This window comes from Nomascus leucogenys, chromosome 23, assembly GCF_006542625.1.
Source record: "Nomascus leucogenys isolate Asia chromosome 23, Asia_NLE_v1, whole genome shotgun sequence".
NCBI lineage: Eukaryota > Metazoa > Chordata > Mammalia > Primates > Hylobatidae > Nomascus > Nomascus leucogenys.
Window position 1 is genome coordinate 25,415,247 of NC_044403.1, and position 120,247 is coordinate 25,535,493.

At 46.9% G+C, this 120,247-nt stretch overlaps 4 protein-coding genes, 1 long non-coding RNA gene and 1 pseudogene across 20 annotated transcripts; 1 reads left to right on the top strand and 5 right to left on the bottom strand.

Moving 5' to 3' along the window:
• Positions 1 to 19,326: 19,326 nt before the first annotated feature.
• On the bottom strand, positions 19,327 to 20,696 carry LOC115832907. The gene is made up of 3 exons (XR_004028313.1): positions 20,677 to 20,696; positions 19,866 to 19,902; positions 19,327 to 19,524 (listed from the first exon to the last, which is right to left on the bottom strand). It is a non-coding gene; the product is annotated as an uncharacterized LOC115832907 (long non-coding RNA).
• Positions 20,697 to 20,946: 250 nt separating this feature from the next.
• Positions 20,947 to 68,858, bottom strand: PEX5 (peroxisomal biogenesis factor 5). 13 transcript variants are annotated; one of them, XM_030804694.1, is made up of 17 exons: positions 47,535 to 47,751; positions 46,990 to 47,152; positions 46,683 to 46,718; positions 46,254 to 46,386; positions 45,910 to 46,041; positions 39,589 to 39,691; positions 38,577 to 38,667; positions 38,071 to 38,181; positions 37,718 to 37,810; positions 36,915 to 37,034; positions 33,079 to 33,222; positions 32,820 to 32,890; positions 32,238 to 32,450; positions 31,732 to 31,897; positions 31,093 to 31,250; positions 30,691 to 30,911; positions 20,947 to 21,271 (listed from the first exon to the last, which is right to left on the bottom strand). In XM_030804694.1, the coding sequence occupies exons 1-16, from the start codon at positions 47,579 to 47,581 to the stop codon at positions 30,710 to 30,712; spliced, it is 1,983 nt and encodes a 660-aa protein (XP_030660554.1). In that variant the 5' UTR covers positions 47,582 to 47,751; the 3' UTR covers positions 20,947 to 21,271; positions 30,691 to 30,709. The 13 variants fall into 13 exon arrangements, with proteins under 13 accessions (XP_030660554.1, XP_030660553.1, XP_030660558.1 ...); XM_030804693.1 differs by lacking the exon at positions 20,947 to 21,271 and adding an exon at positions 28,911 to 28,949; XM_030804698.1 differs by lacking the exons at positions 20,947 to 21,271; positions 47,535 to 47,751 and adding exons at positions 66,692 to 66,914; positions 68,766 to 68,858 and having other exon boundaries at positions 29,436 to 30,911.
• Positions 68,859 to 72,777: 3,919 nt separating this feature from the next.
• On the bottom strand, positions 72,778 to 102,443 carry CLSTN3 (calsyntenin 3). Of its 3 annotated transcripts, none has more exons than XM_030804708.1 (18): positions 101,254 to 102,443; positions 98,815 to 98,937; positions 98,179 to 98,374; positions 96,414 to 96,622; positions 95,997 to 96,146; positions 95,559 to 95,744; positions 94,840 to 95,121; positions 93,905 to 94,017; positions 90,544 to 90,706; positions 89,817 to 89,870; positions 88,939 to 89,096; positions 88,654 to 88,802; positions 82,635 to 82,861; positions 82,141 to 82,311; positions 81,160 to 81,305; positions 80,786 to 80,921; positions 74,035 to 74,237; positions 72,778 to 73,786 (listed from the first exon to the last, which is right to left on the bottom strand). In XM_030804708.1, exons 1-18 carry the CDS (start codon positions 101,315 to 101,317, stop codon positions 73,646 to 73,648), a joined length of 2,871 nt encoding a protein of 956 aa, XP_030660568.1. In that variant the 5' UTR covers positions 101,318 to 102,443; the 3' UTR covers positions 72,778 to 73,645. The 3 variants fall into 3 exon arrangements, with proteins under 3 accessions (XP_030660568.1, XP_030660569.1, XP_030660567.1); XM_030804709.1 differs by lacking the exon at positions 101,254 to 102,443 and adding an exon at positions 99,070 to 100,603; XM_030804707.1 differs by lacking the exon at positions 101,254 to 102,443 and having other exon boundaries at positions 98,815 to 99,060.
• On the bottom strand, positions 74,244 to 78,501 carry LOC115832908. Its single transcript, XM_030804710.1, has one exon. The coding sequence runs from the start codon at positions 75,517 to 75,519 to the stop codon at positions 74,788 to 74,790; it is 732 nt and encodes a 243-aa protein (XP_030660570.1). The 5' UTR covers positions 75,520 to 78,501; the 3' UTR covers positions 74,244 to 74,787.
• Positions 101,955 to 108,221, top strand: RBP5 (retinol binding protein 5). 2 transcript variants are annotated; one of them, XM_030804711.1, is made up of 5 exons: positions 101,955 to 102,247; positions 102,684 to 102,901; positions 103,523 to 103,701; positions 107,185 to 107,286; positions 107,741 to 108,221. In XM_030804711.1, exons 3-5 carry the CDS (start codon positions 103,597 to 103,599, stop codon positions 107,792 to 107,794), a joined length of 261 nt encoding a protein of 86 aa, XP_030660571.1. In that variant the 5' UTR covers positions 101,955 to 102,247; positions 102,684 to 102,901; positions 103,523 to 103,596; the 3' UTR covers positions 107,795 to 108,221. The 2 variants fall into 2 exon arrangements, with proteins under 2 accessions (XP_030660571.1, XP_003273835.1); XM_003273787.4 differs by lacking the exons at positions 101,955 to 102,247; positions 102,684 to 102,901 and adding an exon at positions 103,058 to 103,238.
• Positions 108,222 to 112,962: 4,741 nt separating this feature from the next.
• Positions 112,963 to 113,062, bottom strand: LOC115832954 (annotated as a pseudogene).
• Positions 113,063 to 120,247: the final 7,185 nt, after the last annotated feature.

Here is a 120,247-nt window from a genome sequence, read left to right on the forward strand (position 1 = left end):
CCATGTCTATTAAAAATACAAAAATTAGCCAGGCATGGTGGCACATGCCTGTAATCCCAGCCACTCAGGAGGCTGAGGCATGAGAATCACTTGAACCTGGGAGGCAGAGGTTGCAGTGAGCCCAGATTGCACCGCTGCACTTCAGACTGGGTGACAGAGCAAGACGCTGTCTCAATAAAAAGGTAAGGGGTTGTGGAAACCAATGTTTTATTATGCAGATGAAGGCTCCAGGTAGCAGGCTTCAGAGAGAATAGATAGTAAATATTTCTTATCAGACTTAAAAAGGTGGCAGACTCTTAGTTAATTCTCTCCTGGATCAGGAAACAAACAAACAAACAAACAAAAAAAACCTTGAAAGGAATGAGGATTATCTACAGAATGTAGATTTCCCCGCCCCACCAACAAGAGACAGCTTTGCAGGGCTGTTTCAAAATATATCAAATAAATATATTTTAGGGTAAAACACTTGGATTTGTCACCTCTCAGAGGATTCAAAATGGAGAGTGGTTAGCTCTTATATGTGTTTTCTGGATAAGCCTTTTAAAACTTGTAGACCTGCTATCTGTCGTGTAATTCTATACTAGAGTCAGGCCAGAATTTGGTGTCTTATTTCTACAAAAAGTCTGTTTTGTCAGTCTTAAGATCTCTGTTTTAATATCAGTCCTGGTCAGTTGTGCCTGAATTCCAAAGGGTGGAGAGTATGAGACATGTGTCACCCCCACTTCCCATTATGGCCTGAACTAGTTTTTAAGATTAACTTTGTAATGCTCTTGGCTAAGAAGAAGGGTCCATTCAATTTATTGAGGGGACTTAGAATTTTATTTTTGATTTACATCCTGTGAACTGAAGCTAGACAACTTAAATTTTAGGAGAAAATAATGGCAACCTATTTATATACATAACTGATTTTCATCTCTGTCTACTGATATATGGACTTCAGAATAATACGGTCTATGTCGGTTTTCCAGGATTGTTCTTCCTTATTTATTTGTTGTTTTCTTTCTCTCTTTCTCTCCTATTTTTTTCTTCATAGAACATGAGGCTTCACAACCTGCTAAAATGATAGTTTCTAACAATGTGGGACCTATTTATCTAGGAATAAACTATCCTGGTCACAAGAGATCAGACAAAACCTAAGACCAGGGACTCATTTTTCTCTAAAATTCTTTCTCTGAAAGATTTTAAAAAGAAAAAGGGGGAACAGAAGTGAAAGGAATATAAAAACTTAGGACCCCAGTTCACTATGCCAAAAGGAAAAAAATTAAGCTGAAAGCTGAGTCATGCAGGAAGCTGCCTTTCCTTTTATTCCTAAGCAGAGAGATACAGATAAAAGGTGAAATATCTCCCCTAATTAGCTAATCTGTGTTCACTTTATCTTATGTAAATTTGATTAAAGCAAATTCTGTGAAGGTTTAGGAGCAGAGAAGTATCTGGAACACAGCTGTTAAATCCAGATGCTCTGCTGAGGTGAGGTTTGGATTGATATCCTCTTCAGAAAGTTGAGGTAGGCCTGATAAAGACCATACCAACTCCACATAGAGACAGGCCAGAAGAATAAATAATTACTGGAAACCTACAGTATTTCAGGCCATGCACTAGTAACTGGGGCATCACAGATAAATAAGATGTGATACCTGTCCTGGGCCGTTTTCCATTCTGGCTGGGGAGAGATATGTAAAGAAATTAGCACACTAAAGTGTTGTATGTATTATGATAAAGATGTGAATAGGTTTATGAAGGGAGTAGTGGATTATACCCTGATGGTGGTGAGGAAAGAGATGTGGGAGCAAGGAAATGTTTTATAAAGAAGAGGTATTTTAGGCTGGGCACAGTGGCTCATGGCTGTAATCGCAGTGCTTTGGGAGGCCGAAGCAGGAGGATTGCTTGTGTCTGGGAGTTTGAGACCAGCCTGAGCAACATAGGGAGACCCCGTCTCTACAAAAAATTAGCTGGATGTGATGGTATGAGTCTGTAGTCCCAGCTACTTAGGAGGCCAAGGCGGGAGGATTGCTTGAGCCCAGGAGGTTGAGGCTGTAGTAAGCCATGATCATACCACTGCACTCAGCCTGGGTGACACAGTAAGAGCCTGTCTCAAAAAAAAAGAAGAGATATTTTAGGATGGTCACTCTGGCAATGATCTGGAGCATGTGTAGTAAATGAAGATTCCAGAGGCAGAGAAGAGTTGGGCGATGATCCATAGAAAGGTCAGTTGGCTATTCTGGACAAGAGCTTTCGATAGGGTTAAGTGCCAACCACAGGACCAATCCACAGAAGCCAGGATGAGGATGGCGTCAAGAAATAGCGTGGGAGCTGCCATGCTGGCCATACAGTGGAGAGGATTGGCTCTTCCAAGAAATTGATCGCTGGGCACACAATCCTAGCTATCTGCCTCACTAGGTTAATGCTGATTTCATATCATGTTCTGCTCAAGGAGCTGGGGATATGAGGCAGTGCCCCATCTTCTTTAAGATGTCATGAAAAAAAAACAATCACTAATTCCTGGACAACTTTCTCCTGAATTCAACTTCTCAGTTGCTTTTATCTAGTATTTGGGGCTGAAGTCATTCGACCCTTTCATCTGGGATCCTTTTGGCTCTTTGAGCATCTCTGAAGTTTTTGAATGCTGCAAATGGATTGTAAGAGCTGGATTCTCCCTTCTACAAGGAGCAGGAAGTATTTCATGCTTTCTTTCTTGGTTATACAGGCTTCCTGTGGGACCCACTTGCTTAAATGAGGAAGGCAAGGTAACAAGTCACCATTGGATTGCCACCAGCCCTTTAATGGTTCTTTTGGAAGGACTAAGATTTCTTCCAGTTATAATAAGCACCGGGGACCTTGTTAAGCAGGAGAGCCCAGGGAGCATATGGACATGCAGCTTGATCATCAGCTGGGCCTTTAGGGAGCATACTCCATCCCTGGCAAGTGAGGAACTAAAGTAATTATAGCCCAGTATGGATTTCAAAGGGAAAATGGCAAATCATACAGAATAGAGAATCTACCCCTTAGGTAAGCTCCTTGAACAAGAGGCTGAGAATGTTCAATTGCTCCTCAAGGTCTTATAATCACATCAATCCAAAACCAGGTGCCTATAAATCATCAGAGATCTGTTTCACTTGAAAACGGTCCACATAATAATTGCAGGTATTCTTTACATGCATATAGTACATTGTAATTACTGGGATCTCATATGTTATTATTTTATCTAATCCTCACAAAAATCCTGTGAGGTAGGCACTAGCAGTGCTATTATTCTATAAATGAGGAAACAAGCCCTGAGAAGTTAAGTAAATTGCCTAGGACCAAGCCTTATTTTCATGCTTGATTCTTTGTCTTTATTATTATTACCAACTTTCAGCATAACAGGTTGGTACCCTACCAACTTGCAGTGGTGACTAATGAGTTTTTAAAGAATGATTGTGAACTCATAAATATGCAATTATATATATTTATATACATATGCGTACATACGTAGTCATTTTTTTTTAATGCTCAAATTTTTGTCCCAAAGTGACTCAGGAGGGAGCCCCTTCAGGCTGGCTTCTGTGTCCTTTTTTTGACATGACACAGTTGTCTTTGGAAGCTTTCTTATTTTCTGGCACAAATAAGATGTCCCAGGTTCATCTTGTACATTTCCTGTCACAGTTCTGAAGTCAGCCATTTCGCTAAAGAGTTCTGGTTTCCTTTAGTGAGAAATAGTATTTGACAATCAGTAAATCAACCATTATTTGCTGTTGAGCTTTACTAATATAAGAATGACTAACCACATTAGGCCTTGTAGTATAGTCTTAGACTAGTAACTAACATTGTTGGCCCACAGTGCAAAGTATCAGAAAGGAGCCATGAGGCAAGACAGGAAGCTGAACAGACCTTCCTCCTTTGTAACTTAACATTATGTGTCTGGATCAATCTATATTTGATTGAAACCCAGGATTATTTACTCCTCAAATATTTACTAATTAATGTACTTCGTATCACACTCAGTGGAGAGTTTAGAGGTACACAAGGTACAGATACACAACAGCACACAGTTATTGGAATAAAGGAAATGGGAAAGTGTTGGAGGCCAAAAGAATGAGGGTCATGACCAACTCAGTATACCACTGGAGGCTATATCAGTAAATAGCAAACTATTCTCATGAAAGCAGGAGTTGGCAAACTGGCAAACTGCATCTGCTGCCAGAAGGAATGCTGAGGGCATACCTTTCCTCTCTGTTGATTCTACGTAATAAATACGAAGGGCTGTAGAAGCTCAGGGCGCTTGCTCACTAGAAACAAGGAGCCCCCCACCCCTTCTTTTAAAACAGATCTTTTGTCTTTGTCTTCATTTCTGCGTTCGTCCTCCTTCATTCAGTCCCATAGTAACCGTCACAGGAAGGGGCTGTCACTCTGTCTTTGTCCCCTTAGGAGCTGATGGCACATACATTAGACAATAGCTAAACATGAGTTGCAGTATTTTCTATGCCGTCAGACCAGCTAGTCAAAGATAGTGCTACCATAGACTCCAACCTCTACCTCCTGAGACTTCTGGCCTAAGAGGATAATTGCCCTAGGGAGTCTGCTCTTAAACAGTACTCAGATCTTCAGAGGTTTTCAAGTGGATGAAGGGATTCAGATGCCAGATGTGGTGATCAAAACATGAATTCCATTTCTTCCTCTAGGCCAGTGGGCAGAACCCCAGGTGCAGCCAGAAGAAGAAAGAGCTGTTGTTTCCTATGAATGGAAATCAGAAACCAGTATTTAAGGGTTTAAGCCAAATTAATGATCTGCATTTCAGGGCCCCAGATGGTGTAGGTTGGATTACCCCATAGATTGCTTCAGACTTTACCCTGTCAGTAAGTGGGGGGTGATGGGCTTGTCACATTTGTCATTTATTCAGCTGGATGAACAGATCATGAGAAATGGGGAAAGTCTATACTGGAACGATTAAATGCTTTTAGAGCCATGCCATTATCTCCCCTCACTCCATTGGAATATAAACTCTATAAAAAGGGAGATTTTTGTCTGTTCTGTTCGCTATTCTATTTTTCGCACTTTGGACAATGCCTGGCACATGGTAGCTTTTTTTGTTAAATAAATTAATGTATTTCTCCCAGAGCAACATCAATATGTGTGGGCTCTTCTTTAGGGATCTTCCTTTTGTGCTTGCTTGGCCCACGTATGCATCTTTCTCCAAGGGAAGTATTTGTGGTCTGGATGTGGCTATTCTTGAGTTTCTCATTCATTAATTACCTTGTCAGATTGAACAACTGACATCCTTTGTACTGAAGAAATATCTACAGGAATGTTTTCTGCTGATGGACTTAGAGTTTTCCACTTTTAGTAGATTTATTAGCAACAAAATAAAGCACATATACATACACAACACACACACACACACTTTTGGGCATGCGTGATGCATAAGTAGAGCTGGTAATTTGTCATCTCTAGACAAACTCAGAGAGGAAGGATGCAGTTTGTATCAGTCAAGATGAACTAGGCTATGCTACATAATCCCCCAAATCTCCGTGGTCTATAACACCACAATCTTTTGCTCTCACTGCTTGTTCAGCATGGGTTGGCTGAGAGATCTTCTGTGACCTGGCTGATAGAACAACCATTATCTGAAGGATTGCCCATTATAAGTGCGAGAAAGGAAGCAATTATGTGCTCCAACCTAGACATGGTATACATCATTCCAGCTCATAATTCACTGGCCAGAACTCGTCTCAAGGCCCAAGTGGAAATTGTAGTACTATCTGGGGGGTTGATATGCTTTGGATCTGTGTCCCCACCAAATCTCATGTCGAATAATAATTCTCGGTGTTGGAAATGGGGCCTGGTGGGAGGTGATTGGATCATGGGGGCAGATTGGATCATGGGTGCTGATAGCAAGTGAGTTATCATGAGATCTGGTTATTTAAAAGTGTGTAAAGTATGTAGCACCTTCCCCCTATCTCTCTTCCTCCTGCTCCGGCCATGTGAAGTGCTGGCTGCCCCTTTGCCTTCTGCCATGATTGTAAGTTTCCTGAGGTCCCCCAAGCAGCAGAAGCTGCTATGCATCCTGTACAGCCTGCAGAACCATGAGCCAATTAAACCTCTTTTCTGTATAAATTACCCAGTTACCCAGTCTCAGGTATTTCTTTTTCTTTCTTTTTTTTTTCAGGTATTTCTTTATAGCAATAAGAGAACGGACTAATACAGGGGTGGATAGCTGGGTAATAACTACCACAGTTGTTTTTACCACAGTGTTCTAGATTGATTTTATTTCTCAAAGTTTCTTTTCTTTTCTTCTCTTCTCTTCTCTTCTCTTTTTTCTTTCTTTCTTTTTCTTTCTTCTTTCTTTGCCAATCTCTGGTAAATCACTTTTTTTTTTGAGACAGAGTCTCACACTATTGCCCAGGCTGGAGTGTAGTGGTGCCATTGTGGTTCACTGCAGCCTTGACCTCCAGAGCTCAAGTGATCCTCTCACACTGGCCTCTTGAGTGTCTGGGACTAAGGACATGTGCCTCCATGGCCGGCTGGTGGTAGTTTTTCATAACAGAACCCAAGAGCACTTTCCTAGAGAGCAGTAGTTTAAATATTAGACTGGCCATTTTGTAACCTCAGCAAACTAGATCTTACAGCAGCAATGATCATAGACTTCGAATCAGAGAGATGCACCTCTGCTACTTAATAGTTGTGTGGCATTACATAAGACACTAAATCTCTCCAAGATGAGTACTGTCATCTCTAAATTGGGTTTTACTTACAGATAAGATGAAATTGTTGTGAAGATACTAGATCATCTAGTGAGTTGCTTAGTATACAATATCTGGTACATATTACCAATTCAGTACATATTAGTTGGCTTGGAAGATAGAAAGTCTTACATTTTATTAGTTGGTGTTTCTTCAGCCAAGTTTTCTTGGCAGGTAAAGCTTTTATGTTCTCAGGAGGTCTGGCAATTAAGATTGCTCAAATTTCTCTGTGGGGGAATGTTATTTGAAATGATTCTTCTGCTTACCAGGTTCAACTTACATTAATTATCTGCTTCCACACGCAGTCTTTCACCTATATTCTCTTTACTACAGAATATCTGGAAGTCTCTTCTTTTTAAAAAATTTTCTAAAATATATATATCAGACAGAGTCTCACTTTGTCACCCAGGCTGGAGTGCAGTGGCAGAATCTCAGCTCACTGCAACCTCCGCCTCCCCAGTTCAAGCAATTTTCATGCCTCAGCCTCCTGAATAGCTGGAATTGCAGGTGTGCCCCATCATGCCTGGCTAATTTTTATATTTTTAGTAGAGATGGGGTTCCACCATGTTGGCCAGACTGGTCTCGAACTCCTGGCCTTAAGTGATTTGCCTGCCATGACCTCCCAAAGTGCTGGAAGTCTCAATATTAGTCTCAACCTTGGCTATCCATCAGAATCCCCAGGGCATTTTTCAAAAGACCTATGCCTGAGCCCCACCTCAGGCCAATCAGTTTCTCTGGGAGTGGGGACCCAGTCACCCATATTTTTAAGGCTCCTCTGGGGATTCTGGTGAGCAGCGAGGATTGAGAACTGCTGCCCTACATGTCTGGTTTTTGCCCATGTCTCCAGCCTCGTCTCCTGCCACTGTCCTCCCTTTGCTCATCACGCTTTTTTTTGTTGTTCATTGAACATGCCAAGGTGGCTCCTACTTCAGAACCTTGACATTCACTGTTCCCTCAGCCTAAGTGTGTTGCTTCAGATTTCCATATAACTGATTCTTGTTCATGAGGTCTCAACTCCAATGTCATGTCTTCAGAATTTCACTCCAGTACCCATTCTAAAGTAGCACTCCTCATCTGGTTTTACTTGAGCTATTTGCTGATTAATTTGCTTATATCCTGCCTGTCTCCTCATTAGAATATAGACTCCAAAAAAGTAGAGCTCTTCTCTGATTTATTCACTATTATATGTCCAGAGTTTAGAACACTATCTGGCGCATAGTAGATACTCAATAAATATTTGTTGAATAAATTATTCTTGTCTGCCATTAACTAATATAATTACAAAATGTCGTTTTAATGATCAATCCTTACGACATACTTACAAAACAATCATTTCCTTAGAAGCAAGTCTTGCAGTTTCTGTTTTCTCATGCTCCTTTACATAGTTTATATTGTTTAACTATTTGTTATAGGGAGAAAAAAGAGATAACGCTATAGATAAACACCCATTTTTATTACGATTATGGTACCTATGGCCTTTGCTCTATCCTGTTTTCCTGTCCATTTTATTCTTTTCTGTCACTGGTTACCATCATTCTGAAGGTTTCTTGGGTTTGAAGGCATTGGTGTTTCTTTTCCTTAACCTTCTCTCTCTAGTGATCATTAAGAAAGACTAGGGGACTTGAAGTGAAATGTCTGGGTTTGAATTCTGACCCTGCAAATTTCCAAGGGCAGGTCATTTAACCTCTTTGAACCTCAGTTTCCTCATTAATGAAGTGAGGACACTAATAGTCTCTCAAAAATCTAATTTTTGAGTTCCTGTCTCAAAAAAACTGTAGTAAAAGAAAGTGAGAAAATATAGGTAAAATTACTTCCTCCTTGCAGAAGCCATCAGCAACAACTTCCTCAACTTGCAGTCTTTCCCTTTCACTCATTTTTTCTTTTCTACATCTCATCTTCCCTGCTTCCAGGGTCAGGAAGAGGGTGTTCTGGATCCCTCCTCTTTGTCTCTACAGTGGCGTCACCCATTTTTCCTTCTCTTTTCTCTTCCAGCTTCTCTCTTACTGACTCTTTCTCACAAGCAAACATGCTGACATTGTTCCTCTATTTTAAAAGCCAGTACCTCACTCTTGGTCTCCTGTTGCTTATATTAATATTTCTCTCCAGATTAAGTTTGTTGTTGTTGTTGTTGTTGTTTTTGAGATAGGGTCTTGCTGTCACCTAGGCTGGAGTGCAGTAGCCTGATCACAGCTCACTGCAGCTTTAAACTCCAGAGCTCAAACAATCCTACTGCCTTGGCCTCCAGAATAGCTGGAACACAGGTGTGTGTCACCATGCCTGGCTAATTTTTTATTTTTTGTAAAGATGATGTATCGCTATGTTGCCCATGCTGACAGGATAAGTTCTCAACAGAAAAGTTCACTTTAATTGAGGCTTTTACAGCCTTTTCTTCTAGACACCCCTCCACACACTACATTGGACTCCTGCCCCAACTTCTCTCCAGAAACTGCCTTTGCCATAATCATAGGGACCCTCTGGGTGCCACATTCAGTTGTTCATTATACATATTGATCTCTTAACAGCATTTGAAACTATCTTTCTTCTTACAACTTTCTCTTTCCTTGGTTTTTATCATATTCTCTTCTGCCATTCCTTTACCTGTGTAACTGTTCCTGCTTCATCTCTTTCCTGGACTCTTCTTCTTAAATATTGGCATTGCTAGAGCCTCACCTTTAGCCTATTCTTCTGGAACTATATTCTGTGCCTGAGTGACCTCATTCATGTTCATAAATTCAATCACCATTTATACACTGAAGATTTCCCAAGTTCGTCTCTCGTTTAAGCAACTCTTTTGAGAGTTAAACCCATTTCTCCAACTATTTCCTGGTATTTCCTGGACATCTTCACCCAAATGTTCAATGAGTGCCTCAAAAAATCAAGAACATAACAATTCTTGAACATATTCCCCTGTTCCCAGAATGTAAGTTCAGGAAGATAGGAATTATTACCAATATTGTTTATTGCCATATCCCTAGAGCTTATAATATTGTCAGACACATATTAAGTGCTCAGTTAATATTGGTTAAATGAATGGACATTTTCCCCACCAACCTGTTCTTCCCTCTGTATAGCATTAACATTTGCTCGATTATAGCAACATGGTTTGTTGTCATCTCTTTTTTCCTTAATCCTTATATCCCATTGGTTTCCTATGTTCTGTGTATTCAACCTGCTCAATCTAAAGTCCATTCCTTCTCCTACATTCTCACTGATATTTTTCAGGCATTTATAATCTCTCCTTCTTTTGTATCCTCACTTTTCTTATTCATGCGATAGGGATAGTAATAGGACTTTTCTCATAGGACAGTCGTAAGCTTCAGTGAAGTAATATACCCAAACTCTTAGTATGGTGCTGTGATGACTCAGTAAATTTGGCAAGACAGCTGTATTTCTTATGTATCTATATGGATCTCTACAAATACACCTACATGTATTAAGAGGACAGTCTAGTTAACCTCCGTATTTTAGTGTAAGTCCTAACCCAGGAGAGATGCTATTGAACAGATAAATAAATTTGCTTTGTAATGTCAATCAAGTCATGTCCTTGTTGGACTTCAGATTATTCATTTATTAATTCAGTTAACTAGACTGGCTGGGATCATTTTATAGCATTTTCATATTACAAAGCATGTTCATAGCCATTAACTCATCTTATTTCCATGGCTATTATTCATCTTATTTCCATAGCTATTATTATCATTAGCACCCCCAATTTTACAAGTGAAATAACTGAGGCTTAGCAGGGTATGAGTTGTCCATAACCCGTCTACCACTTGTTAAAAGCAGAATCAGAATTTGAACCCAGTCTTCTAATGCTAAGTCCTATTGTTCTAAATATTCAGGTGAAAATATATGCATTTTATTTTTATGTTTCAGGAAGTTGTTTGTGGTCTCTTATTGCACTGTTTTTTCTTGAGTCAGTTGGTGTTGAAGGATGGAACTTAGTGGTAGAAGCCACCCTAGAGCCCTAGTTCCTTTAGCTTAAGAAGAAAAAGAAACAATAAAAATGCATTTGCTTGAGAGGTTGTGAAATCAGAGGAAAAAGCCACCTCATCCCACACCCCAATTGTAGTCAAGAGCCAGACTTTGCTGAGGCATTTTGGCAGATTAAACTCTTTGTCTGTGTTGACATAGATGCTGAGGGGACCTTTCTTTATTATGAGATAAAGAGACGGGATCTGAGATTATAAAAGCTTTCACATGTCAGAAAAAGAACCAGTGGGAACAAGTTCATTCATGAAGCTGCCTTAAGGAACTGCAGGTGTTGAGGCACTGGGAGAGACATACACAAATGGATAGATTTCAGGTTTCCAGGAGCTCCACCCGGTCACCATCATAAGTACTCATTTGGGGAATACAGATTGTTCACTGCCCAGCCCAGTGGTTTTTCAAGTATGTTTTGCGGACCTTCAGAGTAAGAAGAATTTGGGGTATTTTCACTTGTTGCCCTATTTACATGATTTTCCTAAATCATTTGAAAGTAAGTTGCAGACATTATTTTCTTTTTTAAATTCTTCAGCGTTCATCTTTAAAACATTAGGACATTCTCCCATATAGTCATAATAGGAGAATATTATGACCATCGAAGACATTCATAATTCCTAAATATCATTTATAACCATTCCACCCCAAAAATTCCTCAATTGTCCCAAAATGTCTTTTATAGCTTTTTTAAGAGTCCAGGATTCAAGCAGGGCTCCTGTAATGTAGAAGAATTCTCTTGCTTTTTTCCCCCCATGACATTGTCTTGAGAAGAATCCAGATCAGTTGTCTTGATGAATCTCTCACATACTGCCTGTGTATTTTTGTGTCCTTGTGGTCTCAATTAACTTGTTCAGGGAAACTGGCAGTCTACTACGCTGCTGAGAGTATAAATTGAGGTCATCTTTCTGGAGGGAAATGGGTAATATATTTTAAAACTGTCACTGACTTTAAATTAAGCTGGAGCCAGATTAGATTCAGGATAAACACTTCTAGCAGGACATTTCATAAATAATCCATGTATAACGCATTGCATCATCTTACTAGGCACATGATGTCAGATTGTCCCACTATTGATGATGTTAAATTTGTTCACTTGGTTCAGATGGTGTCAGCCACATTTTACAAGTGTAACTTTCACCTAGAGGACATAGCATCCAATTATGATCCTTATCTGATTGCAATCATTGGAGATTGCAAAATGTTGATTTCCAAATTCTATTATTCTTTCTACTTTTACTAACCAGAGTTTTCCTCAAAAAAGAATTTTTCTCCCTCCACCCTTTCATCCCCCAACCCACCCTGAGCATCACGATAGACTCAAGGAATTTTAAAGATTCTATGGTTTTTTTTAACCATTGCCTTGATTATTCTTTTTGATACATAAATTGTCTCAAATTTGGCAAGTGAGAGCTCTCTCAAGTCAACTTTTGTGTGCTTTTGACATGTCCTTATCATTTTTTGATCACTTGTTTACTTTCTGATGCAAAAAGAAATCCCAAGTTCGCCCAGTATTTTTTGTACTCCACCTGTGGATATATCATTTTTACCAAGGAGCCTTTTATGTCAAGAACGATGTTTAGAAATCAAGATTTAGGCTCCAGAGGCAATGGCATCTTACTATTAGATGCCACTGATTCTAGGACTTCTAGTACACACAACTAGGAAATACAACTTTTAAAAAATTATGAGTTCATAGTAATATTTCCAAATAAAATTTAATTTTAACATTTTATTATTTTTAAATTTTTTTAATATTTAAGGAGCATTTATTTTTTCCTGTGAACTGTCCATTCATGTATTTTGCCTGTTTTCCTACCAGATTTGGCCTTTTTCTTCTTTAAGAACTCCTTACATATTAGGGATATTAACTCTTTGTCTGTTAAATAAATTGCAAATATTTTTTCACCCAGTTTTTTATTTGTAATGTCTGGCCCAGATTCAGCTGCCTGGAGCTAACTTTTGAAAAAGGGCTCCTCATTCACAGGCAAAACTACAAGGAGAGGAATGAAACTCCTGTTTTCCAGGTGTCAGGCACTGTTCTGGGTGCTTTGTGAACATTCTTTTCTTGTACCTGGTGACAAATCTTTGAACATTATTCCTTATCTAAATCCCACATGGCTAAAATGTTTTAGAAGTCAGAATTTTTCAGTTTTTAGAAAGGTCGTGTGGTACTTAGAACCATCTCTACTCCCCAGCAGGGCCTGGGGCAGCATACTGAAATCACATATGTAAATATTGCTGTAGGGAAATATATTAATATTCCCATTAATTAAGATAAATAAAGACTATAGTTAGTTTCACCTCATCTCAGGTCAGGTTTTGCTGCCAAATTAGATACGAAAAACATTTTTGATTATCAGAGCTTTTCAGATTTTAGAATTGTAGATAAGAGATAGTAGGCTATTATCCTTGCTTTATAAGCAAGGAAAGGAATTTTTTTTTTTTTGAGATGGACTCTCACTCTGTCGCCCAGGCTGGAGTGCAGTGGCAGGATTTCAACTCACTGCAAGCTCCGTCTCCTGGGTTCATGCGATTCTCCTGCCTCAGCCTCCCAAGTAGCTGGGACTACAGGCGCCCGCCACCACGCCTGGCTAATTTTTTGTATTTTTAGTAGAGACGGGGTTTCACTGTGTTAGCCAGGATGGTCTTGATCTCCTGACCTTGTGATTCACCCACCTCAGCCTCTCAAAGTGCTGGGGTTACAGGTATGAGCCACCGTGCCCGGCGGAATTTCTTTTGTTAGCCAAATAAATCTTCTGGCTTTCACCCTTCTTTTCTTTTTTTCTTTCTTTTGTAAAGAAAGAAGGAGGGAGCAAGCTTGAGGAGTAAAGTGGGCCCCATGAAAACTACAGTATTTCTTTACTTCCCATCCCACCACCTCCCCGGAGCCAGGGTGAGATTGAGACAGATAGCCCCTCCAGTAGCCCTTCAAACAATATTTTTTATACACTTCTTCAACATTTATTTGGAGGAAAGGCTGATTGCTGCCTAGGGGATGTTCTGTGCGGGAAATTTGCGAGGGGAAAAGACACACACACACAATACCTTTAAGGGTAAACAACGTTTATCCCATGTAAATGGCAATGCAAATATAATAAGCAAATGATATAATAAGCAAAATATCATGCACAGGAAAGACAAATCCATATCAAGTAAGTATTCTAGTGAGGAAAATAATCATGTCCTTATCCATGATGGAAGAGATCTAATATAATCACCCTGTTCATTGGTCCAATGAGCAGCACTGAAGTGGCTTAGGAAAGCAGTTGGTTGTCATTCACAAAAAAGGTCATCTTGTCAAGATGACTTTTGAGCACCACCTCTATAACAGATGACATTTGGTGAGCATTCACATGGAACACGAATATCTCCACACCTGTGCCCTTACAAAAGATTCATCCACATGCCTCTTCTCTAACTCATTGTCAGTCCTCCCTAAGTCCCTGAACATAGAGCCAAACCATCCGCCACTACCCGTGAATCAGCTTAGATCCATAACTTCTGGCCTTTCTCCTTCCAGGTAAAATGGACAGCTAAGTGCACTGCTCAAAGTTCTGACCATCAAGAAGCTATTTCTTCCTAACTGCCTTTCAGGATCACCCTTAGGGAATTCTATAATGCTGTGGTCATCCACTTTTAGGAGGTACCAGCGTAGCGTCAGAACCATCTGTAAATCAGACCTAAATTTTTTTCCTAGTCAATTTGTCATAGGAAGTTCCCCAGGGAGCCTAGGTGGGGATTAAAGGAGAGGTGGCAATGCACGAAGATTAGATGCCACTGAAGATGTTAAAATATAGAATGCGTTTCAGCGAGTAATAGCTAACATTTTTTAAACTTATGTGGCAGGAACTATTCCTTATGATGATATGTCATAATTATTCTAATCTTACCAATAACCCTGGGAGGTAGAGTTTTTCTTAACATTCCTATTCTGCAAAGAGGAAAACCAAGTTAAGTCAGTCATCTAAGGTCACCCAAGTAGCAAATGTGGTACTGTGAAGCTGGGCAGTCAGACTCCTGAACCTATGCTCTTAACTACAGACCCTGAGGCCTAGGAATCTTGGGTAGATGGAGGAGAAAGCAGAGAGAGAGATGGCCACAAATCTGTTGGTTGCTACTAAGGTCCTTTGGCGCCATCTGCTGTTCAGTGCCAGAGTTGGCAATTCCAAATAGTTTGGACTCCTATGATTGATGTTCCTTTCTCTTACTGGAACACATATGCCTATGATGTTTTCTTCTTCCACTGTTAGGTCATCTATTCAAACAAAAACATTGAGATTATAGATCTCATTTTAACTTCCTAAGTGAGCCCAAATATGGGCCAGAAGAGTGTTGGTGTCCATTTCTGTTTGAATGTTGAAGGCTGTCTGACTTTGTGCCTGCTTCTAGTATGGTCCAAACCATTGAAGATATTTTGGCTTTGAGAACCCCATAAAGAAGAATGAGATCGGCCGGGCGCGGTGGCTCACGCTTGTAATCCCAGCACTTTGGGAGGCCGAGGCGGGCGGATCACGAGGTCAGGAGATCGAGACCACGGTGAAACCCCGTCTCTACTAAAAACACAAAAAATTAGCCGGGCGTGGTGGCGGGCGCCTGTAGTCCCAGCTACTCGGAGAGGCTGAGGCAGGAGAATGGCGTGAACCCGGGAGGCGGAGCTTGCAGTGAGCCGAGATTGCGCCACTGCACTCCAGCCTGGGCGACAGAGCGAGACTCCGTCTCAAAAAAAAAAAAAAAAAAAAAAGAGATCCTGTCATTTGCAACAACATGGTTGGAACTGGAGGTCATTATGTTAAGTGAAATAAACCAGGGCAAAGAAAGATAAACGTCACATTCTGCAGGGATTGGGGGATAAGAGTACCCAGATTGTTAGAAAACTTCAACTAGAGTAGAATTTAGAGGAGAACAAAAGATATGACCCTGAGTGGCAGTCCTATCTCAAGACAAGGTCCCCATTGCCTTAGCAGATTAAATACGCAGTTTGCTAGAAGACAAGCTGTGTTAAGTGTCTTAGCCTAAGGTTGTGAGTGGGTTGTTTTACCCTGATTCAACTATCTCTTTCCTTTTCTTTGAAACACAAGGCTGCCATTTAATATGTGTCCAAACTTTAGTAATTTTCATCTATTGTTTGAACAAATGAGGATTTGTTTTCCTACATGAATTGTCCAAGATGGTAGGTAGAGAATCCAATATGAGTTCAGGATCCCAAGGAAACTCCAGCCCGTTCATTCAGAAGCAGTGTCTGCAGAGGCTGTATATTTCTAAAGAAAAACAAATGGGTAAATTGAATAAAACCCAGTTGTACAGTTTCCACTTGAGGAAACTTTGACCTAGAATAGTTTGCCCGTCTCTAAAATATTCTTATATTTAAAGACCAGAAAGTGTCTCAATTGCAATGAATTCCTACTTTAGTTGATATAAGAAAGACCATTAAGCATCTATATGAATCCTGGAAGGACTCTTAAAGGCTACTGTGATAGGTCATTATCATAATAGTCATCAAGAAATCATACCTCCCTGTATCCACATCTCTTTGCAGTGTGTCATTTCTTCTCTCCCCATATCCCCATCAAGAGATGGAGTCTATTTCTTCACACCCTTGATTTAGGGTTGAACTTATAAGTAAAATAACATCTAACTGATAGTAGTTAGACTAACTCCCCTCCCTGAAGTTGCCATCCCACTCCGCATGGAACTGAAACTGCACGTCCCTTGCTGACCACCACAAAGGGACAACAGCCAGTGACTGAACGTGAAGGGACTTAGGGTAAAGGTATAGTGCAGCCCGTACAACTCAGGGAGGGAAGGAATGTACAGGTGCACATGCAGGACACTCGCTATGCAGCAGGGCCTATGGTGTCCCTGTTGGCCCCCTAAGTCATTTCCAGCTTGGGTGTATGGGTGGAGGCTGCAAAGCCCCTGCAGCCAGCCCGGGCCACCAAGGGTCATTCTCCACAGGGACAGGCAGCCCCAGTTATGCCTGCCCTGACTCAGCAGTCTGACCTCCTGCCTGTGGGACCAAAGGCAGAGCCTTGTGAAATAAATAATTTGCTTTGACCAATGAAAGGTGGCAGGAGTGAGACTGTGTGAGATCCAGAGACTTGGTCTTGAGAGGCCTTGCAGTCCTGCTCTGTCATTTTGACACCCTGAGACCACCATGCTGTGATGAGGCCATCTAGCCTACTGAGGAATTCTCCTCCACCTTGGAACATCCCAGCCCTGGCTGAGGCATCAGATGACGGCAGGTGGCCCCATGAAGATTCCCCGGTGAGTACAGCAAAGAAACGCCCAGATTGCCAATCCACAGAATAGTCAGAAATAATTAAGTATTGTTGTTTTAAGCCACCAAATTTTGAAGTGGTTTTTATGCAGCAAGATATAACTAATACATTTCCCAAGAAAAGGTAAATCCCAAACCAAACTCTGAGTGCTTTAAGTGCACTTGCCCTTTATGAAAAACTTTCCTACTTGGAAAATGAGAACACATTCTTAATTGTCACCACCTTAATTTGCCCAGATCTACTAAATATGTTAATATTCCCCATGGGCTGATAGTTCATAGAACTAAATCTTAAAATGAAGATTTTCTACTTGGGAAAGGTTTTTTCAAATGAAACACTGGATTACTTTGAATTATAAATTCATGGTTAAAAGTAAATACTACACTGATGTGAAGAAAGAAAAAATAAATACATATGAATTAGTGTGTATAAAGTAATAATTTATTAACAAAAGGTACACCAAAGACACTTATCCTGTCACCCAGAAGAGTGAGCATAGTACCCAGTAGTTTTTCAACCTTCATCCCCCTCCACCTCTCTGGTAGTTTGCAGTGTCTGCTGTTCCTATCTTTCTGTTCATGTGTACTAAATGTTTAGCTCTCGCTTATAAGTGAGAATCTGTGGTATTTGGTTTTCTGTTCCTGTGTTGATTTGTTTAGGATAATGGCCTCCAGCTGCAACCATGTTGCTGCAAAGGATGTGATTTTGTTCTTTTTCATGGATGCATAGTATTCTATATTGTATATGTATCACATTTTCTTTATCCAGTCCACCATTAACGGGCATCCAGGTTGATTTCACGTCATTGCTATCATGAATACTGCTGCAATGAACATACGAGTGCATGTGTCTTTTGGGTAGAGTGATTTATTTTCCTTTGGGCATATACCCTGTAATGGGACTACTTGGTCAAATGGTAGTTCTAAGTTCTTTGAGAAATTTCCAAACTGCTTCCCACAGTGGCTGAACTAATTTACACTCCCACTTAAGTCCCCTTCACTCTGCAACCTCACTAACATGTTACTTTTTTGACTTTTTAATAGCCATTCTGAGTAGTGTGAGATGGTATCTCATTGTGGTTTTGATTTGCATTTCATTAGTAATGTTGAGCATTTTTTCATATATTTGTTGACCAAATGAATGTCTTATTTTGAAAAGTGTCTGTTCATGTCCATTGTCCATTTATAAAATGGTTTTCTTAACCTTAGCCTTAGTGACTGCAAATTTTGCAGACTACAAAGTCACCCAAATGCATATGAGTAAAATTTTAAGATGCCACATGTCTCTGATAAATTTGGGTTATCAACAATAATTGTAATGCTCATTGATGCTAGCTTCAATATAAGTTCTAAAATCCCAAGATGAATTTTTTTTCGTGAAGACATGCGTTTTATTATTAATTTTTTTGCACACAAAACAATAAATTTTCTAAAAATAAATGCATATCAAACATATTAGGAAGGTTGCACATGGGAAGACGGGAAATAGAAATGGGGGATAGGAATTAAAGAAAATAAATGAGAGAGGGACTTTGTATGGATCAATGATAATAACTCAATCCTCCATTTGACAAAGAAGAAGGAGAAGGAAGAGAGAGAAAAAGAAAGTGGGATAAAGGATCAGAAAGGGAGGAAAATAGAAAAATTAGAGTATGACTCCAGGGTAGACCTGTTTTGTTGTTGCTGGGTTGGTTGGTTGGTTTGTCTGTTGTATTTTTCATATGTTTCGCCATGTTGGCCAGGCTGGTCTCGAACTCTAAGCCTCAAGTGATCAACCCACCTCGGCCTCCTAGAGTGCTGGGACTACAGGCGTGAGCCACCACGTCCAGCCTCCACATTACCTCTGGCCTCCGTGGTAGACCTCCCAGACGGGGCGGCCGGCCAGAGGCGCTCACTTCTTCCCAGACGGGGCGGCCGGCCAGAGACGCTCACTTCTTCCCAGACGGGGCAGCCGGGCAGAGGCGCTCCTCACTTCTTCCCAGATGGGGCAGCCAGACAGCGGCGCTCCTCACTTCTTCCCAGACGGGGCGGCCGGGCAGAGGCGCTCCTCACTTCCGAGACGATGGGCGGCCGGGCAGAGGCGTGCCTCACTTCCCAGACGGGATGGCCGGGCAGAGGCACTCCTCACCTCCCAGATGGGGCGGCCGGGTAGAGGCGCTCCACACCTCCCAGATGGGGCAGCTGGGCAGAGGCGCTCCACACCTCCCAGACGGGGTGGCTGGGCAGAGGCGCTCCTCACTTCTTCCCAGACGGGGCGGCTGGGCAGAGGCGCTCCTCACTTCTTCCCAGACGGGGCTGCCGGGCAGAGGCGCTCCTCACTTCCCAGACGGGACAGCCGGGCAGAGGTGCTCCTCACTTCCCAGACGATGGGCGGCCGGGCAGAGACGCTCCTCACTTCCGAGACGATGGGCGGCCGGGCAGAGGCGTGCCTCACTTCCGAGACGGGATGGCCTGGCAGAGGCGCTCCTCACTTCCCAGACGGGGTGGCCGGGCAGAGGCGCTCCTCACCTCCCAGACGATGGGTGGCCGGGCAGAGGCGCTCCTCACCTCCCAGACGGGACGGCCGGGCAGAGGTGCTCCTCACTTCCCAGACGGGGCGGCCGGGCAGAGACGCTCCTCACTTCCGAGACGATGGGCAGCCGGGCAGAGGCGCTCCTCACCTCCCAGATGGGGCGGCCGGGTAGAGGCGCTCCACACCTCCCAGACGGGGTGGCCGGGCAGAGGCACTCCTCACTTCTTCCCAGACGGGGCTGCCGGGCAGAGGTGCTCCTCACTTCCCAGACGGGGCAGCCGGGCAGAGACGCTCCTCACTTCCAGACGATGGGCGGCCGGGCAGAGACGCTCCTCACTTCCGAGACGATGGGCGGCCGGGCAGAGGCGTGCCTCACTTCCGAGACGGGATGGCCGGGCAGAGGCGCTCCTCACCTCCCAGATGGGACGGCCGGGCAGAGGTGCTCCTCACTTCCCAGACAGGGCGGCCGGGCAGAGACGCTCCTCACTTCCGAGACGATGGGCGGCCGGGCAGAGGCGCTCCTCACTCCCAGACGGGGCGCCGGGCAGGCGTCCTCACCCCAGACGGGGCAGCCGGGCAGAGGCGCTCCTCACCTCCCAGACGGGGCGCCGGGCAGAGGCGTTCCTCACCTCCCAGACGGGGCGGCCGGGCACAGGCCCTCCTCACCTCCCAGACAGGGCGGCCGGGCACAGGCCCTCCTCACCTCCCAGACGGGGCGGCCGGGCAGAGGCGCTCCTCACCTCCTAGGCGGGGCGGCTGGGCAGAGGCGCTCCTCACCTCCCAGACGATGGATGGCCGGGCAGAGGCGCTCCTCACCTCCCAGACGGGGCGGCCGGGCAGAGGCGTTCCTCACCTCCCAGACGGGGCGGCCGGGCACAGGCCCTCCTCACCTCCCAGACAGGGCGGCCGGGCACAGGCCCTCCTCACCTCCCAGACGGGGCGGCCGGGCAGAGGCGCTCCTCACCTCCTAGGCGGGGCGGCTGGGCAGAGGCGCTCCTCACCTCCCAGACGATGGATGGCCGGGCAGAGGCGCTCCTCACCTCCCAGACGGGGCGGCCGGGCAGAGGCGCTCACCTCACAGACGGGGCGTCCGGGCAGAGGCGCTCCTCACCTCCCAGTCGGGGCGGCCGGGCAGAGGCGCTCCTCACATCCCAGACGATGGGCGGCCGGGCACATACGCTCCTCACTTCCCAGACGATGGGCGGCCAGGCACATACGCTCCTCACTTCCCAGACGGGGCGGCCGGGCAGAGGCGCTCCTCACATCCCAGACGGGGTGGCCAGGCAGACGCGCTCCTCACATCCCAGACGGGGTGGCCAGGCAGACGCGCTCCTCACATCCCAGACGGGGTGGCCAGGCAGACGCGCTCCTCACATCTCAGAGGATCGGCGGCCAGGCAGAGACGCTCCCCACCTCAGAGGCGGCCAGGCAGAGGCTGCAATCCCAGCACCCTGGGAGGCCAAGGCAGGCGGCTGGGAGGCAGAGGCTGCAGCGAGCCAAGACCACGCCACCGCAGTCCAGCCCGGGCAACACGGTGCACCGATTGAGCGAGACTTCGTCTGCAGTCCCAGCACCTCAGGAGGCCGAGGCGGGCAGAGCACTCAAGGTTAGGAGCTGGAGAGCAGCGTGGCCAACATGGCGAAACCGCACCTCTAGCCAAAGGACAAAAAGCAGGCAGGGGTGGTGGTGCGCGCCCGCAATCCCAGGCAGCCCGCAGGCCGAGGTAGGGGAATCACGGGAACCGGACGCAGGGAGTGTGCAGCAAGTCGAGTATACTCCAGCCTGGGCCACGGAGGGAAGAAAAAAGAAAAAAGGAAAGAAAGAAAGAGGGAGGGAAGGAAGGAAGGAGGAAGGGAGGGAGGGAAGGAAGGAAGGCCCAAGATGAATTTAGAACTTTTGACTAATACTGATATCATTATCAGTATTATATTAATAGCTAATAGTCTATATCTGAAGATTTCTAAAGAAATTAATTTCAACATCTATTCATGTTTTTAATGTAAAAACATTAAATATACAGCCAAAAAGCTCTTGCACATGTGCACTAGGAAATAACTACAAGAATATTCATAGCAACAATTCGTTCATTACAGTCAAAAGTGAAAACAACCTAAATGTTAATTGACAGAATGAGCAAATTATTTATGATGTATTTGCAAACTGCAGCTATACACTAAAATATGAATGAGTCTTTGAAACATAATGAATAAAAACAAATCCCAGGAAACTATAATAGAATGATACCATTTTTAGAAGACTCAAAAGTCATTCTTATTGCTGAAAAATTAGAAGCATTGCGTACACAAGAATAAACTCCTATTCAATTTTGTGTTGGAGAGTCTAGATAGTGCAGTATAATTTTTTTAAAGTACAATAGTTACAACAATTGGAGAGGAATAAATAAAAAGGTCATCATTTCTATATGGTATGATCATGTATGATTATAGAAAATCCAAAAGAATCTATTGTCAGATTGGTTAAACCTACTGATTCTGTAAGAGAATTTGGCAATTGGATATATCATTACACAAAAAGAATTGCATTTTCATATTCAAAAAGAATTGCCAGAAATAAACTATTTTTACATATAATTTAATAAAGACATAATTTATATTAAGTACCTACAAATAAATGTAATAATTATAAAACATTGCACTAAGTGCTTGCTTTGGCAGCATATATACTAAACTTTACATTTAAAAAAATAGCAAAGATCTAAGTGTATTAAAAGATATTTAGGCCAGGCACGGTGGCTCACGCCTGTAATCCCAGCACTTTGGGAGGTCAAGGCAGGCAGATCACCTGAGGTCAGGAGTTCAAGACCAGCCTGACCAACATGGTGAAACCCCGTCTCTACTAAAAATACAAAATTCTACAAGAAAATATAAAAATACAGGAATTCTACCCATTGGAATATACCCAAACAACAGCCAGGCATGGTGGCGCACGCCTATAGTCCTAGCTACTCGGGTGGTTGAGGCAGGAGAATTGCTTGAACCCTGGAGGCGGAGGTTACAGTGAGCAGAGACTGTGCCACTGCACTCCAGCCTGGGCAACAAGAGCAAGGCTCTGTCTAAAAAATAAAATAAATTTTAAAAATTTAAAAAAAAGATATTTATACAAATTTCATGGAAAAGAAAGATCATTGTAAAGATATCAGCTCTTTCCAAATTGATCTATAGATTAAATGCAATCCCAACTAAAATCCCAATAGGCTTTTTTGTAGAAATTTATAAACTCCTTATATAATATATATGAAAGAGCAAAGACTCAAGAATATTTTTCAAAAAAAACCAAAAGTGAATAAACTGAGGAAGGATACTTTCCTCTGGCACATGTGCTAACAAGCTAACATAGTTAAAGGCTATAACAAAAGTTAGATCACTAAGACAGAGTGGTATCAGCATAGAGATAGATAAAAAAATAAATGAAACCAAATAGAAATGAAAGAGATGGCCCTGTAGATCACTGGAGAAAGGAGAAGTCATTCAGTGAATGTTTCTGGAGTAATTAACTATCTATATGGAAAACAGTATTAAATTGGATTCTTACCTCATACCATATATAAAAATCAATTTCGGATGGATTAAAATCTTAAATGTGAAAGTCAATGCTTTAAAATTTATAGAGCAATATATAGGATAATATTTTTATGATTTTGAGGTAGGCAAGGACTTTTTGAACTACATACAAAAAGCAATAATCATATTTTTTAAAGTGAGAAATGTAACTACAACAAACTTTTGTTAGTCAAAAAAAAAATGTCAGTATATGAAAAGACAAGCCACAAACTGAGAGAACTTATTTGTAATACATTATGGATTAGCATCCAAAATACATAAGGATCTTCTAAAAATCAGTAAAATAAAAACAACCCAATAGAAAAATGGACAATAGACATAAATTAGGCAATTCACAGGAGAGGAACTATGAATAGCCAATACATACGAAAGGATGCACAATGTTTTTATTAATCAGAAATGTAGGCCGGGCGCAGTGGCTCATGCCGGTAATCCCAGCACTTTGGGAGGCTGAGGCAGGTGGATCACCTGAGGTCAGTTCAAGACCGGCATGGCAAACATGGTGAAACCCCATCTCTACTAAAACTACAAAAATTAACTGGGCATGATGGTGGGCTCCTGTAATCCCAGCTACTCGGGAGGCTGAGGCAGGAGAATCACTTGAACCTGGGAGACAGAGGTTGCAGTGAGCTGAGATTGCGCCACTGCACTCCAGCCTGGGCAACAGAGCGGGACTCCGTCTCAAAAAAAAAAAAAAAAAAAAAAAAAGAAATGCAAAGAAAAATCACAATGAAATACCATTTTAAAGTCACTAGAATGGAAAAATTAATGTCTAACAATTCCAAATTATAGAACAAGTTAGAGTTCAACAGTACTAAGCGCAGGAAAGATACAGAGCAGTGGGAATTTTTATACAGTTATGATGCGAATGGAAACTGGCACTCACTTTAAAAACAGTTCAACATTACCATATATTAAATAGAGTACTTACCCTAAATTATTCACAAGAATTCTACCCGTTGGCATATACCTAACAATGGGTATGCACCCGACTCAACAATTCTACTCCTTGGTATATACCTCAAAATTCTTGCATATGTGCACTAGGAGACAATTACATGAATATTCTCAATTTGTTCTTTACAGCAAACAGTGGAAACAACCTAAATGTTAACAGAAGAATGAACAAATTATTTGTGGTATCTTAGTGAACAGCAGCTGTACACTAAAATATGAAAGAGCCTTTGAAATGTAATGCTAAATAACTAAAAGCAAGTCCCAAGAATGTAAAACAAAATGATACCATTTTGAGAAAACTCAAATACATTACTGTTATAGGGAAGCATACGTTGAAAGAACCTCATTTTTGTGCTTTATAAATTACATGTTAAGTGTATTCTCAGCATTATTAAATGTTACATAGTTTTAAACAATGAATGAAAAGGCTTAGTTATAATTTAGTGACTGATGGGATATGGGAGTAAAGAAAGATTTGAGAACTAGAGTTTCCAGGCTGGGTAATGGAAAGAGGGTGCTGCCTTTAGTAATAATAACTAATTGTATTAGGAAAGGCTACATATTGAGAGAAACGACCACATTAGGCCTACTATGAGAAACCCCTGGGCCTGGACTCCATTCACTCCACACTATGTCAAGCTAGGTCACAGTTATGACCCAGGGTCATTAGATGCCTTGAAGATCTAGGTACTCTCCCTTCCCTAGTACATGGTAATTCTAGTATTTGGCAGTAGGTCCTTTGAGAGATTTGGAGAATGTGTATTGAATATACTTGTATGTGGTATCACAGGGTTCTTTTTCAAAGAGACTTGCCCTTCTCTTCAATTAATAACTAATTCAGATCTGGAACCTGGGCAAAGGTGATTCCATTGTAGTGGCTATTAGCCTTTTGCTGTGCCTTCATTGGCTGTCCATCTCTCTTGCTCTGAGGAAGAACAGGGTTGATTAGCCATGACAAATACTTTCACGTGGGTCAAGGCCCCCTCGTTCCCATTCCAACCTTACCATCTACTATGGTAATTATGCCCATCTTGCTCTGAGGGTTAACTGCCTCCACACAGCCTCTACAATTCCAGAACCCTATCATCCCAATTGACACTAGGGAGCCCTGTTTTTCTAATTAGTCTATATGGGATTCAGTGTAGGTTTTCAATCGAGGCTTGAGCTCAAGAGCATTTTCTGGGTTTTTGTTTTGTTTTTTTGAGACAGAGTCTTGCCCTGACCCCCAGGCTGGCGTGCAGTGGCACGATCTCGGTTCACTGCAACCTCTGCCTCCTGGGTTCAAGCAATTCTCCTGCCTCAGCCTCCCGAGTAGCTGAGATTACAGACATGCGCTAACATGTCCAGCTAATTTTTGTATTTTTAGTAGAGATGGGGTTTTACCATGTTGGTCAGGCTGGTCTCGAACTCCTGACCTCAGGTGATCCACCAACCTCGGTCTCCCAAAGTGCTGGGATTACAGGCAGGAGCCACTGCTCCTGGCCTCATTAATTTGGTTCTCAAGAGTGATCATTCTCTTTTTCTAGTTACTTATTGCATTTTTAATTAGAAAATCCTGTTTATTCATTCTAAGAAGTCCTTTGTGCTCTACTGCCATTTTCTTGAGAATTCCTCTGTGTGTGTGTGTGGTGTGTGTGTGTGTGGGGGGGGGTGGTGGTGGTGGTGGTGTTTGCTGAAGTTCTCTTCTGATTCTCTTAATTGGCCATGGGCCATAGTTGAGTTCTGCAGGACCAACAAAGGTGCAGCACCTCAGACAACAGAGAGCAGCTCATCCAGATGTCTGTGGCCTCTGCAATGCCGGCGTGGTCAAGGCAATCACTAATCAGTCATACCCAAGGTGGTCCCTCCCACCATCACTGCCTCATCACGCTGCTCTCTCCTAACACCAGGCATCAGGGTCTTCTCAGTAAGGACTCATAAGCTCTGCTGCCAAGCTGCATAGCCTTAGACTCCAAAGCCACAGCTTCCTTGCAAAGAGCTCCTTCCCACTGCACATTAACTGCTGAACCCCAGGCCTTGGGCACTGAGGAGCCTCTAGGCAGGACACACACCCTGCAAAAGTCCCTCTCCAGGAGCTGTGTTCTCCCTTCCATACCAAGAGCCGTTGAATGGGGTTTCTGGCTCATTCCATGGCTTTGTTCTGAAGGACAGCACCCCCTTAACTGTGCCCTCTCTAGGCGGAGCCCTCCAGAAAAGTATCCGCCTGTACCTTTGTCTCAGGGCACTTTCCCTTGGGGAAGGCACAGTGACCAAGAATTTCAATTCATCTTCTCCAACTAGGAGAGAATCAAAACATCTCCACATACGGATCAGCTCCCTTGGCATTTCCTGATTCTTCAACCCACAGTTCTAATATGCATTCAGTTCACTCAACAGCATTGATTAAACTTTCACCTGTCATGCACGATAGTGAGAAGTCAGAGGTAAGAGACAGCACGTCATGTCTAAGAAGAACATTATTTATAATGATGATGAGTTGATGGCAAATGAAATGAGAAAAAACAAAAACAAAAACAAGAAGCTATCACAGCAATCCAAGAAAGAAGATGAACCCCTGAACAAAAGTACTAACAAAGGTGAAGAGACGGGAGGATCCCTGTGACCTATATCAAGCAGGTAGACTCTGCAGGGCTGGGGACTAAGGGAGTATTACGGGAGAATGAGGAGGAGTCCAGATCCACTCACCGCTTTTTCCTCAAGTGTCTCCAGGTCTACAAAACAAGGAGCAGATTTTTGGAAGGAAATTCCTGTTTCGAATGTGTTGAATTTAAGGTACCTAGGGAACATCCAAGAGGAGAAGGCAGAACATAGTAACTGTACCATGTATCTAAGGCCTGGGGTGAGATCTAGGTTAGACTGTCATCAACATTTACATGGTAGTTACGCCACAGGTGTGGATGAAGGCACCACAGCATCCTGCAAAGCAAGGAGAAAGCAAGGCAAGAACAGCCCTGAGGAAGATCAACATTAAGCAGCAGATAGAGACACGTAAGGAAGACTGAGAAGAAGTAGAACCATGAGAAAAGAAATAACAGAAGCAGGGGAGAAGACTTAAAGAGGGTGGTCATCAATGCAGAGCCAGAGTACAGCCGTATAGACTGTGAACTGCACAACACTGCAGATCATCATATGGATATTAATGGCATAGTAATATGCAGTACACGACCTGCCTAACCACGTGTGGCAGAGCTCACAGTATGGTCAAGATCATAAATAAATGTGTCCATTTGCTTTGGCAATCTGTGAAGTCAGGTGACCGTGGCAAAGCAGTTGCATTGGTGAGTGCAGGGAACAGTACTGTAGGAGAAGACGTGAATGAAATGGCCTTGAGTGGAGGCAGTGTGCACGGCCCACTCACTGAAGCAGCTTGGCTGTGAGCGGGAGGGAGAGTGGGGTGGGTGAGTGTTCAGGTCTCCTCCAGCTCCTGCCCTTTCTGTTGGAATGTACGGCTCTTCTAGCCTCAGATCAGAGCCTTTGCTCCCAGGACCTGGACTGCTCTTCCACCGAAACTCTCCAGGGCTGGCTCCTACCAATCACGCAGATAACCTCATGTGAAAGGCCTTTCCTCACCACCCTAATGTTGCCACCACTAACCCTCCCCTTCACTGTCTAGTACATAGTGACATTTTTATTTCTTCAGAGCACTTATAACGAAATTGTCTTACTTACTTGTGTACTGTCTCTTCTCTAACAAGTATGTTAGCTCCAAGAGGAGGGAGCTCATCTGCTTTGTGAATTGTAGCCCTGGTGCCTAGAACTGGTGCTTGGCACATGGTAGGGGGGTCAGCAAATGTTGGGTGAATTTTATTTGGGTTCAAAAGAGGTACCTGGCACAAGCCATGCAAGAAAACCATCCTCTTGGACACATTAATGCTACCAAAATCAGGTGAAGCAAACCTGCAGACTCGGCTTAAACCAAGTGTTAGCTTAATTCTTAAGTCATTTACACAGCCAGACTTTGTCATGTCCTGCACCTACGTAGTGTGGAAACTGCTCCTCCACCTGCCCAGCCCACTTCCTGCCTGGGTCTTTGCACCACCAACCTGCAGAGCCCAAGACACTAGCTGCCTCATGAGCACCCAGGTGGTGACAGGTGCCACCACAGCTTCCTGTTTCCCTCCCCCAGGTGTTTAATTTTCTCCTCTAGAAAAGTATCACACATGCACCAAGAAAATTTGAGGATTATAGAGAAGTATGATCTCCCCACCTTTAGCACACTGGGATAGTTCCCTATTGTCTTTTCAATGCATTTTTTTCTTAAGACAATCTGTAAATAATTGACTAACCATTTTTCTCACTGTATTGTTAGCATCTATTGTCACTGGAAATTATTCCATAAATGATTAAATAGCAATAGCTATATTTCACTGTCTGGACAATTTACTTACCCAGCAGTCTTTTAGACCTGTTTTTTTTGTTTTGGGGTTTTTTTTTTGTTTTTTTTTTTGGCAGCTTTTGAGCCCACCAGAAAAAAAAAATTAGACTTTGGCCAGGTATGGTGCTCCTCCCTGTGATCCCAGAACTTTGGGAGGCTGAGGCAGGAGGATTCCTTGAGGCCAGGAGTTCAAGACCAGCCTGGTCAACATAGTGAGATCTAGTCTCTATTCAAAAAACTTTTTAAATAAATTTAAAGGTTAGACTTTTTTTGGCCGGGCACAGTGGCTCACGTCTGTAATCCCAGCACTTTGGGAGGCCGAGGTGGGCAGATTGCCCGAGGTCGGGCATTTGAGACCAGCCTGACCAACATGATGAAACCCTGTGTCTACTAAAAATACAAAATTAGCCGGGCGTGGTGGCACATACCTGTAATCCCATCTACTTAGGAAGCTGAGGCAGGAGAATCGCTTGAACCCAGGAGGCGGAGGCTGCAGTGAGCTGAGATCGTGCCATTGTACTCCAGCCTGGGCAAAAAGAGTGAAACTCTGCCTCAAAAAAAAAAAAAAAAAAAAATACACGTTTTTCCATGTCTAATGTGGCCATAAACATCTATCTCCAAGTATAAATATTTGTGTATATTTTAAAATTTCTCCTCAGGATAAATACCCATCTCGATATGGCACTTGATACAGTTCCCGATAAAGGCAGGCAGAGCCAGATGAAAAGCTTTAGAAATCCTAAGCACTGAAAAACTATCAGAATCCTTCCATGTAATTCATAATACAAAACAACCTAACAGTTACATGGCACTGCACACTTTCCTTTGTAGTAGTTCATGATTATCAATATCTCTTTCTCCTGCTAGCCCAGAGGCCCAGAGAACAGGGACCCTGTCCTGTGCTCTATCATTTTTAGAGGGATGAGCAGGTAACCAATATACCAGTGAGAATTTGAAAGACAAAAACTGTTGAATCCCACTCCTCCAAACGCCAACTCACCTCCTGCCACCCCAACTTCATGACCAGCAGAACTCATACCCACATCAGTTCCATTTATTCTTCGTACAAATATTTTACAGTTTTATTTTTAAATCATTTACACATATTCATACAAAGAAAAATAAATTTCAGGATGGAATCTTGGGACCATGGTAGTTTAAAAAAAAAAACTCTCTGATCATTAGCTACTGAAGACAAGGCAAGAGGCTTAGCAGTCATTTCTGGGGGTTAGTGTATCTCCCCATGCAAGGGACAACTGAGAAGAATCCAAGCTGCTCCCTCATCTTCCTTCGATCTTCACCTTCCGGAGATAAGATGGGGGAAGGGGATTTTCCAGTGCTCTCCCCTAGAAACATTTCAAGAAGTACAGCAAAGGCTTATGGTAACACTGAACCTGTCCGCTAGAAATCTGGCAAGATTGCAGTTTCTGAACCAATTTTCTAGAACAGTTAGCTCAATTCCCATTCACAGGTGCTTCTAAGAGGAGGAGGGATTGCCGCACTCACCATACCCCCTTCCCACTTGCTCTGTCCTCCCACCAACGTTCCTGAATAGAGCCCTTGATCTCTTCTGATCTAGTCCCTCCCCACTCCCACTCAGCCTCATTTCACAAGCGAACCTTCCTCCTATGCCACACACCCAGACACTCTGTAGCAATTGGCCCTGGCAGCTCCAGAGGACCGCTGCAGTGATGACACAGGACTATTGCATCAGCATCGTGCTCACAGGGAATCAGAGCTCAGCCAGGAGAGGTCCAAGAATGACAGAACTATGAGCACTCCTACCGAAACTCAGCTCTGCTCAGCCAAATCAACAATTCAATCAAACAGGCCAACTCCTAACACATCCCATCCAGACAGACATTAGAGGTGCACAGCAGATGAACCTCCTACTTACACTGCCCAGGGAAGCTAGACTATCAGTTCCCAGTAAAAGTAGGGGAAAGGACAGACATTACAAATGTGGTAGACCCTATCAGAAATGGCAGCTGATGATAAGTTACCCTAAATCGTTGGGTCCTACCCAAAAAGCAGCACCAAGAAAGGGCATGATGAGCAGAGAGATCTGTAGCTGGATGTACAGCCCTTGAATTACCAAGGGACTCAGAGATAACACAGCTCATTTTCCTACAATTAGGTAGGAACTAGAACACAGACTACCCACCCCTACGTTGAGGCAGCTCCTGAAAGGTCGTACCGCTTATGGTCATCAGCCCACCCCCTTGGTAGGCCCATTTGGGGAGAGGGAATCACATCCAAAGCGGGGATCCCTCCAGGTGGACACTCACAGGGCAGCCCGTCCCACTGTCACTGGGGCAGGCCAAACATAGTTAGGAGGGTGGACAGATCCCGTGCGTCGGCTGCCCCATAGGCATCGCTCTGGCCTAACATAGACAATGCCAAACGCAGGGTGCTCCAGATGTTCTCCGACATGGCGCCTCCTTCACCCCGGGGGCCCCGGCTTTTCCTCTGCATGTTCAGGGCCTCCAGAAAGTGCTCCACAGCCTCCCTGTAAGGAAGAGGAGGAATGAGAGCTGTTAAGCTGAACAACAATGGAAGGAAGCAGGTCAGCTAGCAGCAGGAGGGAGAAAGCTAGGGCTGGTTAGTCAAACAGGATCTGAGAATAAGGAGCTAGGGCCAAAGGCAGGGAGAAAAAGCTCATTCATTCATTTCTCAACAGATACTCTCACCGGTGAGCCCCAAGGTTGATGCAGCTGATGCCCAGGTTATAGCGGGACCGGATATAGCCAGGCTGGAGCTCGAGGGCCCGGCGGTACGCAGCTACTGCTTCTTCACTCTGGTTTCCATTGGCCAGGGTGGCCCCTAGCTTATTCCACAGCAAATAGTCCTGGGATAGGGATACAGAAGGGATGGGAAAAGCTTGACTCAGATGAAATTCTGCCCATTACTCCACCTGTTTCACTACTCTGTTTAGCTAACAAGTTTCATCCCATTCCATTCTCAACAGTTCAGTGTGTGGCTACAATGTAGCCCCTCTCACCCTATGCAGACTCTCTTATGTCCAGATGACCCTACACTCCCACCCTTCTTTTCCCAATCCTCCCAAGGCAGTCAGTACATGGAACACTGGAATGAAATACCCCAAGACTCCAAAAGTCTGAACAAATTATTCTTTTTTGTGGGGGTGGGCAGGGTCTTGCTATGTTGCCCAGGCTGGATTTGAACTCCCAGACTCAAGTGATCCTCCCACTTCAGCCTCCCAAGTAGCTGGGACTACAGGCATGCACCATCACACCCAGCTTCCCAACAAATGGCTCTTCAATAAGGTACACAGTCATGTCCCATTTCCATTCCTCCCCTGGGCTCACATTGGGACGAACGCTGAGGGCAGCTGTGAAGCAGTCCACGGCCTTGTCATACTCCCCACTCAGGTTGAAAAGGACTCCCAAGCCACACTGCACGTCAGGATCAATAGAGGTAGGGTCCAGCCGCACAGCTGCCAGGAAGAGCTCTTTCACTTCAAGAAACAGGGAGCTGGATGAAAAGGAAAAAAACACAAAAAAAAGTAGGCAGATGAATGTCTCTATTCCCATCCCCCCAAATTAATTCCTTCATTGATCAATCATATCCCCAACATTCATCAATCTATCAGTCATCTCTTCTACTCTCAAAGTCCAATATAGAAGCCTGTTTTTCTATTTCATCCTAGCACTGAAGTGTAGAATGCAGACCTCCTTCAACTTGAGCCTAGGTTTCCCATCCCACTCTCAGGACCCTTCAGTCTCAATCCATCCAAACTTCCAAAATCAAGGTCACCCTCCTATTGGGACTTAGGTTACTGCAATTCCTCATCCTAGGAATCCCTCATACTCACTCAGACAAGAGAGACCCCAGGATACGCTTGCTGGGGCCCAGTCCTGCCCCACCAGCCCCTTCTTCAGCAGGTGTCACCAGATGGGCATAGGCTGGTGTGTACCGCAGCCAGTCTCGTAGGGTTTCACAGGCCTGTCGCTGCAGGGACTCGTTGGTGAAGCTCACAGCCAGAGCCATCAGTGCTGTTTGGTTATCTGGCTTTAGCTCCAGACACCTGTTTGATCAGGGATGGGCAGACTTGATATCTGCAATGACACTGGCACACGTGAGCACCCTGGGATCCAAGCCAAGCTTTGAAATGCAGAGTCACAATGGCCTCACCTGTGACTCCTCTGACATGAGTTAATAATAAAGTTACAGATCTAAGGGGAAAGTTTTAGCAGGCAAGGAGCCAACCAAAGCCCCACAAATAAAATCAAAAGCCGAGGAAGGAATGGAATTCACTCCAACTCAGAGTTTCAGCATGAGAAAACACTCTCGTTAGCACCCAGAAAGACAAGGATCCAGGTCTGGGCTTCTGTCATTCAAAAGGTTATATGCAGAGCCTTGGAAGCACCTCACCCATACCTTTCGGTGTACTCACCTCCGCAATGCACTGATGGCTAACAGTTCTTGTTCATTCTCTGCCTGGGTGGTACCCAGATACTGCCAAGCCTAGAGGGAAGTTGACAGATTCCATCACCCCATATTCACCTCTCCATTCGCCCTTCCCCCTGGCTTCTCCCACTCACCATCTCGCTCTCAAGCCCCTATCCTAGGCCATCACCCAGGCCCTAACCCATCTGCACTACTCTCCTTGGGGCCTTTCTCAAGATGGAGGAAGCAGTCTCTAAGTCACTCACTTCCATGTGCTTAGGATCCTGCTGCACAGCTGCCTCAAAAAGCAGCACAGCATTTGGCAGGTCCCCCTCCTGAAGGCGCCGCAGCCCTTCTTCAAAAGGCTGAGGGTGATCACGCAAGGGGTTCTCCTCCTCAAACTGGTACCCCTACAAGAAAAGCACGTGAGAGATGGACTGAGAGGTGGCACAGTCCGAACAGCAGGGATGTGAGGATGACAACCAACAGGCAGAGAAGCTGAGGGCCTCCAAACAGGTTCTTGAATTAATTGCTGGCAAATTCTCCATATTATAAAGATCACGTATGGCACAAGTAAAATCATTTGGTATCAGGTTCGTGCTCCCATCTCCTGTTCATGATACCTGGGAAGCTAGGCAAGTCAACAAACTCATCCGTGCTGGAAATAAGCTTATTTTAGGAAGTCATCACAGGCTTGCATTCCCACACCTTGACTTCTCACCATGGGGCAGAATGTCTCAACAGGATCTGCTTATAGTAATGAGACAAAGTGTCCCTAGCTATTCAAAGTGCATTTCTTGTTATCCTTCAATAATGTGATGATGTATAAAGGAAATGTTTGGAGTCCTGCTATTCAAATGTAACTCTTACTTAGCTCACAGAGTCTTTCCACATGTCAACTAGATAAAACATGTTCAAGCATTTTGAAAATGTTAATTTATTCCCCAATTTCATTCTTAATAATTATGAATATTAATCTGTATCTGACAGTAAGCAAAAGCTGGATCCCAAAATCCAGATGGCAGAGAATACTTCAGAAAGCCACCATTCTCTTCTAGCTGAGGATTTCTCACTTTAGAGAAGAATTACGATACTATCTGCAAAGCTTTGTCAACTGGCATTTTACACTAGGCAGAGAAGAAATAAGGTAAAGGGGAAGTCACTAGTAAGCTGCAAAATTTGGGACATGCAAATAAAAAGTCCCTTTTTGGAGAGTAGTTACCATCACAAAATAATACACCAGAATGAAAACAAGATGCAAAACACCAGGTGGAGGTCTTTCTAAATGCAGTTAAGAATAAATTCAGATAAAACTGTACAAAATAAAGACATAAGGCCCTTTTTCATTATTATTATGAAAATGATAAAGAATCAAAAATGCTTAAATCTTACCAGCAAAGTTCTAAGTCATGATCAGATGCAAATTATTTGTCACAAATGAAAATTAAATAATTATAATGGGGGTTTAAGAAGAGACACATATTATAGTAAAGATAAATGTATAGAAAGTACATTTATATTGAAAACAAGTGTGTTTTTGGACAGAAGGCAGAAAATGATGCTAGTCCAGTGATCAGCAAACTTTTTCTGTGAAGGGCCAGATAATAAATATTTCAGGCTTCGTGGATCTGCTGCAACTACTCAACTCTACTGTTGTGGTGCGAAAGCAGCCAGACATAAGTAAACAAATGAGCACGGCTGTCTTCCAATAACATTTTATTTATGGACACTAAAATTTGAATTTTATATAATTTTCACTTGTCACAAAGTATTACTCTTTTGATTTTCTCCAACCATTTAAAAATGTTAAAACCATAAAGATTTATTCCACAAGCCAGTTTGCTGGCCCTTGCCCTAAGCTATTACAGTTCAATAAAATAAATCCTTCTGCATTCAACCTCAACTATTGTTCATCATTAATATGTGTTTTAAGCCACTCTACAGAAAACAGAGATTACTGTCATCTATAATGCAATTTCCTAATAAAAGTAATTCGTGCCTCTCAGAGCCATTGAGAACATCTAATGGGAATCTTCACCAACACCTTACAAAAAGCTTAAGATACTATCTGTAAATAACTATTATCCTCATTGCTCTGGATACTTCCTTAAGATATGATGGCCTGTATATGACAGCCAGGAGTGATGTGAATGCTCTTCAGGTGTCTTCATTAGATAACACAACAACTCAATGCCACCATCTTGCAACCACAGGATTCTCTTAAGTTTCCTCGCATCCATATTATCTATCCTCCTTGAAGTCTCATCAATTGCTGATCAAAGAGGAATTTTCCAAAATTAGAATATTTGCACAGATGATGGAAAAAGAGTACTCTGGAGGATCCCTCAAGAACCCACAGAACACAGAATAAGCTTGGCTTCACTGTTACATCCTGAAAAGCCAAACCCAAGTCCTTAATTTTATCTGATACACGGTCTGGTTTGCTCCAAAATCTCATAGGATCAAACTGCAGAAATGATCACTACAAAGAGTTTGTCCCATCACATACTTCTCTTTTATCGTAATAGTATATTACTATCTGCCTGAGCTGCAATGTAAATTGCCTCTGAAAATGTAGGGGCTATCAATAAACAAACAGTACATTCAAAGAGATCCACAAATTTATGTAACAATCAAGAGTCAAATCCTTTGTTTTTGAAAAGTTCTATTGACGTGGAATTCAATATTAGCTTAAAGCCAGATACTGTCTGAATTGCTTTACTACATCACTTTTTGAGGAACATTAATGCAAGTATTTCTAGTCCTAATTTTGCAATATCCCAAAGTATCAATGATATCAAGTAGGGCTCAAGAATCTACAAACATACTTTTAAAGTTTTTAAATAAAAAATGTATTCTGGCCAGCATGTCATAAATACGAGAGTAAATGATAAAAGAAAATGCTGCTCATACAAAACTAGTATTACGTCTATATGTATGAAAAGCATGGACATTTTTACATAAATGTATAACTTCCCATTTATAAGTTGATGGGGTCTATGTGACTTATCAAATTGTTAATACAAAATAATAACAAAAGTGTTATCTATATTTCCTTCAGTTCTTCCTTATCAAAATTATATACAATGAACTCACAGTCTGGTGAAATACATGGCAAGGTCCCAGCTGTCTTTTCCCTTGTATCACATAGGTTAGAAAAATCCAGATCAGACTGGAATAATAAAGAAAATCATATTTTTCCTAATACTGTTCTTCACTGGCTCTCAAACCCTAGACTTTTTCTGAACTGCATCTTCCCATCTTTGCATAGCTCCCTTATTACATCAAGATCCTGGTTGGCATCTCAGGCCCTGGTTCCAGCCTCAGAATACTTTCCCAACCAGATCTGAACTGAGAAAAAGACATCACTACTCACCTCCCCAGTTCCTGTTTTGCCTTTTTTCAAAACCAAGTGATTCTTTCCCCTCTTCATGTTTCAACTCAGGAGCTCAGTTATTAAACACATCCCCAAATATCCTACAACCCACAGGTAGATTTGTTTTTTAGTAAGACCCCAGAAGTAACATATGCTTCTAAGTCAACGGCACATGCTATATGCAAAATGCAATCATCTTTCATACTACTAAGAAATTTCCCTAATATTTAAGTTATTTAATATAAATTCTTTGAAAACCCTAAATTAGGGCAAGTGGCTAGTACCTATAAAAGGTAAGAACTTAAAATGAACATGTGAGTTTAAAAAGTAAACAGATATTAAGATGTGGAGGCAAAGGGATAGTCTGTCCACTAACACTCCCTACCAAAGGAGTCAGCGGTCTTCTCAAAAAGCTCCCAATCTGACCTCCAAACAGAGCTACTTCCTCTGTGCTTTTAATGCAACAAGCATGTGCAAACCTCCTTCATAGGTGTTATGTACTGGATTGTCATTATTGACAAAGATAGTCTCATTAACATCTATATCCCAAGAATAAAGTTTATACTCAATCACTGAAGAGGAAGGGCAAGGGAATGATTCAGACTTCTTTTCATGGAAAGGGACTCAAGAAAATACTTAAAAGCACCCTTCAAATTCAGGATTAAAGGAAAGACATTAAAAAGAAGGAAGTTCTGGAACCTGAAAAACTAAGAATTTTTACCTTACCTTATCATAGGTAGCTGACGTAAGGTCATCATAGTCAGAAAGCCAGGGGTGAGCCTCAGCATCCCGTTTTGCCATCTCCTCCAACTCTGCCTGCAACTTGTCCCAGAAATCGACATCAGACTGTAAGGAAGGGAAGGCAGATAGAAAAAGGAGATCCGTCATGACCACCCCACCCCACTCTCAGCTCTGCTGGGATTCCCTAAGGCAGCAGCTCTTGAATTTTAACATGTTTAAGAATCATCTGAATAACTTTTTAAAAATGCAGATGGCCAGATCCTATCCCCAGATACTGATTTAGTAGTCTGGGGTGATGGCCAGAAATCTGTAGTTTAGTTTACTTTCTTGTTTGAGACAGAGTTTCACTCTTGTTGCCCAGACTAGAGTGCAATGGCGTGATCTCATCTCGTTGCAACCTCCACCTCCCAGTTTCAAACATTTCTCCTGCCTCAGCCTCTCAAGTAGCTGGGATTACAGGCATGCGCCACTACACCACGCTAATTTTGTATTTTTAGTAGAGACATGGGGTTTTCTCCATGTTGTTCAGACTGGTCTCGAACTCCTAACCTCAGGTGATCCACCCACCTCGGACTCCCAAAGTGCTGAGATTAGAGGCATGAGCCACCACGCCTGGCCCAGAAATCTGCATTTTTGAACAGCACCCACCCCATCCCCAAGCAACTCTGACACAGATGATCCAGGTCCACTATGAAATACAATTTGCATCATCTTTGATGTTCATACATCCACTCACTCCAAGGAGTGTTTTCTTTTGGGGTGTCTGCTCCTGCACTATCTGCTCTCACCTCTATAGCTGACTTGGCTTGTTCAAACTCCGTATCAAGGGCAGATGTGTTTACTGGTCTTGTGAACTGGTCAACCCAGGCATCTGATGTACCCTGTGACAAAAAAGGATGGTCAGTACCACTACCACCAACTTTCTATCCATCAGACGCAAACTAAATACCCACTGAACACCACCAACCTGAGTACTTCTGAGAAAATCATTCTCAGAATCTCTTTCCCACCCACTTGGGACCTGGATGCTATCAAGACAAGCTGGCCTTATCCTTCCCCATCTGGGACCACTGACCACTGAACCCATGGCCTGGGGCATCAGCTGGCTCTGAAGTGGGACTGGAAAGTGACAATGTCCTACCTGCTGCTGTATAAACTCTGCTGCCCACTGTTCTGCCTGAGCTCGGCCCGACCCTGCACCGGACTCCAGGGACACCTGCCCTTCGCCAATCTGCCGCACGAATTTCAGGAACTGGGGCACAGAGACACACATAGGCCACTTGGGAAAGGACTTCCAGGTGTGCACTCTCAACCATGCCCAAGAGGACCCTGTACTCACCCCTCCCCTGACCATCTCTAGCTGCAGACAAGATATGCTAAAGACCCTAAAAGAAGTAGAGAGCAAAACGAAAGGGATTTCTGGCTCTAAAGACTCGAAAAGGCATCAGAAAAAAGAGTTACTAGGCAAGGAGATGAGGGAATGAACACTAGAAGGAAGAGGCAGGATCTTAAGTCTCTGTTCTATAGACAGGAAGAGACCTAGGATCTCTTCTCCTTCTCTTTAAACTAAACTGGGGTAAGAAAAACAAGATTCTTGCCTTCCAAAACCAGCTCTGCTGGGCAAAGCAGCAGAGGGATGTGGCTCACCTCAGAATTAGCCAATTTGGGGTCATCCACTTTGGCCACAAAATCACTGGCCATGTGCTGCAGATCTTCCTCAGGATGATATTCATCATACCTGGAACGGGTAAGAACTAATTTTACACATTAGTTTGCCATCACCCTTCCCATGCTACTCCCCACTCCTAGCCCATGACAATGACCGTTCCTGTGGGGGAACTCCATTCTCCTGTTGAGAACCTACAAACTCCAATTTGCATTATAGAGGGACATTTGAGCAGGAGTGTGAAAGTACTAGCTACATCCTTTTAGCTCTCCCTTTCCCAAACATATCTTTGCATACAGATGGGATAGTAGCAGGCTCAAAATTAAGAAGGGAACAAGGTAAAATTATGAACTTTAAGATGAAGTTATGACCTTCATATAGGATAGTTAGGATTCTTGAAAAATATATATATATTTACATATATACATATATTTTAAAACAGTCTGAAAATTCCCTTCCTCCCAAATATAGCTGATATGTATGTATATATATACGTGTGTATACGTATGTAAATACATGTGTATGTGTGTATACATGTATCTATGTCTATGTATGTGTATGCATGTGTATGCATGTATCTACATGTGTACATATGTATACATGTATGTGTATACGTGTGTGCACGTGTATGTATACGTGTATATATGTATGTGTGTATGTACATCTGTGTATGTGTGTGTATGTGTGTGTGTGTGCACACACATGCATGCACTTTTGTTTTTTTAAAGACAAGGTCTTACTGTGTTCCTCGGGCTAGACTTGACCTCCTGGGCCCAAGCAATCCTCCCACCTCAGCTTCCTGAGTACAGGCACACAACCACTGTGTCCTTGACTATATTTGAACCATAAATTCACAAGAGTAATAATCCAAGGGGAAATCTTAAAGAATAAAGTAAGTTGGTTTGAGAACGTGGATGGAGGAGGTTAGAGGAGGCTGGGAAAACTGTCTATATACTCCTTTCATGGGATTCGGAAAGAGGCATCTGAACTCACCAGCGATCGGTGGCTGTTCCTTCAGGTTCTCCCAGCCACAATTTCTCCTCTGATTGCTCCAAATATTCCTCAGCCCAGCGGGCGGGGGACACAGACAAGGGGTCTGCAAGGAGCAGAGAGATGGGGGAATCACACGGGTCCATTCAGTGTGGGATCAAGGAAAGGGAAAGAAATGCCCATATTCAACTGACCCTCTTAGCCACACCAAAGCAGACAAAACTCTGTTGACTCCCTCAGACACCCCTGGTCAAAAGAATATACTACTAAATTTTCAACATCCCCAATATCCCACCCATTCTCAAGGAGCCTGGGGCAGAAATTTACCAAGAGTTGGGAACGGGAGATCAAATAAGGAAGCTCAGGAAAGGATTAAGAACCAAACTCTTTTTCTTGAAGTACGAGATATTTCAATAAGAAATAGGAAGCACAAGGGCTTTCACTTTCCTCAGAAGTACAGCAGGGAGACAGTAAGGAGTGAAGGGAGCACAGAAGGGCTCCTGTTCCTTAACCAAGCCACTGGTCTGTTCTCCTTCTACCCAGAGTTCACACAATCCCAGCCAAAGGAGCCTTATTTCATTGTAATTTGCCTACCAAGAGAATCAGAGAAGTGGAATGCTAGGCTAGAATTAAAGATATATAGGTCTGCTCTTCCCTACGGATGTTTGGTGGGTTTTTTCATTTTTTAATTGAAATGTAATATACAAATATGAAACCATATAATGTCTACCAAACTTAAGTGTACAGCTAAATTAACTTCCACATATGATACACTCACATCACCACCACCCAGATCAAGATACAGAACGTTTACAGTTCCCTCACAGGCTCCCTCAATCTCCCTGCCCCCAGAAGTAAACACTATTCTGACTTTTCTCACTTTTGATTATCTCTGAGTAGCTATGTTTTTTCAGTCTAATTCTAGAAACTGTCTCAGAAGCTCTAGTGACAAAGGGGACTGCTGCAACATCAGAATAAACCTATCAAGGCAACAAACTCAATGAGGGTGTTGAACTGTTTTTCATCCTCCAGGACTTTGCCCTTTACTATCCTGTGGCCAGAAAAAAAAAACAAGGAGACTGACTGCGGGCACTAAAGAACAAGGAAACAAAGAGAAGGCACAAGCCTGCAGCATTCTTTCCTTCTGCCCTGTGCCCAGAACTAATCTTACTAGTTAGTCTGCCACCACCTTCCCCTGCTATTCCCCACTCCTGGCCCATGACAAGGACAGTTCCCAAGGGGGAAGTCCACTCTCTTGTTGAGAACCTACTAACTCCAATTTGTATTAAAGAGGGACATTTGGGCAGGGGTGTGAAAATAGTAGCTGATACTAGCAGTCTTTGTCCCCAGTTTCAAGATCTGACCGCCGTTGCTTTTACTACCCCTTTGGTATTAAAGTACAAAAACTTCTACTCCATTTTAACTGAGACTTTGCCTGAATAATGTCAACAAAGTAGTCTCAAAACCTGAGCATGAAATGTCAAAATGTGAAAAACAAAGGATCAAGACTCTCAGAATACACCTAATTATAAATAATAAGTAATTACTACTTATTACATTATATATAACATACAATGTAATAAGAAATACATTATATATAACATATAATGTAATAAGAAATACATTATATATAACATATAATGTAATAAGAAATACATTATATACAATGTATAATGTATTATATATATAATATATAATGTATAATGTAATAAGAAATATGGTTGGCAATTGTTTTTTGACCATAGATCCATCTGTTAATTTCAAGGACTCTCAAAAATTAAATGCAGATTCTGCTCACTAGCTCTCACAGGAAGCATTTCTCTTCCATTTGCCCCAATTAGACTGTTGCCTCAAATGTGGAGACAGAAAGGAGATGCTTACTACTCAAAGAGACTTTAACATCTCCTAGTTCCTTAGTTCCATTCTTAGTTGAAATTCTTAGTTCCATTCTGTTGAAAAATAACTACTACCTCCTCAACTCTCCAATCACTTCTAACTCTCAACTAGAGTATTTTGCAAAAGCATATTCTGGCCATAAGTGCTCCTCAAATTCATAGAAAACACTTCAAATTTTTATGAAATGGTCCTCTCAAGGACAAAAAAAAAAAAAAAAAACAGAAAAAATACAAAGAACCTTTGAATTTTTTTCTTTTTTTTTGAGACGGAGTCTCGCTCTGTCTCCCAGGCTGGAGGGCAGTGGCGCAATCTCGGCTCACTGCAAGCTCCGCCTCCCGGGTTCACGCCATTCTCCTGCCTCAGCCTCCCGAGCAGCTGGGACTACAGGCGCCCGCCACTACGCCCGGCTAATTTTTTGTATTTTTAGTAGAGACGGGGTTTCACCGTGGTCTCGATCTCCTGACCTCGTGATCCGCCCACCTCGGCCTCCCAAAGTGCTAGGATTACAGGCGTGAGCCACCGCGCCCGGCCGCACCTTTGAATTTTTACAACAGACATGAGGACTTAACAATAGATATGAGGCAGTTTAAGAAAAAAAATCCCAGAGCTGAGAAAAACTATCCTCAAATACCTATAATTTGGTATTTGGCCAGATTAGCCACAAGACCCAGAATTTCTTGGCATTGGGAACCTACTCCAACAAAAGAGTCAAATAACCAAAAGAATCAAAAGAGTAACACACTGCCTTCACAATCTTTGAGAAATTCCTACAGAAAATCAGATCCATGTGGATACATCTGAGATCAAGGCAACTAAGGTCTACAGAGGGGATGCACTGCCTGAGGTCATATAGATTAGTAGAGTGAGAATAACCTAGACACCAAATATCCCACTCAAAATGTGCACCTCATATAATTTCTCGTTGTTTACTCATTCCTTCTAGGCACATCTTCCCCAAGCTCAAAAGTCAAAAACTCAGAACTTGCTACGCTTACTCATGAAAGTTTCTGTGTCTGCTAAATAGCAGCACTGTGGAGAAGAATACAGGTTGTAGGGTCAGTCTACCCACATTTAAATCCTAACTCCATCACTTATTCACTGTGCATCTTCAGACTAGTTAACTCAACCTTCTTAAGTTTCCATGTCCTTATCTTTAAAGCAGAGATAACAGTAGGGGCTGCTGTGAAAACCAACGCATACAGTAACAAATGTTAGCTATTATCATTAGTCTGCTCATGGCAAACCTGTAACAAAAGCAGAAAACATCACAATGAGACTGTTATTCCAAAGCCTCTCCTCCACCATCCAGAAAAGATCTGTTGCCAATTATCTTCTGCTACTACTATCCATGGCTTTTCCCATGAAAGTGCAGGTTTATCTCTCACGATTATCATATGAACCTCACATACCATGTCAACCGAAGCTGTCTAAATTTAAGAACCCTGAAGATGTGTTTTATCTCTAGATCTGAGCAAACACAAGATGGAGAATTATTTGACCCAGAAGATTTAAGATGGGGGGATTCCATTACAAAATAAGGTAAGCTAAAAAAAATGAACTTCATGTGGTGAGAGAATAGTTCTGTATCTTGATCATGACGATGCTTACACAAATCTACACATTTAATAAAATTGCATAAAAGACACACACACAAATAAGGGCATGTAATACTGGTGAAACCTAATAAACTCTGTGGATTGAAACAAGGGCAATTTCTTGATTTCTGATCTCTGCATAACTGTTATGTAAAATGTTACCACTGGAGGAGATTGGGTGAAGGGTACACAGAACCTTCCTATACATTTTTTTTTCAACTTCCAGTGAAACTAAGTACTTCCAAATAAAAAATTTAAATTTAAATAATTGAGCTGCAAAGTTCTTTTTAAACTTGATTTTGACTCTTAACAGTGGAGATTTTAAAATAAGAACTTGAAGAGTATACCCTTCTTTCATCTCAAAATCTACTTATCTATAAAGCCATAGCTAACCTATACAATTGTATCAGCCACAAATGCTATAATTAAAAATGAAGGATAATAAAAAAAAAGTCAGTTACGACAAAATGAACCCCTTTCCTTTAGCTTTTTCTCCCAGATCTCAATTCATTCATTCAATACCAGAGGCCTACTACATGCAAAGCAATATACTGCTGCAATAAGACATTTTTATGAAGGCAGACTTCAAACAGCTCAACTCCCATTCTAAGGTTTGCATGTCTCTGCCTCTGTGAAACAGGCACGATTCCAAAAGAATCTACAAAATACTAGAAGAGCTCTACTAAGAGCATTTAACTGGTGAGACAGATCCAACATGTTTTTCTAAAGTTGTTTTTCATTTCAAGTTAAGGAAGATTTCACTGGCTGCATGCAATTCAGGTAATTATAGCAAAAATTTCATCCATCTCAACGCTCATAGTAGCAATGATTTTTTTGAGTTATCAAAAATGACAAATGCCCACATTACAACAGAAGCCTCTCTGTGATAAGAGATAGCACTTAAGTCTAAGGTTTATGTGAAAAACTGAGTTTCTGTCTAGGAGAAGGTCTTTGCTATGGTTCAGATTTTAACTTGCGGCAATTTCACAAAGAATCTCAACTTGAGGGCGCGTGTGGTGGCTCACGCTTGTAATCCTAGCACTTTGGGAGGCTGTGGTGGATTACTTAAGGTTAGGAGTTCAAAACCAGCCTGGCCAACATGGTGAAACCCTGTCTCTACTAAAAATACCAAAATTAGCCAGCCATGGTGGCACACGCCTGTAGTCCTAGCTACTCAGGAGGCTGAAATGGGAGAATCCCTTGAACCCAAGAGGCAGAGGTTGCAGTGAGTAGAGATCGCACCGTTGCACTCCACCCTGGATGAGAGCAAGACCCTGTCTCAAAAAAAAAAAAAAAAAAGAATCTCAAAAGCCACACAGACCTGAGTTTGAATATCATCTCTATTATTCAATGATTTCGCACAAAGTATTTAACTTTTCCAAATCTCAGTCTCCTCATCTACATAATGGGGGGGGCATATCCACCTTCTAAGTGTTACTGTGAATTCTAACGAGCTTAAGAAGATAAAGCGCTTAGCACTCTTAACAAAGCCAAGAGCACCTACTGTTCTACCTTAACTCCAGCTTACGGGTGGGAAAGAGACACGTGATAAAAGAGACCCACAGATCTTATTAAAGGTGAGTTTTAGTTTTTAGATTTGGGGTTTTTCTTTTGTGTGCGGAGAAGCCCATCCTAAACATGGGCCTCCTTCACACACATTTCTCCCTGATCAGATAGGGTTCGGGTAAGAATCAATCCTAAAGGATGCAAGGAGCAATGGATGCTCTCAAGGAAAATTAGACTGAGACCCTGAAATCTGTAGCAAAGCAAGAAAGAACGCAAATTAAAATGGTGGGGGTAGAAACCAATTCAGTCCCTTTAATCATCTCAGAAAAATTCAGGAACCATGATGATGTGACTCCCCAAGATCCCAGAACTTGGTAACTTTCTCTACCTGTATCTCTTGTTAGTCTTGATTTCTTAAACTGGAAAAAGGCTAACTTTTGAGAGCAATCAGGAAGAGGAAAGCTGAAGAGACTGCCCTTCCCACCATATACCTGATTAGATAGGCTTAGGGCAAGAAGAATCTATCATAAAAGACGCAGGGAGCAATGGATGCTTTCAAAGAGGAAAAATTAGGCTGAGACCTTGAAGTCTGTAGCAAAGCAAGAAAGAGCATAAATTGCAGGCCTGGCAGTATAGCATCACAGTTAAGGCCACAGGGTCAGGAATCATTCAAATCCAGGGTCAAATCCCAACTCTACCACTGACAAAGCTGTGTAACCGTGGGCACGCTTCACCTCTAAGCCTCAATTTTCTTATCTTTAAACTAGGTCTAAAAACAGTAACTACCTCTAGGGTTCTCATGGAGAGTAAGTAGATAATGCATTCAAAGCATGTAACACAAGGCCTAGAACGTAACTATCGTTATTAATTTTTATTATCTTCATCATGATATGGTCTTTACCTTCTAAAGCCATATACCTCAGGCACTTGAACTTCACAATAACACTCTGAAGGCCCCAATTCTGTTCCAAATAACTTAATGCCAGAATCCCAGGTGCTGTAGTGAATACTCTCTTCCTCGGCAACACTGCCATCCATCCAATCTGTAGATCCTCTCCACCAAACCACAGTGATAAAGTAACAAAAAGGCCAACCAAACTCTTCGTTCTCTCTATCCAAAATCTCTTATCCAGTACAAACTCAGTCCTCTGTTTAATATACATTTCATTCTATTATCACCTAAGGGAAATTGAGTTCAGTACCCTACCCCTCTAGAAATGAGTCATGAGACCAGAAAAATCGTAATCACACTATACCGTGAATGGGGGAAGGGTATAGCATTCTGCCCCATAGAAGCCAATATAGATTTTCCCATAACAAGCTTCACCTGTAACTTCAGAGCTGAATTCTTGGGACCAGTCAGTCTCATTATAATCCTGAATTACATCCACAGCATCTCCAGCTGCAAGAAACTCCTGGGCCCAGTTCTCAGACAAGGCCAAGTCTGCCACACCTGGGGCTTAAAAGAGAGAGAGAGAGAAAACTAAGAAAGAATACATACATACCATTCCATCGTGCCTAAAGAACCCTGAGTCCACGTGAAAACACTCTGTTACTTTTGTCTCCTTCTGCATCTCAGTTCCCCAATGCCAGCAGCACCCAATGGAACCCCCTTCCTTGGCCCTGGCTACATGGAAAACGATCTCCCCTCCCACTAGATTCTGGGCTCACCTCTCTGGGGAGCCTGGCGGAAGTTTGACTGCTCAATCTGCTGCATCTCAGCCAGGAGGTCATCCATCTTGAAAGTCTGAGGGGCACGGGACACAAGGGGTGCATTCTGGTCCTGCAGGAATTCAGCCACCAACTGCCAGAAGAGAAATGATGAAATGAACCCATAGGGTTGGGAGACCCCAGCAACATACAGGACCCACTGGAGGGGGATCCCAATGTCAGATACAAGGAAACACAGAAACTGGAGACACATAAAGAGAAATTGTCTTTCCATAGATTTAGAAGCACAAAAAAATACATTTAAAAACAAGCAGGCATTCTCATTCGGTCAGGAAAGCCCAAAAATTGAAATACAGGTGAACTAAGTTTAAAGGTAAAAACACAATGGGCAAGAGAAAAATGGGACAGAAAAGAGACTGGTCTATTTACCTCATCTTCAGAAGCTACTCCCAAAGGCTTGGAGGCCTAAGAGAGAAAGACAGAGAGGCAAAATGGTGCAGTTCCTCTAAAATTAGGGGTTGATGAAGACCACAGGCATCCGAGCCTCGGTTTCTTCCTCTATAAAATGGTTACATTTATTTAAAGGTGCACAGGGTTTTCTAGTGTTTAGTAAACGCTCAGTAAGTGGTAACTACTATGATTTGCAACACAATAGAGAAAGCAGTTATACCAAGATGTGCAAACAGCCCCTCCACCTCAGACCACCACCTGGGCTTTCCACCTCAAGAACACTCACTGCATCAGAGGCTGGGGCTCCGGGGGGCCAGGGGCCAGGCCTCAATCCCTCCTGCCGAAGGGCCTTGTCCTGGGTGAAGTGCCCGGCTAGCTTCATGAGCGGGTTGGCACCCCCGCATTCGGCCTCCACCAGCTCCCGCATTGCCATGGTGACCGCCAGCTCTCTGATGGACACAGGAGGTTTGGAACTGAGGTACCCAAGCCAGACCCTTCCCAGACCCACAACTCTGCCCGTATCCGAGGAAGGCACACAGGCGTCTGCCCCACACAGGCCGCCCTCCACCCCAGTGCTTTTGCTGTGACCCCCACCTCTGCCAGGAGTTCGAGGGAGGTCGGCACTCTCTCCTGCCGCCCCCCTCAAAGGCCACCGCTTCCAGCCTGCGCCTCTGCAGAGGCCTCCACGACTACGGTCTCATAGGCTGAGGGGCCAGTAGCTGCCTCCACAAAGGGGCCTGGACCCCGGGGGACCACAGGGACAATTCAACAACCGGGCTGGAAGGGGACACTGCCCGGGCAAAGGAGAGTGGGAAAACAGCTCGACCATACCTAGGCCCCCGCAGCCCCAGCACGCGGTGGGCACGGCAGAGGGGCATTCCCTCCCGCTAAGTCACCGGAGCCCGTCCCCCGGCTCGGCCCGGTCCCTCCCGCGCTCCCCACCGCCCATCTCCCCCGCCCTGCTGCCGCTCCAGCCCCGCCCCTGGGACCCGCGAGGCCACCGCAAGGGTGGGGAAGGCCCAGGGACGCGGCCCCGAGCCCCCTCGGGTCAGGCGCTCACCGCCGAGCGCCGCGCCGCACGACCCGCCGGGGCACCAGGTGCTGGCTTGGGGGAGGGGAGAAGGGGGGGCGGGGAGCCAGGGGGCGGGGCTCAGGCTTAAAGGGGCCGTGACCGCCCCGCAGCGGCCCAGGCCCAGCGGAAGCTGTCTGAAGGGGCGGGGCCTTAAGACTGCGACGCAGCCTGACGGGAAGAGCCGTGAGTCTTAAAGGGGAAGAGCACCTTAGAGAGCAGGTCTTGGAGAGTCGCCTTTAGGAGCGCTCAAAAAGGCCACGGGCCCTAGGATTTGTTTGACGGAAAGCTCAAAGAAGAGTGGAGCTAAGAAGGGCTTCCCAGGCTCTGGGGAGAAGCCGAAGACGCGAGATCCTAGGCTCAATTGATCCTGCCTCTTCCCTTGGGCGCATTGTGACCTAAGGGGATTCACTGCCCTTTCTGAGCCTAAGTTTTCTCTCTAAAATGGGGCTGGCTAATGTTCCCAAGCCCAAGAAAGAGAAAAGCCCTAACACCAGGGGCTGGGGAGTCCAGTCCGAGGCCTTCTTCAGCCTCCTAGGCCTGCCCCCCTTCCAAATAACCCCTAGCGGGGCAGCGTCACTGTCTCCATGGAGACAGGGGCCCGCCCCCGCCTCAATCCCTATCCACCTCTGCATAATGGGGAAAATAGCACTGCATGATGACAAATTCCGGAGACCAAAATAGGGTCCAACGCATCCTGAGACCTCGAGCTGGTAACGTACAGGGAAGGGGTACAATGAGTCAGACTTTCCTTCCACTAAGTCAGCGTAGTGGCCTTATTCCCACCACTCCAGGCTGGGAAAGCACAAACATACAAGAAATGCTTTCAATCACGGAATAAAACTAAGCCTCAGCCCTCCTCATCTGCCAAAGAGTGTGCTCTGCTGTCAAACCTCAAAGTCATTGAGAAACAAACCCTGATAATCTCACCCGGCTTCAAGACCAAGGGAGTCCTAGTGTCATGGAGAAGAGCAAGGAGGGGCCCAGGGCTGCCGGTAAATGACCAAGGGCAATAATGCCAGACGAACAGAAGTACCATCCCAGCCCAGGGTGCACGAGCAGAGGCAGGCAGGCAGCAGGTGGCGCCATGAGCCGGGCTTGTTTCCTGGCTGTTCTGCAGATTTCAAAGGTGGAGGCCTCAGGGGGCCACAGGGAATGTCTGTGTAAACTCATCCCTGGGAAGATAAGAGAAACTGCTCTGACACCTCAGAGGAACAGAATGGCAGGGGACAGACCATAAGACTGTGCAACATTTCTCCTTTTCCTTGCTTTTTCGCCCCCTTTCGGAGGCCCTAGTCCTACGCCCCGTTTTCTTCCGGAGCACACAAATCCCAGCCCTTGGGTGTCCCCTGTTCTCAGGCTGCCATCGTGAGGAAAATGCCTAGTACCTGATAAACTAAACCACACAAGGATGAAGAGATGCCCTCCAGAAGGTGCATACTTTTAAAAAGAGGACCCCTAGAGAGAGCAATGTTTAAAGGAACCCATCTGATACAGTAGAATTTCAGAACCTCTAGGCAACCAGAGTTTCCCAGTACCACTTAAACATCACGACACACATAACCTTCTGCTCTGCTAGGAGTTTATCGACTGATTAGCAGTAACTCACTTTGTGTGCAGATCTTGGAAGAATGCTAACAATAATAACTGATGTTTACTAAAATCCAGGTGTTGTGTAAAACACTTTATGTATCTCAATGCTTTTAGTCTTCTTAATACCCCTATTAAATAGATATTAGTAGACCCACTTTACAGATGAGACTTGTGCAAAATCAGATTGCTAGGAAGTCAAACTTTAATCCAGGCATAACTCCAGGCACCTACTTCCCAGTCTTAGAGAAGACTTACTGATAAACCGTGGAGATCTTTGATCTCCTAGGCCATAGAATCATTCACAGAACTTGGTCCACAGTCCCAGCCAGAGGTGCTGGGAAAGGGCTAATAGAGTGACTTTGGTGTTTAATATTTAATTTACTGAAGCTCTAGATTTGAAACCCTAGATTTTGTTAATCCAGGTTCAACTTTAAATTCTTATTCTATTCATAAAAGTAGTAATTTTTATAAAATAAAAATAGTTTTTACTTATTCTTTGATGTTTGACTAATTCAAGTTCAATAGGTTAAATTCTTCCCATGTTTAGGCGGAGGTTGCAGTGAGCCGGGATGGCGCCACCGCACTCCAGCCTGGGTGATACAGTGAGATACCCTCTCAAAAACAAAACAAAACGAAAAAAATAGACAAATGCTATATTAATGTTTGAGTGGTCAGATTCTACTTTGAAGTCTGAGGTTTGCAGATATGTCTATAGATTTTTGGAGTTTACCACTTTCTTATTCTGTATCATTAATGTAATATTTTAAATTACTATATATGTTACCATTTTTCTGGATTTAGTAAGAAATTTGCATTTTTGGTTTGATGTAACAAGGGTTTTAATGTAATTTATGTTAGATTTTGCATTTTTTTGTTACTGTTATATTTTAACCTGACTGACTGATCTAATTGTATTAGTATTGTGAATAATCATGTGAAATGTTTTGAGACAGTACTATATTTGTGAATATAATTTTATGATTTCACTTAGTAAGAACCTTTCTGTGTGGAAAACTAAGAAAATTGCTTTCTGCTGTATAATCTGGCATTCATTGTAGATTAAAGCTGATTTTTCTGTGAATAAAACGTATTCAATAAAATACTATTCTTTAAAAAAATAAAAAAATAAAAAAATAAATTCTTCCCATGTTTAGACACATATTGCATTGACTGTGTGCCAGGTATTGTTTCAAGCACTTTTCAACTATTGATTTATTTAATCCTCCTAATAGTTATTAATAATAACTATTATACCCCATTTTACAAAAGAGGAAACTGAGGCACAGAGAAGTTGAGTGACTTGCACAAGGTCATACTAATAAATAGCAGAGCTGGGATTTGAACCCAGACCAGGGTCACCAAACTGTAAAGGGCTCATGGTCAATATTTTTGACTTTGTAGTCCATACAGTCTCTGTCACAGTGACCCAACCCCGCTGTTGGAGCACAAAAGCAGACATAGGCCACACCTAAACAAATGAGCATGGCTGTATTCCAGTAATGCTTTTCATGGGGATTGAAATGTGAATTTTATATAATTTTCATATTACAAAATATTATTCTTCTTTTGATGTTTTTCCAACCATTTAAAAATGTCAAATACTTATTTGTTTTGAGACAGAGTCTTCTTCTGTCACCCAGGCCAGCATGCAGTGGTGCAATCTTGGCTCACTACAACCTCTACCTCCTAGGTTCAAGCGATTCTCCTGCCTCAGCCTCCCGAGTAGCTGGGACTACAGGCGCATGCCACCACACCTAGCTAATTTTTGTATTTTTAGTAGAGATGGGGTTTCACCATGTTGGTCAGGCTGGTCTCAAACACCTGACTTCAGGTGATCCACTCACCTTGGCCTCCCAAAGTGCTGGGATTACAGATGTGACCCACTGTGCACAGCCAAAAAATGTCAAATACTTCTTAGCTTGCAGACTATGGAAAAACAGGGACCAGGCCATAGTTTGTGGATCTTTGACCTACACAGTCTTGTTCCAGAGTCCATGCTCTTAAACACTGTGCTGTACTTTTGCTTTTTAGAAATAAAAGACAAATTTCCTAATATTTTTAACTATGTGACATTTAATATTCATATTTTAAATACCTGACAGGGCAAACAACACTACTAGGCAAAACCTTTCTAAACTTTTATTCAACCCTTTAATAAATCAAACTTATAAACATTTATTCAATTTTCTTAATCCTCTTAAAGTCATAAGTCTAAAACTTTTTTTTTTTGGCAGTTGCAAGATTTAATAGAGTGAAAACAGAGCTCCCATACAACGGGAGGGGACCCAAAGGGGGTTGCCACTGCCAGCTCAAATGCCTGCGTTTATATCTCGATCATTGTCCCTCCCCCCGTGCTCTCAGGCAGTAGATGATTGACTATTTCTTTACCTCCTGCTTTTAGCCTAATTAGTATTTTAGTGAGCTCTCTTTAGTACCTGATTGTCAGGTGTGAGCTGAGTTACAAGCCCCGTGTTTAAAGGTGGGTGCGGTCATCTTCCCCCGCTAGGCTTAGATATTCTTAGTTGGCCTAGGAAATCCAGCTAGTCCTGTCTCTCAGTCCCTGCTCTCAACAGGAAAACCCAAGTGCTGTTGGGGAGGTTGGCTGACGACCGCTCTAACTGCTTCCTGCTGACTTGGGGCATAGTAGGTCATGCAGTTGAGATTTCCTCAGCAGGGGTGCCTTTGATGTCATCAACATCAGAGCATGGCCTAGAAGGTCCAGGGGTCTGTAGTAGCTCTTAGTCATGGACTGCATCTGGGGCTCCATTTGAAGAGCCATTTGTAGTTTTTACAGCTTTTGATTCCGGACGAAACAAACTTAACAAGGAGGTTAAAGATACAGGATTGAAATGTATGGCCTGAAGTGCAGAGGGAGGCACATCCAACAGTTAGTAGGGTTTTGGGATGAGGATAAGCCAGTATAGGCTGGATACGTTCCTCGCTGGGGGCCCTGGTGCCTTTGGATAATTTCAGCCCTAAGTATTTAAGCTGCTGTGAGCAGAGCTGAGCCTTTGGTTTGGAAACCTTGTTGCCACAGGTGGCGAGGAAGTTTAAAAGCGCTTGGGTGGCTTGATGACACAAGGTTTCTGAACGGGCTGCTAAAAGTAAATCCTCCACATACCAAAGGACAAGAGTGTCCAAGTATGAGAACTGGCTCAAGTCTTGGGCTAATGCCTGGCCAAATAGATGGGGGCTATCCCTGAACCCTTGAGGTAAAACAGTCCAGGTGAGTTGAGATGTCGAGTTCAAAGGATCTTCAAAGGTAAACAAAAATTGAGAGTCGGGATGTACAGGGATACAGAAAAAGGCATCCTTGAGATCCAGGACTGTGAACCACTCTGCTTCCTCTGGTATTTGTGAAAGCAGAGTGTAAGGGTTAGGTACAGCTGGGTATAGAGGGACAACGGCCTCGTTGATAATCCTGAGATCTTGCACTAACCTCCACTGTCCATTGGGTTTCTGTACTCCTAAAATTGGAGTATTGCAGGGACTATTGCATGGTTTTACTAGGCCTTGGGCTTTTAGGTCCCTAATGATCTTTTGGAGTCCTTGTTGGGCCTTGTTGGGCTGTCCATCAGAGAGCTGGGTGGATCTAAGAGGGTACTGCCTTTGGTAGGGGAAAGAGGCAGAATCCTTTAGTTTAAGTTGAACAGGACAGGCATTCTTCACTTGTCCATTTCTCCTTCTGTGGCCCAGACTTCAGGATTAATTCCTTCCTCAAGTAGGGGACAACAAACGGGTGTTCTTTCTCTTATATTCAATTGTATAATGGCCCCTGCTTTTGCTAGAATGTCTCTCCCTAACAAAGGAGTGGGGCTTTCAGGCATAATTAGAAAGGCATGTGAAAAGAGTAAAGTTCCCCAGTCACAGCTTAGTGGCTGGGAGAAGTATCTAGTGACTGCCTCTCCTAGGACCCCTCAGATAGTGAAAGATCTGGAAGACAGTTGTCCGAGACAGGAGAGTAAGATTGAGAAGGCTGCACCAGTGTCCAGGAGACAGTTAACCTCCTGGCCCTCAATCAATGGTCAAGCATACCCGGGGCTCTGTGAGGGTGATGGCATGGGCTGGTACACAGTTCTGCTGCTGGATCATCTGGTTAGTGGCTTCTGACTCAGAGGACCTTCGTCCCCTGGGGCAGTGGGCCTTCCAGTCATTCCCTTGACATAAGGGGCATGGATGAGGGGGTGGCTTATTTCTATTTGGACAATCTTTTTTAAAGTGCCCTTGTAGACCGCATTGGAAGCAAGCATTCAATTTGCCCAGCCTTTCTCTTTTCCAGAGCCTCCAAAGTCTGTTTGCCTGAGCGCCATGACTAAAGCGGTGGCCTTTTTTAAATCCCGTTTGTCCCATTCCGCCTGCTCCTCCTGATCTCTATTATAAAATACCAAGGTTGCCAAGTCCAATATGGTTTCTAAGTTTTGCTCTGGGCCTAAGGCAGACTTTTGAAGATTTTTTTCTAATGTCTGCAGCTGACTGAGTGATAAACTTATCGTTTAAGATTAGTTGGCCTTCAATAGAGTCAGGTGACAGAGAGGTATGCTTTCTCAATGCCTCCCTTAGTCTCTCCAGAAAGGCAGTAGGATTTTCTTCCTTTCCCTGTGTTATAGCGGACATCATTGAATAATTCATCAGCTTCTTCCTAGTTTTCCTTAGTCCTTCTAGCACGCAAGTTAGCAAATGTCTGCAGCACAAATCTCCATGTTCTGATTCTGTGTCCCGATGAAGGTCTACACTGGGAACTGCCTGCTGGCCTGTGAGGAATCATTCTCTTTCCTCTGTTGTCATCCTATCATTGACCTGAGATACCAGAGATCGCCAAACTCTCGGGCTGCAGTTATGGCGGTACTTCTCTCGTTTGGGGTTAGTGTCTGATCTAGCAGTAACATTATATCTCTCCATGTCAGATCAAAGGATTGTCCTAACCTTTGTAAAACATCAACATAGCCGTCAGGGTTATCTGAGAATGTACCTAGGTCTATTTTAATTTGCTTCAAATCTGAAAGGGAAAAAGGTACATGCACTCTGACTGGGCCGAATTCTCCTCCCACTGCCTGGAGGGGGAATAATGGGGAAATATTGGCACTCTTTGGTTCATTGTTTACCCCTTTGTCTATCTCCTTTTGGACCATTTGGGTTGAAGGGGGGTCCTTATTAGTTGGGGAAGGAGCCAGGGGAACACTGGGGTAGGGAGGTAGATTCTGAGGGCTTCCTATAGGGCATAAATTACACTTTTTACATAACTGCAAGTTGTCTCTTAATGAAAAGAAAGTTTGCGCATATGGCACTTCACGCCATTTGCCCTCTTTTCTACAAAAGAGGTCTAGCTGTAAGATGGTGTTATAATTTATACTTCCCTCAGGAGACCAGGTTTCTCCCTCTTGAAGAGGATATCGTGGCCAGGCAGTACTGCAGAAGAATATAAGTCATTTCTTTCTTAGTGTTTGAGGGTCAGATTGGTCCCAGTTCTCCAGAATACATCTCAGGGGCATTTTTGCCTTGGGGAGAATGTTTCCCATCTGAAAAAACAACGTAGGGATGCCAGCACCCCAGGTCATTTTCTGATGAGCATCAGTTTTAGAGCATCCTCTGTGGTCTTAATGCTTATTCCTTTCCAGGATGCATAACCACCCATGGACCTCTGCTTATCGGATTAGTTATGCTCACCAATGTAGCAGTCCTGCACCTGTTTTCCCACCTTTCTTGACCACAAAGAAAGGGGTCGGGGTTGCTGGATTCTAGTGGTCCTTTACTAGCGTGCCCAACATTGCCTTTGCACTCAAGGGTGAGTTCTAGAGCTGGGCTGGGTTCCTGAGTATTTCATAACAATCCAGTTGCCCCATCAAGGTGCATTCCCATAAATAACAGTTCCTATGCAAATTCATTTCAGAGAGGGTGTAGGTAACCTTTTCAGCCAGGATTGAGATAGAGTTTTTGACCACTAGGGCCTTTGTCTTTCTTTTTCTTTTTAGGAATATGCCCTAATTATCGATCTTAAACTTTTTGTTGCCCCAGATGAAGTCCTTTTGGGTATGAAATATGAGAGATGGCTCCTGTTTATCCTATGTGCCTTTTTCCTATGAGAAGGGGAGCAAGGAGAAAAGGATGGACTTGCTGGTTTTATGTGCTAAAGTCCAGTAAATAGACTTCTGGGTGGTACGTTGTCTTTCCAGTAGTATTGACTTACATAGGATCACTAGGCAAAGCTGTGAGAGAGATAGTCTCTCTCTTGGTAGATGAATTTTGGGAACACAGCGGAAGGACGTTCACTCATTGCCCCCATTTGCCACTATAGGAATATGCGCCTTCCCTTAATTTACTTAATTCATTTTCATCCTGATCTATTATGTTGTTGCAGACCCAGTTCCAGTTGTTAAAGTACTGGGTCATCAGTTTTAAGGCCCTGGCAAGGGTGGTGGGGAATGGGTCCCACATAACTGCCCATGTCAAGAGCTGTATACCTAAATTGGAAGGGACACCAGGGGCAAGACTCCCTGGGTTCATAGCCTAGTAGGTGCCTAAGGATGCAGCGTAGAGCTCCCTTAGATCCCTTTGGAGATACAACTTGCTCTAATACTTGGGAGAGGAAGTGAAAGTCTGAAGCATTAGTACCTAGGAGGCAGGGATCAGAGGCAGTAGATTCACAGGTAAGGAGAATTTGGGGGCTACACTTTCAAGAAAGTCATGGTCGGGACCCAGGAGGTATGGGTCAGAAGGAGAGGTAGAGGCACATCATGGGCGACTGTTGAGTAGAGACTTCTGGCTGTGCCATGATCTCGACTGGCCAATGCCAGGAGTTCAGGATGACACCTTTCTGCCTCTAGTCAGCCCTCGACTTCCCCCAGGAATATTGTGAAAGTGGAAGCTGGTTCCAGGCAGACCAATGCTCCCAACCCAGAAGGGTTGGGAGTTGTTAGAAAGCCTTTTCCCAGAAAGCCTCACACCTGAGTCTTAAGTCTGGTGGCCATGCTAATCATTTTTAACCGGCTGACAGGTGCCTGGTATTTTCCTCTGATTCTAAGGAAGGATAGGATAGAATAGCAAGCGAAAGTGGTCCGCTATTACTCGCCACTTTGGAGAATCCCTGTATGGGCCACCAAATGTTACCAGTGGGTCTTTGTTCTTAGAGTTCCCAAGATGGTGGCAAGCCACTCCCAAGATGGCAGCAAGCCTTTTGTTCTCTGACCTGGGGTTCTTGGCCTCATGGATTCCAAGGAATTGAACCTTGGGCCATGCAGTGAGTATTATAGCTCTATTAGAAGCCATGGGTCATGGAAGAGAACTGTGGAACCCAGCAACTAGTGTTCACCTTGATTAGGACAAATCTGGGCACTTAGCCACACAGGAACAATGGTGAGCCTCTAGCCCGATCGGGAGTAGCAACAGGCACCTCACTGGATCAGAAGTGCAGCGGACACCCTGCCAGATCTGGAGGGGTGGAAGTCAGCAACAGGTCTGCAACAGTGGTGATCAGCAATGGTGGACGGCAGATGAAAGCACAGCTTGAACTGGAACAAACATGGACCAGACGAGTGTGCAGTTGCAAGATTTAACAGAGTGAAAACAGAGCTCCCATACAACGGGAGGGGACCCAAAGGGGGTTGTCAAAGTCTAAAACTTTACTTTCCAAATCAAAGGCTAATCCATCAGATTCTCTAAAACGTCAAACATTTTAACTTATAATGTCACTTATATATCTCTCCAAGGCAAATTTACTGACTCAGGTAAGTCAAGTTTACTGGGTTAAGTTTAGAACTACAGTGTAGATACTTAAAAGTCAGATAGTTGAGACCAAGACTCAAGACATAGACATATCCCCAAGACAAGGCTGAGTCACAAATGAATACTCTCAGCCATGTTTTATTGCTGAGCCATGTTTTATTGCTGAGCTCTGCCTGCTGTGTCATGGATCCCTAAGGCCATTTCCTCTACTTGGTAATGATATCCAAGTCATGAGTTAAAACTTTTTTTTTTTTTTTTTTTTGAGACAGAGCCTCACTCCGTCTCCCAGGCTGGAGGGCAGTGGCAGGATCTCAGCTCACTGCAACTTCCACCTCCCGGGTTCAAGCAAGTCTAGTGCCTCAGCCTCCCAAGTAGCTGGGATTACAGGCATGCACACCATACCAGGCTGATTTTTGTATTTTTTTTTTTTTTAAGAAAAGAACAGGGTTTTACCATGTTGGCCAGGCTGGTCTTGAACTCCTGGCCTCAAGTGATCCACCCACCTCGGCTTCCCAAGGTACTGGGATTACAGGTGTAAACCACTGTGCCCAGCCATGAGTTACAAGTTTACCTAGTTATTATCATCTCATTTAGGTACAGCTACTTTCTTTCACAACTTCATTTGAATAAATGAATTTCTTTTTTTTTTTTTTTGAGACAGAGTTTCGCTGTTGTTGCCCAGGCTGAAGTGCAATGGTGTGATCTCGGCTCACCACAACCTCCACCTCCCAGGTTCAAGCGATTCTCCTGCCCTAGCCTCCCAACTAGCTGGGATTACAGGCATGCACCACCATGCCCTGCTAATTTTTGTATTTTTAGTAGAGATGGGGTTTCTCCATGTTGACAGGCTGGTCTCAAACTCCTGACCTCAGGTGATCCACCTGCCTCGGCCTCAACAAGTGCTGGGATTATAGGCATGAACCACTGCGCCTGGCCTAATTTCTTTATTTTCTAAGTGTTCAAGTCTACATTCCTCTTGTTTGGAGGAGGGGTAATACTATGGTTTGAATGTGTCCCCAAAATGTTAATGTGTTAGAAACTTAACCCCTCTGCCCTCATGAGTGGATTAATGTTGCTATCATGGGAGTGGGTTTGTTATAAAAGCAAGCTCTCTCTGGCTTCCTTGCCCTTGCTATTTCACCATGTGATGCCCTCCACCATGTTATGATGTAGCAAGAAGGCCCTCATTAGATGGTGGCACCATATTCTTGAACCATGAACTAAATAAACCTCTATTCCTTATAAATTATCCAGCCTCCATAACTATGATCTAAATAAACCTCTATTTTTCATAAATTACTCAGTCTGTGATGTTCAGTTATAGCAACAGAAAACAAACTAAGACAGGTAGGAAATGGGGGACAACCCCATCTGATTTGATTCTTTAGTTTTTTAATGACATCAGATGCAGAGTAATAGAAGTTTCCATGCTCTGGAAATTGCAAATCAAGTTACAATCTTTACACATGTACATTTGGAAGGGCTTGTTAGTTATGATTACCCATCCCTCCTTGCAGCCCTAGTAGTCATCATTGGCAGAGACAACTTTGCAAAGGATGAAAACAGTATATGTGATGAAATGCAGCAAATCCTGAAGCCAGGACCATCTAAATAGACCTGAAGAAATCTTAATTTGCTTTAAAAGTGTTCAAAGTAGTGATATCTAGACATACCAAGGTATACCCAGCACTAAGCACCTAGGTTTGGGTACAAAGTATCTTAACTCCATCCATGGCCACGCAGTAGAGAACACTGCCAGATAGCAGCAAGGACTGTAGTACACACTGTCTTCACCCCTATGTCTTAGTCTGTTCTGGCTGCTATAATAAAATACCTTAGACTGAGGGCTGAGGCACAGTGGCTCATGCCTGTAATCCCAGCACTTTGGGAGGCGGAGGCAGGTGGATCACCTGGGGTGAGGAGTTTGAGACCAGCCTGACAAAGATGGTGAAACCCCATCTCTAAAACTACAAAAATTAGCTGGGCATGGTGGCAAGCACCTGTAATCCCAGCTACTTGGGAGGCTGAGGCAGGAGAATCGCTTGAACCCAGGAAGTGGAGGTTGCAGTGAGCCAAGATTGCGCCATTGCATTCCAGCCTGGGTGATACAGCAAGACTCTGTCATAAAAAAAAAAACCTTAGACTGGATGCCTTATAAACAGCAAACATTTACTTCTCACAGTTCTGCAGGCTGAGAAGTCCTATCAAAGCACCCATAGATTCAGTGTCTGGCGAGGTTCTTGCTTCCTCATAAATGGTGCCTTCTTGCTGCATCTTCACATGGTGGAAGGGCTAGCCTAGCCACCTCTCTGGGATCTAGCAACAATAATCCCATTCATGAGGCAGAGCCCTCATGACTCAATCATCTCCCAGAAGACTCCTAACCACCTCCTAATACCATCACACTGGGGGTTAGGATTTCAACATATGAACTATAAGGGAGACACAAACATTCAGACCATAGCATCCTGCTTCTAGTAGAATCTTACCACCTTTGAAATCCAGAGAAGTTTCAGAATACGTCACCCTTGCCAAATCCAGCTGGGAACCCTTTGATTGTCCCCACACAGAAAAGAAGGAAGGAAGGAAAAAAGAAATCAAGATTTTTTTACTTGGGAATATTTCCCCAAATGAATGGTTTTGCTCCCTTTTCAGAATTTTTTCACCAAATATCTATAGCATATACAGGTAAGCTGTGTGTGTGTGTGTGTGTGTGTGTGTGTGTGTGTGTGTGTGTGTGTGTGTGTTTGGAGAAAGATCCTGCCTTGGGAAAAATGGAGTAGACGTACTTTTCTCTATTCCTCCCATTCAGTACAACTTAAAACCCTGAGCATTATATGTAAACCAAACATAAGAAGACTCTAAAAGGTGTAGAAAAGAAGGCAGACTGGCTAGGGACTACAGGACCCAAGAAACAACATGGTAATGGGTCCCATGGGTTTCCATTTTGCCTCACATATATCATACTGAGTGCTAAAGAGGCCAGCAACCCAGAAACACCAACATGCCCAGACAAAATAAGCTCCAATAAAAGCCTGCTCTTTCTAACCAAAGGACAAGAAAAGGGGCAGCCTACCAAGACAGAAACTTCTAGACATAACCACTCCATTCCAGCTAAACACCAAATTTAAAACTGTGCCCCTACCCACACACCCAGCAAAGGCCAAGAGGAGAGTCTAGACTTCCTCCCTCATGAGGCTGTAACAAGACACCCCAATACCCAGGTGGGTACCCCTAAAACCGAGGAGTCAGCAGAGCTATGCTCCTTCTGGAGGCGGTAGGGAGAAATCTGTTTTCTTGTCTTTTCCAGCTTCTAGAGGCCACCTGATTCTTTGGTTCATGGCACCTACCTCTGTCTTCAGCCAGCAATGTCTGGCCAAGCCCCTCTAATACGGTCATCCCTATGGTTCTGTCCCTGCTGCCTCCATCTCTCACATATAAGGACCTCAGTGATCATATTGGGCCTACCTGGATAATCCAGAATCATCTCTACGTTCTCTTTCCATATCCTGGAGGATAATCTCCAGGACCTCTACCACATTCATTGATTCCAAAAAGTTATTACACCAAAAGAATGCAGTAATAACTGTTTTTAAGCCAATTAGTTTGTGAAAAATGTTTATAGCAGCAATGAGAAGATAAGCCACTGACTTGGAGAAAATATTTGCAAAACTCCTACGTGATAAAGAACTGTTATCCAAAATATAAAAAGAACTCTTAAAACTCAACAATAAGAACATAAGGTGGGCCAATTAATAACTTCCATCTTCAACCGTAATTTCTCTTTGCCATGTGGCCTAACATATTTACAGGTTCCATACAGTAGGACATGGACATCTTTGGAAAGGACATTATTTTGCACCACACCCACTGAAAATATCTTTCAGGAATGGAGGGAAAATCAAGACATGCTCAATTAAGGAAAATGAAAAGAATTTGTCCCCATCAGACCTACCCTGAATGAATAGCTAAAGGAAGTTCTTAAAGCAGAAAGGAAACAATAAAAGAAGGAACTTAGGAACATCATGAAAGGAGGAAAAATGCAGTAAGCAAAAATATGGGTCAATAAAATAGGCTCAAGTTTTCTAACATATGTTTGATGATTGAAGAAACATCATAACATTGTTTTTTGGAATAAGCATTAGCTAAACAAATGAAACTTAAGTTGCCCAACCAGTTACTTATATTCAGCATCTATGAGTTTCAGTAACTTCACCTTGACACTCACCACATTTTGTCATCTACAACCTGAAGGGATTGCACAACAGATTTCTAAAAGTCCCTGTTTCTAAAATCTATGACTGTCATGTAGTAAGTAGTGTCAAATGCCCTCTATAAAAGCCAGTCTCATTGTCCATTTTAATTCAATAATTCAACAAGTGTGTATTAGGCACCTATTGAGCACAAGTCCTCATGCTAATTCCCTAATTTCTTATTATTTATAGTTCCTTATTATTTAGGCATTTACTCTGATATTTGCATTATCTTGAAATCCCCTCCCAGGGCTTAACCTTACCAGTCCCACCACCACCACATGTACATGCTTCCTGTCCATGGGAGCCTTTTCAAGCAGGCTGCTCCCACCCAGCTGCCCAAGCTGGCTTCCTGTGAGACCTCTACCACATTCATTGATTCTAAAAAGTATCACTTTAAGAGAATGAGAAGACGAGCTACTAACTTGGAAAAAATATTTGCAAAACTCATATGTCATAAAGGGCTGTTATCCAAAATTTTAAAAGAACTTAAAACTCAATAATAAGAAAACAAACAACTCAGTTTGAAAATGGGCAAAACATCTGAATAGGCAAAAGAAGATATACAGATGGCAAATAAGCATATGAAAAGATGCTTAGCATCATATGTCATTAAGAATTGCAAGTTAAAACAACAATGAGAGACCACTACACACCTATTGGAATGGCCAAAATCCAAAACTCTGGCAACACCAAATGCTGACAAGGGTGTGGAGCAACAGGAACTCTTTTTTGTTGCTGTTGGGAATGCAAAATGGTACAGCCACTTTGGAAGACAGTTTGGCAGATTCTTACAAAACTAACCATACTCTTATCATATGGTCTAGCCATCACACTCTTTGGTATTTAACCAAATGAACTGAAAACTTATATCCACACAAACCTTTGCACAATATTATTCATAAACACCAAACTTGAAGAAGGAAACCAAGATGTCCTTCAGTAGAGGAACAGATAAACTGTGGTTCATCCATACAATGGAATGTTATTTAGCAATAAAAAGAAATGAGCTAATCAGCCATTAAAAGGCATAGAGGAACCTTAAATGCATATTACTAAGTGAAAGAAGCCAATCTGAAAAGGATTTGTACTATATGATTCCAAGTGTATGACATTCTGGAAAAGGCAAAGCTATGGAGACGGCAAAAAGATCAGTAGTTGCCAAGGGGTGGAGGTCAGGGAAGAGGGATGAGTAGGTGGAAGACAGAGCATTTTTAGGGCAGTGAAGCCACCCTGTAATGGTGAACTTATATCGTTTTTCAAAACCCATAGAACTTACAACACAACGAGTGAAGTCTCCTGAAAACTATGGACTGTGGGTGACCATGATGGGTCAATGTAGGTTCATACTTGTAACAAATGTACCCTCTGGTAAGGGATATTGAGAGTAGGGAAGTTTGGGGATGGGGACAGGGGGTATATGGGAACTCTCTGTGCTTTCTGCTCAGTCTTTCTGTGAACCCCAAACAGCTCTAAAAAATAAAGTCTATTAAAAAAAAGTATTACTGAGCTTCTTCAGATGAAAGTAGAGTATGTTTCCTACTGCCTGTTGCTGCAGAATTTAGCCAGCTCAGTATCCTTCCTCGCACATTTCTGTAACACAGAAGAGATAGCGCACACCATCGGTTACACACAGCCTGCATTCCACAGACTTTGGCTGATGACAGGGTGAGCAAGATATATTACGTGTCTCAGGGTAGCACCTAGTAGCACCTGCTAAAAATTCTCTGCTAAAATTAAAGAGGGAAAGTATAGTAGATGGTATGTCATGATATAGTCATATAACATAAGTCATAATTCCAGGCATGAGTCCCAGGAGCATGGGTCTCCTTCCTTCTCACATCCTTATTCTTTGGTGCAGGTGCCTGCTTCTGCACATTATCATAGAAGAGATGACAATAACTGAAGTTATAGCAGTAAGTCACATTTTTAGGGAGTACTCCAGTTCCAGGAACTGTGCTAAACACATTCTCAAGCATTCTTAGTAACTATAAGAATGTGGGAGACAAGCAGGATTGTCTGGTGAATTACCTGGGGAGCTCCTTCCAGTTGCCTGGCAAGAGGCTAGCTTGGAGGGGTGGGAAGATCATCATCCTCTTTCTCCCAGCAGGACATGCCACTCCAGACAGAACTCAACTTCCCTAGTGACTATTGGCTTTCCAGCCCCTCCTCCAGGTAAGAAAAGTTATGCCTGATCTCAGTATATTCCAAGGTCTCTAGATGCTGGGCTTCATGTTTTCCAAGGTATTGCTGTCAATGATTAGCACTCAAACTCAGACTGTCAAGGCCACAAAGCCACCCACGCTTGCCTCCTAAAAGTCACAGCAATAGGAAGAGGGAGGCTTCTTAACCCCCTTCTCAAAATGCTGAGAGAACAGGGAACCTATTCACCTGCTGACTCTTCCACCTGCTAGAGTTTTCCCTAAGGGCTTTGCAGGAAAGAATGTGAGCCCCATGACAGCAGGGATTTCAGCCAGCCCAGTGCTGGATCTCCAGGACCTAGAACTGTGCCTGACACACATAGTAGATAATGTTTTAATTGGTTTTATTATTTTTAGGTATGGTAAATCCAACAGATCAGGAAATGACTGCCATTAAAAAGAGAGTTTGTTACAATTCCCAGAGAAGTGGGGGGCACACCATATCACAAGCGGCCAAATGTGGTAAAGGAAAGAAGGAAGAGAGAAAAGGAGGGAAGGAAGGAAGGAAGGAAGGGAGGGAGGGAGGGAGGGAGGGAGGGAGGGAGGGGCCAGCCATCAAGCCATGAAAATAAATGGAAGAACCTTAAAATACATATTGATAAGTGAAAGAAGCCAATTTGAAAAGGCTACATGATGTATTATTTCAGCTATATGACATTCTGAAAAAGGCAAAACTATGGAGACAGTCAAAAGTTCAGGGGTTGCCAGGGGCTCAAGGGGAGGGAGGGGTGTGGATGAGTATATGGAGCACAGAGCATTTTTAGGGCAGTGAAATTATCCTGTGTAATACTGTACTAGTATATACATGTCCTATTTACAAAGTTGGTACATAGTTCATAACTGATATAAACCATATTCACATGCTCAATATATTGGATTTTTTTCCTCATGCCTTTTCATTGCCTGACAAGGTAGACTTAGAATCCTTATATGCAGAATCTTTCTCACCACTTGAGCAACTCTTGTAAATCTGATTACTTGATTTGCAATGTTCAGATGTTTGATGTGTCCTAAATGTTCTAATACTGCTTATAAGCTTAAGCAGCATCTTATACCTTTCAACTAAAACTCATCAGTCTAAAATCACATATTTCCAGTTGAAGACACAATGTAAATTCAGGTTTAACTTAAATTCATACAGATTTTTTAATTTATCTTAAACTTGACACCACAATATTATAATTTACCTCACTGACTCTATACTAAGTTTCACAGCTTGTCAGAGTTGTAGAGTCATTTACCCCACTAAGCAAAGCCGCTTGACCTTCTCAGGAAGATTGTGGTTATCCGGTCAAAAACTTAGTACCTCTTATGGAATGAATGTTTGTGTCCCCTCCTCCTAAAAAATGTATATGTTGAAATCCTAATCCCCAGCATGATGGTATTAGGTCGATGCAAAAGTAACTGTGGTTTTGCCATTTAAAAAAATGGCAAAAACTGCAATAATATTAGAAGGTGGAACCTTTGGGAGGTAATTAAGTCATGAAGGTAGAGCTCCCGTTAGTGCAATTAGTGTCTTTCCTTATAAAAAGAGATATGAATGCTCATCCTCACTCTCTCTGTTCTCCATGTGCAAGAAGATAGATATCTACCAACTAGGAAGAGAGCCCTCACCAGGAACCAAATCTGCTGACACCTGGATCTTGAACTTCCCAGCCAACAGAATTGTGAGGAATAAATGTATGTATTTTAAGCCAGTGGTCACCAACCTTTTTGGCCCCAGGGACCAGTTTCATGGAGGACAATTTTTCCAGAGACTGGAGGGTGGAATGGTTTCGGGATGATTCAAGCACATTACATTTATTGTGTACTTTATTTCTATTATTATTACATTGCAATACATAGTAAAATAATTGTACAACTCACCATGATGTAGAATCACTGGGAGCCCTGAACTTGTTTTCCTACAACTAGACATCCTATCTGGGGATGATGGGACATATTGACAGGTCATCAGGCATTAGATTCTCACAAGGAGCCTACAACCTAGATCCCTCACATGCACAGTTCACGACACGGTTCGTGCTCCTATGAGAATCTAATGCTGCCACTGCTCTGACAGGAGGCAAAGCTCAGGCAGTAATGCCAGCGATGGGGAGCAGCTATAAATGCAAAAGAAGCTTCACTTGCTTGCCTGCCACTCACCTCCTGCTGTGGCAGCTCAGTTTCTAACAGACCACGGACTGGTACCAATCAGTGACCCAGGGGTTGGAGATCCCTGGTTGAAGCCACCCAGGCTGTGGTATTCTGTTACAGCAGCCCAATTGACTAAGACAGTGCTATAAAACAGTTACTTGTCAGATTGAAGAGCAGGACAAGAGAGCTACATGCTGCCAAAGTAACTCTCACCAGTGACCTCATGAGCATTCTCCTGGTAGATGTACCTCTGCTGACCACAGGCCAGGCTTTTGGCTGGACTGTTTCACAGCTCACATCAGCAGGGCATCTTTTGCATTGTGCCTTCTCCCATCTTAGGTAGATGGAACAGTACTGCACCCATACCTCTATCCTTAGCAAGTTTTCCTCACTTAATACGTTCTGCATTCTGTTTTGCATTTTTCTTGTCTCACCAGACTCTATAGCCCTGTCAATGGCCTTGTCTAATCCTCTAATTGAGGGTCATCAGACCCACATACACCTTTTCACTTTCATACCCATCTGGCCTGGCCTCTAAGTCCTCATACTCCTTTAATATTGTCTAGCTTGTCTTCAAAGACCACAAACGTTTCTCCCAATGAAATTTCCCTCTTCCCCCATCTTAATCAGCCTTTTATTTTTCTTTTGTTTTTTTTTCCACTGCACCTGTTCCAGAAGAAAGACCGAATTCTATGTTGTTTTGTTGTTGCTGCTGCCATTGTCTTTAACTAGTTCGTCCTTGATTCCTTGAGTGAATCTGATTCTTAGAATGCTTTAAACATAGGCATTGTAATTGCCTTCTTGAGCCTTTGGGTTTGCAGTAAGTTCAGTTATCCCTATATCCTAACAAGAAAATGGTATATAATAAGGGATTTTCCCTCCTTTTGATATCTACATTGGAAAAAATATAATACTCTTAGTGGGTAAAGCCACAGTCTAGGTCTCCAAAATTCAACTTCATGGCCAAGGATTGTATAGGTAAGCTAAGGATTATAAAGATTACAATTCAACACCCACCTTGAGATGGTTGGAAGTAACTCCTCAGAGCTTGTGGACAAGCCTCATGATCTGAGCTCAAGACACCTCCACACTTTACTGTCTCATCTCATGGTACAGCTCCCAGTGACAGTAAGAAACTGACCAGGCATGGCCCACTTAGGCCTGCACGAAGCTCACACACACATGCTTGGGAGAGCAACTTAGCTTCTTTTTAGATTTGAAGCTCAGACTGAAAACCTGGCTGAAAAACACAACAAAACAAAAAATCATTCCATCCACCGATGCTTACCTAGAAAGCTTTTATTTTTGAGAATCTTTTGAGATTCTGCCCATTTTGAGATGAGTCCAAAAGACTTTCCATATGGTGAGCTAACCTCCTCTATCTTTGCCTTCCGTGAAGCCCTAGATCACCTTTGCTCATGCAGCTCAAGATCGGCCACAGAAGTTGGAATCCAAAACTCTGTGAGATCTTGCTTACTAAGACCCTAGCAGCTCAGTTCCTGTGTGCTAAAGCCCCCATCTATTAAAAAATAATAATAACAGGCCAGGTGCGGTGGCTCACGCCTGTAATCCCAGCACTTTGGGAGGCCAACGTGGGCAGATCACCTGAGGTCGGGAATTCGAGACCAGCCTGACTAACATGCAGAAACCCCATCTCTACTAAAAATACAAAAAATTAGCCAGGTGTGATGGTAGGTGCCTGTAGTCCCAGCTACTCAGGAGGCTGAGCCAGGAGAATAGCATGAACCTAGGAGGCAGAGCTTGCAGTGAGCCGAGATGGCACCACTGCACTCCAGCCTGGGTGACAGAGCGAGCCTCCGTCTCGAAAAAAAAATACAAAACTTAGCCGGGCATGGTGGCACATGCCTGTAATCCCAGCTACTCGGGAGGCTGAGGCAGGGGAATCACTTGAACCCGGGAAGCGGAGGCTGCGGTGAGCTGAGATCACGCCATTGCACTCCAGCCTGGGCAACAAATGTGAAACTCCGTCTCAAATAATAATAATAGTAATAACATTGTGCCTGTTTAAATAACACTGTGCCTGTTTAAATAATAACACTGTGCCTGTTTAAAACAGCCTGGCAAAGATAGTCACACTCCTATGGGCATTAGCCACAATAAGCTTCTGTGAGCTGCCAACGTGAAAAAACCCAGGTGTGTCTGGCTCCAAAGCATGTGTTCAAAATCACAACCACATGCTGCCTGGGCTTCAGATGGGAGAAGCTTGAGGAATTCTGCCACCCCTAAAACCCCATGCTTTTAAAGACCCCAGCATCGCTGGAACTAAGGATGGTTTTGTTTACCTCCCAGTAATTAATGACAATGATAGCTAACAAGTAGCATGCACTTTACAGTATGTCAACTCCGAGTTATTCAGAAAAGTTTATCTTATTTAAGCCTCATTCAACCCCTTGAGTAAGTAATTTCCCCATTTACATGATGAACCAACCCTTACAGAAGCTGAGGACCAAGACTCAACACCAAGTTCCTGGGATTTGAACACAGGCAGCACTGACAGCAAAGCCCATGTTCTCAAACCCCTCCCCACCACCATTGCACCCAGCAGGAGGAGCCCTCTGTGCTTTGGGATTTCCTCAAAGCAAAAAGATGGCATAGCAAGAATACGTCCCGAGGAAGAGGGGAAGTGGTGCAATGGTCTGGGAGGGGGCTAGACTTTCAGGGCGCAAGTGGCATGAGCAGCCTGCATCCTCCTTGGGCCTGGTACCCTGGGGATTTGCGCAGTTGTTGTCTGGAAACTGTGTTTGCCTCGCTTCACTGCTTCATGCCTTTGGACTTACCTTTCCTCTCTGTAGTGCCATGGAAGGAAAACTACTCTCCTTCCAGTGACCTAACTAAAAATCAGAAGTTTTCTTAAATGCTGCTTTTGCCCCCTGGTAACACCCTCTTCCCCCAGAGCCAGCCACACTGCGACCCAAGGAGAAAGGGTAGCACAATCCCAACCTTTAAGTGTGGAAGGGAAGAGACCACGTCTGATGGGGGAGGTGGGAGAGGTGCGACAGAGCTGGGGTGAGAACTTCTGAAACTGGAGTCAGGTCGCTGAAATCGGATATTGGGACAGAAGCTCCCTTACCTTATGAATTAGAATCCCCACCCAGGAAATACAGGATTCCTACTCCTTTTCTGACAACGCCAGCTCCACCACATCCCGGAGTCTTCATTCCCCTTCCTCCTACCCGCTGTCGCTAAATTTAGAGCCTCATCTGTCCTCTTCCTGTAGGACGTGGGTATTTTAAGTGCTCCGAAGCGTGGTGCCGCAGGAGAGGCAGTGACGCCAGCACCGTGGAGGTTGACGCGTGAGCTCCTCCTCTCTGCCTGTCAAACGCGCCCACCTGTCCGGGCTCACCCATCTCTCTCCACACCTGTCTCCCTTCCTCCTGTTCTTCCGTTCTCCCAGGAGGCCGCCAGGGGGAGCACACTGAGAGCCTCCGCAGGTTGCTGGGGAGTTTAGGAAACTGCACAGAGGAACCTAATGGGCACACTCATCTCCAGTTCATGCTTATGGACACCTCAGGGAGACACCTCAGAGTCTGAAAGTTTCACCAGCTCGACACACAGTCCAGAAGAGCTCCTAGGTGGGACAGGTCTGGGGATATAGGGGATCTACTTTGGGGAACCCCTGACATGGACCTAAAATCTGAAGGGAACGTGAGATCTCCCACAGCGCCTAGAAGGCTGGGAGCACATGTGACCTTCTAGGCCCACCCCAGTGAAGCCCCCAGGGTGAAGGTATCAGCCCAAAGGTTGCAGGGTGGAGTGCAGACTTCGGAAGCGGGTAGAGCCACACCTCTGCCCACCGCTAGTGCATTTGTGTCCAGCTGCTCTGACAGCACAAAAGCGAGTTTCCAGGACTCTAGTTTGGTGACAGGAAGAAGGATACACTTTGTTCTTGAACTGGTGGTTAAAATAGTTGCCTCTAGAGCATAGCTTTTCCCCAAGGGCATGCTTTTCATCATGCACCTTTAGAGAAGCTAATTAATTGTCATTGTGGGGAGTAGACTTGAGAGGAAAACAGCCTTCCATTGCAGAAAGAACGATTTGAGTGATGCCGAGGGAAATGTGTTTGCCATTTCAAATTAAATTGGGAACAGGTGAATTGGAAACCCTGCCCCGGGCCTGACAGCCCCAGGCTTTGCCAGCTTCTTTGAGGGAGGTTAGGAAACATCTTTCCAGGAGATCTTGAGCAACAAAATAAAAACCCATGCAGAATCCTGCCTGCTGCCCTTTCCCTGCATCACTGGAGCTGGCCTCCTGCCTCAAGCCTGATCCCTGTTCAGCGTGTGTGCGAGTGTGTGTGTCAGAGACAGGCAGAGATTGAGAGGGGGAGGGAAGTCAGCAAGTGACAGCAGAAGTTCAGGGCATGTGGTGGCGCAAGGAATTCATGGTCTTCTCCAGGCCTCTGGTGCCCATGTATACCCCCACCCCAGGTAACATCTTGATGGGCCCAGTAGTCACATGGGTAGATGTGCTAACCATGGGCCAAGACCTGGGTGCCAAACACTGAGGGTGAAGGTGAATTGGAGGGCCAGGAAAGGTTACACCAGAAGAAGTAATCAGAGGTCAGAGCTTCTGATTCTGGAGAGAGTTTCCAGGAATCTCAGGTAGAGTGGTTGCATTTAAGAGAAAACCTACGTCCAGCCCCAGAGGCAGCTGATCCAGGAAGGCCAAGAGTCGGGCTGAGGCTGGGCAGACACTAAGAGAAGGACATCTGCTACTTTGTGGCAGTCTGCAGGGGTTTTTACATTAAGAGGGAAGCAGAGTTCATGGCAAGCTTTGCCTTCTCACCCACAGCCCCTATCCCTGAGGCTTGAGCTAGAAGTGAATAAGGACCCCCGAGCCTCAAGTGTCAAGGACACACACAAAAACAGTAGAACCTGCTTGGCTTCTGCTCCTCTTCATGGGAAGCTGTATCTCTGAGGCAGGGTAGGTGAGGACTAAGACGATGACAGGAAGGAGGAGGCGGCTGAACTTCACCCACTGAAATTCAGGACCACAAACTGTTAATAAAAACTCTCTCTCAAGCCCCTTTGAGAGCCAAAGCTCTCAGATGTCTGAAGTCTGTGATCTTTTGAGCCTCTGGAAGACTCTAGGTAGACAGGCAAGGCGGTCTCCTATGCAGTGTCGCCTCAGACCCCGGAACATCAGCTTGGCGTCTAGGCAGACCTAGACTACGGGAGAGGCCACTACAGAGCGTCTGCTTGGCCACGCTCAACCCTTGGACCTCCCATGCCACGGGCCACCAAAGGAGCTCTCCTCTCTCTTCCTACCAGTGAGTCTTCCCTGAGTCTGAGAGCCATACGCATCACCTCAGTCGCCACTGACTGAGCCCCTACTGTGTGCCAGGCCCTATGCAAGTTGCTGGGGATACAGAGAATCTGTGGGGAGAGAGACATGTCCCACAGCTTTGTAGTCACTACCGTCATGGAGGCGTGAATAAGAGGTCCCAGAGCACAGCAGAACTCCTGGAAGAGGCAACTCTTGAACCGGGTCTTCAGTGATAGTAGAAGACTGCCAGGCACACAATGGGTAAGGGCCATGCCAGGCAGACGGAACAATACATGCAGACACAGAGGCAAGAAAGCAGGGTGCGTGTGGGAAGCACACGTGATTGCTGCGACCCCACCACAGGGGTGCAGGGGTGGTGGCCGCAAAGAGGCCAGAGAAGGAGGAGGACAGGACCTGCCCCACCTGGGTTAAGGGGCTAAGGTGTCAGGGGTAGGAAAGTTGCTATACCGGAGAGTGGTCCAACCAGAGTTGCACTTGAGAAAGGCCACTGAGATCCAGAGTTGAGGACGGGTTGGAGTGGAGCAAAGCACAGGAGACGAGGACAGGTGGGAGGCAGGTGGGAGGCTCTTGCCACAGACCAGGCAAAAACACAGAGGGTGCAGGTCAAGGCAGCGGCAGCAGTAGGGGGAATAGAAAGCAAGAGACCTATTGGAGAGATTTAAGGGGTAAGAACAACAGGGTTTCATCACCATTTGGCCATGGGGCTGAGGGAGAGGGAGGAATCTAGACTGACTCCCAGATTTCTGGCATAGGCGAATGGGTGAAAGGTGATAGGGATAGGTCACAGAAAAGTCGGGGAAAGGTGGAGTCTGAGGCACAGGAAGGGCAGGTGGATATGCCAATAGGTAGTTGCAAATGTGAGTTAGGAGAGAGATTCAGGTGGGAGATAAAAATATGGGGGCATCAACATACAACTGGGAGTTTGCGGCCATGGGCAAGGACAAGGCACCTGGTGGATGTCAGAACGGGTGTCAGGCGGAGCACCCACGTCCACCCCAACTGCGCTACAGGCAGCCGCAGATAACCAGGAAGAGCCTAAGGGTGCCCTACCCCGTCATGCTGCAGGAAGGAACTAAGACTTGGATCCCTGGTATTTCCTGGGCCAGGACAGTGCCAGAGGGATGCTCCCCCCAGCAGTTCACTTTTCTGAAATAACCCCTGGGGTTATCATCCTTTATCACCTGGGGCTTAAGTAAGACCTGGGTCAGAGAGCTAGTGGCCCAAAGGGCTGCGGAAGGGCCAGACTGCCTGCTGTCAGGCCAGGGGCTGGGCCAACGTGGAGAGGGCTGAGGCCACTAAGCAGCCATGTGAGGCAGCCACAAGGACATGGGCAAGGCAGGCAGACATCCCCTGGGTCTGAGCCTTGGCTAGCAGGAAAGGCTCAGCCTGGAACAGTCTCCAGATCCCTTTGGTACAAATAGCAGGGTTGCCTGCCTTCTCCCTGGGGACGCCCAGCAGGGAGCCCGTGTGCACAGGCAAAATGTTCCAAGTTGTGAGGCGGGGTTGGCAGCCCCCTGCAAGGCACTGGGCATCTGCCCAGGTGTCCATAGCGTTCCCTGAATCTTCTGTACTTTTCCAGGGGGTGCTGAAGGAATGGGGTGTGGGAACCATCTGCCCCCAGCTTACTTTCCAGGTGATCTGGCATTCTGGGGACTTACCCGGTCAGGCCCCCAAGATCACCAGCCCTGCCCACCTCACTTCAGCTCTGCGCAGAGACCCAAACAGCCCCTGAGTCCCCAGAGCCTCCACCACACCCACATAGGACCAGGCAGGCAGGAGGCGCCTCACAGAGCTTTTTGTTTTCTGATTGTTTTATTTGAAAACTCTCGGATATGTCCCCTCCCTCACCACACCCATCCCCCGCCCCTGCCCCAGGACATGACGATGCCTCACACACACACACACACACACACACACACACACACAAGGCCGTGAGCTGCACACGGGAACACAGGGGCTGCACTCACGACAACATTGAAAAAATATACATTATATATATACACCCGGGGCCCCCACGTCCCCTCCCGTTCCCGCAACCTGGCCACACCAGGTCACGGAGGAGGGGCCGGTGCTGCAGGACCCCAGGACTGCAAGGGCAGGAAGGGAAACAGGACAAGAAAGGAAGGAAGTTGGAAAGGAGGGAGAAACGGGGTCCCCAGACTGAAATGAAAATGAGGTGGGGCGATCATAAGAGAAGCAGGGACGGCCCAGCTGAGGGAGCCCTGCAGAGGGAGAGAAGCTTCCCATGGACAGGAGAGAGAAGGGAAGGGGAGAGGAGAGGGTTTCCTTCAATCACACCACCAGCCCCAGCCCCAGCCCCGGCCACTGCAATTGTCACCCTCTTCCCAACACAGTGAGTGCTAAGGGGGCAGCTGCCATTGGGGATAGAAAGGCAGCTGAAGTCCAGCCCACTTTCCCACCCCGCCAGCCCCAGTGCAAGGGGCACACCAGGAGCATGACAGCCCAGAGGCGAGGGATGGGGGGCCGGGGGAGGGGCAGGGCAGACTCCAGAGGGCCCGCTGGGGTTTTGAGATGAAGGGAGGCCTGGTTCGGAAGCCTCTCTCCCTCTTGGTCTCTATTCTCCCAGAAAGTCCTTCTCCCATGTCTGGAGTGTCTGTTTCACCAGGGCAGAATTCTCCCTCTGCGTCGGGAGAGGTGTTGTTGGCCTTAGTAGCGGTGTGGGGGGGTCTCGATGATGCGTCTCTCGTCGCTGCTGGGGGAGTCGGCCACCTCCGAGTCACTGCTGTCCTCATCCTCCTGCTGGCCCCCGGCAGCCCCCACCACACAGGGCTGCCGATTCTGGTAGGACTGGAGGGCGAGAACAGAGAGGAGAAGGGATCAATGGCCTGCACACACCCCAGCCTCTCTTTCAGGGGCCACACTTCCCTCGGTCCCCTTAACCCCTGTGTACCCCCTTCCCTGCCTGAACCTCTCTCCCTCCTGCTCACTGCAGCTCCGCGAACGGCCTCCGCCCAGGCCTGCCCTCCTCAGGAGTCCTCACCGTGTGTGCTCCACAGTCTTGACCCTACAGAACCCCCCTTCCCCAGGCCTCTCACCTCCATGGGGTTCACAATGATGGTGAGAGCTGAGTCATCCCAGAAGAGGTCCGGGTCCTTGGGGTCACTGGAGGCCCCTGGAGGCCCGCCAGCCCCTGAGACGCGGCGGTGAAGGGAATGGATGCGCAGCAGGCCCAGGACGACCATGAGCACCAGGAAGCCCACGCACACCACAATGATGAGGGTTGCGGCGCTGGGTATCACTGCAGAGAGAGCGCGGGGCTGAGCAGAGCGTGACCAGGCACACCTGGGGGCACTCGGACAGGGGGCTGGGTAGGAAAAGAGGCAGCCCGGGCCGAAGGACTCCTAGGGCAGAACGCATAGTGGCCGAGAAGAGAGGAACACCTGGAGAAGCCAGACGAGAAACAGCCCACCAGGAAGGGCAGGAGACGAAAGGGGAGGAAGGGAGCTGCTGCAAGGCAAAGGAACGAACACAGAGGGAGGCAGGTGTACAGAAAGGCAAGGGCAGAGGAGGAAAAAGACTCCCGGCCCAACACTGTCATGAACAGCCCTATTCGCAGAGGACAGAGGGCAAGGACTGGAATCTGCCCCTGTCATTCCACCTGTGCCTTCCCCAGAGACCACTCAGCCTAGGAAAGAGGTGCCAGTGCCCAGTGAGGGAGAGGAGGGGCCACCACACGGGCTTGGCTGTGCAGGAGGAGATGCAGGCTCCAGGCCTGGGCTGGCTGCAGGAAGAGGGCACTAGCACCTGAGGCTGGGACAAGTCCAAGGGGCACAGAGCAGCCCCTTCCCTTACCCACCTGGACTGAGCTCACTCCGTGACACCTCCCTTCTCCTGGTGGGCTTGGGGCTTCTGGACGTCTGGGGTTCCTGCTTCCCCAACATCTCCCCCTGAGGCACACCTGCCTCCCCCGTGGCTCTCCCATGCTTCTGGCCCTGCAGCCCCACTTTGATGTCCAGGCTCCGAGGGGCATGGACCTTCAAGGGCAGTGAGACACAGAACGGCGCGTGCACTCTCACATGGACCTTAGAGCTGATGGTGGCAAAGCAGATGTGCATGCACAGGTACATGCTCAGGAAGACCATGTGGGCACACAGCTGCACAAAGGTCGCCACACCCCACACCCGAGCCAGGCCTTTGCCAGCCTGCATGCCGGCCCACACCAGCCACCTGGCCGCCTGCTCACACAGCGGGAGTAAAGGAACGTGTCTGAGGGTCTCCAGCAAGGCACGGTAGAGCCATATGTGCAGCATCACCCAGCTCCCCACCAGCTGGGCAGACCAGGCAACCCCCTGAAGGAAGATGTAGACACTACAGATGTGGGCCGTGAGAGCCACGGAGCAAGCCACCATGAGCACAGCCCTGCCTGCCTCCTGCACACACACACACAGCTCTCGAAGAAGCACAAGGAAGAAAAGTAGGAAAGCCCGCAGCCCCAGGGACAGCAGGTGGAGGTAGAGACCCCACACACGCACCCCCAGGCCCAGGGCCCTTACAGGCAGCTGGGTCACTACTCCCCACATGGGTGCATACCCCGCCCACCATGCATGCACAGCGGCTCCTCCCTGGGCAGTCCCGTTGCTGAGGGACTATTCCATGTATGTGTGCCCCAAACACATACGGAGACCGGCAGTCACACAAGCAAGCCTCTAGAAACATGCACACATCACATCCCAGCCCCGTCCCCAAATTACCTACATTCATGTGTCAATAGATAGAGCAGAGCGTAGGGAAGCGCATGGCCCAGGAGCTCCCCACACCCACACCCACACCCTGCTGCAGTGCCCCTCTCCCCAGCAGCCAGCACACTCAGCTGCCACGCACTCCAGGGCCAACTAGGTGTGTGGAGAATGCCCTGCCTGGGCAGGCCACACACCTCCCTGAGGCCGCCCTGATGGCTGTCTGCCAAGTTGGTCCCCATCCTGACCCAACCCACGGCCCACTTGAGGCCACTAGCCAGTTAGAACGGACTCTGCTGGGGCGCACTCCCTCGACGCTGGTACCAAGGTAAAGACAGGACTGGCTTGATTAGTATTTCTCAACTGCCTGGGAACAGGAGATAAGGGAGGAGGGGTCAGAGCTGCCTCTTCTGCCCATCTGCAGGAAATAGTGCCTCTCAGGTCTCCATGTCAACAGATCAGACCCAGGGGCAGTGCCTCCACTGGCAGATGGGCCCGGTGGCTAAGCCCAGGCTCTAGAAGGAGTGGTGACCCCACCCTCAGAGTGGAGGCCAAAGCAGGTGAACTTGCTCTAAGCACACCATCATGACGAGCTAAAGCTGGTTTGCGCCCTAATCAATGCAGTGTCCCTCCGAGCTCCTGGCCTAATGAAGGAAATGATGAGTTGATTGCCAGGACAATAAGAAATGACCACAGGAAAGACAAAATGCAGCCACTCTATCTACAAGTAAACAAGTCTGGTTAATTAGTTTAAGATGAGTCAGGAGCCCAGGGAGATGGAAGGATTTTTAAATCAGCTACAGATAAAAATCAAGAATTTAAGAAGTACAGTCAACTTTTCTTGCTATATGAGATCTTACCAGTTAATTCTGGCCTTGAATGACCTCCAGAGCCAACATTAAGGGGTGACTTAGCAAATGGTCCGTGGGATTGCGAGGACACTGTTGAAAGCCCTGTCCACGGTCCCACATGGTGCTCTCTTTGCAAAGAGCCTCGGGAGAGATTTCTTTCTGCCCCTGCAGTCCCAGGGCTTTTCATGAAACAGCGTTTGGCTCCTATCATGGCTTTCAGAACTGCTCAGGTTTCCTTTCGCTTTAGCTTCAAAGAAGCTCAGAGTCAAAATTCTGGCCCGTGGTAGCAACTGCACAGCATTTCATAGTATGCATGTTATGAGCTGACTTTATTCCCTGGCTTCATTGGATCCTTATTTCATCATTACCTGTTCCTCCTTACTTCCTCATTCATTTTCTTTTTGTCCTATTACTTTGTAACTCTTTCTGCAAAGCTTCAGATACTTGTAGGAAACAAAAGAGGAAAATTATTCCCAAACTTTTAAAGATCACATGGGATTTTTAAAAACCACTGACACATGGCTCCCACCCCCTAGACATTCTAGGGTGTAATTTAGGTGCCAAGAGTTTTTAAAGCTCCCCAGGTGATTCTGGTAGGCATCAAAATTTGATATGAGAAGATGCATAATACCCTGATCATCTTGGCTCGCTCTTCTCAACCAACCTTTTTCTCTCTAACCATAAACACTCTTATGGTTTATGAATTATCTCCTTTACAGGCAAGGACACAGAGGCACAGAGAGTTCAAGTGCCTTACCCAAGTTCACACAGCTAGAAAGTAAGTGGAGCCAGGAGTTAAATCCAGGAGGCATGATTCCAGTCTGTGCACTAACCATGGCCCTCACCCATCTACCCCCGGTTCTCAAATTCCCATTCTCTCTCACACCCATTCAAAAATCCCTTTTACACTTCAGGTCCAAATGCAAACTCTACATGTTCCACAAAATCTCCCCTGACTGTTCCAGTTTACACTGGTTCCGGTTCACTTTGATCTCTCTTTCTCTAGCGCACTTAGGAGATTTAGAGCAATGGGCCTCTGTGCCACTGGAGGAGATCGTACCTCTCACTGCTTCTGCATGTTTAGAATGGTTTGATATTGTGAAACCACAGTTCTGCAACACCACTCGAGATTTGTAGGTGAAAGGGAGGGAGCACCTTGCGGAGTCAGAAAAGGCATATGGAAGGGGTTTTATGCGGTGAATAGCCTGTCAGCTCAGGCATGCCAATCACCAGTGCCCTCAGGGAAGCTACCAACTCTGTGTCCTACTCAGGCCAAAATAAGAGAAGAAGCAAAGGAAAACTGCTGCTCTCAACTGAAATCTGAGGGAAGCTTGATCAGCCTGGACATGAGCTCAGAACAAAGGATGGGGAGACTGGGCTTCACTGAGAGGAGGTGAAAGGGTGCCATGAACAGACACTGCTCCAGGGGCTGAGGGGTGAGAAATGTTGCCCGCCAGGCCAGCCCATGCAGGGCAGCTGGACACTCAGGGGAGAAGGTGCTGGGCTCTTAGAACAAGAAGTCTCTCACCTGAGGCCTTATAACAAAGAAAGGATCGAGAATCTCACCAGGCCAGGCAGCACCCCTATCTACCTTGAGCCTAATCAGAGTAGCAGGACCTAGTATCCAACCCAGAAAAGATTGAGTGGAATGATCCCCAATGAAAGAACTGGAGAAAGTGCTATGGAATCACAAGAAGGAAAAAAACATATAGCTGGCCTCAAGAGTTTATTTGAAATAAATAGGTTTAGTCTGCTAACATGTCTCTATTGACTAAATACTATGTGAAACTTCTCTAATCTTTGCAGCTTGGTTATGCCTTACATTCCCCGCTAATCCTCACTTCCACCTACTTGCTGTAGTGAATCACAGTAGAACACTGAAAAAGGCCTCTGCAAGTCCAGGTGCAGCGGTTCACACCTGTAATCCCAGCACTCCGGGAAGCTGAGCCAGGATGACTGCTTGAGCCCAGGAGTTCAAGACCTGCCTGAGCAACAAAGTGAGACCTTGTCTCTATAAAAAGTCTTAAAAATAGCCAGGCATAGTGGCACACATCTGCTCCTCAGGGGGCTAGGGCAGGAGGATTGCTTGAGCTCAGGAGTTCGAGGCTCCAGTGAGCTACGACTACCATTGCTCTCCAGCCTAGGCGACAGAACGAGACCCTGGCTCCCACTCCCAAAAGCCTCTGCGGTTGTTTTCAGGGACAGCAAGGAAGAAGGGAGCCAGTCCCAGAAAAAAAAAAAAAAAACATAAGAGACGGTGTGGGTGGTGGCCGCTGCACAAGGAGAGGAAGCCAGACTGAATCCCTGGGGGCATCAGAGGAGCTGGCCTCAGTCAGAAAACCCTTGGAAGCCCTCAGGGGCTCCCCCTAATTATGTGCAACTCTAAAGTAATGAGACTATCTTTTTTAAAGCATCAAACATCTGGGGAGAGCGGTGAGGGCCACGGTTAGTGCACAGACTGGAATCATGCCTCCTGGATTTAAATCCTGGCTCCACTTACTTTCTAGCTGTGTGAACTTGGGTAAGGCACTTGAACTCTCTGTGCCTCTGTGTCCTTGCCTGTAACGGAGATAATTCTGGTACCCATTTCATTGGTTGTTTATAATGGCTAAATGAGTTAATAAGCGTAATCCCCCGAGCACAGTGCCTGGCACATGATGAGGGCACCCTGTGTTTGTTATAATTATTATTACCCATCACATATATTGAAATAAGTTCTGTACTTTCACATAGTGTTCAGAGACCACGAACTTCTTCCAAGAAAGCACTAGTGGACTCCTTTGAGAATTGCCTTCAGAGCCTGTGACACAACCTTTTGACTTTTTTCAAAGGTGACCGATCTATGGCCCTTGAGAGTGGGTTTAATGTTTAAAAACTTAAAATTATATCCAGAGCCAACTTTGGCAAAAGTGCATGATGAAGTTGAGTAACACCGAACAGGGTCAAAAGCAAGTTATGTCCAAAAAATAACAAAAATAAATGCACCTCATAAATTGGCTCTGAAAGCAATTCTAAGAAGGGGTTCCAAAAATCACTTTCAACAACATCAGCATCATTTGCAATTTTTAATAATGTGGGAAAATACTTGTTTTTAATATGAAGTGTAAATATCAGGTTACAAAATAGGTTAATCCTAACTTTCTAAAAAGGAAAAATTAAGCATAGAAAAAAGACTGGAACAGAATATCTCATATTATCAGTGGTTTCCTCTCTGATGGAATTATGGCTGATTTTTCTTCGTCTTCTTCTTCTTTTTTTTTTTTTTTTGAGACAGAGCCTTGCTCTGTCTCCCAGACTGGAGTGCAATGGTGTGATCATGGCTCACTGCAGCCTTGGCCTCACAGGCCCAAGAGATCCTCCTACCTCAGCCTCGCAAGTAGCTGGGACTACAGGCACCTGCCACCATGCCCAGCTAATTTTTTTTATTTTTTGTAAAGACAGAGTCTGACTGTGTTGCCCAGGCTGGTCTCAAACTCCTGGGCTCAAGTGATCCTCCTGACTCAGCCTAGTGTGTTGGGATTACAGGCGTGAGCCACTGTGCCTGGCCTGATTTTTCTTCTTTAAAAGAAATATTTGATATTTTCTGGTTTTTCTACAATTACGCAACTCAAAAGTTGAAAATAAAATTGCACCATTCGTAAAGGACCATGACCGGGAACCTTTGGGACCACGGCCAGGTTGCTTTGAAGGGCAGCTTTGAAGGGCAGCACTCCATCTGAATGTAATGCTTTGCATATTTGCATGTATTTTTTAGAAATATTCTTGTGACTGTGCACATAGCACATAATTTTACATGTAATAGTACCAATTCTCTCCTTAGGGATAGGGACTGTATCTATCCTATAAATCATTTAGATCATCTTAGGACAGTGCTAGGACATAGTGGGCGCTTAGTAAATACTTGATAGCTTCACCACAGAGGATCCTAGGTCCAGGGCTAATTTGATATTGCTTGGGGCTGGGGAAGGAGGCATCATCAGGTATAAGAAACACGCCTAAACCCACACTGACTTTATGACTCCAGGCATAAGCATCCCTACAATGACACGAGGCTCATGTTCTTCACAAGGGAAAGTGAATGATCCAAAGGGAGAGAGGGATTGGTCCATAGCTGTCAACTAAGGCAGGTACCACAGGGAACAGAACCCATTGCTCCACCCCTCCTTGTCCTCTCTCAGAGGTGGAGGGGGAGGATACCTGTCCCAGCCCACTCACCTGCTACCTGCCCCTCCCTGCCCAGCCCCACCAGGCTTACGTACTGGAGTTTCTGTGGGAGCTGGCCAGGCTGTGTCCAGCCATCTCAGGCGGGGGCTGGTGACCACGGTGCAGGAACTGCTGGGAGCTGAGCACGTGGCTGGGGTGGGCAACCCGGTTCATGCTGTGCAGGACACTGACCTGGGCAGAGGGAGGGCTCCATGGGCACACACACTTCTCCCAGGTCCTCCCCACTTCTCTAGACCCCAGCCCCATCTCCTAACTACTGTGCCCATCTCCTTCTCCTCCACCCACTGCAAGGTCCAGCAGCCCTCCACGCTGCCATGTCCCTGCCCACCAACTAACATGTTGAGTCCATGCCACCTCAGCTCCTTTCTGGGGGTGGGTAACTGTGGAAGGAAGGAGACTCTCTGGGTACCTCCACGATGAATTCATTGCTGGAGTAACGGCCATTCATTTCCGAGCAGGAAAGCCGGAACTTCCTGGCGTAGAGGGCAGCTCCATGTCGCAGCCGATAACGAGCCTGCCTCAGGATCTCTTCATACACAGTGATGCTCTCCACCCCTGGAGATGAGGAAGCACCTCAGGGCAGGGGCCAGGGGAGGCAGGACCTGGGCAGGACCCTCTCTCCTGGACTCCCACTAGCTGACACCACACAAGCTGTAGAGCAGGTCAGCCCCATCTCCACAGAAGTGTGACCTGAGGTCAAAGGGAGAGATGCTCCCCTCCATCCCTGCCCACTCTGACTAACTAGGATGGAGAGATCAAGGCTCCATTTCCTGCTCTGTAGGTTCTGAGGAGATAAAAGACATCCTGAAAGACAGAAAGGGAGACGGCAAGCAGGAGGGAATATGAGAAAGAAGAAAACACGGAAGTCCTCAGTGAGCCCTGGAAAGGAGTGGAAATAGAAGGGAACTGATTATCTCCACCTTCTCCATTCTCCCTCCTGGCTTCCTTTGGAAACTACCAAATCATCACTCCCACTATTCACTAAGAGATGAGTACTTCTTGTAAAGCTCTGGTGTGCACGTGAGATGAGTGAGCTGTACAACAGAGATGACCAGTAACAAACAGACAGCTAGAGGGTTAGAAAGCTGGGCAGAGATGAGCCGAAGGAGGAGAGGAAGGCGAGACGCCTGAATGGAAACAGGAGTGGGACCAGAAGTGGAGGTGAGCCAGGCTGTGGAGAGCAGCAGGAAGACAGAAGCATTCGGAGCCTAAACCCAGCACACCTCCCCTAGGGACAATCAAAGCCAGAGGATCTTCCAGGCTAGGAAAATGCAAAACGGCACTTGTCCACATCCCTGGACCTGGAAGGAGGACCCTCTGCGCTTCCTAGGCCCTTACTTTTTGGGAGGGGCACACACACACAGAGGACAGGCCCTCAGGCCCCACTGACCAGCAATGGTGAGGTAGGCAGATGTGTTGGTGAGCTCCAGCCCCCGCTGCTGCAGGGAGGTTGTGTCCAGGAGCAGGCTTTCCCGCTCGGGGTCCAGGTCATCCCCCACCAGAGAAATTTCACAGCCATCCAGGTTGTGCACAATCTCATCCGACATGCGTGTGTCTGTCACTGGGTTGGGGAGAGTAGGGTCTGGGTGAGAGCCAAAGGGCCCACAGAGGTTCTCAGACCCAACCATGCCCTCATCACCACTCTCCCTCCCTTTCCAGGGTCAGGGAAAGGGAAGTCAGCATCATTTTCAAGAATATATTATGCAACAATTCATTTCCACCCATGTGTTTTCCACTTGCTCTCCTTCTTAAAGGTAAGTTGTTCAGTCAAACAAACACAGGATGGAGTCGCTTTCTGCTTTCAGACCCAGGAGTTCTCCTGCACTCTGGCTCCAGACACTGGCTGGTTCTCTGGATGGTGTTACTCCCCGGAGTCATCCTTACCTGTGCCCTGCCAACTCTCATCCTTTTTGGCCTCCACCTGGTGAGAAATGGAACAGGTGATTTGAAGATCAGGGAACAAAGGGACGCCCTCGGTTCCCTCAAAGTCCACAGCTGGGCGGGCAAAATGAGCAGTGCCACTCAGCAGGATCTGGGGGGCATCGGGCTGAAGGACCACCACGTAGCCCTCCACTTCAGGGATGGAGACGCAGGACTCTTCGCTGAAGCACCTATGTGAGAAAGCAGGAGAAGCAGCATGTGACCCCAACACTTCCTCCCGGAAAACCTACATTCTGTTTCACTCCCTGCCCCAGCTACCTCCATCATAGAGCATCTCGTGTCAGGGAGGGGGAGGGGAAGAAAGGGGGTCCTGCCTCTGCACCCCAACCCCCACAGCAGTTGAAGGGGGACATATCCTTTCCTGGTAGGATGTCACCAAGGAAAATGTCGAGGACAGAAGGTCAGGTAATCCCAACTATGGGTGTGATCACACCATCAATGCCCTACCCCAGGATTATAGAGTACCTATAGATGCTATTTTATTGAAAAACAAAGCAAACTGAACTGACAAACATGTATATATACACACACAGTTCTTTATCCAGGAGTTTAAAAATACATGGGCTCAGTATACTATCCAGCACATATGCGCCCAAAATTATTCAACAATAAAAGTAGAACGTGGACATCTATCAACAGATGTCCTCCTCTTTGGTGTGTCTTTCATTCCCTTCAATATCGGGGAAACACACTTTGGTAGGTGAGATCATCTGACCACCTTGGACCTACATCCACTGTCTCATGAAGCTTGAGGATCCAGGCACCAGGACAAGCTATCCCTAGAGGACTCCGCTGAGCCAGACCAACCAACAGCACAGCTGCTTGGGAGTGACGCTCCCAGGATCACATTTAGCCCCACCTTTACCAGTAATAACAACACCTCACAATCAATAGCCCTTGCTATTGCCAGTTTATGAAGCATTTTTCCCACATTATTTCTTTCTTTCTTTCTTTCTTTCCTTTCTTTCTTTCCTTTCTTTCTTTCTTTTCTTTCTTTCCTTTCTTTCCTTCCTTCCTTCCCTCCCTCCCTCTCTCTCTCTTTCTTTCTCTCTCTCTCTCTCTCTCTCTCTTTCTTTCTTTCTTTGATGGAGTTTCACTCTTGTTGCCCAGGCTAGGGTGCAATGGTGCGATCTTGGCTCACTGCAACCTCTGCCTCCTGGGTTCAAGCGATTCCTCTGTCTCAGCCTCCCGAGTAGCTGGGATTATAGGGCGCATGCCACCACACTTGGCTAATTTTTGTATTTTTAGTAGAGACGAGATTTCTTCATATTGGTCAGGCTGATCTTGAACCCCCGACTTCAGGTGATCCGCCCGTCTCAGCCTCCCAAAGTGCTGGGATTACAGGCGTGAGCCACGGCACCTGGCCCATATTATTTCATTATATTATAACCTCATTTCTATGCTGTCAAATGCCTAAAGCTCAGGCTGGGCATGATGGATCATGCCTGTAAGTCTTGGCACTTTGAGAGGCTGAGGCGGGAGGATCCCTTGAGCTTAGGAGTTCGAGATCAGCCTGGGCAACATAGTGAAACCCCATCTCCACAAAAAATACAAAAATTATCCCGGTGTGGTGGTAGACGCTTGTAGTCCCAGCTACTCAGGAGGCTGAGGTGGGAGGAACACTTGAGCCCAGGAGGCAGAGGTTGCAGTGAGTCGATGAGATCACGCCACTGCACTCCAGCCTGAGTGACAGCGTGTGACCCAATCTCAAAAAAAAAAAAGAAAAAAAAAAAAGAAAAGAAATAAAAGAAAAGAAAAGAAAGAAAAAGAAAAAGAAATAATCAAGGCTTAAACCAGAATCAAGGCTTAAACCATTCTTCTCCTTCCAGGTCCACTGATTTTTTTTTTTTGGCAGAGTCTCTCTGTTGCCCAGGCTGCAGTGCAGTAGTGCCATCTCAGCTCACTGCAACCTCTGCCTCCCAGGTTCAAGCAATCTCGTGCCTCAGCCTCCTGAGTAGCTGGGCCCACAGGTGTGCGCCACCACACACGGCCCAAGTCCACTGATCTTTCCACTAAACCACAGGCACCATTTGGGGCCTGGGTTTGCACCAGGGAAATGTATCCGTAAAGAAGTTTCCCCACTTGAACAAGCAGACTTCACAGTGGAGTTAGTGATCCAGGAGCAGGGACTCTGGTCCACATGCTGGTGCTAGTGGAAAAGATTTTGCTGAGAGGACTGTAATTATTAGTGTTACTGAGCATGCCCAGTTTGAATGCTGGAGCAAAAAGGGAGAAGGCATAATCTCAGTAGGCATGATGAGCTCAGAGCCCCTGAAGTTGCCAGTGCCCAGGATGTGCTGAGTTCCTGTGCCACACGGAGCAGGGCCTATTACAGTCTGCCATCCAGATAGGCCTAGGGCAAAGCCCCTTGGGAAACAATCCCAGATGACCCTGAAGGCACAGGCTCCAACAGACATCCTCCCTGCAATGAGCAATGCTATGCTGTGCTGCTGCTCTGGGAACCCCAAAGGGAATAGGAGGCCTGACCCAAAGTCACCGTTGGTCTGGTAGAGAGATTAGACCTGGCACACAAAAGTTAAAACAAAGGCAAATATGGTCATTGCCCATATGAGTGGAACAAACAAACAGAAGAGTTCAGAGGAGGGAGAGGTTAGTTCTGGCTAGGATAAGAGGAGGGTGCTTGGAAAAGGAAGGTAGGAATGATCAGAGAAAGTAGCAACTGAGCGAGCCTTTGAAGGAGGGTAGTACTGACCCAGAGTGGATGGCGAGAAGCTTACTAAGGGGAGTAGAGGAACATGAGGCAGGAACCACCAGGAGCCAGACGGCTGGCAGCTTTAAATGCCATGATAAGATCTGTTTTTTTTCTCTCTCTCTAATTTTTTAGAGACAGGGTCTCACTCTGTCGCCCAGCCTGGTGTGCAGTGGTGCAATCACGACTCACTGCAGCCTCGAACTCCTGGGCTCAAGTGATTCTCCACCTCAGCCTCCTGAGTAGCTGGGACTACAGACTCGCAGCCTGTTGGTTGTGCAGGCTGGTCTCGAACTTCTGACCTCAAGTGATCCTCCCGCCTTGGCCTCCCAAAGTGCTGGGATTACAGGTGTGAGCCACTGCACCCAGCACATTTGACATCTTTATGCAGTGGGCAAGAGGAAGCCACCGACATCTTTTTCATCAGGGAAGTGTGATGATGAAAACTCAACTTAAGATCACTCACCTAGCCTTAGAGTGGAGGATAAATAAAATTAGAAGACTAGAGATAGGTCAGCTAGTTAGGAGGCAATGGGCCAGATAAGAGGTAATAAGACCTGGGCTAGAACAGTAACAGCAGCAAAAGAAAGAGGAGACAGATTCCAGACACCCAGCACAGAGGCAGGGTCCAGGTGACGTGGCAACTGATGGGCAGTAGAGGATAAAGACAGGGAAGAATCAAAGATGACTCAGAGGTTTCAAGCTCTGGGTGACTGCAAGGACAGAGGCACCATTACAGAGAGAGTTCAGGGGGAGGGGCTGGTTTGGGATTGCAGTTGATTATTTCAGCATTAGCTCATTCTGTTGAGGTGCTGGCAGAACTTCTAGATAGAGGTTACAGGAAGCAGATGGAAAGTCAAGAGCTGTGGAAAGAGGAAAAAACTAGAGAAAAAGATGTGGTATCTATCTGTTCAGGGGTCAATGCCACAAGTAGATGGGCTTCCCAAGAAAAATACTAAAACAACAACAACAACAACAACAAAACTTAAGGAAAACCTGCATTTAGGCATTGACCAAATAGTTGCATAAATCTGGCTTTAAATAGACAGAGGTCCAAGAACTGAAAACTGGAAGCTATGAAAGCCACAGGGACAGGGGCAAGGAAATGCATCAGGGAAAGGGAGGTGTCGCTAGGTAACTGTCTCTCTCTGTTACATACACACAAACACACATGCGCGCACGCACACACGCACACACACACACACACATCCCTCTATATTTTCTCCCATGACCTCAGGGAAGTATTAGGATAGCACCAACCACGTAGTAACCTTAGAAATGGAGAAATGAAAACTCTGTTTCTTAACCTCATAGAGAAAACATCAAGGCCGCTTTCCTCAAAGGCAGGTTCCAAGCCCTTGGATAAACCTCTATCCTTGGCATGAAAAAGATAGCAGGAATTCAGAGGAGGCAGTCAGCAAAGAGAATGTCAACTCCTCCCCCTGCAGGAACTCCCCTTGCAGAGCTCCACCCTAGGCCAGAAACCAGAGCCCTCCCTTCTGCCATGGCTCCTCAGCACTGGAGGGGATGAGGCAATGCCTTGGCTTCTGAGGGATTAAGCCTTTCATAACTGGATGACGGCCCTTTAACAACTGGAGCTCTGACTGGGACATGATGGGGTGCATACTCAGCAATCAGCTGCACCCACATTAACTCATCTGCCTGTGACCTTCAGCTCCACACCCTGAACCAGCAAATTCCCAAAAGCCACAGCCCGGGACCTTCCACAGCTCTAACTGTGAGGCCCAATAATCACATCCAGTCCCCCTCTAGGGCTCAGAGCCCTCTCCCCTCTAAACCCACCCCTCCCAGGATAGGGGCAAATTTGAGATGTTTATCTTCATACAACTCACAGAGAAACTGAGGCAGAATGGGGGAGAGGGGTAACAAGACTGGAACGCAGAAATCCTGACTCCTGAATCATGTAATTCACCCACTAGATGGCAGTATCTCCTAAAAACCGCCCATAAACCATAATAGGGGGTGAAAATGCCTTCATGTAATAACAGCCAGCATTTAAGCAGCATCAGCTCTCTGCTAGGCATTTGATCCAGATTATATCATGTAGTTATCATAACAATTCCACAAGTTAGACTCTATTGCTATCACTACTTTATAGCATTTGCCCAGTGCCAAAAAGCTAGCAATAGACCCTATGCTCTTAACTACCATACTTTCATTGCCTCTCAATTGATCTGTATTTTTAAAAATGTAATATATACTCAAACCTTGAAATAATCCACAATTTTTCTTTTAAAGACTCCAAAAGTCATTCACTTAGAATTCAGAGGTCAGCAAACTTTTTTTTTTTTTTTTTTTTTTTTTTTTTTTTTGAGACGGAGTCTCTCTTTGTAGCTCAGGCTGGAGTGCAGTGGTGCAATCTTGGCTCACTGCAACCTCCGCCTCCCGGGTCCCAGTTCAAGCAATTCTCCTGTCTCAGCCTCCCAAGTAACTGGGATTACAGGCATGTGCCACCATGCCCAGCTAATTTTTGTATTTTTAGTAGAGACAGGGTTTCACCATGTTGGCCAGGCTGGTCTTGAACTCCTCATGATCCATCTGCCTTGGCCTCCCAAAGTGCTGGGATTACAAGCGTGAGCTACCGCGCCCAGCCAGCAAACTTTTTCTATGAAGGATTAGATAGTTCTGTTTGGGGGGCCATATGATCTCTGTCCCAGCTACCCACAGTTCTGCCATCACAGTGAAAGTAGCCATAGACATATGCAATGAATGGGCACTGCTGTGTTCCAATAAAACTACAAAACAGGTGGCAGGCCAGATTTGGCGTAGGACTGCCAACCCCTAGACTTAGGCCATCATATGTGACCTTGCAAGAGCTTGGTGAAGCAAGATTAAAACAACTGAAGCAGCCAGGACTCACCATTTGCCCAAGGTTATCCAAGCAATTCGTATTGAGTCAGAATTAATGTCAGGTCTCCCCACTCCCAATCCTGTGTCCCACTTTACATATCAGCACAGAGGCATAGAGAAGATCAAAGCCCGAAAACCCTAGACGTGTGACTTGGTAGAAAGAGTAACAAATTGATTGCTAAGAAATCTGAGTGTAGTCCAGACTCTTCTACCAATATTACTATGTGAACTTCAGTGGTCAATTGTCTCCATTTGAGGGCCCAATCTCCTCAGCCATAAAACAAAAGAGGTATGCCTAGCTCTAGGTGACGCCTTAGGCCAAGGAGCTGTGACACTGTCTGGTTCTGCTCAGTGATTTGCCCTGCCCCACCCAACACTCACTTGACAGCAGTGGTGAGGCGCAGGGGCCTGACGCCGGGCGTGGCAAAGCGCAGAGTGTTCATGTAAGCCACATGCTGCAGGGCATGGTTGAAGGTCTCCACATCATCCCCCTCCAGGGTGAGCAGGGACTGTGAGGGGTTCACGTGGACCTGGGCCCCAGACACAGATACAGCTGAGAGCAGGGCCGGGAGGTGGGAGAGGAAGGGAGCAGAGGTAGAGGGGTAGGGCAAGGGGGTGGGGCAGGGGGCATGCTGGGAAGAACAGGGCTAGAGGATGGGGCAATACCTTCATGCCTTTGCCCAGGCTCTCGAAATCCCTATAGTCCAGCCCCTCCCGACATGCATAGAGGCACTCGATGACCTCGCGGCTCTCCAGGCGACCTGAGCGCACGCTGAAACCAGCCAGGTAGCCATGGAAGTAGTGGTGGATCGACAAAGGGTCCCCTAGGGTAGGAACACAGGAGCAGGACGGGAGATGAGAAGACAGGAGGATGGAAAAGGACCAAGGCTGAGAGAAAGGGAAAGGAGAGAAAGAGCAGAAGAGTTGAGAAAGAAAAAAAGGAGAAATGTGGAAACCAAAAAAAAGGAAAAACGAGACATGAGAGGTGAGGGAGAAGTGAAGATAAGGGGGGAGGCTGGAGAAGAGAGAAAATGAGACAAAAGGAGACAGAATAAAGTCAGGGGAGAAGAAGAAGGGTGAAAAGTAGAAGCAACAAAGATGAGAGGGAGGAAGAGAAGGAAACAGGGCCAACAGGAGGAAAGAGTCAAAACAAGGAGGGAGGGGGAGGCGGCAGGAGAGGACGTCTTTCCAGTGACGTGCAGGGAGACCAGGATGGATGTGAGCGAGCTTCACAGATGCCCAGACCTTCCCCTCCTGCGTGTCTGACTCCTGACTCCTGCCACCTCCCTTCTACCATGTGGAAAGCCACCAAGAGAGCCCCATTCTTCATTCTGTGGGCAGGACACGATACCCAGAACCCAGCCGAGCTGCCTCTAGCCTTACCACTCCAGAAGCCCCTGCCCTGCTGTATTTCTTGGAGGCTCTGCCCCCTGGTGGCCTAGGAGGCTGTCACAGGCTGGATAGGATTTGGGGTGGAAAAGGGATCTCAGAACAGAAAGTGAGGATGAGAACTCTTTGGTCTCCAGTTCTTACACACGGAATACCTTGGGTGGTGTCTGTACTGTTGTCTCCCTTTTCCTTCTCTTTGTTCTTCTCTTCTGGGGATAAAGAAAAAAAACAGTGCTGGTGAGCTCAGGGATGTGGAGAGATTGACAGAGAGGAATTAGATGTCTTCCTCTCATCCCCATGAGTACTCTCATGCCCACATGGGACTCTAACCCTGCCCATGTATAACCTGCAACCTCTCAGCTCGGCCCCAACCCTTCTTTTGTCGTGTTCCAGCCTCTCCAGCCTCTGTTATAGAGAAGCCCCCAAATACGATATGCTGTTGAGGAAACATGTGGCTCTGGTAAGACAGACAGGCACGTGTGCACACACACACTCCCAAGAGGAGAAAAGTTTTTTTAATGGCTTAAAAGTTGGAAGACTGAGGACACTCTAAGGGGTTACTCTCCTTGAGCAGGAGAATGGGCTATGGAAGTCATCATCACTTTGATGGAACAAAGTGGAAACTGGCTGGAGTTACAGAGAGAGAGTCTGGGGATGCCTGAGAAGTTAATTCCTCCAAGTCAGAGGTGACGACCCATTGGATTAGTGGGAGATACGGGAGGGAGGCGGTCCCTTCCCATGGAGGTCTTCAGAGTCACCCTGCACAGCTGCAGAGAGACGCAGGAGGTGGCCTCAGCCGCTGGGTCAGATTGCCCTTGCTCCTCACCAGCCTACCTCCCTTCCCAAATCCTAAACCACTGGAGTCTTCACTGAGAAGCTTACCAGTCCAGCAGGCCCCAATCATGAGAGCAGGCTCCCTTCGGGGTGGGTGGATGAGGCCATTGTCATGGATGAGGGCAGGGTCGAAGGAGATGCCATCGGTGTAGAGTGTGACTGTGGGGAACTCGAGGTTCAGAGCATAGTGGTGCCACTCATCATCACAGACCTGGGAGAGTAGGGTAGGGGCAAGAGCCTCTCAGGTAATTCCTCTTCCAAGAGCTAACCCTAGGCACTGCCCCATCTCCTGGGAGACAGGGGACAGTCCCTTTATTCCCAGTTCTACCAACAGGGCTTACTAGTGCTTTGCTGCCTATCCAGCTCAAGGAATAACATCCTTGTCCAAAATCTATCAGGCAACCAACCTAGTAGCAAAGATTCCACTCTTCAGGTAAATCTTTAAAGCTATAAATATTCCTAAGAGCAGTAACACACTGTCATGAATAAATTCCCCCCCCCCAACTTATGTATTACGTATGTGTGTAAGGCACTGGAAACTCTACAGATGGGGTTTTCTTCTGTCCCCCAGGCTGGAGTGCAATGGTGCAATCATAGCCCACTGAAGCCTCAAACTCCTGGGCTCAAGCAATCCTCCCACTTCAGCCTCTGGAGTAGCTGGGACTATAGGTATGTGCCACCATGTCCAGCTAATTTTTTTTATTTTTTAGAGATGAGCTCTCACTATGTTGCCTAGGCTGGTCTTGAACTCCTGGCCTCCAGTGATCCTCTCAGACTCCCAAGTAGCTGGGATTACAGGTTATCTCTAGGATAGCTTCTAACCCAACATTAAGCACTAAAATAAATATTGCTTCCCTTTGCAGTCTCTCCTAGGGCCAGCCAAGATGGAATGGGGGATGGTCAGAGGAAAAAGGGGCAGAGAGTACTCTGCCTCATCCAGTTCCAAATGTTGGGGTCCCTCAAGGCTCAGACCTAGGCCCTCTTCTCTTTCCTGTCTACACTCTTTTCCTAGAAGTCACCTCATCTGTTGCCATGGGTTTGGGTACCATAGTTATACACTGGTAACTCCAAAATCCACATCTCCAGCCCAGAACTCTCCTCTGAATGCCAGATTCTCCACTTGGATGCCCACAAGTATCTCACATTTAACACGTGTAAGATGAAGGCCATGCCCTTTCCCAACTCCCTCAGTTTCTCCCCAGGCAGTATAAATGCTCCGTCATCCATCTAGCTGCTCAAGTGGCTGACGTAGGAGACAACTTTGATCTTCCCTTTCCCTCAGCCTCCACATCCAGTCCATTAGCAGGCGCTGTTGATCCCAGGTCCAAACAGAGCTACAAGCTGCAGGTTTCTGTGCAGTTCTCTCCATCTCCATTGCCACACATCAGTCATGTCTCCAACCCCTTTCATGAAGACTGTTGCAACAGTCCTGCTGACTGTCACCATTAGATATCTTCAATACATCCATCCCACAGTTGCCAAGGGCATCTTGTTAAAATGTAAATCTGGCCAGGCGCGGTGGCTCACACCTGTAATTCCAGCTCTTTAGGAGGCCGAGGTGGGCGGATCACGTCAAGAGATCAAGACCATCCTGGCCAACATGGTGAAACCCCATCTCTACTAAAAATACAAAAATTAGCTGGGCATGGTGGCACATGCCTGTAGTCCCAACTACTAGGGAAGCTGAGGCAGGAGAATCTCTTGAACCTGGGAGGCGGAGGTTGCAGTGAGCCAAGATCACACCACTGCACTCTAGCCTAGTGACAGAGTGAGACTCCATCTCAAAAAAAAAAAATAAATAAATAAAAAAAAAAAATAATAATAATAATAATAATAATAATAATAATAATGTAAATCTGATCAGGTCATGCCTCTGCTTTAAATCCTTCAAAAAACACTTCCCATCTCTCATATGACAAAAATCTAGACTAACCCTGCTGAAAAAGTCCGCTGTACAACCTGATCACTGCCCATCTCTGCAACTTATCTCCAGTCTTGTTCACTGTACTCCAACCGCACTGGCCGTCTTTCCATGCTTGGAACAGGCTGAGCTCTTTCTTGCCTCAGGGCCTTTGCATATGCTCTTCCCTCTTCCTGGAACCTTCCCACTCTCTTCCCACACCAGCTATTTCTCATCCTTTAGCACTAGGCTTAAATTTCCCCTCAGTCAGGTCCCCAGGGAGCACCCAATCTAAGGTGAGATCTCCTTCCCTTGCCCGCCCCATGCTCTGCCCCAGTTCCTTCCCTGCTTCTTTCAGAGCATTTCTAACAATTTATCATTTTACAGGCCTATTTACTTTTTAAAAATTTATCTCCCCAACTAAAATGTAAGTTGAATGATGGCAAAGATTTTATTTCATTCATCGTACTCCCAGAACCTAGCTGAATGACAGAGACTTAGTTGTATTTAATAGATACTGGTTGATTAAATGAGGGTGAATTGAAGAAAGGGTAACCCAGTATTTGCAATGTGTGTGGTGGGGGGTGGGAATCAAGAAACAGCAAATGGCAGACTGTCTCTTTAAAAGAGTGCCACAGACAGCAAAACTTTTGTAGACAGCCCTCAATTATCTAGTTTATAAATTATCTGGGCACTTCTCTTTCTCTCTTCTACTGCTTTTTTTTTTTTTTTGCCATTTGCTTACTCAGCCACTCCACCAGGACTTGCAAGAGAAACAGAAGGAGGTGAAAACTCAGATTAGTCCTCACTGGTCCTTGTGGTCAGCCTGGAGAACAAATAATGAAGAGGCTGCAACTGTTGGCTCAAGAGAGGATTTTAAATATTTTAATATTTTATCCATTTTTATTTATCCCTCCATAATCAGGGCTGATAATAGTGAGAATTAACATATACAGAGGGAGTGCTTTTCAGTCTACAAGGGTCTATTACATCATTTAATCCTAATGACCCTGGGATATAGAATTCTTTTGATCCCTATTTAACAGGGTTGTTTTAACCCTGAAGTTTACACATATTAACCAAGATTTCATAGCCAGCAAATTCCCTTGGCAGGACTCAAACCCAATCTGTGTACCTCAGAATGACTTATTGTCTTGATTACAACAGGCTAACTGCCTGAGAGTCAGGGATGTATATTGTTAAAGTCCTAAGTAAGAGAGAGATGGAATAAAACAAGGAGGAAATAGATGGTTGGTCAAGTTTGGTGTTAGTAGTCATTTGTTCCTTTTTTTTTTTTTTTTTTAAATCCAGAAGTGCTTTCTGTAGGGGACAAGCTTTGGGAAAAGGCAACAAGAGGACCTGGGAGTAGAATGGTCAGGGGCTGAAAGTGGAGAAGCAAAGAGAGGGCAAGGGGGAACCCAGAAAATGCTGACCCTGCCCAGAGAAGGTCCTTTCCTAAAAGTGAGTCACATCTACTCAGCCCTCCCAGGAGCCTGGCTCTGGCCTCACCTGCTCCAGCTTCCAGAGAAACTTGACTGGGCGGGCACTCTCAAGCAGGGGCCAGTAGAGAAAGGCAATCCTACAGCCGTGGACAGTCAGCGAGTAGTGAGAGAAGCCGTCCTCTGAGGGCACAGGAAGGGGATGGGGTCAAGTGCAGAGGCTGAGGCCAGAACAAGTTCAAAGCAGCAGGAAGGAGAGGACGTTGGATTCTCTTAATCCGCTCTCATTCCCTCCTTCTCTAGCATTTTCTCTCTCTCTCTCTCTCTCTCTCTCTCTGTCACACCACACACACACACACACACACACACACACACTCCGGTCCAAATGATAACCTGGGCTTCTTAGACACCCTGGCTGGCTGAGGGGGGAACGTCAGCTGGCCCACTCCATCACCAGCTCTTCATCAGTCCTTTGATTAATACATACATCATGGGTGACAACCCTTTTCACAAGAGTTGTCAAGGTCAAGAGAAATGAGGTTGCAGAAGTGGCTAGAAATGAAAGAGCAGGACAAGACTGAGCCCTCTCCAGTGAAGTAGGCCCTGCAGTTGAGGGAAGAACAGGGCTCGGAGATGGGGCCAACCAGTCCCAGGATGGGATGATCAAAGAATGGGGCACACCATTACCCAGGCTTTCCCATTGCAATGGAGGGGCTTTAATGGGAGTGGAGATGGGGGGTGGGGGCAGCCTACCACATGGTGGGACACAGAGAAGTTGACTGGGCAACTGAAAACGAGAGTAGCAGCAAGGAATCCCATTGCAGTAGGATCCAACATGTCATGTTGGGGATAAAGCACAGAATCAAGGCATATCACACCTGGCACTGGCACATCACAAATGAAGAGAGGGGAAGTGACCTGTTCACAGTCACATACTGGGCAGTGACAGAGGCAGGACAAGAAGCCAGTTTCCCTCTCTGGCTAGTGCCTGGAGGGGAGGCTCACCATTCTGGACAGTGTTACATACGATGGTTTCCTCTTCCTTCTTGCCCTTGTTGGGAGTTACGCCATGCTTCATCCAGAAGGACAGGGTGAAGTGGTCACTGAGGCTGTCCTGGGGCCCAGAGCCCAGCCCACTGGGGCCACCCAGGGGCACCTGCACAGCCTGGGTGCCGTTGAACCAGTAGATTAGGCTGCTGTCCTGGCTGTAGTGCACCGAGAGTCCTGCTGTCCAGTTGGCATTGGGGCCGGGCATGGGCAACAGATCCACCTCCCCAGTGGCAGCACCTGTGGGAGCCCCAGGAGGCACAAGTGTCAGAGCCAAGAAGCAGCAGATGGTGAAATGGGCAGGAGGCAGGGAAAGAGGGACTGATGGGAAAAGATTTCCTACAGCATGTCTCACCACCTCTTGTGGCCTTTCAAAGATAAGAGGGATGAACTCTCTTCTAAGAGTATCTCTCCAGTTAACCCATTCTCCAACTCTTCATCTCTCCCTACCATTGTTCCACCGTGCATCTGGTGACTGTCTGGTGTGACGACTATGCATCTTTGCCAAAGACTTATGTACCTACCTTTTGGGCCACAAAAGCTAACCATGTGTCACAACCTCTATGGATAAACACCTGTGGATAGCCAGAGGTGATGTAAAGCAGAGTCTTGGAAAAGTTTGGACAGAGGTTGGATGGGAAGGGATAGGCCTGAGGCAGTGTTAGGGGCACACCTACCGCAGAGTTTCCGCAGCGCCCGCTCTGAGTAGTTGTCACGGTCGCAGCCCTTGGCCACATGGCTGGTCTGCAGCTCTATGGTGGCCTGAATGTTCCAGAGTGGTTCATCACAGGTCTCCAGGCGGATACCAGGGAACAAAGCCAAGCTCCCAGCACCTGGTGCATATTCGATCCTTTTGTTCCAGCCTGCATGGGTGAGACAGAGAAGGCGATGGGGAGAGAGAAGGGTAAAGCAGCCTCCCCTCTCCATGCTCCTCTTGCCATGTCCATGGACAGTCTGGGGCTCCTGGCAGGATGGCCCGGCTAGAGTAGATAGCTGCAAGTCTGCCCCAATATCGTCCAAGCCCTAGCCTGGCCCCCGTGATTGTCAGAAGGGACAGAAAGAGAGACCAAGAAAAAAGATGATTCACAAGATGGGGCACAGTGCTGAGCTCTCACCTTGCCAGCTGGGTTTACAGGTGGGCTTCACCTGAATCTCCACCTCAGCATCATCTGCTGCCCGCTTCTTCCCACAGTCATAAGCCGTCACTGTAAACTTATAGAGCCTCTCACCACTGTACTGCAGCTTCTCTGTGTTCTCAATGTTCCCTGGGGTGGGGTCAGGAGGACAGAGCATTAGAGCACTGGAGAAAGCCCAGGGCAGTGAGGAGAGGATGTGCAAGTTCATTGGGCAGCAGGCAGGTTAGGCAGCAGGACGCTGGGAAAAAGGCGTCTGGGAGGAGAAGGCTTCATTTGGGAAGAAGGGTGAGGTGAGGGTCTGAGGGACAAAAGTGGAGAGCGCAACCCTGGGTTGTCCTGAGGGAGGTGGGTGCTCAAGGGGAACTGGGTGGCCAGGGAAGCCAGGGGTGGACTCACCGTCATTGTCAATGAGGAAAGGGGTGTTGGGTGTGAGAATCTCATAGTAGCAGATCTGGCTGTACTGGGGGGAGCAGTCACCGTCAATGGCTTCCACACGCAGGATGCGATCGTACAGCTTCCCCTCTGTCACAGCCGCACGGTACAGCCGTTCCACAAACACTGGGGCAAACTCATTCACATCGTTGACCCGCACATGCACAGTGGCCCTGCACATACCAGAGAGAAGGAGGGATGAAGACACATCAGCCAGCCTCGATATTATACATCGACATACAGCCTTGATACAGCACACCGAGGTACAGCCTGGATACGGTACATCAAGATACAGCCTTGATACCGCACACGGAGGGACAGATTCGATACCGTACACCAAGATACAGCCTCATACTGTACACCAACAAAGAGCCTCAATATGAGCACAATGAGATACAGCCTCATACTGTACACCAAGGCACAGCCTTGACACGGTACACCCATATGCCAGAAAGGAGCAAGCAGGAATCCCGATGGGGAGCCAGAGCAGGAGGGAGCCTGCCCATCTATCCCTGAGACTGAGGCAGTCAGCATGCCCCTCCCCACCCCACAGGGCACCAAGCTGCATCAAAGTCATGCCAGGGAGAGGACAGCACCAGAGGGAGGGCCCAAAGAAAGGGGGACTGATGTGGGGGATAAGGAACAAGCCCCAAGTGTACTCGGGAGCTGATTTTGATGACTTCTGCGCAAAATGCTATGGGTCAAGGTGCCAAGAGGCGGGATAAGTCATAAAATCCAGCAGGGCCTTCCTTCACAGCAGTCAGATCTGGGGGATAACCAAGGAGGATGCAGAGTAAAAGCCAAATTAAAACCAGCCACAAGAAGGGAAATGGCATTTGTACAAAGGTCACAAGTCATCTGACATGTCTGCACAGTACATGTGGGCAGTGCTGCCTCCTGAGCATGTGGCCCCTCCCTAGTTATGCACCGGGGCAAGCAGAGCTGGGTCGAGGCCCTTCATGCTGAGCCCTGCCCCCGGCCAAGACCCAGGCTCCCAGGCCCCAGAGGCAAGGGTCCTATCTTCAAATGGGAAACTGAGTCACAAAGAGCATTTTATCTCTAGTGCCTCTTAGTGGCTCAGGAATCCTGACTGAAGATCTTTCTCTTATTCTCAAATAAGAAGTTAGCTGGCAACAGGCGTAGGTGTCCCAGACCCGAGCCTCTTTCTTGCTACAACCATCCCCTGCCCACCCTCACCTAGAGCTATATGTATATGATAGGGATCGTGTGTGTGGTATACACTGCAAATAGACTGGAGGGGGCAGTTGAAAGGAATCTGGATGCATGCTGAGTGTGTTCATCCTCTTCCTTCTTGCTCTCCTCCTCAGCATTACGCCCATGTACTGAGCCCTACACCGTGTATCAGGCACTGTGGTGCATGCTTTCAACACAAACCATCTCCTTGAATCTTCACAGCAACCTTACGGAGTAGGTATCATCACAATCTCCATTTTACAGACAAGGAAAAGCAAGTCCAGAAAAGCTAGGCCGCCCAAGGTCATGAGAGGCAAAGCCAAGATTAGAGCCACTGAACTCTACTATACGTTTCTGTCACCTTGCCTGAAAGTCCCTAAATCCTAGGAACAGCAGGGGATGGGGTTCCCTAAGTCCTAAGAACAGCAGCGGGTGGGGGTGGATATTCGATGACCGCACAGACAGAGGACGGTGGGCTTGGGAGCAGGGAGGAGGACCCTGCAACACATGGGGCAGGAGACAAGGACTTCCTCACTTGTGGGACTTCTTGGTGTTGGCCCCGTCCGGGCCCTCGCCGCAGTCGTAGGCCTGGATGGTGAAGGTGTGTTCCTTCTGGGCCTCGCAGTCCACAGGCTCCTTGGCCCGGATCAGCCCCTCTCCTGTCGCCTTGTCAAGGATCACAGCCTCAAAGGGCACCCCAGACCCATGGAGCCGGAAGCCGCAGATCTCACCTGGCAAAGGGGAGAAGGGGAGGAGTGAGGCTGCTGTGTCTCCTTCCCCACCCTCAGCCTCCCCTCCTGGGGTCCAGCTCCACCTCTCCTCCCAAAGCCCTGTCCCTTCTCCTGTAGGCATAAAAGCATTAATGATCAAACACACAACTCCAAGCCCAGCTTCCCTGAGCAGCAACCTCCCAGAGCCTCCAGGCCTGAGATCTGACAAAATTATGATGTGTTTAACCCTTGCCTGGCCGTGTCCTTTTCTGGCATCCTTGACTCAATCTCCATTCTTCAATGGAGCCCATTCCCCTCCTTGAGCCCACTTTTATTTTTCCCAAGGCCTCTTCCCTTACTTTCTCATCGCTCCCAGGACCTCCCCTCCCTCCCTTGCTCTTGACCCTCCCACCCACTTTTCTCTGTCCTCCCCTGCCTTGCCATCCCCCAATCCCAATTACCTGCATAGCGCAGCGGGGCATCCTTGTCCAAGGCAAAGAGTGGTGGATTCAGCAGCACCGTGTTGTCGTTCTCCATGACGATGCCCTGGTACTCTGCCTCAATCCATGGCTTGTGCTTGTTGGCTGGCCCCACCCCAGGGAGAGAAGAGGAAGCACCTGTGAGCAGGGCCTCTACTCCCACAACAACCCTTGTTGACCCAGACAACTCACACCCCAGCACCATCACCCTTTCCACCCCCTGTAGGAGCACCTTACAGGAGGCCGGTGGTTGAGGACAAGAAATCAGCTACTAAAGGAGTCAGAGGGTCTGCGGGAGGTCATAGCCTTCTCCTATAGCAGGGTAGACAGTTCCCATGGAAACAACCTGCCCTGGGGGTGAAGAGGAGGGGATCACTATCTCCGTGGGAACCATGGTCAGGAAGTGGAGAATGTTCTTTAGGGATTTCACGTGCTAGAGAATGGAGACTGGGAACTTCAGGGAGCAGTGGTGGGCCATGAGAAGGCCCTGGGAAAGGGAAGGGATAGATTAAGGGCGGAATTGAAACTAGAAAAAGATCTAGAAGTTTCCTGAGATCCTGATTGCTTATCCTCCTCCCGACTATTTCAGTCCTGATCCCTTCACTCTGCACTTCTCCCAGCCAAGCCCCAACTTGAGGCCATTCTCCCAGAACACAGCATGGAGAGAAAGGAGAGAAGTGAAGATATATAGGACAGAGGGAGGGGGCAGAGAAGGGCAGGAATGGAGCAGAGGAATCCATGCTGAGCAACTGGACCCAGCAGAGCTGTCATCCTAAGGGATTATCGGGCTGGCCTAGAAACACGACAAATCCCGTCCCTGCTTCCCACCCCCACACCCAAGAGAACACATTTGAAACCAGCACATTTCTATGTCCTCCACAAGACCATCAAACCACATTCCCTGAAACCCACTTTTTATACAGAACTCAATCCCAGTTCTTATCTACCCCACCCCTCTTCCCTTCAACCACCAGCCAATTCAGAATGGATGTGGGACTCATCAGACTCCAAATCTCCCCATCTTCTACCAGATTCAGCCTGGTGAGGGGCTGTGGGGAAGCATATTTCCTCCCCTTCCACATCACCCCCCACCCCAGCCTCCACGCTTGCTCTATCTAATCCCATCATCATGCCAACACCCAGGCTCCCAAAGCACACTCATGAGGCAGAGGGAAACTGAGTCACCAAAAGCAACCTCATCCCCAGTATCTCACGGTGAGCAAGAAACCCTGATTTCCATTCTCTCCTCCAACCACACACCAGGAAGCCTTTGGCATGGGAAGGCTTTCTTACTGATGACCACCATAACCCCTTCCTGAATGCTGAGGAGAAAGCCACAAGATGGTGCACAGGAGGCGGTACAGGAAGTGGCAGGAGGCTAGGAGGCGAGGCTGAGGTCAGAGATGCAGGTGAGGAAGAGAGCGTGATGGAAGGGCAGGGCTGGGTGCCTTCTGCACAGCTCCCCCTCCCACCCTGCTTGTCTTCCCAGGTCTCTGAGCCTCTGTCTCCTCTCCTCCTGGCCCCCTGCGGTCTCCGCGTTTGCTCCCTTTCACTCCTAGGCTCCCGGGCTCCTCCTTGACTCACTCTTTTCCTGATTTTCCTCATTCCTCCCTCTTTTTTCTGCCTCCACCTTTACCCTTTTCCATCCCCTCCTTACCCCCTCCCACGCCTCATCTCCGGTCTTCTCCTTCTCAGCTTTCCCTCTCACTACTCATTTAGCGCCCCCCACACACCCACTTCTGCCCTTTCCTGCCAGTCTCCATCCGTTTCCACCTACCTGAGCCCTCTGCCCGCAAGCCCTCCCTCCCGTCCTCCCTCTCCGTCTGTCCGACAGCCCCGCCCAGCTGAATGTATCCGCTGTCTGCCAGAGAGGGCAGCTCTGGTAACCCACAGCCCAGCTGATGCAGGCATAAGGGTATGAATGCAGAGGCACACGCAAAAACAAACGTGCTCCGAATTGCTGAACTGCAGCAAATACTTTCTCCCCAGGATGGGATGGAGGCGAAGCAGATGGATCTGCCACACACCCTTAGCATGCGCCAGTGAAAGGGAGAGCCGCGGGGAGAGGCATATCACCCGCTCGGGGGCAGTCCTTCCCAGACCCGAGGTAGCCACCAGCGTGTAGAAATGGGGAAAGGGGAGAATAGAGACCCCAGGACGGGAATGGAGACCAAATGGGAGCAAGATGACCAGCAAGAGAAACGCATGGGTAGAGATGGACCAGAAAGGAAGATGCAGCTGGGGGAAGAGAAAGAGAGGAGACGGAGCAGGTCTGAGAACATGGATGGGAAGGCGGGTGATCAGAAGAGGGCCAGACACCTGTCAGGTGCCAGGGAACCTCGACACCTCCTTCCCACCCCTACCCCGCACGGTGCTGCCCGACGCCCCTCTTTTAGTACCCCCCACCCCCACCTCACTCACCTTTGTTACAGGAGCAGGACGCGAGCAGAGAGGCCAGCAGAAGGGGCAGCAGCAGGAGGGTCATGGTGCGGCGTGGGGCAGGGCAGGGCCAGGCGTTTGCCTCCCCTAGGAGCCTCCAGCCTGCGGATTCCACCTTGCGGGAGGGATACAGGGGGTCTCCAAGGAGCGGGGTACAGCAGGGCAGGGACGGAAAGGAGCCTGCCGCCCACACTAGTGCATAAAGCGGGCCTGGGCAGATCCCAATCTGGGTAGCTGAGGCGGGGGACTTGCAGCGGCTTCCCGTTTCCCCCAGCCCAGCGTCCTCACTCTCTCACTCCCACCCCAACCCCGCTACTGCAGGATGACGTCAGCACAGCGGGGCAACGATTGACGGGGCCGCCGGCCAATCAGGTGACTGGGGGGGGACCAGGTGCTGCAGCGGGGGAGGGAGCCAATGAGACTGGGGCGTCGGGGCTGGAGAGCTTCAGGGCTCCTTCCCCTGGCTGCAATTTGGGGGAGCCGAGGAACTGCGGGGGCTGGGGAGGAAGCTGGAGAGCCACGGAGGGGGTGGGAAAGAAGGGGGACGTGGAGAGAAAAAAGCCAGAAGCCAGGGGGTGGGGAAGAGAGACGTCAGCGGGACCTGAGGGCGGCCAGGAGGGGTGGCACCGCGTCACCCCGCCCCCCAACTCTGCATTAACCTCTTTCCACAGCCCCTTCCATCCACAGATCCCTGCTGCGTGCCCTCTGGGAAGGGTGAAGTAAAACCCTCAGTCTGAGCCTGAGAAATCCTGGCATTTGTAGCCCAGGGCTGCGAGGAAGCCACAGGGCGGTCCGCAGGGCGGTAGCGAGGCTCTGGGACCCAAGGAGGGGCAGGACGTCGTGCACCCCTCGCGCGCGCACCTGTCGGGACCGGCCGCCTCCTCCCGCCTACCTGCCCTGACTCCTTCGCCCCGAATTTCACCTTAAACCATGATGAACCAAGCCCAGTGGATTCTGAAGCCCGGGACGATGGCAGGTTCGAGAGAGAATTGGGCAGCTGGGGTCGGGGCACAATATTATTTAGGCGCCTCCACCCCACCTTCACAGAAATACATCTGGAAAGCATGGGCTGTCCTAGGGCTGGGGACTGGGGGTTATGGTCTCATCGATGACTCAGAGGGAGAGAAAACCCTCTGGGTCCCAAGCCAAACAGAATAAAATTTTTCAGAATAGCCAACAAACTCCTCTCTGGCTGTCTGTTCCGGACTTTGAACTCAGCACCCCTCGGGCTCCACCTCCCTCCTAATAATGGCTCTTTATGACCAAGAGTCTGGAATGCCACTTTGGGGTCCCAGTTGAGCACATTACCTGAGGGAGCTTTGGGAGCCAGGCCTACAGGGTGCTCTTCATGGTGGCTCCTGGGCAGCTGGCTATCCTCACCCCCTCCCCTCACATCTTCCAACATCACTCAGTCCCAGGATCTCAGGATATTGTTGGAACTCATCTCCACCTCACACAGCCAGACCAGCCTCAAGTGTCTCCCAGGAAAGACTGCCCCTGAGGCCCTGGGACGGTTCCCAAGCCTGCCAGAAATGAGGTGGAGGCCAAAACTGACCTTCGGATGGCTCGAGTCTTGGATGCCTGACAGCCCCAGATCCTGCTCCAGGTTCCTTCCTCAGGAAAAGCCAAGGTCAGGCACAACTTTGCCAAATCCCTGCCCCTCCTTCAGGCTGGAGACACCACCCCCAAACTCACCATGCGGGGAGGGAGGGTCTAGTAGGGACTCTTACTGCAACAGCGCCCCAGCCTTATAAAAAGCCCTGGTAACCCGGGCCGTTATACATCCTGTCTTTGTGTGTGGGGCTGGCTGGAGTCTCTCAGCCTCACCTGCCAGACAACACCCCCTCCCTCCTTACCCTGTCTCCTGCATTCTCCTGAAACCTTGATCCACATAATGCCTCCCAACCTCACTGGCTACTACCGCTTCGTCTCGCAGAAGCACATGGAGGACTACCTGCAAGCCCTAAGTAATGGCCTCGCCCTCCCAGACCCCTGTCACTCCCTTTCTCCCCTCTTCCTTCCTGCTTCTTGGTCCCATGGAGAAGAGGGAATGCCCGGGGTTAGGCACTGTGGAAAGGCTCAGGCGGCTGGCACCAGACCCGGGATCCATTTCTAACCAGGCACTGGTAGGAGGGGGTGAATCCACAGTCCCAGACCCAAAGAAGGGAAACTCACAGCCTGGAGGGGCTGCTGCAGGCAGAGGAGCTCCTGGCTGGGTAGCAGCACCCCTACTAACAGGCAGCCCCCACAGACATCAGCTTGGCTGTGCGGAAGATCGCGCTGCTGCTGAAGCCGGACAAGGAGATCGACCACCAGGGCAACCACATGACGGTGAGGACGCTCAGCACCTTCCGAAACTACACTGTGCAGTTCGATGTGGGAGTGGAGTTTGAGGAGGACCTCAGGAGCGTGGACGGACGAAAATGCCAGGTACATTTCCCCTGGGTGGGCGGTGGCCGGAAGGAGGCATCACAGGAGACTCCTAACAACATGGGGCAAAACAAAGTGACCTTCCCCAGCCAGAGCAGCGGGGAGGAGGGGAATGGTCACCACAGCAGGGAATGCGGTCCCCAGGATGCCAGACTCCAGAACTAACAGGTCCTGGTGCTCCCCGTCTCTCTCCCACTTCTTCCCTGCCCCCTCTTATCACCAGCCCAAAGGGCAAAGAACAGGCCAACCCAGACCGAAGAGCAAACATTTGCCCACCCTCCAGCCTGTGACACTGTTGGTCACCCAGAGTCTCTTTTACTTTAGCATCAATAACTTCACTCTCCTGCACTTCTTTCTACTTCTTACATATTCCTTCTTAGCCTCCTTTGCAGATCCTAGTCCTCCTATTAATCCTTTAAACTGGAGTTTTCTCCCCAGAGTTTTGTTCTTAATGTCTTCTCCCTTTTGTCTGTCCACTATCCATAGGCTAAATCATCTACACCCATGCCTTCTGCTTCCATCTATAGGCTGCCCTTGGCATGAATTTTCCAGCCACAGCCATCTCCTGAGCTCCAGGGCAATGTTTTCAACTGCCTACAAAATACAGTTGGCCCTCCATATTCACGGGTTCTGCATCCACAGCTTCAGCAAACTGCAAATGGAAAATATTTGGGAAAAATAAAAATAAAAAATAACCATACAAAATGATACAAACAAGAGATAATACAGTATAGCAACTATTTACAGAGCATTTACATTGCATTAGGTATTATAAGTAATCTAGAGATGATTTAAAGCATATGGGAAAAGGCTGGGCGTGGTGGCTGACACCCATAATCCCAAGACTTTGGGAGGCTGAGGCAGGCAGATCACTTGAGGCCAGGAGTTCAAGACCAGCCTGGCCAACATGGTGAAACCTCGTCTTTACTAAAAATACATAAATTAGGCCAGCGAGGTGGCTCACACCTGTAATCCCAGTACTTTGGGAGGCCAAGGCGGGCGGATCACCTGAGGTTAGGAGTTTGAGACCAGCCTGACCAACATGGAGAAACCCCATCTCTACTAAAAATACAAAAAATTAGCCAGTCGTGGTGGTGCATGCCTGTAATCCCAGCTACTCAGGAGGCTGAGGCAGGAGAATCACTTGAACCTGGGAGGCAGAGGTTGCGGTGAGCCAAGATCGCACCACTGCACTCCAGCCTGGGCAACAACAGTGAAATTCTATCTCAAAAAAAAAAAAAATACAAAAGTACAAAAATTAGCCGGGCATGGTGGCGCATGCCTGTAATCCCAGCTACTTGGGAGGCTGAGGCAGGAGAATTAATTGAACCTGGGAGCCAGAGGTTGCAGTGAGCCAAGATCACGCCATTGCATTCTAGTCTGGGTGACAGAGCAAGACTCTGTATCAAAATAATAATAATAAAGTATACAGGGGGATGTACGTAGTTTCTCTACAGATACTACGCCATTTTATTCAGCAGATTTAGTGGGGTGGGGGTCCTGGAACCAATTTCCGTTTGAATGCCAAGGTCAAATTCAAATTCACTGTCTTCCTATCCAAACCTACCCCACTTTTATATCTACTCTCTCCACTAATGGCAATAACCAGCCAGGCCAGAGACCTGGGAGTCATGGTCAATATCTATTGTTTCCTTACCTCTAGGCTCCCAGCACACACACACACACACACACACACACACACACACCACCACATCTGATTGGCCAAGAAATCTTTGTAGCTTTTCTGCATTACCCAGTATAGCAGCTGCTAACTTCAGATGGCCGTTGAATACTTGAAATGTAAACTAGTCCAAATCTAGATGCCGTAAGTGGACTTTCGGACAATGCCAAATAAAAAGAAGCATTTTGGAAATGTTTATGTTGGTCGCATGCTGAAATAATAATATTTTGAATATTTTTGGTTAACTAAAATATATTATTTAAATTAATTTCCCCTATTTCTCTTTACTTTTCTAATATGGCTCCTGACCCATTTTATTTCTCTTGAGCATCACTCTTCTAAATGGCTCTCCTGTGTTCCCTCCTAACCTTTCTCTATCACCACCCTAATTCAGGCCTTCGTTTCTCACCTGGTGCCTGAAATTGTTTTTTTGTGTGGTTTTTTTTTTTTTTTTTTTTTTGGTAGAGATGGGGTCTCACTGTGTTGCCCAGGCTAGTCTCAAACTTTTGACTTCAAGTGATTCTCCCACCTCAGCCTCCCAAATGCTGGGATTACAGGCCTAAGCCACTGCACCCAGCTGGTTCTCAGGCTTAACCCTCCTCTAATCTGCATGCTGTAGCCACAGGGTCTACCTAAAATATAAATGTGATCATGTCACTCTCTGACTTACACCCTTTCAGTGATTATCTATTACATTACATCATCTATTACACTTAACTCAGCACACAAGGGTCTCTGTGAATCAGCTCTTCAATTGCCTGCACCACATATACTCCAGGTTAGAGCCCTTCAGAACTAATTGCCTTTCTCTTTTACTGCTATTTCTAGCTGTTTCTTTCCTTGCTAGAAATTTCTCATTCTCTCCAATCTAATTAACTCCCAACTTCCTTAAAGATTTCACTCTGCCCACCCCACTGCCATCCCTCACTCTTGCCTGGTGTCACAGTTACCTATTTACTGATCCTCTATCTCTTCAAGACTCTGAGCTCCTTGTTTGGGGCCTGTCCTATGGGAGAACTCAATAAAGGTTGATTGGAATGCTCAGGCCCAGAGGGGTTGACCCTTTATTTCTAAGGATACTTCAGCTGTTCTTGAAACCAAGAAAGAGGAGAAATGAGATTACCTGGTAGGATTCCCAACCAATCTCTCTTTTTTCTCAAAAGTCCCTCTAGGTCAGCCAGAAGTATCCAGAGGAAAAAGTCTCCATTCTTCATAAATGCCCTCGCCAGTTTCACCTCTACTTATCCTGCTACCACCCCTGCTCTCCCCTAAAGGTCGCTGTAGACAACTTTGGGCCCCCCTCGGTGACCTTTAGGAGTGGGAAGCTGGGTGATGGTTCATGCCTATAGTCACAGCACTTCAGGAAGCGGTGGCGGGCAGATCACTTGAGCTCAGGAGTTTAAGTCCAGCCTGGCCAACATGGAGAAACCCTGTCTCTACTAAAAATACAAAAATTACCCGGGTGTGTTGGTGCACGCCTGTAATCCCAGCTACTCTGGTAGCTGAGGCATGAGATTCACTTGAACCCAGGAGGCAGAGGTTGCAGTGAGCCAAGATCCTGCCACTGCACTCCAGCCTGGGTGACAGAGCAAGACCTTGTCTCAAAAAAACAAACAAACAAACAAAAAAACCGGGGGCAGGGAGGAGTCCTGCTGAATCAGAGCAGCTCCCTCACTCAGTGGAGGGGCTGCAGCAGACAGTATCTGCTGTGGAGTAAAAGGGGGAGCCCACTCAGAGTGAGATGGGAAGCATTTTGAGTGTCCTGCCTCCCAATCTTTCTTTATTCCCTCTTTCCGCTATAGACCATAGTAACCTGGGAGCAGGAGCAGCTGGTGTGTGTGCAGAAAGGGGAGGTCCCCAACCGGGGCTGGAGACACTGGCTGGAGGGAGAGATGCTGTATCTGGTAAATGGGGTGGGGGCTGGGTGTCTGGGAGAAGGGCCTCCAGCTATGAGGCATCCCCTTGTCCAAACCAGATAGGGTCACCACTCTTCCCCCAGCCCAGCCCCAATCCCTGTCCAAGGAATTGACCAGGGAGGGAAAGCAAAAGCACTGGGAGGAGTGGGGAGAAGAAGAAACAGAGTGGCCAAGGTGGGCCCTGGCTACAAGTCGGATGAATGCCCATAAATCATCACTGGAGAGATGGAGGCTTCAGCCACTCACATCCCCTGACCCAGCCACCTTCCTTCCTGAGGGGTGGAAAGTTGAGGATGTGAAATAGTGATACAATTGCTCATACATCAAACACTCAAGCTGCTGTATCCGGAAGGAGTAAATGGAGGTCAAGGACCTTGAGAAAGGGGCTCTGGCTGGCAAAAGCCCTCTTTCTCTCTCCCCCTCACTTCCCCTCTCTCCCCAGGAACTGACGGCAAGGGATGCAGTGTGCGAGCAGGTCTTCAGGAAGGTCAGATAGCCAGAGAGGAGCCGAGATCCCTCTAGACAGCACCAGCCCGCAGACCCTCTTGTTGTGCCCCCTTCAAGCCCAGATTGTGCCAGGTCAGCTGTCCCTTCCTCTGGCCACCTTCCCTCCCTCTGGGTCCCTCCTCACCCCTCCCCGTGTTAATCTGTAACTTGCAGCCCCCAGGCCAAAGTCCTTTCTCAAACGCCACTGCCCAATAGTGACCTCACTTCCATGTCAAGGTCTGGCCTCCCAGACAAAGGGAAGAAGCCCCTGAGAACAACCAATCTCCGCTCTCTCCTGTCCATTTCACCTCTTCTTTTCCTTCTAAGAAAGAACTAAGCTTTGGGCATTTGGCGATTAGTGAAAATTCTATCCTGATGGACTTCTGGAAAACTGTGACTGGGGTTCAAGAGTTTAAACAGCGGCTACCGGCAGAGTCTTTTTGTCCATTTCTTTGTCCTTATTCTTGAGAAAGCCTCATGTGCTCAACAAAACCAGGCCCAAGACACAGCCCCACACACACAGAGTTCAACGGACTCCACGGTTCTGACATCTGAAGGCATCTGGCTATTTGATACTTCCATCCTATGTGTCAGGAAAGAGGGATGGAATGGGGTAAGACCTTTGTGCAATGCTTGGGGAGGCAGGGTGCTTCTAAATGGTGACCTGTCCTCCGTGTCTGCTTTGGGAAGGGCAAGCAGCAAGAAAGCCAGAAAAAGCTGAAAAAGGAAGTAGACGGAGGATGTGAGGTCAAGGAATAAAAGACAGGAATCCAGGAGTGAGAAGCCCTGCAGTCCTGGCTATAGGGACCCTCTGCTCAAAGGCCAGCAAGGCTGGAGACCAGAGATAAAGAGGAGAGCTGAGGACAGCAAGGGTCCCAGAGTTGCTGCCTTGGAAAACAGCCCAGAAGGGTGGAGCTGGCTCAGGGTCAAGGCCAGCTCCAGCCTCTGGCCTCCTCAAAACCTCCAGGGGCCTTGGTTCTTTCAGAATAAAAGTCCTAGGGGGCGCAAGTATCAGAGAGAAGAGGGCTGAATGTGAGGGTGGGAAAAGAGCCTGGGGGAAGGGTTGAGGGAGATGGAAAGTCCCTGGCCCTCATCGGATGAAGACTTTTGCCCCATCTTCCTGCAACGGCTGGGCCCCCCACGCACACAAGACAGTCACTAGGGCTCTGGTCAAGAACTAGGCTTGCGATACTGATCCTACCACATGCTCTGGAATGAATTTGGAATAGAAAAAAAATAAAAAGGAACTCAGGGTTGAATGGAAAATCTTATTCTCTGCCCAACCTCTCTGCAGATGTCCCCAGTAGAGTGGAAAGCCCCTTCTTTGCAAAGCCACCCAGCAGAAGCTCTGAGGGCTGCTGGAATCCAACTTGTCCCATTCCAAGGCACAGGAGGATGCTCCGTGTGTACTCACCCATCGCCCTCATCTCCAGATCAACACAGTGTCCTTGCTCTTGAGTTCACAGTGCATGTCCAAGCCTCTTCCCACAGGACGGTCCTCCATGCCCTTCAGTGACCATGCTGGTCAATGGAGTCTCGGCAGAGGCCTTGACTCAGGAGCTTGTAGGCCCCCATGGTGGGTTTTTCTAAATATTTTTATATACTTTTATTTTTCCCCCAAAGTTTGACGCTTCTTACCACGGTGGTTTTAAGACCCAAGCTAAAGTGGGCTCAATCCCTCAAAACTCCCCGTGATGTGGGCGTCCAGATCATGGCCACTGCAGGTCCCCATCCTCCACTCGACCACACTTCTCCAGGGGCCAGACCCCACCAAGAGGCCTGGAGACCCCTAAGGGAGCACAAGCATCAGGGGAGGAATACGCAGCTTCAGAGGCATCTCCAAGAGGGTGGGGGCTCGACCTGCAGAGGGGAGGGGATCGCTGTGGAAAGCTGGAGCTGCTGTTTCCCCTGTGGGCAGCAGGGGGCGCTACGCACCGCAGCAGAAGCCAGGGATTCTCCAAATTCAATCCTCCCTCCTCCACCACCTTCTCGGATATTCCATTCCCACCACACACACACACACAATCCATGTCCTCATCCTCACAAGACCCTTACCCCTTATTCAAATCAGGTTCCATCTGTCCTCAGAGGGAAGAGAGAGTCACCAGAGGGACCAAGATGTGAGTAGAGAAAGGGCAGGGGAGGGGACGAGGGCCACAGACAGGTGGGTCCCACACCAGACCCTCCCAGGGACACACAAAGTTGTGGAGTTGACTCGGTTGGCCAGAGTCTTAAACCCCAGGGATATGATCAGGAATCCAAAATGTTTATTTCCATGTGAGATGGAATCACTCTGCTAAGTCAGCCCAGTGCAGGCCCCTGCCCCACTCCCACTCCACCAAGCCCAGATTCCGGCTACTCCAGATGGTCCCTGAGAGTCTGCAAAGACCAAAGGTCAATTCAGAGCCCTCTCCCCAAAATAAACTGAGCAAAAGTGGATGGGAAGGATGGGTACAGGTGTGTGTCCTGTGAAGCAGAGGACCATGTGCTGCCCAAGGACTTGGGCTCCATCCCACCGGGGGTCCCAAGAGGAGGCAGAGCAACAAGGTCTAGCCGTGTACCCCTCCCAGCTGCCCACCTCTCCCCTCGGCCACCACCTCCCACATGACCCTGACGCCTACGTGCCCAGGCCTGTATGTTGAAAAGGAGCTCAGGCAGAAGCAGGAAATGCCTCAGCTCTAAAGCACAAAGACCATCCCGGGTCTGATCCTGTAACTTGGTGGGACCACTTATAGGCAGCAGGGAACTCCTAGAGGCCACCACAGATCCCAAGATCCCAAGAGACAGCAGAGGCATGACCATTTTGGTCCCTTTCCCCCACCCTAATGTCACTCCCTAAGATGCAGGAACCACATCTGGTCTAGCCTTAAGTACCCCAAGTAAGAGGCCTGGTATCCCCAGCATGCGGAGGATGGAGATGAGGGTGGGGGCTGCCCCTTCCCTCCCCACTCCTCCAGCAGCTCCCCGCTCTTCCACAGGGTGCACTTCCTCCCCTAGAGCCTGCTGCTCCCACCTGGCCTGGGACCACTTTTTCTTTTTCTTTTTTTTTTTGAGACAGAATCTTGCTCTGCCGCCCAGGCTGGAGTGCAGTGGTGCAATCTCAGCTCACTGCAGCCTCCGCCTCCCAGATTCAAGTGATTCTCGTGCCTCAGCCTCCTGAGTAGCTGGGACTACAGGCGCGTGCCACCAGGCCCAGGTAATTTTTTTGTATTTTTAGTACAGACTGGATTTCACCATGTTGGCCAGGCTGATCTCGAACTCCTGATTTCAAGCACTCTGTCCACCTCAGCCTCCCAAAGTGCTGGGATTACAGGTGTGAGCCACCACATCAGCCATGAGGCCACTTTCATAACCCTCAACCAGCTCTCTGGGAAGTCTCCCCGGCTCCCTCTCCCTGGTGTAACACCCTCAGTCATGACAGTACCCATGCTGTCAGGGTCCCTCGGGACTCACCCTGCACATCCTGGGGCTACGTCCATGATTCTGGGCAGGTGAGAATCAGGGAGACCTTGTAGGTACAGCAGGAGGTGAAGGGCAAGAGGTAAGGAGATCTGGTGGGCAAATCCAGGTGCCCTGTAAAGGACTGCGATATAACTGATCTGAGTTTGCATGGAGAACAGAAAGAAAGAAACAACGGTGGTAGCCAAGGCCTCTGAGGCCAGGGTGCAAGGAGTACCCAGAGATCCCTGCCTTCCCAGGGGCCAGAATCGGCACTCTCCAGGCCTGCCCCCTCTCCCCAGGCCTCAGCCAACAGGATGGCATTGCTCTGTGAGAACCTGTGCTCCATGCTGAATACGCACCCCCACTAGAGGCCACTTAGGTACCAGGGGGATAAAACGTAGCTGACCTTCCACACTCACCTTTCCAGCAAAAACAAGAAGGACCTCCATCTTTCTTAAGGGCTTCCTGACCCACCAACTAGCTGGGGGTGAGCCTCCTGCCTCCCCCTACCCAACCCTTTCCCAAGCTCCCTTCCCTCTGCCCTCACTTTACTCTGGCCACCAGGGAGAGGAGGCAGCTCTCAGAGCCTCTGTTCTGTTCCCCGTGGGCAGAGGGTCACCAGCATAGCCAGGCCATTGGGTTCATGGACAAATCACTTGCCTCAGGCTCTAGAGGAACCTAAAATGCCACCCCAAATTGGGAGGCAGTGCTGCATAGTGGCCAGGCAGGAAATGCCACCTATTATTAGCTGCAGGAGTATATACAAATCGCCAGCCTTCAGCAAATGAGCCACATTGGCCAGCCCACAAGGCAACACCAAGAGTATTTCCTTCCTGCTGGGAATTTTGTGAAGACTGCACGCACATTCAGCAGAGGGCCTGGAGTGGAGTGCGCCCTGACAGATGCTGGCTATCATTCCTTGCACTATTCCCTGCCTCTTCACCTGATGACTGAAATTCTCTTAACTAGAAGCAAAGCCTTGTGTTCTTCAGTTAAGGACAAGGCATCAAGTGCACTACCCTTGAGGTTACACAGTGACATATTTACACCGAAGTGTAAGTGACACATACCAGAGAATGGGGGCTAGTGTAGCCATCATCTTGCTGTCCAGGCAGGTAAACCATCTGGGGGTGACAAGGATGAAGGGGAGTTGCCTCCCCAAGGGATCCATATCCAGAGTCTCTCATTGCAGCCCACCCCCATCCCCAGAGAAGGATGCCTGGGCTCCCCGAGACAGCATTGCCCTCCAGAGCCCCTGCTGCAACAGCCACTCTAGCCTTCCCACCCACGGAGAGAAGGCTTCAATGCAGGAGAAAAGGGATGATGCAGGGACAGCTGCCCAGCCCAGTGCTACTGCAGTGATGGCTGCACAGTCATCAGCTCCATCCACCCCGACCCCCCAGCCCTTGGGACTCCCTCATCCCCCACAGTACGTACTGAAGCTATCTCATTCAAGGTGCCGGGCACCGGTAGCAGAGACCACATCCCAGGCCTGGACTCCCCCAGTCACCAGCTGCAAGTACTGCCACTCTCCCCTGACCCTCCCAGCTGCTCCCCTCCTCCCTATGACAGCTGAATACAGGAGCCAGCGCCCTCCCCCTGCCCTGGAGCTTCCTCATGCCTCCCTCTTCTTGAGAGGCCTCCACCCTCCTGGCCCTGGTCTCCTGCAGGATATCTCGCCATCTTTCTTCTTCCTCCTCCTCCTCCTCCTCCTCTTCTTCTTCTAAAACGTTTTTTAAAAACACTTCATTTCATTTGCGTATCATCCTTGCACAGGGGCCATGCTAATCTTTCTGTAGCCTTCCAATTTGAGTATATGTGCTGCTGACGCAAGCACATCCCATCGCCTTTCTACACTAGCAGAGCTCCAGCTTCCCCTCCATTCACGTCTCAGTTTGTGCCCACACCCCTGCCCTACAGATGAGTCGTAGATGGAGGGTCTACCTCAGTGTGAATGGGACAGTTTTTCTTCCACGCAAGTGTGCATATCCTGCACGATTCTGTCTTGCATGCACTTCTTCAATGGACGGTGCGTATGCCTATTGTCGTGTGGCCTCTCCATCCTCTGTTCTATAGAACTGCTGAGAGCCAGCATCTTCCTTTCCCTCTCTGTACACAGAACAACAGCTGTGGCATCTTCCTTGACCCAGGCAGGTGGCACAATGCAGAGCTAAAGGCACCGCTCGAGGAGTCGTGTAACCTCAGGCGAATTCTTTCACTTCTGTGTGCCTGTGCTCCCTCCCAGGCCTAGTCCTGATCCACCTTCTGTCTTGTCTTTCACACCTGCTCCTCCCCTTGGATTCCTCTCCCTTCCTGGCTGGTTTCGGAAGAGGCTCGCTCATATCCTTGACCCAGCTGTAAGGAAACTATCGTCACCCTTAATGCAACTAAAGTTTATCCTGCTGGGTCCTCACTGGAGCAAGAACCCACAGGGGAAGGGGCAGCCAGGCGGCAAAGCCCCCACCCAGCCTGTCTCCCCACCACTCCTTCTTTTCTGAGAAGCACAGGTGGGACAAGGTGGGCCTCTTGAATGAGGGTTTATCAAAGTCTTGGAGGAAACAAAAGGGAAATAGAACAGAGAGTTATACGCACCTTGATTATCTGAGGCACAAACGCAGCCTCAGCCATAAACATATTGAAGGAAGGGATAGTCCAGTATGTAACAGAAGCGCCCTGCTATTGGCAAGCAAAGCACAGATGGAGTGAATTTAAAGAGTCCTTTACTAAAGGACTTTGTTTCAGGACTAAAGTCCACACAGAGCCCACAGGGTGTGGGAGATCTGGGACTGGGATCTCCAGGCTCTGAACTTGTTCTGTTGGGCAATCTGCTGATGGAGACCTTGTCTTCAAGTGTCGGGATGCATGCTGTGGTCAGCCTCCCCTAGGTTGCAAAGGGCATTCTATCTGGGGCTTGTATTCCCTGCCCATCTGCTCTCCTTTTCAACAGCTTCTTGGTTCTTTTGAAACCTATGCTGTCTTCCCAAAGCCCTACCTCCTATTGTGTTGGCCTCCTGTAAGCTGTGCTTTCATCTGTCCAGTCCTGCTCTTGGTGGGATGAACAAGAGGCCTCTACAGATCTCAAGGTGGAGGAGGAGAGGGTCAGAGCCCCCAAAGGTACTCTGGATTCGGGTAAATGCACCTGAAATACAACCATACCCAGCAAAAATAACATCCTGCTAGCTGATCGTCTACACTTATTGTACTAAATAATACATCTACTTCTATGAGAACCAGCATCCGAGACAGCCACCAACAATACCTGCTTCCCAGTATTCCTGTCCTTGTGATGTCTCCTTCCACATCGGGTTGTCTGTGTGACCAATGGAATAAGGCAGAAATGATGCTACGTCACTTCCAAGGCTGGCTTATAAAAGACCTCTGCCTTGCTCTTTCCATCTTAGGTCACTCTGGGGAAAGCCAGCTGCTATGCCGTGAGGACACTCAAGCGTCCTATGAGGAGGGCCATGTGGCAGGGAACTGAGGCCTCCTGCCCACATCCATGTGAGTGACCGTCTGGAAGCAGACCTCCAGCCCCAGTCCCGCCTCCGGAGGACTGCAGCCTGCACCTGGACCAAAGCCTTGTGAGAGACCCTGATCCTAAACTACCCACCTCAGCCGCTTCTGGATTCCTGAACCACAGAAACTGTGTGAAATAGTACATACTTGCTGTTTTAAACAAAATGTGGGGGTGATTTTTTACAAGCAGACAGATAACTGAAACATAGTCTCAACCTTGAATTTCACTGCAAATGACCCCATCCTGACCATAGCCTCAATATTCACTAAGTGGGCAGAAGAATGGTGTTGGGGGGTGGGGGCAATAGATGACTTCGGGCAGTAAAAAGGTGTCCAGTCACAAAAAGGCATGACTCCATCCTCAGTGCTCACAGCCCTCCCATCCTAGCTCTGAGCCCAGACCACTCAGCACCCACAGCCCAGTGTCTTGCCCTTCCACGAATCTAGAAAGTGAAGTTCAGAGGCAGGCAGCTGCCCCCTTCTCTTCCTCTTTGAGGCCCACCCACCTGAGTCCCGTCTGAGGGCTGCCTCTCCCCTAGGTAACTGTTAAAAGGAAGGTCCAGCATCTTCAGATGGTACCCTGCTCCTTTCACAGTTGTGGCTTCAGAAGGACAAACACATCAGAATACAACTCAATGCGCCTCACGCCATTAGACAGCATGAGTGACCAGACACAGGGAGGGTATATCAGACAGCGCCAGATCTTAGCTGGTAGGAAGCTGATTGACAAGTTCTGTGGAGGACAGAGCAGCAGGGCCCTGAAGTCCACAGCGATAAGGGGAAGATGGCGTTCGAGACACACCAGCAGGGAAGAGCCAAACCTGGATGATCAGTTTGACCTCCCAGGGTAAGGAGCCTCTGGGTCTTCCCTTCCTCTCCCAGGACCACCACAGTGAAACTAGAGCCAGAGGGTTCTTTGCTGAAAAGCGGGTGAGTGAGATGGAGAGATGCAGATGAAAGGAGGCTTTGTGCAGAAGCCATCAGGTTTTGCCAAATCTAAAGCCTGGAAAAAGGAGGATACCAGCTGATAGGATTTGGCTCTATGTCCCCAACCAAATCTCATGTGGAATTGTAATCCCCATGTGTTGGAGGAGGGGCCTGGTGGGAGGTGATTGGACCATGGGGGCAGTTTCTAATGGTTTAGTGCCATCCCCCTAGTGCTGTCTCCTGATGGAATTCTCATGAGATCTGGTTGTTTAAAAGTGTGTAGCACTTCTCCCTTCTCGCTCCTTCTCCTGCTGCCATGTGAAGAAGGTCCTTGCTTCCCCTTCGCCTTCTGCCATGATTATAAGCTTCCTGAGGCCTCCCAGTCATGCTTCCTGTTAAGCCCGCAGAACTGTGAGTCAATTAAACTTCTTCTCTTCATGAATTACCCAGTCTCAGGTAGTTCTGTATAGCAGTGTGAGAATGGACAAATACAGCAGCGAAGGTGGTATAAGGGCCTTCTGTCCCACTGTGCTCTTCCTGAGAGTCAGAGCCTTTGGGCAGTCCCCAGCCTGCCAACTAGGTACTTCTGCTGCCACCCAGGAGAAGCAGAATGCCCACCAGGCTCAGATCTGCTACCACTTCCAGAAGCCCTGTTACCAAATGATAGGCCCCAGGTGGGGACTAGCCAGAGCTGCTCTCTACAACCAGGTACCAACAGTGAGGAGGCGGTCACATGGCAATGATCAGGCTTGTCACTAGAGAATAGTAAATGGGGCAGGGCCGTGTTCAGACCCTCAAACTCTACCCAACCCCACCTCCCAGATGCACCTATCTACCACCTGCTTCTCTTCCTCCTTGCACCCCTTGAAAATTCCAAAACCTGGTGCATACTCCCCACTCTGCCCCATCCCAAGAATTCACCCACAGACACAGGTGGACACCCAGATGTGCTCAGTCCTAGGGCTGCCACAACCTGCAGGACAAAATTCCTCCCTCAAGGAGCCCACAGCCCTGTGGGAAAGACAGACACACGGGCAGGAGGTTATCATGCATCAAGAGTCCATGAACACAGGGAAAGTCATTTTCTCTGAGTCAAAGAGGGCTTCCTAGAGGAGAGGACATGGGGAGAGAGGTGAGTAAAACTGGCCGGCATCCAGGGCATGACACTGACTCCTCTCAGGAACCCAGGCACAGGTTATTGGCCCCATTCTACAGATAAGAAAACTAAGGAACAGAGAATTGTAAGTAATTTGCCAAAGGTTATACCTCAAATAAAAGACAGAGATGGGATTTGAACCCAAACAGATTGGAGCCTGACCACCCAACCCTCAGTTTCTCAACCTCGCTGCTATTGACATTCAGGACCAGGTAACATTTTGTTGTGGGAGCTGCTGCCTTGTGCGTTGTAGGATGCTTAGCAGCATCACTGGCCTCTATCCACTACATGCCAGTAATGGAAAAAAAAAAATCTCTAGATATCATCAAATATCCCCTGGGGAGCAAAACTGCTCCTGGTTGAGTACCACTGATCTAACCATTTTGCTATTATATTCTGCCTTCCTAAGCAAGTAATGATATTTATTGTTTGCCAAATGACAGGCACTGCCCTAAGCAAGTCTGGTTATTAACTCACTTAACCCTCACAACAACCCTCTGGTGTGGGTACCATCGTCCTCATCCTTGTTCTTCAGATGAGGATGTTTAGAGGCACAGAGAAATTATGTAAGCTGGCCTTGGTCACCAAACTTTTAAATGGTAGAGCCTGGGTTTAAACCTGGTGAGTGTGGCACACAAGCCCACACCTTTAACCAGCATGTTATGCTGATGACTGAAGAACACAGCATTGGTCGGGGAGTCACACATGCAAATGCAAGGCGTGTCTGCGAAGCCATAGCATCATGACCGTGCCTGGAACATACATGAAAGGCGGGAGCAGTGGAGAGCGAGGCCAGAAAGTCACGCAGAGACCGATTATGAAGGAAGAAGCTATCAAGACAAACAAGTGGCTGGGGCTTCATCTCGTGGATCAGGAGGCGCAGTCATTGAAAAGTCTTAACCTGGGAAGGGGCACGATTGATTGAGATTTTAGATACTGGCAGAGTAGGGAGGATGGGCTTAAGGGCTAAATCTAGTGGCTGACACTCCACCGGGGTTGAGCTAGCCACTGCCCAGGTGTCCACAAGGATGGAAGTCAAGGTCCTGAAATGTAAGCCTGAGATAACTTGGGGGTGGAGGAGTGTGACCCATGAGGGTCACTCCTCTGCCCTGGGCTGTCCACATCTCCACTGGCCATGCCAGACAGAAGCACGGGGTCCCAGCCTGGCTGACTCAGCCACTTCATCACCCCTGCTGCTCTTCACCTCGCTCCTGTATCTGCCTCCTCACCTGGCACTGGGCACAAAAGCCCCCACGTGTCCCAGCCCAGGGCAAGGTATCTAGAGATAAGACAGGGAAGCTGTGGACAGGAATGGCTTGTGCTGCCCCAGACTCCTCTGCCTGGGCCCTCCTGTGGCTGTTTGGATTCCAAGAGATGGCAAGCTCCTCTCTAAATGCTGGGGGCTGGTGAAGGCTGCAGAGAAACTCCCTGGCCAGGAAGCCCCAAGGCACTTTCTGTTGTCCTGCTCTTCCCTTTGCAGGACAGTAGGGGGCAGCACCAACACGATTTTCAAAAATAAAGTCACTGGAGCACCCCAACCTTGTTTGCCCAGCTAAGATTAGAAAGACCCATGCCTGGCCTAAGTTTATAGCCAAGGACAAAAACTTCTTCATTAATCATGTGGATTAAAGATGCTGATTAAAGGATCCATCCCCTCATTCTCTAATCCTGTCTGGCTCAGAAAGGACCACCTGGTCACAATTATAATTTCAGATACATTTATTTTGTAACTATTAAAGTTATTAAATAATATTACAGAAGTTTTACTAAACAGGGCAACATGGTTTAAATCATCCACAACCCCATACTCTAACAGGAAGCAGTTATTTTAGATTTTTCTCACGGGGGCTTTCTATATTTGTAAACATGGTATCCTTACAATTTAGTAGCTTGCTACCTTTACTTAGCATGCCAGGAATCCCAGCTCCCTTACCTGCATTTGGGGGCCTTAACATAGAGCAGAGGCGGCCTATGCTCTTTAGGGACACTTGGGTAAGGGAAAGGGAACTGAAGTAAATGATTGAAGTGTTAGAAATAAGGTGACTGACTGTCCTGGTGTGCCGGGGAACTTAACTGGTTTTGGTGTTGAAAAGCTCATGTCCTAGGAAACCCTGCGTCCTAGACAGACCAGGATGATCTCTAATAGGTTACCCTACTAGAAACAAGTCCCCCCACATTCAGACATCCATTTTCATTTCTACATCAGCCTTTTACTTTGTTGCCTTTTTCTACTAATGGTCACCCTAGGGCAACTGTTCTCAAACTTTATACTCTTAAAAATTATTGAGAACCCTAGAGAGCTTTGGCTTCTGTAGGGTATATCTATTAATAGTCACTGTACTAGAAATCAAAATTGAGAACATTTTAAATCACAGAGATACACAAGCACGCATCCCGCTCATTGCCACGGATGAATCATTGCACATCACGTAGCTCTGTAAATCCACCACGTACCATGAGAGAATGAGAGGGAAAAAAGCAAAGAACATCCGAGTATTTTTACGAAAGTCATTTTGTTACCTCACAGATCCCGTGAAAGGATCTTAGGGCCTGTGGGTCTTCCCACACCACAGGCTGGAGACCCGCTGCTCTGGGAATTATTCTGCATCCTGAACTCTTCGGTTTTCTCAGTTCCTATGGTACCACTTCATGTGAAATGAAGGAAACTTGGAACCATGAGTCCACCCCCTTGTCCTCTATACCAGCAGTCCCCACCCTTTTCGGCACAAGGGACTGGCTTCATGGAAAACAGTTTTTCCACAAACCAGGGATGGGGGCCAGAGGGAGATGGTTTCAGGATGGTTCAAGCACATTACATTTATTGCATGTTTTCTATTATTATTGTTATTGTAATATATAATGAAATAATAATTATACAACTCACCATAATGTAGAATCAGTGGGAGCCCTGAGCTTGTTTTCTTGCAACTAGACGGTCCTATCTAGGAGTGATAGGAGACAGTGACAGGTCATCAGGCATTAGATTCTCATAAGGAGCACACAGCCTAGATCCCTACATGCGCAGTTCACAACAGGGTTTGTGCTCCTATAAGCATCTAATGCTGCCGCTGCTGACAGAAGATGGAGCTCAGGTGGTAATGTGAGTGATGGGAAGCAGCTGCAAATACAAATGAAGCTTTGCTTGCTCACCCACCACTCACCTCCAACACCGGTCCACGGCTCAGGGGTTGGCAACCCCTGCTTTATACTGTAGTCTTCATATACGTTACAGCTACATATGTTATAAACCTCACAACACAATGTTATAATTTTTGCCTGGAACACTTTTACATATTTTAAAGACATTAAAAAGAAAATCGTATTTTATATTTACCTTCAAATTTACCATTCTTTTTATTCCTGTCTGCAGCTCTGCTCTTCCAATTTGAGACAGGGTCTCATTCTGTCACCCAAGCTGGAGTG

What these genes read in the sequence shown, in the direction of transcription:
- CLSTN3 (XM_030804707.1), bottom strand. Translation starts at nt 99,037, where the DNA reads ATGGTGCTGGGGTGTGAGTTGTCTGGGTCAACAAGGGTTGTTGTGGGA. An exon ending in GGCGCTGCGGAAACTCTGCG is followed by an intron (nt 95,122 to 95,558) that starts GTAGGTGTGCCC and finishes GGGCTCCCACAG; the next exon opens with GTGCTGCCACTGGGGAGGTG. An exon ending in CGCCTCACCACTGCTGTCAA is followed by an intron (nt 82,862 to 88,653) that starts GTGAGTGTTGGG and finishes TTTCTCACATAG; the next exon opens with GTGCTTCAGCGAAGAGTCCT.
- PEX5 (XM_030804694.1), bottom strand. Translation starts at nt 47,581, where the DNA reads ATGCCCCTCTGCCGTGCCCACCGCGTGCTGGGGCTGCGGGGGCCTAG. An exon ending in AAGCCAAGTCAGCTATAGAG is followed by an intron (nt 37,035 to 37,717) that starts GTGAGAGCAGAT and finishes CCTTCCTTACAG; the next exon opens with TCTGATGTCGATTTCTGGGA. An exon ending in CCCTCAGCGTTCGTCCCAAT is followed by an intron (nt 31,251 to 31,731) that starts GTGAGCCCAGGG and finishes TCCCTATCCCAG; the next exon opens with GACTATTTGCTGTGGAATAA.
- RBP5 (XM_003273787.4), top strand. Translation starts at nt 103,166, where the DNA reads ATGCCTCCCAACCTCACTGGCTACTACCGCTTCGTCTCGCAGAAGCAC. An exon ending in GGACTACCTGCAAGCCCTAA is followed by an intron (nt 103,239 to 103,522) that starts GTAATGGCCTCG and finishes CAGCCCCCACAG; the next exon opens with ACATCAGCTTGGCTGTGCGG. An exon ending in TGGACGGACGAAAATGCCAG is followed by an intron (nt 103,702 to 107,184) that starts GTACATTTCCCC and finishes TTTCCGCTATAG; the next exon opens with ACCATAGTAACCTGGGAGCA.
- LOC115832908 (XM_030804710.1), bottom strand. Translation starts at nt 75,519, where the DNA reads ATGTGGGGAGTAGTGACCCAGCTGCCTGTAAGGGCCCTGGGCCTGGGG.